At 31.5% G+C, this 144,179-nt stretch overlaps 1 protein-coding gene across 7 annotated transcripts; it reads left to right on the top strand.

Annotated features, from left to right (window-relative positions):
* Window positions 1–31,532: 31,532 nt before the first annotated feature.
* Window positions 31,533–140,067, top strand: LOC139489175 (ras-related protein Rab-26-like). Of its 7 annotated transcripts, none has more exons than XM_071275347.1 (8): window positions 31,533–31,661; window positions 80,412–80,522; window positions 115,942–115,983; window positions 122,463–122,529; window positions 127,482–127,534; window positions 133,883–134,005; window positions 134,779–134,855; window positions 135,836–136,608. In XM_071275347.1, the coding sequence occupies exons 1-8, from the start codon at window positions 31,653–31,655 to the stop codon at window positions 135,936–135,938; spliced, it is 585 nt and encodes a 194-aa protein (XP_071131448.1). In that variant the 5' UTR covers window positions 31,533–31,652; the 3' UTR covers window positions 135,939–136,608. The 7 variants fall into 7 exon arrangements, with proteins under 7 accessions (XP_071131448.1, XP_071131445.1, XP_071131444.1 ...); XM_071275344.1 differs by lacking the exons at window positions 31,533–31,661; window positions 122,463–122,529 and adding exons at window positions 60,844–61,057; window positions 122,716–122,782; XM_071275343.1 differs by lacking the exon at window positions 31,533–31,661 and adding an exon at window positions 60,845–61,057.
* The last annotated feature ends 4,112 nt before the right edge of the window (window positions 140,068–144,179 follow it).

The following is a 144,179-nucleotide window of genomic DNA, read 5'->3' as shown; positions in this document are numbered from 1 at the left end:
TTACAATATAAACTGGTCTTCGTACCTTAATATCAAATGTATGGGTTCGTACCTCACAAACCTATATAAGTGCTGCATATAATAATTGTAGTTTTGGCTACGTCAATGGGTACCTTGGATATTATACTATGTACATCTTGAAAACAAAAGTGCACTAAGGAAACTTATATATTCCTTTTTCAATTGCGGAAGGTCATGCCCCAAACGTGTCCAGTCGTATTTCTAAAGAAATTATCAAACTAAACCAAGTGATAAGTCTAATGTGGTAAGTCACACTTGGGACATAGGACGACATAATTTTGGTTACAACTATTGAATCATCTGTCGTCATCTGTGTTTCATAAAGGCCAACAAACTCATTAATGGCGTCCATAAAGTATTCGATTCGAAAATTTCAACTAAATCACGTAGAACTCTTGGTTATTTTCATTATCATCAGCAAATCAATCGGACGGAAATCAAGATAGGAAATGCAAGCAACTTTTTGTGGACCGGTTTCTTTATGGTTATGAGTTCAAATTTATTGCATAAATCAGCCAAGACCCAAAATTTAATAACACCTTTAGATATTTTTAGGATATAATAATGACGACTTTAGTATATACACTAAAGAGATTTATCCTGCTGAACTGACTTTAAATAAAGCTAATACTAAAAAGGAACACTGCACTTTCCTGAATCTTCATATTTATATGCTCAACGGGCAGCTTAATACCAAAATTTATGATCAAACAGATGAATTTTTATTTCTTATTGCTAATTATCCATTACGGTGTTGAAATATCTCAACTTGTTTGATTCGCTCGTGTATGTAACTACCAGCTTACCAAACCTTTAAACAGATTTATTCTGAAGGGATATTAAGTTACGATACTGTTATCAGGTTTTTAAAGGAGGCATATTTTTGGTACTAATAAGGATTAACTCATAGGGTCTTTACATAAAAAAAAACATGTATCATAAAATCAGTTGTTGGCATTATACGGGTTATGTTCTTCTTTTATGATGGTATGCTATTAAACCACTAACGGGAGGGATTGTGCTTGATTTCATATGACGGAGGCATAATCTTTCAATCAGTTTAAGTGAAGTCTGCAGCTAGCATGTCAGTATATAACTGCCAGTATTCCTTTGTAAATTTGTGTATCATCATCATTTTACTTTTGTTACCTATTCTGATATCGGACTCGGCTTCTTTTAAACTGAGTTTCATATAATGAACAAAAGTATATTATATCTATCATTTCTCATCACTTAAAAATTACTTAATAATTAATAACATTCCCATTAATGAGTGTCGTTGCTCTTGAATACTTATTTATCACTTTGAGGAACTGTACTAAGCAAAATTCATAGTTTTGGAATAACTGGATTAATTAGGTCCGTTTTTCTAGTTGCAAACGAAAAAAATATTAACGGAGATCTACATTTTGAAACACGATGATTTTAATTTTCCTATAGTCAACTTAATTTCCATTTCTGTGTAGCAACATCCCAGCGGCACCAGTATATGGAGTATATGTGTCTCAATTGGTACGTTACTCTATAGCTAGCTCAAAGTACGTTGATTTTGTTGAACGAGGAATACTGCTTTCTCAAAAGTCGCTAAGACACGGCGATGAATCAATCAAATTAAGCTCATCACTCAAGAAATTTTACGGTCGCCATCATGAGCTGATTGGCCATTATGACAAAAGTGTGTCAGAAATCATTTTTGATATTTTTGCTCAGTCATAATAACCTTCCGTCATTACCGAACTGAACAAAGAAATAACACGGGTGCCGTATACGGTACAGGAAATGTTTAGCCTTCCGGAGCACATAATTTCACTCCCGGTTTTTAGTGGAGATCGTGTTGTTTGTTATTTCTTATTTATAACTGTTGATATAAATGTCCTTTGGTTTTGATTGTTATTGTATTTGACATTCGATACTTGTATCTATTTTATGTCAAACACTTGACACATTTGAACTTTTGTGTTTATCTTAATTGGACCAGAAATACAATGATAAGGCGTGAACTGAAATTCCGATCATTTTCGTTATGCGTCCTTATACTTAGGCTCGCGGGTATAAGATTTTCAGAAAAAAATTAAACATTAAACATTAATTTTTCATTTTCATTACAAATTTTATTTATTACTTATAGTAGTTGTTACTTTATCATACAAATAACAAAACTCATTCTTAAAAATTAATTCGTGTTGGCCCCAGGTGACTTTTACAATGTAGATATCATTGAAAAGGCTCCAAATTATCTCCCTTTGGTGCAAAAATGCCATTGTTTGGCATTAAAATTGAAATATCTTTTTTAACTCATCGGTGACCTATATTTTTTATTGTTGTTTTCGAATAAGCTGTACATAAACTAAATAATTGTAAACTTTAAGCGATTTCTGTAATTTAGTCCTTTTTTTATTTCGATATTACCGCTATTTCTCCTATTAGTTCAACAGAAAAAAAGAACATTAACAAAGATGTATGCTTCTTTCGAAGGCAGATTGTGAGCGTAAATATACGTGACCCCATTTTTTATTTCATTTTTCTATTAAGTATAAGATAATGATCATTTATAGAAAAATATCGAGAAATCCTATATTTAATAAAAAAAAAAAATTGATTTAGACCCGCGAGCCCCTTTAAGCTATGAATTTAAGTGTTCCTTGTTTTTATCAAGACCACTCTACGTTCGATTAAAAACGACGACATAAGAAAAACAATCATGCGACATTATATCTGGCACATTTTCACCATGTTCAAGGTGGTGACCTTATAAATTCAAATCAACGCAAGATATTTTTATATTTTCATTATTGATATGAGTATTTTAATAAAAATTAATACAAAAGAAAAAGTTAAACCATTGAAGACAGTGTCAGAATTAAGAATGTATACAATGTAATCTATACGACATCTAGTTCGAATTATATAGTATCCTATAGTAATTATATCAATATTGATAAGTAAAAACCACGGCACACATTGTACCAATTATGTCGAAATATTTTGTTCCAATTAAAAGGTTAATTCGGTTCTAACAGTTTTAAGACTATGTCTACGGAGAGAATGTACTGTAGGTAATAACCTACAATAAACATAAATAAGTTTTATTATGAACAACTTATCATTTAATTTTGTAGAATCTAAGTAATTTATCAGACATGATTTAAGTCCTGATTATCTACGTTTTAGAGCTTTTACAAAATATTAAATGAACAAAAAGAGTTTTATAGAACTTGAACTTCATACATTGTAAGGATATTTAATTTAAATGAGTGTTATATTAAGAGCACAAAGTATCTGGAACGAAGCTATCGATAAATTGATAATTATACGAAGCTATGCGGAAAATGGAAATCTGAAATACAGAAATATTCGTCAGTTAATTGTTTACTATCTAGTACTTAAGTACACGTCTTAAAATTGTTGCAAAGAATTGGAAGGGTTGGTTGCTAGTTTGTATAGACCTATAAATATATATCATATATACAAAAAGTTCGAAATGTCCTAAATGTCATCACTATTTGTTTCCATGTACAGGAAAGCGTTTTCCTGATTACTTGAACATTTCTATAACTGTGTTTAAAATTTTCAGTTAAATCACGCAAAATTGTGTACAAAGTCCAAATTATCTTTATTTCAACACTATTTACAAAATTATTACATTTAATCTTTTTTTTTCAACACTTTAAAGTTATTACTTCTAAAGTATTGTCGTGAAATATACAATTTTGTTAAGAGTATAGGTATAGGGGATATTACTTGCACTTACAAGTTAGGAATATGACAGTTGTCGTTTGATGTGTTTTTGCTTTTGCTTTTGTCATTTGATTTGGTACTTTCCGTTTTGAATTTTTTAGCATTTTTGTGATTTAACTTTTTACATCTCTATTGAAAAATTTACATCTTAATATAGGTTTTCACTGATTGTTCTAGACAATATCCATGATATCATAAGCACATAAGCGTAACTTTTTAGGCTACTGATCTGAAAGGATTTCAGTTAAACATTTTTGAATATCTACATTCAATTTAGAAATATCCAATATACAGTTTCGGTCATCTTGAAATTAAAAAGGCAAAATTGACAAATTTTACTGTTTATAGTTATTTCGAAAATTCTACTCTCTGAGTATTAACATCTTGGCCGATATATAAAATTTACAATCATTTGAAAGTTACTCGTAATTAAAAGACAAACAGAGGAAAATTTATTTTCGCCTTTTGGTTGCGTCAAAGGTTTGATTACGCACCCCCCGGAGAATACTTGATCTTTTGTATAATAGTATAACGTTATTTACGACAATGTAATTCAGTGTCCGCTACTCGAGATCTCTACTAATTACTCGTACGTAAGTTATACGTAGCCACTGTTCTATGTATAACACTTTAATAGTATTATTATCAGATAACTTATTTTATATACGATCACTTAATTGTATGCCTCCTTCTGAATTTCCTACTAACGCCTTTAGTTTATTAATTACTATTTTCAATTTTTTAATAAATATTCCTTTTTGTTTTTTTTTATATTTTAGACCTACTTTGTTACCCTTCGCATTAAAATAACAAGTATATGTTAGATATGCATGCTAAAAAAAAACTCCAACTACTTACTTTTGGTCTTAAAAAAGACTCCAGATATCAATATGTACTGTTTTCATTACGAAACACTCTTTAATTAAACAGCAAATTGAAATTTAAAGGCCAGATAATCACGTTGCAAAATTATCGATTTCTTTATATAACTTCTACGCGCTCGAGTAAACATAAATGTTTCGATTGACTAATCTCATAATTTACCCTTTTGTAAACACGATTTGATAAATAAGTTAGTTAATAGGGTTACTCTTGTACTTCATAAATTGTAAGTGCATTTTAATGAGTGTTATATTAAGAGCACACAGTATCTAAAAATTGTGGAAAAAAACCAACAACAAAAATCACCGTTATTCACCTAGCATTTTTTTGCACGTGCAATAGATGTGAAGTTTTAAAAATTTTGAATCGTGAAGCAATCGTATAAATAAAGGCAACAGTAGTTTACTGCTGTTCGAAATTCATAAATCGATTGAGAGAAAAACAAATCCGGGTTACAAACTACAACTGAGGGAAACACATCAAATATAAGAGAACTACGACACAACAGAAACACAACACTAAAATGCAACACACACATAAATGAACTATAATTTAAAGTATCCATTTTCCTGACTTGGTACAGGAACTTTTATTAAAAAAATGGTGGGTTGACCTGGTTTTGCGGCTAGCCAAACCTCGCGCTTTAATGGCAATGTTAATATAACATTAAAATGTACATAATACTTGAATTGACTCGATTTAATTTATGAAGAACATTAGTAATACGCAATATAATTGGTCAAACGTCTGCATTTAAAATTTATGAGAATTTCAACTACGGATATTTATCTCATATTAATCGACCCTGTTCTGGTTTCTAGTTATAAGCCCACCAGTGACAATTTTGCGATGGTCTTTTGTAGTTATGAGGATGCGTATTTCTTGTTTACTTCAGAATTTCTAAAGTTTTGCCATCTATTTACATGTATGTTGTTGAGTATTGCCAATAAATTCAAAAGCATCATTTACCAACACCTTAAGAAGCACAACCATCCTTTTAAATATTTAGCAGTTCAACCTTTAGAAGTAGTAAATAAGCAGCCTGGTGAATCGCATTCAAAGTTTGTACGATCACGGAAAATAATTGAATTAAATTGGATTAAAATATTACAGACAGTTTACTCTCTCGGTCTAAATGATAATATCATGGGAATTGGTAATATATCTAGAACCAATTCCATTAACATTTTGAATATAGTTTCTAAAACTGTTCGTAAAAAACGTTCTCACGGTCGTAGAACAAATCGCAATCAAAGAAAATTTCGGGCCAATCATACCAATATTTCGGACCTAATTTCTATTTCAAAAAACAACGGCAGACATTATCTGTAAACAAAACTCTGTTCGTTACCGGTTAATAAGTTAAATAAAATTTTGGAGGATTGCAACACAATTTCATATAGCAGTCCTAAGTATGAAATTGTTCAAATTATTATGGCATATTGTTATTCTAAATTATTTCACAAAATTGATCGCCCTGAAGATCATAAAAAAACATTTTATTAAAATTAAGTAATATGTCAATAAAGGCTTTGATTTTGTAAATATTGCCGGTATGTTTAACGACCATTCTGTTAAAGAACAAATTCCTGGATATTTTGACAATACTGAGCTACTTCTTATTTGTTATATTTACAAGAAATCTACCCGGAAATTTGTGTTAAATTATAGTCAATTGTGTAAAGATGTTAATATCAGTGAAAATACACCTACTTCATGTAATTGCAGTAATTCCGAATATATTTATGGACCAATTTCCCATGTTATAACAGGAGATCTTAACATCGTTCAAGACCGAGAGTTAAAATCATTCCTCAGTAAAGGACCTAAATATCGTCCCCCGTCAATTATTAATTGGAATGAGTGTCGTAATATCATCCACGACTCACTCCATACTTACTGTATGAAATGGATAAAACGGAAAAAAGCTGACAAAAAATCTTTGGACTCTTTTTTTAATTCTGTAATGGAGATAGTTGATATACGTATTTAACATTTTAAAGAACATTTAACTATTAACAATAACCACAATAAACCTATTTCTCGTATCAAACATAAACTAAAAGAACTAGCCAAGGAATTTGTTTTTGCCCCGGCCGATAAAGCTGCTAATAATATTATTATTGTTTGACGTAAATTTTACATTGAGGTTCTGAAAAAAGAAATCACCAATTCACCAACATTCCAACTGACTCCATTTTCAGAAAACGAAATCTGTAACAAACATAAACTTTTAGCCACCGCTTTACAAGCAGAGCCAAATACAATGAAAGTCCCAACTATGTATTGGCTTCCGAAGCTACACTAAACCCCTTACAAATATAGATTTATTTCGTCTTCAAGCCATTGTTCAACTACTAAATTGTCTATTCTTCTACCAGCACACTTGGTAAATTAAAAACCGGATAATAAATTGTTCAAATAAGGCCTTCAAAAATAGTGGAATAAATTACTTTTGGAGTGTCAAAAACTCGTTGGAAGTACTTGATAAATTGCATGCTTATATTGGTGATTTTGAATCTGTTCAAAGTTTTGATTTTTCTACCCTGTATACCACATTGCCTCACATTCTCATTAAGAAAAAAATCACACACCTAATTAAATGGGCATTCAAAAAATCAGAATGTGAATATATATGTTCAAACTCTTTTAGGTCATTTTTTAGTAGCAATAAACAAAAAAACTATGTTAATTGGACATGCTTTGATACTATATATGCCCTTGAATTTTTACTAGATTACATTTTTGTTCGCTTTGGGGATTCCGTATATCGTCAGATTATCGGAATTCCAATGGGGACTAACTGTGCACCACTTATTGCGGACCTGTTTTTGTATTGTTATGAGTTACAATTTATGACAAAAATAAGCAAAGACCCATCAAAACAACATCTGATAAACAAATTTAATAATACTTTTAGATATTTGGATGATATTTTGACTCTCAATAATGACGACTTCAGTATGTATATTAATGAAATTTACCCTGTTGAACTTACTTTAAATTAAGCTAATACTAACAATGACCACTGCTCTTTTCTCGATCTTGATATCTATATCACTAATGGAAAGCTGAATACTAAAATTTATGATAAAAGGGATGATTTTTCATTTCCTATCGTTAATTATCCGTTTTTAGATGGTGACGTTCCCTTGTCACCATCTTACGGTGTTTATATATCTCAACTTGTACGATTCGCTCGTGTATGTAACAATAATTTAGATTTTAACGAGAGAAATTTGTGTATTACTGAAAAATTATTACTCCAGGGTTTTCGATATCACAAACTAGTCAAAACATTTACTAAATTTTATCATCGGTATAAAGACATCATTCGTAAATATAACTCAACATGCAGACTTCTAATACGTTCAGGTATTTCACATCCAATTTTTTTATGGAAATATTCTTTATAAAGCACAAAGGTGTCAGTATTCACCTCAGAAACTTACAAAACCTTTGAATAGACTTATTAAGAATGGATATAATTACGATACTGTTGTCAGGTCATTAAAGATTGCATATTTTGGCGTTAATATTGAGTCACTGCATCGGAACTAAACACATTTATTCTAAAAAAAACAGTTGTTGGCATGACACGGGTTATGTTCTTCTCATATATGTTATGATGGTATGATACTAAACACCTAACGGGAAATATTGTGCCTGATGTTCATATGATGAAATCATAATCTTTCAGTCAGTTTAATTGAAATCTGGAGCTGGCATGTCAGTTAACTGCTAGTAGTCTGTTGTTATTTATGTATTATTGTCATTTTGTTTATTTTTTTTGGTTACATCTTCTGACATCAGACTCGGACTTCTCTTGAACTGAATTTTAATGTGTGTATTGTTATGCGTTTACTTTTCTACATTGGTTAGAGGTATAGGGGGGGGGGGGGGGTTGAGATCTCACAAACATGTTTAACCCAGCCGCATTTTTGCGCCTGTCCCAAGTCAGGAGCCTCTGGCCTTTGCTAGTCTTGTATTATTTTAATTTTAGTTTCTTGTGTACAATTTGGAAATTAGTATGGCGTTCATTATCACTGGACTAGTATATATTTGTTTAGGGGCCAGCTGAAGGACGCCTCCGGGTGCGGGAATTTCTCGCTACATTGAAGACCTGTTGGTGACCTTCTGCTGTTGTTTTTTATTTGGTCGGGTTGTTGTCTCTTTGACACATTCCCCATTTCCATTCTCAATTTTATGTTGTTGAGTATTGTTGATTAGTCGTGTTTGTTAAAATTTAACCGTGAAAGTGACAATCATTATAGGGTGTGTTTGGTTCTCAAGTGTGTTCGTTCTATTTAAACTACTCTAGTTTGTTAAACGTGGCCTTATTTGATGGCAATAAAAGGGACCAGTGATCTGAAAATGGACAATTATATATTTGCTTAAATGATGAAAATAACAAATGAAAAGTTTTTATCTAAAACAAATCTGCTAAATGCTGCATCACCAGATATGAAACCATATATTTTCAAATCCTTTGTTCGTCGAAAGTAATGTTGACCTGGCCTCTTTAGATACGCAAACATTAAGGTGTATAATGTTCAAGACAATTTCTTACAGGAAGTAAAACATTACATTTCAAGCTAGAAGATTAGCAAATCCAAGTGATGTTACTGTTAGAGCTGGCGACGCTTGTATGATATAACGAATAAATCATGCGAGTTTTCTCAATAATGCAGTAGATCGTGCTGCATGGTTGAACTACATGCCTTTCATGCATACACAAGTTCACAGAGGGAAGTTAAAATTCTCGACAAAGTAATCATTCGTGACAAACGCTTTTTAAGAAATAACATAAGTTGACACCATTTACAGTAGACATGACGTTATGAACCCCATATGAAATTTACCGACCCCCTACGGATCCATAGGGTGTCACCAGGTGAAGGCGTTAAACCAATCACAAAGTCATAATGAAACCGCGTTGGGATACATACATATAAGTGTGTTATAAAGCTGCCATTTTTAACTTTCTTGTAAAGAACATCTTATTATCTATGAGACACAACATGAAGTATATGCCTTTATCTGTATATCAACAACATGAAGAAGATTTTGTTTGTTGTATAAAATTATTAGAGGAATAATTTGCTATACAAGATAATGCTCGCGATGAGTTTTAATTATTCAATGATCATGATGATATAATATGCACTAATTCTATTTTATTGGGTGGGATCATTGCCTTATAAAAGTTCACACATCGATATATATAATATATTCCCTTCGTTTGTATCTGCTTCTTAAAGGTCACTCACATTCTTGTACGGAGCTATGTTGCAAGTATTACTAAAGTTGATCTTTTTCGGTGAATGGGGGTATAGACTATTGTTCAAATGTCAATATTTACAGCCTACTACATATCTCTACTGTATAAATCGATCTATATATATCCTAAATGAATATGAGTGATATATGTGCCCTTGGCCGACAGGCAGACAATTACAAAACAATTCTAAATGCCAACGTTTGCGAAGTTTGCAATGTACTAACTACCTTGTCATACGCTATATGTCGTCATATTTTCCCTGCTTCATACGTGTATTCATAGTCATTGTAATTTGTCAGATTGTTCTGAATTTTAAATTTAAGATAAGAAATTAATACATCACAACGACCAAATACTTTTCGTGACAAATACTTGGTTGTCCCCTCAGATAATGCCCCTAACAACATAGCTTTTATGTGTAAATCACATTACATAAACTCCTTGATAAATCAATAAGGTATTGAAATTAACTTGAAAACTCAATATACACCCCCACGACAATTACTAAAGGGGAAATCCTGGATAGTCATACGTCTGTTATATTTTACTTTGACATTTCAACCAAAGATGAAGACTATTAATAGGTATACCAAGTGATCTAGGAAAGCACTTTCTAAATTTTAAACATCAATGTTATCAGCTTTCAAAGCCGAGCTTAACAGTTATTGTGAAACTTACTATTTTAGAGGTGGCGTGAAAGAGATGTGGATACTGCCAAAAAATACCCAAAGATATTTTAGAGTACAAACAATCTACAACTCTTTCATCTTGCAACAGTATAAACACATTTGACTTTTCTACACGTTTCACAAGTATTCCATATTATATAAAAGACAAATTGAAAGTGTTGGTTCTGCCTTGTTTCATGAAAGAAGAATGACCACAGTAGATATAAGTATTCTTTCATAAATTGTTTTAGGAGGAAAACATCCAACTTTGTAAAAAAATCACTCCAATTCAAACAAATATTCTCTGAAACTGACATAATCAAGATGCTTGATTTCTTGATTTACAACATGTTTGTTACGTTCGGATGACGTGTTTTTCAACAAACAATTGGCATTTGAATGGGAACAAACTGTGCTCCTCTGCTAGTTGACTTGTTCATTTTTCATGTGAGACATGCTTTATACAGGAACTTACTGGGAAGAAAGAAAAGAAGTTAGCATTATCCTTTAACCTGACGCTATTTAGATGATGTTCTCGTAAATACTAAAATTTTCAATTAATATCAAAATTTGGTGACTATGTTGAATGCGTCTTTCCAATCGAACGTGATATATAGAATACAACTAAAAGTTATAACCGTATCATATCCTGACTTACATATAGAATATGAAAATAATGGAGGGGTAAATACTTTACGAGAAGAAAATGATTTCACTTTCACAATTGTGAACTTTTCATTTTTACGAAGGAACATTCCAGCAGCGCGTGCATACGGAGTATATATCTCCAAGCTGACACGGTATTCCAGGGAATGTGTTTCCTATCATGATTTTATAGATAGAAAATTGCTGTTTACAAGAAAGTTATTGAACCAATATTTCCTAATGGCGAAGTTGAAATCATCTTTTCGTACGTTTTACCGTAATAGCATATCCGTTTCACAGATAATAACTGATACGTTCCTAATGTCGTAACTTAAATTCTTATGGTAATCTTGAGTGAGACCTAACGAATTACACCTATTGGTAATAACATGAGTAACATGACGGGTGTAAGATGTAGAACGGAATCCGGAACACTTATGAATACCCTCAGTTTTAGTCTGGTTCGAATTGCCCAGTCTTAAGTTTTCTATGATGTGTTTTGTGGACTCTTGTTCTTCTGTTTGCCTTTATTTTAGCTATGGCGTTGTCAATTTATTTTTGACTTGTGCGTTTGAATGTCCCTCTTCTATATTCCACCTTTATTTTACTATCTTATTTTCTGTCTTGTTACACATGAACCATATTCCATGTTTATTGACTGACCTAAAAATTTACATATAAAAAAATTGTTTTTACCATTTGTCTTCTTGACGGAAAGGAGCATATTGTTTTTTTTTTAATTTTGTAAGTAAACAAAATTAGATTAACCAAACATGCATACCTTTGTTTAAATATCTACATATGCTGTTATAATAAAATTGAGAATGGAAATGGGGAATGTGTCAAAGAGACAACAACCCGACCAAATAAAAAACAACAGCAGAAGGTCACCAACAGGTCTTCAATGTAGCGAGAAATTCCCGCACCCGGAGGCGTCCTTCAGCTGGCCCCTAAACAAATATATACTAGTTCAGTGATAATGAACGCCATACTAATTTCCAAATTGTACACAAGAAACTAAAATTAAAATAATACAAGACTAACAAAGGCCAGAGGCTCCTGACTTGGGACAGGCGCAAAAATGCGGCGGGGTTAAACATGTTTGTGAGATCTCAACCCTCCCCCTATACCTCTAACCAATGTAGAAAAGTAAACGCATAACAATACGTACATTAAAATTCAGTTCAAGAGAAGTCCGAGTCTGATGTCAGAAGATGTAACCAAAAAAAATAAACAAAATGACAATAATACATAAATAACAACAGACTACTAGCAGTTAACTGACATGCCAGCTCCAGACTTCAATTAAACTGACTGAAAGATTATGATTTCATCATATGTACATCAGGCACAATCCTTCCCGTTAGGGGTTTAGTATCATACCATCATAACATATATGAGAAGAACATAACCCGTGTCATGCCAACAACTGTTTTTAGAATAAATGTGTTTAGTTCCGACGCAAAGACCTTATCAGTGACTCAATATTAACGCCAAAAAATGCAATCTTTAATGACTTGACAACAGTATCGTAATTATATCCCTTCTTAATAAGTCTATTCAAAGGTTTTTAAGGTTTCTGAGGTGAATACTGACACCTTTGTGCTTTATAAAGAATATTTCCATAAAAAATTGGATGTGAAATACCTGAACGTATAAGAAGTCTGCATGTTGAGCTATATTTACGAATGATGTCTTTATACCGATGATAAAATTTAGTAAATGTTTTGACTAGTTTGTGATATCGAAAACCCTGGTGTAATAATTTTTCAGTAATACATAAATTTCTCTCGTTAAAATCTAAAACATTGTTACATACACGAGCGAATCGTACAAGTTGAGATATATAAACACCGTAAGATGGTGACAAGGGAACGTCACCATCTAAAAACGGGTAATTAACGATAGGAAATGAAAAATCATCCCTTTTATCATAAATTTTAGTATTCAGCTTTCCGTTAGTGATATTGATATCAAGATCGAGGAAAGGGCAGTGGTCATTGTTAGTATTAACTTTATTTAAAGTAAGTTCAGCAGGATAAATTTCATTAATATACATACTGAAGTCGTCATTATTGAGAGCCAAAATATCATCCAAATATCTAAAAGTATTATTAAATTTGTTTATCAGATGTTGTTTTGATGGGTCTTTGCTTATTTTTGTCATAAATTGTAACTCATAACAATACAAAAAGAGGTCCGCAATAAGAGGTGCACAGTTAGTCCCCATTGGAATTCCGATAATCTGACGATATACGGAATCCCCAAAGCGAACAAAAATGTTATCTAGTAAAAATTCAAGGGCATATATAGTATCAAAGCATGTCCAATTAACATAGTTTTTTTGTTTATTGCTACTAAAAAATGACCTAAAAGAGTTTGAACATATATATTCACATTCTGATTTTTTGAATGCCCATTTAATTAGGTGTGTGAATTTTTTCTTAATGAGAATGTGAGGCAATGTTGTATACAGGGTAGAAAAATCAAAACTTTGAATAGATTCAAAATCACCAATATAAGCATGCAATTTATCAAGTACTTCCAACGAGTTCTTGACACTCCAAAAGTAATTTATTCCACTATTTTCGAAGGCCTTATTTGAACAATTTATTATAAGGTTTTTAATTGTACCAAGTGTGCTGGTAAGAAGAATAGACAATTTAGTAGTTGAACAATGGCTTGAAGACGAAATAAATCTATATTTGTAAGGGGTTTTGTGTAGCTTCGGAAGCCAATACATTGTTGGGACTTTCATTGTATTTGGCTCTGCTTGTAAAGCGGTGGCTAAAAGTTTATGTTTGTTACAGATTTCGTTTTCTGAAAATGGAGTCAGTTGGAATGTTGGTGAATTGGTGATTTCCTTTTTCAGAACCTCAATGTAAAATTTACGTCAAACAATAATAATATTATTAGCAGCTTTATCGGCCGGGACAAAAACAAATTCCTTGGCTAATTCTTTTAGTTTATGTTTGATACGAGAAATAGGTTTATTTTGGTTATTGTTAATAGTAAAATGTTCTTTAAAATGTTGAATACGTATATCAACTATCTTCATTACTGAATTAAAAAAAGAGTCCAAGGATTTTCTGTCAGCTTTTTCCCGTTTTATCCATTTTATACAGTAAGTATGGAGTGAGTCGTGGATGATATTACGACACTCATTCCAATTAATAATTGACGGGGGACGATATTTAGGTCCTTTACTGAGGAATGATTTTAACTCTCGGTCTTGAACGATGTTAAGATCTCCTGTTATAAAATGGGAAATGGGTCCATAAATATATTCGGAATTACTGCAATTACATGAAGTAGGTGTATTTTCACTGATATTAACATCTTTACACAATTGACTATAATTAAACACAAATTTCCGGGTAGATTTCTTGTAAATATAACAAATAAGAGGTAGCTCAGTATTGTCAAAATATCCAGGAATTTGTTCTTTAACAGAATGATCGTTAAATATACCGGCAATATTTACAAAATCAAAGCCTTTATTGACATACTTAATTTTAATAAAATGCTTTTTATGATCTTCAGGGCGATCAATTTTGGGAAATAATTTAGAATAACAATATGCCATAATAATTTGAACAATTTCATACTTAGGACTGCTATATGAAATTGTGTTGCAATCCTCCAAAATTTTATTTAACTTATTAACCGGTAACGAACAGAGTTTTGTTAACAGATAATGTCTGCCGTTGTTTTTTGAAATAGAAATTAGGTCCGAAATATTGGTATGATTGGCCCGAAATTTTCTTTGATTGCGATTTGTTCTACGACCGTGAGAACGGTTTTTACGAACAGTTTTAGAAACTATATTCAAAATGTTAACGGAATTGGTTCTAGATATATTACCAATTCCCATGATATTATCATTTAGACCGAGAGGGTAAACTGTCTGTAATTTTTTAATCCAATTTAATTCAATTATTTTCCGTGATCGTACAAACTTTGAATGCGATTCACCAGGCTGCTTATTTACTACTTTTAAAGGTTGAACTGCTAAATATTTAAAAGGATGGTTGTGCTTCTTAAGGTGTTGATAAATGATACTTTTGAATTTATTTGGTCTTTTAAAACGATACAGATGTTTTTGAGTGCGTTTAGATAAATATCGTCCAGTTTCTCCTACGTACTGAATACCACACCCCGGTTTGTTTCATGTGAGTAAATAAATAATACTGTTTGTTTTTCAAGTTATATCAGTTTCAAAATTTAAAGAAAATGTGCGACCATTAAACGTGGACCTTACCGTATTGTTGGTGGAAAGACGGGGACATGTAAGTCATTTTTTGGCATGACACTTATCGATAGAAGGGTAGCCACGATTTTTATTGTTAAAAATGTTAGCGATGGTAGTATTTTTAGATAACCGATTTTGAAGATTGAGACGTGTAGATACCCTTTGAACAAGTTTAGTATTTAGTATTTTTCCATTTCTAAGCTTCATAATTGTTTTGTTAGTGAATTAAAATACATTAAATTATTGAAGGTTTACAAGCTCCATGTTCACCTTGAACAGCTTCTATTTGAGCGCATGCATTATATATCAACAATGAACGCCCCACTCGTTATTCAAAATATCTGCAAACAGGAAGTAGATGTCTGACAGCTCAGAAAAGCGTCAACACGTTATAACTGATCACTGTCAAGCTGCTGATCGAGTATGACTAAGTATGACGAACTGTACGTCATTAGTTTTCCTTGGTATTAGAGATGTGTGTGACGTATTTGAAACAGGAAGAAGGCGGTTGTCATCCAAACTACTCTCACACGTTACATCACTGTCTAACCGCTAGCCAAATATGACGAAAGTCATTATTTTCATTAGAAATTAGTGACGAAAATGTTTACATGGTAAAGTACATCCAATATTTAAAAGTTTCAAGTATTAACACATAAGAAATAGTTGTCAGACAGATATACAAAATACACACAGGTTGCAATTCAGACTAGCTGCTGATTACATTTGAAGTCGTATTGGTAAAACAGTATTATTTGATTATTTAAATGAATCAAATTTGTTTAAAAAACAACAACTATAATTTGATATCCCTTAATCCTCGTTTCTTTAACATTTTTAACACTTCATCTCTTCATATTCAATAAATTCTGCCACATTTCTATAAATAATGTCTTTATATTTCAAAGTTATCTAGCAGCATAACAAGGTCATAGTTATCAGACAGTTTCCTTGATGAAACAAGAAACAATCCTTATCAAATTGACGTGAGCTGCTGTATACTTATACTTTTGATGAAGTCGTCTCGAGTATTAGACGACATTCTCATTTGGTTATCATGGTAATGAACCGGTATATAAGGTAAATTAAAAACAACACTATTCTGTGTTTATATAGTTTCTCTACAAGTGAATGTTATGAGATCATCACTGTCTAAACGACTGTTTAAGAATTTTTCGCATAAATAACACTATTAATTTCGACCGGACATTTTCTCAAGGGTCAATTATTTTCCTGTGTGTAGCAAAATTTTGAAGAAATATATACTTCTCATAGTCGTTCAGAGAATGTGACCGTTAAATGCAAACCGCAGAACTTCAGTCTGCTTTGACTGTCACAATGACAAAGCCCTCATTCATTATATATAATTAAGGCTATTCTAAGACACCTTATTGCTTATTTCCTGCCATTACTGCAATCACAATTTAAAGTTCCTGTAAAATGTTGACGTCATAATAGAAAATATCCTTCGCCACAAGGAAATGTTAGTGTTGTATGACGTCAAAAGTTCACTCGGGACAGTTTTAAAAATAGCGGTGAGCTGTATTATTTCGTATTCGTTTTTTTTTCCTTTCACTTTCTCCCTTTTCAATATCTATTTGTTATATATATATATCTTTGTAAAAAAAATAGCTGCAGTTGTGTTTGAAAGAAACAGAAAACAAACAGTTAACTAAACTCTTCATTGTATATTCCATGCATACATACTGATCGTATTGTTGACATACAAAATGAAATAAATCCCCATGGGGCTTTCCTCTTAATTAGTTATACAAAACAAAATAATTGACATTGATGGAACAAACCGTTTGGGTTACTCCATAAGCAAACTTATTTGTGTAGCTATATCCTGTTTCTCTTAATAGCGATGTAAATACGCAAGATGAGTGCAACTAAAACTGTTACATCAAAATAATAAAAATATCTTACAACAAGCAACCCAATGATGAACATATGAAAAGAAGATTCTTCACTCTGAAGCTATTGATATTTTCTAAACTCGTACGGTGTATTCAAGAAAACAATGTCTTCAAAAATTATTGTCATCATTTAGTAGAGGTTCGGTGTACGGTTTTAATTAACCTTTTTTTCATTGTATTTATTCAATACAAACAATAATCCTCAACAAGATATAGCAATTTCAATTTTCTGTTTGTCAAATCTAGTTTTACTGGGTGGGATTTCGTTAATCGTTGCGATGATCAACACGATTGAAGCAGTATATCGTCATGGAACACCATTCTAAGTTTTTTTGTGGGTTAAATAATGCTCAGTTTATCGTATCTTAAAACTGTTGTTTTTTGTGTATTTGTCGTTTGTCATTAATGCATGGTTGTCTAAGACTTTTTTCGACTTAGGATTGCTGCTTGTCCCTTTGGTATATGCTGACTCATTAATCATTTTCATTCTCAATTTTATGACTCGATTAATTTTATAACGGTGTTGTCAAACCTTCTTCTATCTGAAGCATTGTTTTATTATTCCTTGCTATAATTAACTATTTTGGTTCATTATGGTAATTAAATTTAAAATAAAAGAATTCTGAAAATTCTCTTGAAAGTGTAAATCAGTTATAGATTTTTTTCAGAACCATAAAGATAATGTGTTTTCAAGCAATACACATCCAACTCTTGGATCCCATTTCATATACCTATGAAAAGTTTCTAAAGCAACTTTCTAAATCAATGTGATTATGTTTCTGATTTGTAAAAGCTTCTTAAGATGTAAATGTATGTCACAGCAATTTTCACATAGATGAAAAGCTCCTTCTCACTTTCAAACAATAATCGTGACTAGTCTCAATTATCTTTGTTGTTGGTCGACATATTTAAGTCAATCTATATATTTGCATTTATCAATCATTTCTGACACAACCCTTTCTTAGAAGCCTTTGTATTGCTTAGTCTTTAGCTTTCTGTGTAAAGTTTTGTAGAATGAACTTTCTCTTAATAATTGTTGTGTCTAATTTATTTCACGGTTATCATTATCGTTTTGTAAGTCACTTATTTTATTCTACACCTTTTTTTCAACCTGACATATATCAATTATCATCAATGTTGTTATACTAGCAAATCACTTACATTTGAAATTACAATCATGTAAAGAATGTTTTATCGAGGAGTTAGGGGGGGGGGGTTGGCAGCACCAAACAGCTACTGACAAAATCATGTAATAGTCTTTGTTAGATTAATCACAAATGTTATAGTCACCATCAGGAGTTGGTACAGCGATTCAATGTGTCGGTGTCTAACTCGCTAGCACATTTTGTAGCGTCTTGTGTATTCAAATACTAGTTTAATCTTCTGGTTTGTGTCATATTCCACATTACACATTAGGCTGCGGTCCTTTCATACTTGGAGACGCTTAGCATGTCGACGCACCCAGTGTTGTTTCTTCTTGAGTTCATACTCCTTTTGATTTATGCTTTTAGCCATTACTGTTTCATATCAGTGTTGATCATCATTAGTATTCAAGTTCTAATTTGTAGGTAGATTACCTTTCTAATATTTGATACCAGTTTAATTAAGAACCCGACAATGATAAAGTGCCGTTTTAAGTAAATATAGTCGAGAATCCTTTATCCGGTTTAGGATTTTATGACAACACGCGATTAATCAAACAAAACACGAATAGAAAATATCAGTTTAGTTTAAATCTGCGTTTCGTAAAAGCAACATCCTTAAGAAAACATTCCCACGATCGTGGAACTTACTTTAACGAATCATCAAACGCACAAAATCAACATATTTTAGTATGGTTTAACAAAATAACAATATCAGGTATGTAAAACAAATAATTACTTTTATACTTTTAAGATTCTTCTCTTTGTAAAAATGATATAGCACAATGAATATCAATATATTGAATGTCAAATGTAAAGTTAAATTTGACAGAAAGTTTGCATAAAATGAAGGACTGAAGACTTGCAGTGTGCTTTAATGCGAAAGCCATACATTTATCTAGATAGGGACAATAGGCACAATAGTGTCTCAATCAATGTTTGAATTGAGACGGAATCAGAAATGACGATATTATGCGGGTTTTTTTTATAAGCACATATATCATGCATTTACCTATGTTTGGTACGTTATGTTTGTTGTATTTAAAACCCTGGTAAATCGTAAAGTAAAACATTTTTGACTGGTTATTTGTCAAATATTATTACTGCTCACACTACAAGCTTTTGTTGTATCTATACAACTGAAATAATGAGGTATAATTTATCTGAGATCACCCCTAGTTTTTGGTGGGGTTCGTGTTGTTTATTCTTCAGTTTTCTATGTTGTGTCATGTGTACTATTGTTTTTCTGTTTGTCTTTTTCATTTTTAGCCATGGCGTTGTCAGTTTGTTTTAGATTTATGAGTTTGACTGTCCCTTTAGTATCTTTCGTCCCTCTTTTATCGTCTACATGACGTAAAAACGATGAATCCAACGATTAAACTTTATATATACAGGGCAATGGTGTTGATTAAAATTTCAAGCCCTTTTGTTTTCACATTATCTATTACCAAGTCACTTCAGACCCAGTCTATTCATACGAGGCACGTCACAATTGGGATACATTTGATTCATCTTTTTTTCGTGGATATTAATTTCGTGAATTGAGGAAAACTTTCAATTTCGTGGTTTTGCCAAAGTCTGAATTCAATCTAAAAGAATATTTGTAAGTCGATGTACATTCAATTCGTGGTTCCCGGGTTACCATGAAATCCACGAAAATTGGTATACAACGAATAATAATGAATTCATAGTAATGGATTCTCATTGGTAAATATCAACTGATTCCATATGAAGTAAAGGCTTTCCTAATGTCTGATCGAGTGATATTGCGTTGCATCTATTACATGTGTTCCTATCCATAAGATAGGCCTGTAAGAAATCATGATAGAGGGCATTGAAAATGATGTTGAAGTGGCAATTTAAGTTGATTTTGAAGTGTTATTATTAATCATTAATTGCCGCCAGGTCAAACATGTCAAACGCAAAAGTGATTAAAATTAATTACGTATTCACAATCAACTTGTAATGTATATAAGAACAACATACGAAAAAAAATAATACTCGAATTGAACAGGTGTCGAAAACATTACAATCTCTCAATCAATTGTCTAATATCACCGCAATCGACAAATTGCTTGTCATTGTACATTTTGAAAAAAATCATTACTAATGAACTCAGTACTTGAGAATTGTTTGTTATTTTAAGTGGCGAGACACTATTGACAACTAAAGCACTTTGCTATTATACAAATCTAGTTAGTCAGAAATAACTCTGAATTGTGTAACACGTCAACAAAGCGATTGGGTTGTCTGTAACTTTCATACTTTTATAAGAACACACTAAAACCTCGAACTCGTTTTGTGTATCATTATCCTTGAATACAACAAAAATATCATCCCAATAAAGTTGCAACCAAACATGATAGAAAAAAAACCGTTTCTATGACATGTTTTTCAACATATATGCAGCATTCTTATCCTTTTTTGTCGACTTGTTCTGTCATTCGTATTTGAAAGACTTTACACAAGAACTTGTCTACAAAAGTGAAAATAAGTCGATTAGAACATTTAATTTCGCGCTTGAATAAATCAGAGTCCTTGTTGATCAAATGTATTGATTGAACTTGAAGTAAACGATCCACAGTCCGCTTTATATCTATGCTCTTTAACCGCGGAATAAACATCAATAGCATACACCATTATTGTAGCTCTCTACCTTCCCTCTTTAAGGGCGGCCCAAGACCACAATTAATGAACCCGCTTTTCGTTGTTCACGAATATAGTTCCCTTTAATTATAGTGTATTTTTTCTTTATTTTTTTTCTTTCCCTTTCGCATTCATTTCTTAGCTTTTCTGGGTTGGAAATGAAAGAAGAGAGCTGAAATAAACTTTTAGATGTTTTATTTTAACTGATTTTAATAAGGAAAGAGTGATTAGGCCAGGTGCAAAAAGGTAATATTTACACTTTTCGGATCATCTCTTGACTTGCCTATAGGGGTATGGATGTGTATTGGCCAAATTTGTATGATATAAACATGCAATTCTTCTGAAAATTGTATATATTTTTGGACTTGTACTGTACATTACACACACAAAAAATTAGACAAAAAGAATAGGCAAAACATTTTTAATGCGAAAAAACGTTATAAAGAAATGATAGAGGAATTAATTGTGGTCTCGGGCCATACGATACAGTTACAGGGGAGGTAATGACGTTGCTAACGTAAATTTTTATTTTCGCGACGTCAAACGGTGACTTATCGGGAAAAGATGCAGTTTTCGGCTGATTTTTATCATTCAAACTGATTTAACTTGAAAACGAGTTCATGGACCTCTCTTTTTTAAAATAACATTTTGTTTGATAATTTTTCATGAAAACGTAAATACAATGTAGTGCATTTTTTTTTTTATAAATTTGATAAATATACAACCAAAAATAAAGTTTTTGTCCTACATTCATGATTATTTGATAAATTTGAGTTATTTGTAAAAATAAAACGACAAATTTGTGCAATATTTATATAACACATAAAATTACAAATAATTTAACAAAAAACAGATCGTGTTTATCTTTTAAAACAAAAACGTTGTGCATTTCTATCGACAGGAAAAATACGTCCACAAATTCTTATTTTGAGGAAATATCAGAAATTTGAACCTCAATTTACTCAAAAAGTAGCACATGAAGGTACATTTTTTGTTACATATCTGATTTAATAAGGTAAAAAATAGCCGACATACAAATTTTCATCAAAATTTAAACACGGGATCAAAACTGTATCGTATGCCCTTAAACAAGATTAGCAGAGTATTGAAGCTAAAAATTTGAGGCAACAGTCATTTCTGAATGTTCAAGTCTAAAAATGTAAAAACAAACCGAGGGAATCAGACGAACTCGTATAAAAGGGAGACTGACAGTGTATGATTCTACATAGATCCACCAAATTGTACTTGTCTCTCATCGCGATAGTAAGTTGAGCGATATAGACACGTGATATCGATCAAAGACTTTGTGATGCTGTCAATAAAACTTATGTTGTGTCGATGCATATGTTTTCCTCAAACTCTGTGAGGTCAGTTTTTTGTCAGTTGCACACCTTTGTTGCATTTGATGACGCCTGCATAGAGTGAACTTTACTAGTGCAACGCATGCATGTTTTCTGCCCTTTAGATGAGTTGTTGTCTCTTTGACACATTCCAAATTTCCCATTCTAAATTTTATTGATATGCTTGGAGAGAGGGTATTTTCCTTATGAGTTGACAATTTAAATTGAATACATCACTTTTGTCATAAATTCAGTTTTACTAATTGATTGATTGTTGATGTTTAAGAATTCGTTGCTATATAATGACAGCTATATTTAATTTATTGAGGAGTTAGGGTTCCCGGTAATAACCATCAACGTCTTTTAAAAAGAAACTAGGACATGGGACATGATTGCCAAAGTTCAAATATATTCTAGTTAAACGTTTTTCATCTGTGTTATAATTGCACGCTTGTTAATGGTAAAGATATGAGACAGACGTTCTAGTTCAACATATCATTATTCTCAAGTTCACAGGGATATAAAAAATCAAACATGAACTGTATTATTGGTCATTATGTAACAGAATAGCATAAAAGAGGGACGAAAGATACCAAAGGGACAGTCAAACTCATAAATCTAAAACAAACTGACAACGCCATGGCTAAAAATGAAAAAGACAAACAGAAAAACAATAGTACACATGACACAACATAGAAAACTAAAGAATAAACAACACGAACCCCACCAAAAACTAGGGGTGATCTCAGGTGCTCCGGAAGGGTAAGCAGATCCTGCTCCACATGCGGCACCCGTCGTGTTGCTTATGTGATTACAAATCCGGTAAATAGTCTAATTCGGTAGGTCAAATTCATGAAAGGGAAGGGGATTGTAGTTACGACGTGAGGAACATATCCGATATCATTTGTGAAATGGTTATTCCATAACGGTCAACCAACTCGTGATGGCGTCCGTAAAATTTACGAAGGGACGATTTCAACTTCACCATTTGGAACTCTTGATTTAATAGCTTCCTTGTGAGCAGTAACCCTCTATCAAGAAAATCATGATAGGAAATGCAAGCACGGGAATATCGTATCAATTGAGAGATATATACCCCGTATGCAGGTGCTGCTGGAATGTTGCTACTTAGAAATGGAAAGTTCACAATTGGAAAGCTGAAATCATCTCTTTTGTCGTAAAGTTTTGTCTTCAACCGACCCTCATTGTCAATTTCTAGATGTAAGTCAAGATATGAAGCTGACTTAACTGTATCTGTAGTATCCTTTATCTCCAATTCGATGGGATAGATGCGTTCCACATAGTCACCAAATTTTGAATTGTTTAGTGAAAGAACGTCATCTATATAGCGGAAAGTAGAGTTAAAGGATATTGCTAACTTCTTATCTTTCTTCCTAAGAAGTTCCTGCATGAAGTCAGCCTCATAATAATAAAGAAACAAGTCAGCAAGTAGAGGGGCACAGTTTGTTCCCATTGGTATGCCGACAGTCTGTTGAAAAACACGTCCTCCGAACGTAACAAATATGTTGTCAATCAAGAAATCAAGCATCTTGATAATATCGGTTTCAGAGAATTTTTTGTTTGAATCAGAGTGATTCTTTACAAAGTAGGATTTATCCCTCCCTAAGACAAGATACTTGTATCTACGTTGGCCATTCTTTTTTATGAAGCAAAGTAATACCAACTCTTTTAATTTGTCTTTAAGTTTGGAATGTGGAATACTTGTGTAAAGAGTAGAGAAGTCAAATGTTTTAATACTGTTACAAGATGAAAGAGAGTTAGATTGTATGTACTCTAAAAGATCTTTGGAATTTTTAAGTATCCACATCTGATTCACGCCACCTCTAGAATAGGCAGTTTCACAATAACTTTGAAGCCCGTCTTTGATTGCTGATAAAATGGATGTTAATAATTTAGAAAGAGGTTTTGTGGAGCACTTGGAAGACCCAGCAATATACCGCTGTTTGTAAGGACACTTATGTAGTTTAGGTATCCAATACAGTGATGGAAGATCCAGTTCTTCATCTTTGGTTGAAATACCAAAGGAACAAAGAACAGACCTATGATTATCCAGGATTTCCTCTTTGGTAAGTGTCGTGAGGGTATATGTTGAGTTTCCAAGTGAATTGTCTATACCTAATTCGTTTATCAAGCAATTAATGTAATGACTTTTACAGACAAAAACGATGTTATTTGGGGCTTTGTCTGCGGGGACAACAACATATTTATCATGGAGATCGGATAGGTGTTTAGCAACATTTGGGTCTTTAAAAATTGACGTAGCATGGGCATTGATGGACCCATTCAGTTTCTTAATTCTGATTTGTATTAAGGACCTCACTGCCTTTATCCATTCGGATAGAGTGTCTACGTCTTCCTTCTCGCGCTTAGCCCATTGCCTGGCATAATCCTCGACTGAATCCATCAAAATTTTAAAGTTGTATTTCCAATTGATGGATTTAGGCTCACGATATTTCGGACCTTTCGATAACACGTTTCGTAGAGAAGTGTTATTAACAATGTTAAGGTCACCGGTAATAACGTGGCCAGCGGGATTATATGTGAATTGGGAACTAGCACAAGTGCAATCAGGAGGTTTAGACTTAAAGTCGTCAATATCGAGATCCTGCAAAACGCGTTTGTAATTGAAAATTTTAGTTGCAATAGGTTTGGTATAGGTATAAGAAATTATTGGTACAGACTGGTCTTTAAAATAAGGAGGTATTTTCGATTGAACTAATTTATGATGAAGGATATTGCCAAGGTTGACGCCATCGAGACCTTTGTTGGCAAAGGAAAGATTTAGAAAATATCTTTTCTCTTTTTCATCTTTTCCAATGCGAACTGGCTTGAAAAGTCTGTGACTTGCAATATCCGAAATTATAGCTTGAAGTTTGTATTGGTTTGAATGAGGGTTTGTAACAGTGGATTCCAAACATAAATTGAACAGAGAATGAAGTTTTGAAAGGGGTAATGAATAAAGTTTCGTGCGAATGTGATGAATACCTAACGGTTTTTGTATGAATGGCAGCAAGTCATTAATAGAGACATCATGCAGAGAGGGTGATGTATAATGACGATGACCATGACTGCGTCTACGTCGAGGAGTCGCGTTGAAAATATTCATCACATTCACCGAGTTACACGAAGGACTAGATAGAATACCTATACCATCAATTTTGTCATTGCAGCCATACGGTGTTGCAGTTCCCAATTGTCTAATCCAGTAGTCTTCTTTTTGTCTACGGAGAGTCGTTGAAAGATTAGGATTGTTGGAGCTATGGTATATCTTTTCGATAATGCGAACTGTCATAGAAACGATGGAATGATCGGGCTGATTGAAATGCTGGTATAGAATGTCGTTAGCATTGAGGTTAATGTCTGATCTATGACCGCACATCCGTTTGTTTAGCCTTCCTTTCGTTTCACCGACGTATACCAATCCGCAAAGGTTGCACTCTAATCCGTAGACGACATTTATCGATTTACAATTCAGATCATCGTAACTTCTGGTAAAATATGACTTCTTGGTCAAATTGCTAGTGAATTCAGCATCTGTAATTAAAATAGCACAAGTTTTGCAGCCTTTGGTCTCACATTTTGAAATGCGACAGTGTTGTACTGTGTCATCAAAAACCAAAATGTCTTTAAGGAGAACTGAACATGGCTGTATATGTGTAATGTTGCTGTTTTCACTAGGACGATGATCTGAATGAGTCGTGTTTGGGATATTTGTCATGTCTGGTGATGAGGGGACACCTGCCGTATCAGACGACACCGTGTCCATGGTGACGTCTGTTTCGGACCTTTTTATACTGGGCGACGTCCGAGCCAGTTTCCTGTTAGTTCTTCGTAAGTTCATGCAATTGTAGTTTTGCTACTGGGCGGATGATGTCCTCGGGGACAAAATGTCCACCAGCAGAGACATCGACCCAGTGGTAATAAAAGAGGGACGAAAGATACCAAAGGGACAGTCAAACTCATAAATCTAAAACAAACTGACAACGCCATGGCTAAAAATGAAAAAGACAAACAGAAAAACAATAGTACACATGACACAACATAGAAAACTAAAGAATAAACAACACGAACCCCACCAAAAACTAGGGGTGATCTCAGGTGCTCCGGAAGGGTAAGCAGATCCTGCTCCACATGCGGCACCCGTCGTGTTGCTTATGTGATTACAAATCCGGTAAATAGTCTAATTCGGTAGGTCAAATTCATGAAAGGGAAGGGGATTGTAGTTACGACGTGAGGAACATATCCGATATCATTTGTGAAATGGTTATTCCATAACGGTCAACCAACTCGTGATGGCGTCCGTAAAATTTACGAAGGGACGATTTCAACTTCACCATTTGGAACTCTTGATTTAATAGCTTCCTTGTGAGCAGTAACCCTCTATCAAGAAAATCATGATAGGAAATGCAAGCACGGGAATATCGTATCAATTGAGAGATATATACCCCGTATGCAGGTGCTGCTGGAATGTTGCTACTTAGAAATGGAAAGTTCACAATTGGAAAGCTGAAATCATCTCTTTTGTCGTAAAGTTTTGTCTTCAACCGACCCTCATTGTCAATTTCTAGATGTAAGTCAAGATATGAAGCTGACTTAACTGTATCTGTAGTATCCTTTATCTCCAATTCGATGGGATAGATGCGTTCCACATAGTCACCAAATTTTGAATTGTTTAGTGAAAGAACGTCATCTATATAGCGGAAAGTAGAGTTAAAGGATATTGCTAACTTCTTATCTTTCTTCCTAAGAAGTTCCTGCATGAAGTCAGCCTCATAATAATAAAGAAACAAGTCAGCAAGTAGAGGGGCACAGTTTGTTCCCATTGGTATGCCGACAGTCTGTTGAAAAACACGTCCTCCGAACGTAACAAATATGTTGTCAATCAAGAAATCAAGCATCTTGATAATATCGGTTTCAGAGAATTTTTTGTTTGAATCAGAGTGATTCTTTACAAAGTAGGATTTATCCCTCCCTAAGACAAGATACTTGTATCTACGTTGGCCATTCTTTTTTATGAAGCAAAGTAATACCAACTCTTTTAATTTGTCTTTAAGTTTGGAATGTGGAATACTTGTGTAAAGAGTAGAGAAGTCAAATGTTTTAATACTGTTACAAGATGAAAGAGAGTTAGATTGTATGTACTCTAAAAGATCTTTGGAATTTTTAAGTATCCACATCTGATTCACGCCACCTCTAGAATAGGCAGTTTCACAATAACTTTGAAGCCCGTCTTTGATTGCTGATAAAATGGATGTTAATAATTTAGAAAGAGGTTTTGTGGAGCACTTGGAAGACCCAGCAATATACCGCTGTTTGTAAGGACACTTATGTAGTTTAGGTATCCAATACAGTGATGGAAGATCCAGTTCTTCATCTTTGGTTGAAATACCAAAGGAACAAAGAACAGACCTATGATTATCCAGGATTTCCTCTTTGGTAAGTGTCGTGAGGGTATATGTTGAGTTTCCAAGTGAATTGTCTATACCTAATTCGTTTATCAAGCAATTAATGTAATGACTTTTACAGACAAAAACGATGTTATTTGGGGCTTTGTCTGCGGGGACAACAACATATTTATCATGGAGGTCGGATAGGTGTTTAGCAACATTTGGGTCTTTAAAAATTGACGTAGCATGGGCATTGATGGACCCATTCAGTTTCTTAATTCTGATTTGTATTAAGGACCTCACTGCCTTTATCCATTCGGATAGAGTGTCTACGTCTTCCTTCTCGCGCTTAGCCCATTGCCTGGCATAATCCTCGACTGAATCCATCAAAATTTTAAAGTTGTATTTCCAATTGATGGATTTAGGCTCACGATATTTCGGACCTTTCGATAACACGTTTCGTAGAGAAGTGTTATTAACAATGTTAAGGTCACCGGTAATAACGTGGCCAGCGGGATTATATGTGAATTGGGAACTAGCACAAGTGCAATCAGGAGGTTTAGACTTAAAGTCGTCAATATCGAGATCCTGCAAAACGCGTTTGTAATTGAAAATTTTAGTTGCAATAGGTTTGGTATAGGTATAAGAAATTATTGGTACAGACTGGTCTTTAAAATAAGGAGGTATTTTCGATTGAACTAATTTATGATGAAGGATATTGCCAAGGTTGACGCCATCGAGACCTTTGTTGGCAAAGGAAAGATTTAGAAAATATCTTTTCTCTTTTTCATCTTTTCCAATGCGAACTGGCTTGAAAAGTCTGTGACTTGCAATATCCGAAATTATAGCTTGAAGTTTGTATTGGTTTGAATGAGGGTTTGTAACAGTGGATTCCAAACATAAATTGAACAGAGAATGAAGTTTTGAAAGGGGTAATGAATAAAGTTTCGTGCGAATGTGATGAATACCTAACGGTTTTTGTATGAATGGCAGCAAGTCATTAATAGAGACATCATGCAGAGAGGGTGATGTATAATGACGATGACCATGACTGCGTCTACGTCGAGGAGTCGCGTTGAAAATATTCATCACATTCACCGAGTTACACGAAGGACTAGATAGAATACCTATACCATCAATTTTGTCATTGCAGCCATACGGTGTTGCAGTTCCCAATTGTCATAACTATATCTATAAATGAATTATAGAAATTTGCAAGATTTTTTTCTGTTTGTTTCTGAAATGGTTCTTTCTTAATTATGCTGTATATGAGTACAATTTAAAATCGGCAAGAAGGAATGCACTGTTAGTAGTCATCAAAATCGCACTGTCTCTTTACCTAGATCAAAATACACCGTCAGCTAATTATGATATCATCTGCGGTGCTTGTTGTGTTGGAATAAGAGTGATTCTGCATAAACAATTCATAAAATAATCATACCAATAAACATAATTAAATGGTTTTTAATTTACGATTGGAAATATTGGGGATGCTACGTAATCATTTCAATCAAATGAAACTACATGAGTCATACTTGCCAGCTCATCCATAATTTCATACGTACATGAACACGTTATTATACGGTGAATGCAAAATGAGTACAATGGAGTATGCATGGATAGATACACGCCTTTTAATTAATTATCAATTTGTGTTTTAATTTAGCGGATATATTTTTCAAATCAATTTCAACCATGTTCTATTTATTGCATTTGATTTATGTATTCGCTTTATTTTTCGTTCCCTGAAAGCGACATGAAATAGTACATTGCAATTCGATTAATACTGATCAAAGTTAATGCAGCATCGGACGCACCAAATCAAAATGAGCGTTATTTCATTTATCTGTTTATATATTGATTTCAAAACGTATCAAATATTATTTACAACTTTTCGAACTCGAATCGAAGCTGAGACAATTTGGATCTTCACACGATGTATATTATATCTTTGACAATTTATATCTAAAAACATGTTCAATAAGATCTAATTGCATACAGCTTCCCAATCTCCGTACAGCGCTCGTTTCCTTTCCGTATACTTAGTACACTATTTAGTGTAGTGATACGAAGTAAGTACGGAACGGATGTGAGCTCTGCGCCGGAGATTGACAGCTTCCCTGGTGCACGAATAGAAGAGAATTGTCTTTAATCTAGACAGTACATGAGTCATTGCAAAAATAGAAACTGTAACTACCTCTGACAGTGTTCCTGATATGAAACGGAAACACAAAACTCTTTTTATTGGTACTCATTTCTACATTTTACAGTTATAAGAATATGACAGCATTCCGTTTTGGTAGGATAGCAAATACCGATAGAACATATTCTATATGATACATGTTCACTTGATTCAGACAATTTCAACGGTAAACCCAGCAGTTTGCAATTCCATTACCCTATTAATGTCTTTTATATTTTTTATTGAAGACTTGATCAATTAAATTCGTGTTAGCGTTTTAGGAAAAGTTAAATTAATTGGTCTATAAAATACTAACTGTAACTTGCTTAACTCTGTAGAACCAAATCAATATCACCTATAGACAAATGAAGATGGTATTACATTAAGTGAAACCTAATAACAAAAATGCGCAAATTTACATTACAGTTTTTAAGTGTTCATACATTCCATACGTGCACATAAACCATAGTACACCAGCCTTGTGGTAATTGTCATGGTTATCATTAATCATTAAAACTGGACAATGAATCAGAGCATCGCTTTGGAGATACATACGATATGGGTACTAAAAACTTGTTATCAATTTTGTATTTTAATCCCCTTATTATGCATGTACATAAAGTTTCGTATAAATAAAACAACAATGTCTCGAATAAAGTATTACATCAATCATGAATGAAGTTGTAAAATAAAAACTTTACATTTAACTGATTTTTTCACAGTTGAGCATAGTTGAACCATTATAGTGTAATGAATTTTATGTAATGATTTTAAATTTTAAGAATTTTTCCAATATTCTTTAAAAAAGGGCAACAAATGTAGTATATATTGAATAATTAATATCAAGAACAACATCGGTAGAGTCATGATCAGTTTTCAATACAATGTCGATATTAATGGACTGAACATAGTAATCAATTAAGTATCATATTTTAAACTTGTCATTACCTAATGTTGTGAAAACAGTGAAAATGTAATACTACTTTTAAATTACATATTTGTTTTAAAAACATTGTATCATATTGATTTCGTCACAAAAATGTCTGGAACATGACAAACACAGATTCCATTAAGTTAACAATGAAAGAAACTGTATACATAATTTTTCACACAAGAGATTTGATGAGCAAATAATAAGAGAGTTGATGGAATTATACGCAAATGAACACTTTAACTCACAAGAGATTAACCCGCTTGTCTGATAGTTTAGGAATATTGCTCTTTCATTTTGTGCAAAGTTCTGGAACACCAAACATTAAATTGTTTCCGAAGTTGTCTATCAACAGATACGCTCGTGCAACATCTTTTGCAGTTCATTCATAACTAGTCAAACTCAACAGAGATGTTATCAACACGCAACGTACAAGTAAATTATATCGATTTGTGTAATTGAGTTAAACTTGAACGACATACGGCTGGGAAATAACTTTTAACCTTTTAATTGTTCTATACATCTATTTTATTACCTTTTCCAGGAATAAGAAGGGACGTTAATTCATGCTGTGTTCAGGAGTTATATTCTGTCGGAATGTGTAAGGTAGGTAGCAGTGGACTAATTTTTAACTTCCCAACTATTTCTACAGAAATGATACAAAAAGTAAATTGAATAAGGATACATTTTATCTAATCCTAATGGGTTTTCTATTGTAGTTTTCTTATCGATATGTTTATTAGAATGCATTCATTAAAAGTTAAACTGAGTCTCTTTGGGGAGTTACAAATATCGAATAAATTTAAAACTGTCGTTAAAAGAACACATCCATTAAAGGTACTTAAAATCCATATTGCCTCAATAAATTTGAATTATTTAGCGCTCTTTATAATTGGAAACATTCCATTTAAATCATAGTAACACTCCGTGCCTCTCGGATGGTTTTCTGAATTAACATTCATGAGAATAATTTTACATTGCGGAATCTTTCAAACACAACAGTAAACAATCTTAAAAGATTCCTACAACTAAATATCACAACAGTCAGATAAAGCCTTTCAAACATTTTATAAAGAATTGTAGTCAGATGTCAGTGTAGAATTATGGAAGTTGAAAGGGATAAAAGGATAGCCTTAATGTATATATTCACATTTCTAGCATTTTTATACTTGTTTACCTCTGATCACTGAATGCTATACATTTTGAAAACAAAGTCATGGACGGACGAAGATATCTCTGTATTTGCACAAACTCTTACTCTTTTGTGCAGGTCACCATCATAAAACACTCCTCAAAGAACCTCATCCAAATTAAACTAACAATGCCATGGAAAAAAACACAAATAGACAAATATCTGTATACAAAACACAACTAAGAAAGCTAAAGACTAAGCAACACGACTCCTACCAAAAAAAACCCGAGTGTGATTTCAGGTGGTCCACACGTCGTGTTATTTTTATAACAATTGTTGAAACTTTATATCAAGTGATAAGGCATCAGGCAATAGTGTATATTAATTGCATGGTGTTGACTAATGTGTCATATTATTTGAGCCTGAAAAAGAACATATTTCCGGAAGTATTTCTTTATAAGTTATGTCATTAAATAGTTATAAACAACATGACAATTTATAAAAAGGAAATTAAAACTCCCGTTTTATAAATAGACATCATTGAGATAATAATATCATTGTCAACAGTTAGTTAAAGGAAGCGCACTCAGAGTTGTTTTGAATTGATCACAGTTTATCGTAACGAATGCACTAATCATGTATATATAAAACTAATTTTACAAAACGCATAGATATTGTCATGTACATACTATGAAATGACAACTATTAAAGTAGCCGGTGTCTGAAGGAATCAAATTCATGTTTTAACCATAATGTAGTGATTTATGGTTTTTCACATCCTCGTTATTCGATCTTTCCAGCTGTTCAATTGGCAGTTATATTTATTCTATTAAAGAATGATAACCTGATAAGACATATATCTTATCAAAATTCATTCAATAAAACTGTTCATTAATTTTTCGTATAATACTAGTACTTCTTCTATGACGATTTAAAGCTTGTTCTGCGATCTGATTTAATCGTTGGTTATAATTTGTACATGTAGATTCGATAAGTTTTAGCTTTAATTCTTTTATCGAAACTTATTTTGGAAGGCGGCTGTGATATTAGTAAACGATTTATAATTCATTAAGTGTACATTGTATTTTCATTTTTGTTTTTTGAATTACTTTTTTTCTTATATGACATGAAGAACAACTATATCTTTTACCCCTATCATTGGAAATTTAGTTACTAGGAAGGACGCCTCCGGGTGCGGGAATTTCTCGCTGCATTGAGGACCTGTTGGTGACCTTCTGCTGTTGTCTGTTCTATGGTCAGGCTGTTGTCTCTTTGACACGTTCCCCATTTCCATTCTCAATTTTATTTAAGAAAACACCCTTTACCATCTTTGTAAAAGGAAATTCTAATTATGTGATTGTGCTGAAGTAAATATGTAGTTTTTATGTTCATTTGCGAGATTATACCTTTAATGAACATGACAATGTACTATAGTTTTCTCCTCATAAGGATACTAATTATATTTGTTATGAGAAATCGGGGACCTCTCCTGTTTATATATATATATTTCCTTCATCTTATGTTCTGGAGTTAAGCTAAAATACCATTGCAAGACAATTGATTTATCTGAATTTATCCAATAGATTCAACATTCCATTTACTAAAATGTGAAGACGATTATTAATCAACATTTTATTGAAAGAAAGATGTGATTGAAGATCACCAGTCTATCATCATGAAACATTATTTTTAGGAAAATATATACCAAATTACTATATTGAATAAAGAGACTGAGATGAGAAGTTTTCTGTTTTATCATTTTCACCAAAAACTTAAGAAATATTTGTAATAATATATAAAAAATAAAAATAAGAAGAATTCCGAACTCCAAGGAAAATTCAAAATGGAAAGTACCATACAAATGACAAAGTCGTATGCTGAAACACCTTGAACGAATGGAAAACAACTGTCCCATGCCACTGACTATGGGGTATGGGCTGTGCTCATTATTAAACACCATACAGTGACCGTTAGTTGCTTATTTCTGTGTTATTTGGTTTCTTGTAGACAGTTGTCTCGTTTGCAATCGTATCACATCTTCTTTTTCAGATGACTAGGTGCACCCATTTGCTTATTTAACAATGAAAGATTTTGATGATTGCGTAGACGGTAGTGATTAATATGTTAAAAGTAAAATACAAAAATATACCAAACTTCAAGCAAAATTAAAAACGTAAAACCCCTCTTCAAATTGCAATATCAAAATCTAAAACACATTTAACAAATGATAAAATAAATGTCGTATTCCTGACTTGATTCATACATTTCAGTGTCAATAAACAAATATATTGATGTCTTTTCCCCCTCCATCGTCTTCATTTTCTACAATTTTTAACAAATAAAAAGCATTTAGCTATCAGAGGTATATAATTGTTCATTAGTTTATGATAAGGACATTTGCAATATAGATCAGTCCAAAATCATAAATATTAAGGAATAACAGAGTTTATAAATCACAATTATTATTTCCCCAATAAAAAATCTTAAAATTGCACGCTAGTGTACTCGTATACTCAAGTAAAACAGAACTAGCACGTAAATATAGGTAAAGGTAATGTTACGTTACAAATTGATTTGTTGCTCAAATTTATATATTCCATCCTGTTCAACTTTGTAAAATATTGTTTTTATTATTCATATGTCTCTTGTTACAGTGTAAACCGCCGTGCGTGTTTAAATGAAGTTTAATTGAATACGAGTTAACATAATGATGGTTGTAAAAGAAATATTACTTTAATTCATAATTGTAATTCTACTCTGGATTTTACGTGTCAACTCATAACAACGGTCAACTTATTATATTTTTCAGTTTTCAGACTGATTGACTCTTATACAGAATATTTTTTGCAATTACAGCGGTAATCAATACACTTGGTCAGTATAATCGAAATATAACCAAAACAATCTAAGAAACACAGACTAAGTTAAAAGGCAAACTGTCTGGTTTTGTGATGGAGATGATGAGAATACTAAATACAATAATTCTGCTAACAAGGAATTTACAAAAGAGTTTGAATTACTTTCATTCGTTCATCTTATAATTTTCTGACTTCCATTTATTCAATTAAGCAGATGTGGATTATCAATTATTGAATAATGCTAAAATGTATTGCCATGATGACATTTAGTTTTACTTTAGATATACGCTGCTTTTTATTCTTAAGAATTGTTAGATGAACACGACTATATCGTGGCTTGCATTGTTGGAATTCAAAATGAAAGCTCTTATGCAGGAAACATACAGAAAAACTTACCGCATTCCTTTGAACACAGACTTAGGTACACATCCAATCTATAAGCATAATAAAAGAATTAAACATGCATTTTTCATTCACAACAAAAAGTAAAAGAAATATCATCAAAGCCCTGACTATTTAGATCTTATCAAGCTAGAACGGATCAGATAGGCATAAAGGTTTTCACTTGTTAAGGTCGTACAAATCATTGGCTTTCATATGTTCTGATTTGAGTTTCTTGATGGAGGTGAACCGAGGAAGATCTTCGGACTATCGAAATTAACAAAGCGTTATCTAAATCCATCTAAACAATGTGTTTTATACACTCTACTTTAAACCAGTCAATAGTTTGGCAAAATATCTGATATTGACTTAATCCAATTCATAATTAGTTCCTGATATTTAGAATATGTGTATTGTATGTCATGATAAAACGGTAATGCAGCAATATGAAAAGAATCAACCAGGAAATTGAGAACACGTTTATATTTTAGGTATTAACTGCAATATATCACGTCGAATAAACAAATAATTAAACGATATATAGTTTACATCCACTTCATTTTAACTTTGGTGGATAATTATTTCATTGACAATTAAACCTCATCTCCTTATTTTTATATAATAATAAAAGGTATATCCCGATTCCTTTTACAAACTAGCCGACAGTTTATCTAGATATGACCCTGAAAATGCGTAAACTAAAGTAAAAAAGAATATGTATCAGAAAAAAAGAGATATTCAACCAACGGTGTTACAGGCGTTTCATTATTGCAAATCTGCGGATAAAAGTTCACACGAATGCGTGTATTTACGCCCAACAAAGGGAATTCGAGTTTTAGGGCGATTGGAGAAGAAAGCTGATTTTCATATTTGCATACCATTATTATATTCTTCGCAAAGCTTAACAGTTGTACCTTTTGATAATTACTCAATATAATCAATATGCATTAGTCCTCTGGGAGTTGCAATGCAATCAACCAAATCTGCAGATCATTTCCTTCAAAGTTATTTTTATGCAGAAATATTAACTCCAATACTCTTTTAATTTTATATCAATTACAATGGTTATCAATACCATTTTTGCAGATAATTGAAATATAAGTGAGTTATCTAAAAAAAAACATAGACTTAATCAAAGGTTAAATTGTCTGGAAATGTGATCGAGTTTATGTGTTATGAGAGATTGTAGTACACAATTTGTTGACAGTTTGACAATTGTTTTTCATTTTATATATAACCTATTTAATACCATTTCGAAGAAATTTCAAAAGCCTTCTTTATGTCATGATTCTAAGTAACAAGATGAACATGATAGCAATAATGTTTGAAAAATATATATACAAATAAGATAGATTTATTTGAATAAACGTATCGTCTGAAGATTAACGCTGTATTATTAGTGCATCGGACTACTAACACAAAGGTTCCTGGTTCAATTCCTGTTCGGGATAAAATTTTCAGGGACTGAATTTTCGGCTCTCTCTTGACACCATTTGCGAGTATGGTCTTGAGAAAACGATGATAGTCCGTCGGAAGGGGACGATAAATGGCTGACCCATGTTACGAGAGAGCCATATCTCGTGCACGTAATTAAAGACACCCTAGTGAATTTCGAAAAAGAGTAGGCTAAAACACTCGCACCCGCAAAGTTGAAAGGGATTAATATAAGATGCATAACTTGTTTCCCAATACACTATAAACAAATATGTTTAAATTAACGTTGAATTATGTTTAGAAGATAACATTTTATCATGACGAATAAAAAACCCAATCTTGATAGATAAATTTTGTTTAAACTAATGCGGAGTTAACTTTGTTTAATTGCTGAAAGGTGTACGCCAAAGTTCTTAAACATAGTAAACATTCAAACAGACAAATTTAGCTAACACCGATATAGGCGTTAAATGTGCAAACAAGCAATTAATAGGTAAAGATCATAGTCTCTGCTTTATGATAGTCTACTTTCAATTTTTGGTCTATATTTTCAATTTTTTAGAATTGATTTCTCCAATAGGGAAATATTGAATTCTTTATCTGAAACCATTTTCAGAAGCATGGGAATTAAATAGGCATCTTTGTTAAAGGAACACGATTAAATCGATATTTTTCATCTTTAATATTGAAATGGATATTTTTCATCTTTAATATTAAGAATTTATGCCCCAAATTTTTCTGACAATTTGGTACTGTTTTTCTCCGTTTATCGTAACTGGTTACATCTGTTATGGAGAATTCAGGTATATGTTGTCATCTAAAAGTACGTTTTAAGACTATGACAATAAAATAACAAAATCACAGTTGAATCTGACTCTTTACACTAAGATTTAAAATTGTATACACGGCAAGACTTAATTGAAGGAATCCAATTCAGTGTTAAAATAATGCCATGTAAAATATGAAGAAAACAACATTATGCAACTGTAAAGTTTTTTTTTAAATGGATTCATAAAAGATGTTTTTTAGTCAATAGTTAATATATTGACTGTTGATTGCGAAATTTCTAGTGGCACATATTTCTTGTTTATTAAGAATTGGTGTTGACATGAATATAAATTATATGGTCATTTTTATAAATTTTCTGTTTACAAAACTTTGAATTATTCGAAATTTCTAGTGGCACATATTTCTTGTTTATTAAGAATTGGTGTTGACATGAATATCAATTATATGGTCATTTTTATAAATTTTCTGTTTACAAAACTTTGAATTATTCGAAAAACTAAGGATTTTCTTACCCCAGGAGTAGATTACCTTAGCCGTATTTGGCACAACTTTTTGGAATTTTGGGTCCTCAATGCTCTTCAACTTTGTATTTGTTTGGCTTTTTAACTATTTTGATCTGAGCGTCACTGATGAGTCTTATGTAGACGAAACGCGCGTCTGGCGTATAAAATTATAATCCTGGTACTTTTGATAACTATTTACACCACTGGGTGGATGCCACTGCTGGTGGACGTTTCGTCCCCGAGGGTATCACCAGCCCAGTAGTCAACACTTCGGTGTTGACATGAATATCAATTATATGGTCATTTTTATAAATTTTCTGTTTACAAAACTTTGAATTATTCGAAAAACTAAGGATTTTCTTACCCCAGGAGTAGATTACCTTAGCCGTATTTGGCACAACTTTTTGGAATTTTGGGTCCTCAATGCTCTTCAACTTTGTATTTGTTTGGCTTTTTAACTATTTTGATCTGAGCGTCACTGATGAGTCTTATGTAGACGAAACGCGCGTCTGGCGTATAAAATTATAATCCTGGTACTTTTGATAACTATTTACACCACTGAGTGGATGCCACTGCTGGTGGACGTTTCGTCCCCGAGGGTATCACCAGCCCAGTAGTCAACACTTCGGTGTTGACATGAATATCAATTATATGGTCATTTTTATAAATTTTCTGTTTACAAAACTTTGAATTATTCGAAAAACTAAGGATTTTCTTACCCCAGGAGTAGATTACCTTAGCCGTATTTGGCACAACTTTTTGGAATTTTGGGTCCTCAATGCTCTTCAACTTTGTATTTGTTTGGCTTTTTAACTATTTTGATCTGAGCGTCACTGATGAGTCTTATGTAGACGAAACGCGCGTCTGGCGTATAAAATTATAATCCTGGTACTTTTGATAACTATTATTAAGAATTAGAACAGACCAAATAAACAATGAATGTGGTAGGTAGGTGTTCTTATTCAAAGGCAAGTCAAATGGGATAACTTTCCAGAATTTAGAATGAAAATGGTGAACGAGGGTACAATGAAAAGAGATCAAAATTTGCTTCGTTACAGGACTCCGACTAACTCTGCAAGCGTTATTGCAAGCTATCTTTTTACAGAGCAGGAAATCTCCTTCGCATAAACATTTCAAATTCAACTAGACGGGGGTTCGTATTTGTACATCTAAAAACGGCAAACGAAAAACTCTGTTTTTTGTGTATTTACTGGGCGACGACAGAAGTCTTGCAACTAATAAAACTAAATGACCAGCGTATTATTCATACCATTCAATGTTGTGTTAATCAAGCTTATAAATTATAATGACATGGTCCTTCGATCAGACGTTTTATAAAGAATAACTAGAAATACCGTAGAGTTGTTTTTATTTTTTTCACTCATATACAGTATTTCGAACAACTACAATGATAATCAGTACACGTGGACAGATCAATTCGAATATAACTAAACAAACTAAGACAGATAGACAGAATTATAGGTCAAAGAGTCTTGATGTGTAATGGAGAGATTGTGTGAATACCAATAAGTAATCCTGCATTTAAGGAATTTATAACAAAACGATTTACTTTACTTTTATTTGTTCCTCTAATTATCTACTTAATGTCGACAGCTAGTAAAGATTAATTGTCTAGATCATGTTGATAACCCACATTGATGCAATTAAACAGACATGGATTATCAATTATTGTTGTAGATAATTGCATAATGTTAAGTTATGATGGTACACTGAACTTCATTGTTTTGCGTAAAAGATTAATGAGCTGGATTTAATTTGCTTAATTCGACTTGATAGTTGAAATCACACAAATAGTGCTTACATTAAATGTGATAAATCGTGACATGTTATCTGTGAACTAAAATTCAAGATGACAATAGTTTATTGATATAAAAAATCTCTTGCATCGATCACGAAAATCAAGGTACAAAAACAAAACAAAAGTTATGATATCCTATGAACTCTTAAAGGAAGAGAGATCGAGAGAGTCGACGGGATCAGCATCTAATGTTATGTAAACATCACCCGCAATGCGAATCTACACTTTAATTCGAAGTAAAGCCCACGAAAAATTATGAACTATACACTAGAATCGCATTAGCTGATTTTGAAAAAAACAACAACATTGAATTACTAGCTATGAAGAGTATTGCTGCTGTATGCATTATTAACTACAATGCAGTTTATTCTAGCACATTCAGAAGTGTCAGAATATTTCAATGAATCTGCCAAAATCAAAATGTCAAAGAATAAATGTTTCTCTGTAACAGCGCCTACTAGACTATGACACATCATTAGTTCCATTGTAGTATGTAAATCTCTTGAGCTTGTGGGCAGATATTTTCAGAAATTCAGTATAATTACATTTATTCAACTGGGAATAAACAGATAATTATTTTACTGTACATTCTATTTGTCTGTGTCTGTCACAAAAATAAATATCATAGTAATAGTAACGTTTTGTATTCTGGTTGAGAAAAAGAAAACCAAAATTAATATTTCAAAATAAGAAAATGTTTATTGCTGTTCGGTGTAAGCCAAGGCTCCGTGTTTGCGGCCGTACCTTGATCTATAATTGTTTAATTTTATAAATTGTTACTTAGATGGAGAATTGTCTTATTGGCACTCATACCACATCTTCCTGTATCTATTTATAGTAAAAAATCAACTTATAATAACAAAATAAAGGGGAAAAGAAGCCAAATTTACTAAAACTTTATCAATTTTTTTCTTAGATTTAGTAAGAAAGTTGCTTTACCCGAAGATCTTTTTATATTAAAAACGGGATATCGCATACTATTTCTCTGAGATGCTGTTGTTAATAAAGCGCGTAAAATTATCAAGTATATAAACTCAACGATCCTTTAAATAAACATTTTATTAACGGTTATCAATTTTACCATAGTGAAATCTCTAAGATATTGTCATTTATACTAACAGTGAACTTTGTTTTAGGGTTAATTTAGAAGGTGGCATACTTTTGGATATATATTGAATATAGTTAGTTGTCCTTTCGAGGTCCATCGTATATCTTGCAATGAATATCGGTATCGTGTTCTCCCATATCTTATTTATGCTAATGTTAATTGTAAAATATCAGTTACCTAGTACATGTCATATAAACAGACGTTCGTTTGAAATACAGAAAAAAAAACTATTTCCCTGGATAACGATTTGAATACCGATGAAATGAATAAACAATATAATCAAACATTCCCTCGAAGAAAATGTCGGATTTCGATACTGAAATCCATGACAATGTAAGTTACTCTGATTATTTACTTTCTGGCACTATATAAAGATTAATTGCCCAGATAACCAAATTAAATATAGTTACATCAGATATGGAAATCAATATTTGTCCATTAGCGCTCGAGTAGTTCAATGAATAAAATATGTATAGGACGTTATGACTTTTGTTTTACATGTTTAAGTAGGGTATGTAATAACTGTGCATTTTGTGTCAGGCACATCAGTACTTATTTGAGTATATCAAGAAATGAAAAATTAAAATTAGAGTTAAAAGCACACATAATGAAGTCGTTCTTAAATATTACACGCTTCATATCAGTAATCAATATGTTTGAAATACAGGGCTTGTACTAACGTTTTGCGTACAAGGATCTCACAACATGAATTTCTATTAAGGGTCCTAGATGCTGAACAACGTCGTTCTTTAATTAATCTTTAATTTGTTTTTCGAGTTTCACTAATAAGTCTTTTGTAGACGAATCTCGCGTCTGATATACACATTTTGAAGCTTGTTCCATCATGTTCATATGATGACGAGTTCATTTTCTATTTCATTTCAGTTGTCATAATTATTTCATCAGCCAATGACATTTTTGCTTCCAAATTTTTCAAGGGGATTTTAGGAACTTAAATGTTCTCAAAAACTGAAAGTTAAACGGGTTGTTGTCAGATTCTTGTAAGCAAGACTTGTACCCATGAACTGACTTTTATGATGTTATTGAGATTGAGCATTACTTGACATAATATTTCATTTCTGAAATAGAGGAAATAAGTCTGGTAAATGAAATAGACTAAAGTGTAATTAGAAAATGTCAAAAGTAATTAAGAAATTGAAAAGAATGGATAGAATAAACTGGAAACTTGTTATTGCTTCTGTAATTTCATTTTTAGTCAACAGTTCTTTCTAAGAAATTGAAAGCATAGAAAATAAAACAGATAATGAAATAAAGTAAAAGCAATTTATCTGACGATTGGAAATTCAAAAGACATTTGATTATCTGTAAAAGTTCATTTTCTTATAAAGTTCATTTTCTTATAAGTCTTTCGGATGCTTTGATCAGATTATGTAAAAGAATTTCAATAGTGTTTTCTGTTATGCTACAATCACATAGAAGAACATTAAAATGAGCATTATCCGATATACTACATTCAGCGCTAGTTACATGAAGACAACTTCCAAGTTACAAATCTTCAATAATCTAGTAGACATGTTCTTTAGATGTACATAGTAAATGAATTGCCAACATGTACACGATTCCTTTAATATTAGAGGCCAGTCTTTTATATGTCATAGTTGCTTGTAAATTCTTTTTCGTTCATTTTTTGTTGAAATGAACAGCTATCATAATTTTATACAATCCTTTTCCCTGTCTGCTCTCTAAACAGTAAATCTGATTGTTTGTACAAAACATGTCAAATGTACATAATCAGTATCTTTCGTTTCAAAGTTCTGCACTTATTTGTAATTAGAATAACACAAATGGCAGCAGGAAAATGTCACATGTGTCCCTATTTAGTCCAAAGTAGAATATCAATCCCTCCGAATAGTACATTCTATCACTGACATCCAACTGTTTTATAAAGGTTGTATATGTATCTGTTTATATTATTTTCGTTTACATTCTTATTCAATAGGATATCAGTATATTTGTTAAGTACGATTTCGATTGTTTGATAAACTTTAAATACTCTTACAACAGAAGCGTATTTTATTGATATTATTTTACTTTCAATTCTGATATTAATTTCATCAGCCAATGACACTGCTCCCTCCAGAATTTTTTTGCTGATCTAAGGAAATCAAAAGATCTTTAAATCAGATAGTCAAACAGGTTGTTGTCAGATTCTTTAAGCAAGACTTGTACTCTTCACCCGACTTTTGAATGTAGTTGAGGATGAGATTGAGCTGTACTAGAATGCTATTTCAATTCTAAAACAGTCTTAAACTGTCTTGCGTGCTATTGCTTGTCGCTTGTCTTTTTCGTTTTAAGCCATGGCCTTGTCAATTTATTTTCGATCTATGAGTTTGAATGTCCCTTTTGTATCTTTCTCCTCTCCTTTATTCTTTATTTTAGAGAAATTATGTCCGGTCGATGCAATAACCTGTATATTAAAAATGTAAAAAATAATCCATCAATTGAAAAGATAACATAGAATCAACTTGTTATTGCTTCTGTAATTTTAATTTGAGTCATCAGTTCCTTCTAAGAAAATGAAAGCATAGAAAATAAATCAGATAATGAAATAAAGTAAAAGCAATTTATCTGACGAGTGGAAATTCAGAAGTCATTTGATTATCTATAAAAGTTCATTTTCTTATAAGTCCATCGGATGCTTTGATCATATAATATAAAAGAATTTCAATAGTGTTTTCTATTATGCTACAATTACATAGAAGCATCGAAATGAGCATTAACCGATATTAAATTCAGCGATAGTTGAAGGAAGATAACCTGTAAAAGATAATTTTACGATAATCTGGTAGGAATGTTCTGCAGATGTACATAGTAAATAAATCACCAATATGTCCATTATCCCCCCGATACTAAGGAGGCTCGAGGCAATATAAAAATTCAGAAAACTTTTTTACTTTTGTTTTTCATTACAAATTTAATTTATCACAATATTAGTTAATACTTTATGATATGGTACAAAAATCAACAAAAAAAAAATCGTTTTGGTCGTAGATAACTTTTAAAGTGTTTATATCATTAAAAAAAAGCTCCAAATTATCTCCCTTTGGTGAAAAATGCCCCTTTTTTTATTTAATTGAAATATATTTAACTCAACGGTGACCTATATGTTTTATTATTTTTGTCAAATAAGCTGTACTTAAACTAAACTATTGTGGAATTTAAGCGATTTCTGTATTTTTTTTATGTTTTTTTATTTCGATGTTGCTTTTTTTTCTATTATTCCACAGAAAAAAGTACCTAAACAAAAATGCATGCTTTTTTCGAAAACAGATTGTGAGCTCAAACGAACAGTACCCTCATATTTTTTTCTTATTTTTCTATTAGGTATAGGATAAAATTAATTTATAGAAAACAATAGCGAAATCCATTTATTACAGAACAAAGTTGATTTATATCCGTGAGCCCCCTTAACAGAGAGTTTTTTAAGCCAAAGCTGCTTCTTAATTCTTTTCGTTAATTTTCTGTGGCAGCTAACTTATTCAGTCAAAAATAGAATTTCCATCCCTCCGAATGGTACATTTTATCACTGTGATTCAACTGTCAACTTCGAATTTCTGCACGTTAACGAGTACTTTTTTAAACATCTGATAAATATAATCGATCCTCGGTTTTATGTTTATCTGTTAATATTAATTGCGTTTCCATTCTAATTCGCTAGGACATCAGCTGTTTATTTGTTAATTTTGATTTCGATTGTTTGATAATCTTGAAATATTCTTACGCATTTTATTGATATTTTTCTGCAATAATTTGTCAAGTTGTAAAATTGAAAAAGTAACTCAGCACGCAATGCATAGAATGTGCATGTTATTGTTTCTGTGATTTAATTTAAGTCCTCAATGCTTTCCAATAAATTGAAAGCATAGCAAATAAAACAGATAACGAAATCAAGTAAAAGCAATTTATATGACAATTGAAAATTTAAGAGACAATTGTGTATCCATACAAGTTGATTTGCTCAGTGATTCTTCCAAATCTTTGTTCGGATAATGTAAACGAAGGACTATGCCATAATTTGCTACGCTACAGAACATAAAGAACACATATACTATCTGCTGGAAAAACATTTTCCAACTAAATTAATCAATTTCTGGTAATAGAAGATAACCAATTAGCCTAGTACAAAATAACTACATTTATGACAAGTGAAATAAAATGTCCTTTTTGAAAAGTACCATTCAAATAGCACAGGAGTGTCTTCCCATTCATGTAGCTGCTACTTATTCATTATGTTCCTGTCCTACAGGTTTTCAATTTTTGTGTTGGGCTCGAGTCCCTATTTTTTGTTACTTTTATACGTTGGTTTGTATCTAATAACTTGATTTATGAGATCGGTACAAAAACTGTTCCCTGTTATTAAGGATTGCCAAATAATGTGTCCACATGTAGCATTGAATATATTTTTTCTCTCATCAGAATCGCCTTTACTGGCAAATGGGGGTTTCTTCTGGCATGTCTCCCGTCTGTTTATTAACACCATCACCATTATCAAATAAATTAAAAAGAATGAGTAAACAGAAGAAACAAAAAACAGACAATGTTAACGGTTGGATTCTGATTAAAGTCCAGATGAAGTTCTTGTGAAGCTGCAAAACAAAATAACAATACTTAACGTTTATACCAAATATAAGAAGTAACGTTACAGTGTTCATACTATACAATTATAGCCTTTGTATGATGTCGATGCACGGATATACTTCTTTAGGTTGATATATCCCGTATCGACCTCGTACAAAGGCTACAATTGTTATATTATTTTTTTGTAATTATTTTATTTTTGATGATGAAACATGTGAAATTACATACTACAGTATTCGATACACATTTTAAAAATAAAGTAATACTTGATAAATCAATTAAGTCATATGGATATTATAAGATATATATATAAATATTACAAAAAGATTTTGTTAATTAATCAAATAAATTAAATAAAAGCTGCTTCTAACATATGCCATTTGTGATCCATTTTTACTTTTTGTACAGGGGTTAAGAAACATACAGAGTATTTTTCTATATTAATCCAATATTTTGAATATTCTACCCCACCATATTTTGTGGGGGATATGTTCTTACATCTACATTTGTATATATAATATTTGAATAACAACAAAATATTGTTAACTGTTTTACTGTAAACAAAATCCTCAGACACACCTAATATGACTTCTTTTGCACTGAAAGGCAGGAGAATGCCATAATTTTTAATCCAATCTATAACGGATAGCCAGAAGTTTTGTGATACATTACATTCCCAAAAAATGTGAAAAATATTTTCTTTAAATTCTGAACAAAAAGTACAAAGTTCAGTTTCTTTTAATTTACATTTCAATAAAAATGAATTACATGGTAGAATCCTATGAACAATCTTAAATTGAAAGTTTTGCAAAAAAGAGTTTCTGGTTATAATGAAGGGCATGGAATAAATAGCATTCCAATCCTTAATCTGCATATTTAAATCTCTTTCCCATTTTTCACGGGAAGATAAAGGTAATACTTTATTATCCTCCAAAAATAATGTGTAGAAAAATTTACAAGATTTTGGTTCCTTTTTAACTTTATCTATTAATTTATTTTCAATAACTTCCAGTTTTGAACTACCTTCTATTATTCTTTTCCATCTCTTTGGAATCGCACTTAAAATACTATAAAATTCTACAAAATTAGTATTGATATCATACTTTTTTTTAAATTCATCATATGAGAATAATGTATTATTATCTGATATCAGATCATTAATGAAGAATATACTATTTTCAACATATTTGAACCTCAAAATCATCTTGCCATCCATTTTGATGTTTGGATTCAGCCATATGGACTGGGTCAAAATTGCAGTATTGTTTTCAGCTTGAAGCTTATTTTTTAACTTGGAAAATTTTTCCAGGATATCATGCCAAAATGGATTAACTTTTTCTGCTAAATAAAGTAGACCTTCTTGACTTAAGGGCATATCCAACAGTTTATTTTTGACGGTGAGAATTTTTTCCCTTGAAGATATTTCATTCTCCAATAGACAGAGAATCAAATTCTGCCAAAAAAAATATTAGTCGTCGATTTCGTTTTTTCAAAAAATACTGCTGAAAATTGAACATTTTTGCAATTTTGGAGTAAAAAACGTTTTTTATTTAAAAAAATTAAATATGATTTTTTAATCAACATATACTTATATAATGGGGCTCAAATTAAAGCAAACTAATTCAAGATGGTAAGAAAAATCTAACTTTATCATTTAAAGCATTAGTTCTTACTCAAATAAAGTCAAAAACGTTATGATGGACCCAAACAACGGCAAGAAATGAACATTTGAAATGAACATTTTTTATTTACTAAAATATTTCTTACGGTGTCGATTTGGCCAAAGTGAGATATGTTATTCTTTGAAAAAAATGGAATGTCATAACGTTTTGAAAAATATTTGTCACCGTACTCGTTTTTGAGAAAAATCGAGAAATATGATATTGTTTACTAAATCCCTTCCGTAAGCCTCACAAATTGCGCCAAAAATTAAGACGTTTCGGGAAATAACGTTATATTTCCCCGCTAATTTTTCAAAGGCAGTGCGACGGCATACAAATGTATTTATACACTGTGACTTTGTTGGATAGTTGTCTCGATAGCACTCATATCTCATATCGCATCTTCTTATTTATAATGAACTAGTATATGGACGAGATGACAATTCAGTTAGTTTTACATTGAAGTTTTTTTCTTACACTGATTTATATTTCACCGTCTATAATTTCACATATCGAAATTAATAAAGAGCCAGTGAAATTTTGCAACCAAACACTTTTCTAAAAACTCACTGACTCTGTATTATTTATTCATGTTGCAGTTTTGGGCTTTTTATTCTTTATAGGCTTATGGCTTTAACAAACATATGTATGTTGACTCTTAGTGTTTTGAATTATATGTGTCGTTCGGTTGCTGTCGTATTAATGTATACATTTAAAATCTTTTTCAAAACAAAAGGATTGATTGGACAGGATTTAGAAATATTCACATCTCTGGACTTCTCAGTCCGACAGTATATCTTTGCTGTAATTGGGTGCGGCCGTTTAGCTGCTAGAATGTATAAATTTACAGCATCGTTTAGTCGAAATAAAAATGTCGTATATATCCTATGCATAATGTAGTGAGAGTTTCGCGCATCTATACGTTTAAAAAATATCCGAACCTTGAATAAGATCTCTTTACAACAACAAATGTAACATGAATCTTCAAATAAGTCATATGGCTGTAGATGTCATGAAAAAAACCTTTAATTTACAAAACAGATCAGAAAGACAATAACTTGAGAATAAACTCCACCTAGTTTGGCTGCATACAATGTAACCACTGATCTAGACTACTAAATAACTATATTATTATTGATTATTCAAACTTCTGCTTCTGTGCTCCAGTGGCAAATATATCACGCATATTTACGCTCGTCGAAAGTGGATCTGAATAAATTATTAAGATAAAGGGTTTGCAAGTGGTAAAACGTATGCCGTACTAGAATAAAGTTGAATAATGATCAAAATCTTGAGTTAAGCTATTAGCCACTCAATTTTGAATTATGATATTTCGATGGCTGTTTTATTTTCCTATCATATTATGGAACCGCTGGGTTAAAAAGGGGGTTGGTAATAAGTCAAGACTTACATCAAGACTTACACCGTTTTTTGTTTGTTTGTAAATTATATTTATTTTCTCATTCATAAGTAAACACTAAAATCGTCAGATATTTTTTACTTGTATGTCAGTGTATATATTACAATGTTTTCCTATTTCATTTTTTTTAAATATGGTGTCGTTTATCATTTAAAAAGCTTCCGTATATTAGCTCTTCAGTGCAAAGCTAGATGCCAGATGCAATGATACATGTTAGTTTATGTCAAATTTTATTTTTCCCAAGAGACCAATTTTCAGTTTTAATCTTCCTCAAGTCAAATCAAACTTTGAGTTTTCTATCCTGAAAGACAAAATCTCGGATAAGTTTGATAAAGAATTAATTACACTTTGTGTCACATTCTAATGAAAAAATAAATTATTACGCATTTGTTCTCGTTGTTCTCTACTGTACTGTATATTGAAGATAATTTTAATAAAACTGAAGTGAGTATGGTCTATAATTATAAAGATAATTGCAGTTCTTTTATAATGGACCAAGAGGACAACATCTTTTAAGATATGACTTCTATTTCTGTTAATATTCTGTACGAGTTTTCTGTCGATTTCCACCGTGCCCTTTCCTTTGAGGAAAGAAACCACCCTTGCCAGACGGCCATAGCCAATGGTGATCCCGTTATGACGTTGTTGAAACAACGTTAAATAACGGGAAACAATAGACGACGGTTACGTTTGTTATTACCTCCCCTGAAACTGTTGGATATGCCCTTAAGTGTAAAATCTTGTCCCCCCCCCCCCCAAATATTTGTATATAACTAAGTAGCAAGACTTTCTAAGGAGAGTAATTTTGGGGATCTAATAATTTATACAGCCAAGACATTTTTACACTATAGCAAAAATAATAAATATTAGGCATCTTAAGACCACCATCACAGTGTTCGGACATTATCACTGCCCTTTTCACTTTATCAGGTTTTCCTTTCCATAAGAAGTTAAAAAATATATTCTGAATCTCCTTCAAAACCCCTTCTGGGGGGTTAGGAAGGACAGTCAGAACTTGAACCAAAATGGGAAGTGCTAAAGTCTTAATAACTACAACCCTCCCAATATATGTTAGTTCTCTATAAGCCCAAGTATTGAGTAATGACTTGATACTGTTTATCTTGGCTGTAAAATTACATAGAGTTTTATCCATTTTAGCAAGCTCAAACCATATACCTAGTAGTTTAAACCTTCCAGAAAGGTTCCATACAAGATTTTTTTCTGGCAAAAGTTTTTCCATACTACCTTTTTTTGACCCAATCCATACGGCTTCGGTTTTGTCAACATAACACCTAAGTCCAGCACATTCTGAAAATTTATCAAACAAGTATAAACACTGATTTAGGGATTTTTGGTCACCATCCAGGACTACGGAAGAATCATCAGCGTATTGACTCAACAGAAATTCAGAGTCATGAATTGTTACACCCGCAATATCAGGGTCATTTTTAATAGCTGCACTTAGTAATTCTAGCACTAAAATTAATAGGTGAGGAGACAGAGTATCCCCTTGACGGACCCCCCTTTTTAATGAAAAAAATTCTGAAATATAACCATTATTTAACACTGCACTAGAAGCATCACAGTAGCAAGCCTTAATCCAATTTATAAATGTATGGTCAAAGCCATAAAATTGCAAAGCCTCATATATAAAGGACCATTCGACTGTGTCGAAAGCTTTTTCAAAATCAACTAAAAGTAAAAGTCCAGGAATGTCGTCTTCTTCCATCTTTTCCATCAAATCATAAATAAATCTAGTGCATTCGCCAATATACCTACCTTTAAGAAAAACTTTTTGTGTTTGACTAATTATGTTTACCAAGACCTTTTTAAATCTATTTGCTAGACTGGCTGTAGCTATCTTATAGTCTACACACAGCAGTGTAATAGGTCGCCAGTTCTTAAGATAAAACTTTGACTTACCCTCCTCTGGTATACAGGTAATGAGTCCCTGTTGTTATATTATTAATTCACAAATATTGTCGGTGCATAAGAATCCGTATTTTTTAAGATGTTATCTCGATGGTAGTATATTAATTGTTTCTTTGACTTGTTTACCAAATATGTTATTTTCTTAATATTTGAAAATTCTTTTAAGATGTACAATGTAATATCTGTTTTGGCCATATTGAATGAAATATGTGATGGTTATTTATTCCAACATCAAAAATATCATGAAATTTATTTCGTAAATAATATGCCAACAATTCAAATGCAATTGAAACATTTAACTATTGTTTTTTGTAGACTAAATAATTTAACATTGCATGCCTTGGCGATAAGACTGCATGGTCGTCTTTTTATACATCTCCCCCATTTTTGTTGCGCATTTCCATGTAAAATTTGGATAACACGTCGTCCAACTGTGCATCATTGTAAGACTCAAAGTCTAGAGGAAGGCTTTTCTCTGTTAGATATTCCCGGAAACCATTAATAGCTGTGTTTATTTGCCTTTTTGTGTTTTTTGAATCAACGTTTTCCAACAGATTTTCCCTGTCTTCATCCTCGAAGGGTGCGAATCTCCGTTTCGTGGCCTTTTATCGTTAACGTCTGCTTGTTCATGTTGTTATGATTTGTACCGGAAATTATACAGAAAAGCATTTGATTGGATGTTGAGAATACGTCATTAAGTATATTGGTTTTCAGATTTCTATAATTAGAATTTAAAAAATAACCATGCAATATCCTTTTTGTCGGTTAATATGCTTTTCTATCTACCTTCAAAAATATAGTTTAACATGTGACTATCCCTAAACGAATCAAATTAGTTAAAATATACGAATAATAATATTACATAAATATCGACATAAACGTATTTTCAATATTTTCCGTAATAAAATAATTGAAAATAAATGATGTACTATAACATGTATAACACAAACTATTATATGACACAAGACACACTTTTTATAATGTTTAACCTTTATCTTTAAAACTGGAGTGATAATTGTCGAAACGTTTATGAAGTTTATTACAGTTAACCTTTAGTATGGTTCTCGTTCATACATAAAGATAAGAACATTTTTGTCTTGTGTCTGTGTTTACGACTGTTTTTCTTATGACATGTATGATATCGTTCAATACTTACAGTGAATAAGCTATATTTTTACAGTATAATGATAGAGTCAAATTTTTGTTAATTCTATGTTTTTCGAAATAGTGCTAAGGGGGCTAATCAAAAATGTTGGCGACTGCTTCCGATTATCGCATGCAAATTTGTAATTTACGATATTGCATTGGATTGCGTCGTCAAATTCCAAACTAAAAGACAAATTGAAAGAGTTTGTATTGCTTTGTTTCATAAAAAAGAATGGTCAACGAAGGATGATTCAAACAAAAAATTCTCTGAAAGTGACATTATCAAGATCCTTGATTTCTTGATTGACAACATATTTGTTACGTTCGGAGGACGTGTTTTTCAACAGACTATCGGCAATCTAATTGGAACGAATTGTGCCTCCTTTTTGCCGACTTACTTCTTTATTATTATGAGGCTAACTTCATACAGGAACTTCGTAGGAAGAAAGATAAGAAGTTAGCAATATCCTTAAACTGTACTTCAATCTATCCCATTGAACTAGAGATAAAGGATACAACAGATAAAGTTAGGTCGGCCTCATATCTTGACTTACATCTAGAAATTGACAATGAGGGTCGATTGGAAACAAAACGTTACGACAAAAGAGATGATTTCAGCTTTGTAAACTTTCCATTTCTAAGTAGCAACATTCCAGCAGCACCTGCATACGGTGTATATATCTCCCAATTGATACGATATTCCCGTGCTTGCATTTCCTATCATGATTTTCTTGATAGAGGGTTGTTGCTCACAGGGAAGCAATTAAATCAAGAGTTCCAAATGGTGAAGTTGAAATCATCTCTTCGTAAATTTTACGGACGCCATCACGAGTTGGTTGACCGTTATGGAATAACCGTTTCACAAATGATGTCGGATATTTTTCTTACGTCGTCACTAAAATCTCCTTCCCTTTAAAAAATGTGACCTACCGAATTAGACTATTTACCGGATTTGTTATCTCATAAGCAACACGACGGGTGCCACATGTGGAGCAGGATCTGCTTACCCTCCGGAGCACCTGAGATCACCCCTAGTTTTTGTTGGGGTTCGTATTGTTTATTCTTTAGTTTTCTATGTTGTGTCGTGTATACTATTGTTTGTCTGTTTGTCCTTTTCATTTTTAGCCATGACGTTGTCAGTTTATTTTCGATTTATGAGTTTGACTGTCCCTCTGGTATCTTTCGTCCGTTTTTTAAAAGATTGAATAAGGTCGATATGCATCTGAACAGTTTTGGAATCGACTGCAAAAACCAGTACCATGCATTTAAGATACATCATATATATAGCAGAAGGCAAATATAAATAAGATATAAAAAAGACGTAGGCAGCTTGGCTTGCCTGGTTTAACAAAGCTATTCTATAAACATGATGAACTTTCATGGTTGAACAAATAAATCAAAACTACATTTATGCATGCAGTAAGCATATAGGCATATCAGGCAATACCTTATCACAAGATTAAACCATAAAATGAGCAGTAAAACTAAGTGTAGTAAGCAAATCAGTCTATCAACACGACATCACAAGATTAGACGTGTAAACTAAGGCAATAAAGTTACCGTTTTTTTATACTTTTTATGAATAATTAAATAGAGTTACTCTCTGGGAAATATATATGTATGTCAGTTTAAAAAATTTAAAAATACACAAAAATAACTCGGAAAAATATATCATTAATGTATACTACAAATATAGTTCAGCCAAAATATAAATAAAAATATGTGGGATGAGTGCCAATGAGACAACTCTTCATCCAGAAAAATTGTCTGTTTATCGTCTACAAATAATTTATTTAGATAATCGTATCTTGTGCAAAAAATTACATTTTTTTCTCTCGACAGTTAAATTTTTTATATCCAAAACGTCCGTGAGCCTCGGGTTTCAAATTAGGAAATGTAATATTCTAGAGTGGGAATCTCGTATCATACATTCGATCGGTGGTAGAATCTACATCAATCCTATCAATTATAAGTAATATATGTACTACCTATAATTAATATAATTATATTTATTTATTTGTCATTTGTGGCTATTTACCATAAATAACTCTTTTTCTGGTGTATCTAAATCTTTATATTATTCTCTAGACAGAAACAAGTAATCTACAGATTTGTTAAAAAAACCATCATCAGATTAATCTCACATAGAATCAATTCAGCGAGCGATATCGATGTTATTAACTGCATGTCTGTACATAATGCATATAACTCATTGGAAAACGAATTTTGCATCTAAAATGTAATTCACGATACATGCAATAACAGTATATATAAACGAGAATATTATGCAATGAACGATACTTAGCGTTAAAAGCATATCATTTAATTGTGGAGCATCTATCAGTGTCACTCACTATGTATCTTAAAACGTGAATGCAATTCATGGAGCCTACCTGGAACATTGTAATTATTAGTGAAGGGAAACATTGCTTTTCAAATATTATAAACATGACTTGACATTTTTAACATATAGAAAGGAGGCACATAAAGGCAACAGTGGTATACTGTTGTTCAAAAGTCATAAATCGAGTCAAACTCCCCGGCAGTTCCAGTTCCGATCCGCATACGGGCCCGAATACTACTCTACACTAATGGAATAAGGGAAAACAGTTCCGGAACGGAAACGATCACTGTCCGGAGTTTGAAATCGAGTAAGAAAAAACAAATCAGGATAACAAACTTGAAGGCCGTACATTGACATATAATGGTTTACTTTTATAGATTGTTATTTGGATGGAGAGTTGTCTCATTGGCACTCACACCACATCTTCCTATATCTATTAAACCAAAAGATACCAAAGGTTGAATCAACCAGAATCAAAGTCGAAAACGAACTAATAATGGCATAGTGAAAATGAGAAAAACGACCTGAAAACATACAACAAAATACATGCACCACATAGAAAACCAAAGACTGAGCAACAAAACACTTTTCAAAAACTGGGGATCTCATGTGCTATGCAAGATTAAGCAAATCATGCCTATCATGATATATCAGATTGATACTAAACACGCTATATCACACAAAAGCGGAATGGTTTTTGACTTTTAATCGATCATGTTGATTTTTGTTAACTTCGAAAGCTGGCGATTAAAATTTTGACATTGAATCACTTTTTCAATTCAATGAATAATTAGGAATGTTACTGATATAAACAGAACAACATTTAAAACTGCATACTGAAATTTGGTAGCGTGTTATTATGTTGAAATTTTATGCGTATACATATTTGCACTTCGACAAAAATGAAAAAAGAGAATATACCAGAGGCCGTACAATTAAAAAGCTATCAAGTTAAGGATGTAACAGTGCAAAAGGATTTATTAAGATTGGATCTAGAATTTGAGAATAATCTTTTTTAATATTTCTATCATCAATTCAATGAATAAATAATGGAATCCTTATCAAGAAACATGCAGGTTATTTAAAACATGTAGATGTAACAAGCCATGCAACTCATCAGATAAATGGCACTGCAGTACTAGTCTAGACATAATCTTTCTTCAACCGACTGACTTGGGGAAAAGATTTTTAAACGGATTCAGCGGCATGTTTGAAAATCTTCTGATATTTTTTATTTACAATACGATCTACTCCAATCAAGGAAATATTTTTATAAGTTGTTAAATTATAAGATTATATGGCTCTTGAATGAAACTTAAAAATAAAAACACATTCTGCAGTGATTACCCCTAGTTTTTAATATGAGTTATATATGCGAATATATGACTATTGTGTTCAACTATTAAGTATGTCAAAGCAGCTATATATTTTATAGACAAAGGCAACAGTAGTGTACCGCTGTTCAAACTCACAAATCCTAAAACTGAGGGAAACGCATTAAATATAAGAGGAGAACAACGACACAACACTACAATGTAACACACACAGAAACGGACCAAGCATCAGACAAAATCGATTATCTGTTTTTTAAATGAAACACTTAACATTATGCGTTTATATTCGTTTTAATCTGTGTTTACACAAACATGATACCATGTGAAGATTGAAAGCATGTTAACATGTTAAGCCGTTCCTAGCTTACTTCGCGGTGATTTGTTTCGCGATTTTTCAAATTCATTTGATGTAGTTTGATCAGGAAAGATCAAAGTTTTAAATTTCACGACAGTTGATATTCGCCTCATTTTTCTATCGCGAAAGTCGCGAAAATTAGTTGGTTGACAGTATAATATAGTACATATCTTTAAATCGCATTAATCTAATGAGTAGTGTTGTTTGCAAAATATACATGGTTTGAATAACTAAGAATATAATTTGGTTCAACTGGTTTTCATTATTCAGGACCAGACATCCAGTATCTTGTCTTGTCAAGGATTCAATTGTATTTTCACTGGCAATATGATTGTATAATAAGAGCTTTATTATAATACTTTGGGCTCTACATAAAAGCTGATCAGTTGCTCACGACATTGAATAGCTAAAATATTCCAATCATTGAAGATAAGTTGTATTGTATGTATTATAAAGTGAGTATTTACAAATAAGCAGATTTAATATGATTGCCAATATCACACCACTGGACCAGACAGAAAATGGTGAATTTGTAAGCACTTAAGTCAATATCGACCTCTTAACTATATTTACAATTTTACGATTGTTTTACTTATAATGGACATTCATTTTCATTGCAATGTGTAATTTATAAGTTTTTCAAATATTTTAATAACATTTGTGTTTGTTCAGCAAAACAAAATTTATTTCAACAATTATTGTTTTTTTTTTCAATGCGATCCTATCAACATGTGTGTGTTACTTTAATTTAGCCTCTTCCAAATCCATTTAGAATATTTTAATACCTGTACTACGCATGGCTTCATCTTCAAATGTACAGTTTGCAGAGAGAAAGAAATTGTATTAGAGATGTATATTTATATCATTAACTGTACTAACGTCACTGCACCAGATTGGCATTTCGACAATACATGTGTCTACAGTGATGATCGATGACAAAATATCTGAATATCCGAAACAAACCTTGCTGATTAGATAAAACAAAAAAGGGTCATAAGTAAATACAAACATTGACAAGATGAAGAGATCTGAATGTGGGAGATACATGTACATTCCTTACTTTGAAATGATATTGAAATTCCCACTGAACGTAAAAGAAATTAGTACCAATCAATAAATCATTCTAAACGTGTTTAATGCATAGAGAAAGAACTGCTAGGAAAATCCATGTAGAAAGCAATTCAGTTATAATCTGATTCAACTCTTCAAATAAGGTTGACATATCAAATATGTGGATATTTCTGTTTGTTCAAACCAAACGAATTGATACGCATGCTTTAGTTCATATTTATCTCGTTGACGAATATTTTATGACAGCTGCATTTCTGTGGGAATAAAACCAAATTGGAACATGTTGTCCGGTACATTCATTTATCGATTACAAATGATTTTACATTTTTGTCTTAAAAATGTTATCTGGTGTAAAAAGGACTTTTCTATCGGCATTACTCAAGATCGTCGACAACTTTTACCAAATACATTAAGAAATTGTAGTTCAGCGGTTGTTTTTGGTTCATGTTTGTCAAAAAATTTATTTCGTTAATTATTTAGTAAAATATTATCCAACATTTTTAAGATGGAAATCTTAAAAATGTCAGACATAAAATATCGGGAAAAGCCATTGTTGTTAAAAGGAACAGCTAACATAATTTAAACATGATATTTGCATTTGATTAGCTACTCCCACTAAATTAGTGGGTATTACGTAAAACACCACACTTCTCAAAATATAATTAACAAAATGGGGTCAAAATTGATAAATACGTATAAAGATAGTGAGAACAATGACCCTAAAATAGCAAGCACATTAGTTTGACATGCAAGATACAATGAATATTATTAGTATGCGGAAATTTGTTTCTACGATTCTTTATTAAAAATAAGCAAAATATACCAGAGTGACATTCAAGCTTATAAGTCTAAACTAAAATGACATCACCATGGCTAAAAAAGCAAAGGACCAAACGACAACCATTATTATATAAAACACAACAAAGAAAATTATAGACTGAAGCAAAACGAACCCCATCAAAATCGTGGGTGATCCCGGAAAGGGTAGGCAGATCATACTCAACATTTGTCAAAAGTAGAGGATTTTACAAAATTATTCAAAGCAATATCTCCAAATAAATGTTTTTTAGGATTTAAATTTGTAAACCATTTCTCCATATATATTTATATCAACAGTACTCCAAATTAATCAAATGTATCAAAATAAAGCCATTTTTACTAAAATATTATACATTTAAGTTTATTCCATTGATTTCTTCATCGGAATCTAAAAATATAACAGAAACATGGATATATTTGTCAGAAGACATCTCACACTACCCACAATCCTATTTTTCAGTTTAATTCATCCAGGTTATTTTAATTATTATTGAACAAACACCATAGAAATAAATGCTTTAAATGCATGTCAACTAGACATTGTTATATATTCATAAATACCGCTTTCATAATACGTCGCCGAAACTTTACATATTTTTTTTTCGATTGGAAAGCTTATTGTTTTACATGTTCAGTTCAATTTTAACTAAACACTTCTTCAGACTTTGTGCAAAGATTGTTAAATCTGAATTGGTAGATAATCTGTTTTTCGTTTTGCAATAACTGCATCATTGTCTCATTTCGGATTGAAATTGATGTAACTTTAAAATTGATCTCACCAAGAGATTGTTACGAATTTCAATTATTTAAAGGCATAAAATAGTTTGCTGCATGTATTGGTTATCACGAAAAGTAAATTAAATTTCAATTTCATGTTTCTGTTGCTGAAATATTGATAAAGCAAGCATAACAGATATGAATGTTTAAATTATAAACCGATTATTTGTAGAAATTTTTCAACTTTATGTTTTCAATTCCATCGAACAATTACACATTTTACTATTTGAATGGAAAGTGTAAAGAAAACTGCAGTAAAGAGCTTTCATTTGAAATAATTTCACCATCATTCAGTTACACTATACTAGAATATATACGAGAATTTGATAAACATCTTAATCGAAAACTTGATTTTTTAATTATTTAATTGGTATTTACTAATACCTTTTACTATATATATATATATATATATAATCAGAAGAAAAAAAACTAGCCCTATCTAACTTTTAGACTTCGTATGAAAATTCGTTTAAATGGATGCTTATGCATTATAGGAACAATTATTTATACATCCTAAATTGTACGATTATGTTGTAAACCGAGCCCGGAAATTTAAATACGATCAGCTTGGTAAACGTATCAATCCTTTACATAAACTTATTCTAAGAAATGACATATTCAACATCTTTGAATATTGTTTGTATTGGTGTTAATATTAATTTTAGTCAATAATTTAAAATCATTATACTTAATATTACATATATTCATCTCCCCGGTACTACAATCTGTCGATACTTGTAGTTTAGAATTGTACAAAGTCATGTTTTATCAGACTGTTAATGACGTCTTGTTACATGGTATGGTGGATGGTAACTTATATCTTAGTCCTATATGCATGATTTTGTTAATTAGTTGTTATTGACTGTCAGTAACCACAAGTATTCTCTGATCTGTACTAAATGTTGTTTTTTTCATGTATAAGTACCCAAACACATCTACTTTGTACTGTTGTAAGTTTTATTTCTATTTGTAGCAATCTGATAAGTATAGCCACATTCAACTGATTTATGATATCCGATGTGAGGGGGGAGGATTTGTGTGCCTATACAAATATTTGTATACACCAATAGAGCTTCCATGACAAATATGTAAGCAAAGCAGCAAACTGTCGTTTTCAAATGAAAAACACATTGTGTCAACTACAAAATGAGTATTAGGTACAAAAACTGACAGTTAGTTTTGGATACCCTACATAACTTTCCATTCAATGCACTTGTTGTAGTAAATAATTTTCTAGCAATTATCTCATTTTGAAATTCAAAAAATTGCTTATGATTTCACAGTCATATTGTATCATCAATATATTTTCTGAAAACTTACATCATGATGCTTACAACATATTATTAGTAATGACATAATACAATGATTTATTTTTGTTGAATTCATATGGCCAAATTAACCCAACCTTGATCCAAAATTTAATTGACGAATTCTAAAAATTTAAATAATGATTACTATAGTAAGTTATCAAGGATTCTTTTTTAAATCTCCAATAACGAATTATTTACACTTTGCTTAATGGATGTAAAATTCAATGTTACAAGTTAAAAAAGGTACACGCAAGTATTCTTGTACCTGTTATTGCGAATTTAGAATCGTAATAAAAGTTTTATAAAATACGCAATATTGAATCCGAGATTACGCCTTTTATAACCTTCTGTTTACTTACTCTATGATTCTAAAAAAACAACTTAGTCTTTTAGCGAATCGACAGATTATTAATAACACTTCTTTATAAGCGGAAATAAATCTGTGAAAATCCACTGATTTGCCGTGAAATTATAGAATGATATGCATAGTAAATTATGATAGCATTCATCATCTATGTTATGGTAAATTTAAATCTATTTCCTGAGTGTTGATATCTCTCATATATATTTCCATATTATCCTTGACAAGTGCTTTTTGTCTATATTACTTGACAGCCCTGAACAGACTAGTAAATATCCAATCAGTTCTTCCTAATCTTTGACCAGAATTAAAACTAAACAATGAATAAGTTATTGTTTCCTTTCAATGATTGAGATATAACGTATTGGACTCTGAGTATTGATCACGTTCAATTCCACTACGTCAGAAAAAAATCGTTCAATAATTTCTTCAGCGATACTGATGCTTGTTTTGGAAAGCCGATCTCACAGAAAATTTGATTGTATTAATTGTATGTACGAGTTATCGATTGGATTTTTTTATAACAGATTTTGGATTTGTTTTCTATGTATTATTATGCTGTTTGACTAAGTCTGTATTGCTTTTGTGCGATAAAGTACTAAAGCATAATTGAATGTTAGTAACGGACAAGCTAGTTTATGGGTTTGTCGATCTGCTGTGTTAATAACAAAACGTGATCATTTCGGATGACCTCTTGGGTGTAGGATTTCCACTTGTTATCCATTCATAAGTTTCCCAACTTAGGATATTATGGCTGATAAAGGAACTTCCGGTCCTGGACTAAAGGTGATTGCAAATGGCCGTGCATCACCAAATAGCGAAGCATATGATGAAAACACTATCCACAAGGTTGGTATACCACTATTTACCGTTGTCATTGATCATTAAGAACTGCTCCGTGCATGCTATTTCGTTTACAATTGATGAAATCTTTTAGCTATGCTAGTAAATGCGATATTTGAAAATTATAAAATACAAGCAATACAATGACAAATTGCAATTTCGCGTAAAGTAAACGTGATTGTCTCTGAACTTTATCAGTTTGCAACATTTGTTCAATAACTGTTAATTTAGAACTGAAATATGTGTGGCAGCGTGGAATAAAAATGATATACGGTAATTCCCTAAGCAATTCATGTAATTGTTATACAATTGCGTTATTCACTCATGTCCCAATTTAAAACTAGTTTGAAATAGTCATAAAACTAAAATTACAATACCCTCAGCTGAAGGTCGACCAAGACTTTCAAAGCTAAGTATTCCCTTTACGGTTTGATGCTCTCATACGTTTACTATTTTTTTTTTTTCGACAATTGATTGTTGAGAGTGCTAATAAGCGCAGTTTCTTTTACACACACATATGAAAAAGGTTTTAAGCGCCACAACAACACTTTACATTTTTATTGACCAAATTGAGACTTGCCAAGATCGCTTTACTACTCAGATTTATGCATTTTTTTTTAAAGAAGGAACATATTTAGAAAATAAACCATGACGTAAAGTATCCATTTAACACTGTTAAGTTCTATATTTTAACAAGTTTGTTATAAGATATAATAATCAAAAATTCTGTTCGCGAGATTCGGATTTACATAATTGAGAATAATGATCCAAAAGATGTGCAATAGGGAAAAGTTCGAATAATAAACAATAGAGAATACTGGCGTGCTGTATAAAGATTAAAGAATAATCAGGCAACACAAATTAGATAGAAATAATACAAACGGAATTTAAATTTAGGAATACATAAATGAAGATCTTACAACCAGACCCTCAGAAACTGTGATGATGTTAAGGATTGGCTTTCCGACAGTAATACTGACGGATACAGATGGTGCTTGCTCATGACAGTGAAAGAAATTAATGAAGATGAATCGTGTAAGGTGACATGGAGCATGTTATGCCTTCATTATCTGAAAACTGCCGACAAACAGATTTATCTTTCATTACTAGATAATGGTCAATTTATTCAAAAGCTGATGACATAATTTGCTTTTATATATCGAAAACTTTGTAACTTATGAATAATATCGTTTAGATCAATGTCAGTCATAATTCATTCGGACAATTACCACTTGGATTTACATATTAGGTAGACATAAACCGTATTGTACTTGCATGTAATACTGCTCATTTCTCAAATCAGTGATCAATGTTAATTCATCATGGATAAATCCGTTGTTCATATACTATAAGCAATGTCAAAAACTAGATGTGTGGTATATAATTATTTTATGGTGTATATGTTTGTCTGGCAGGGTTCAAATAACCTTGACCTCATTTCATCATTTCTTTGATAAACGTAATGGTTTTGCTGTTTTCTCCACATCTCAAATACCATAAGTGATACATCAAGTATAATTGATGTATGTAATGGTTTTAACGTGTAACATGTCTCATTTTAAATGTTTATTGGTCAACGTGAGTTTTTTTGTGGTAAGGTCCGTTTTTCATTTGCTGTAAGTGAACGTTACAGAATCGAGAACTCCTCTAATTATGTTTATATATATATATATATAGATGCATATGTATATCATTGATTGTTGTTGATATACAGTTAAGGGGCTAATAGTTCACGAAAAGTGTTGAACGGTGGGAAACGTAGGCTGTCATTGGTAACGGAAAGTATTTTGGAAATTTTATCTTTGTTGCAAGAAATAGTGACGTTCACTCTCTCCATATTCGTGGCACTCTACAAACACGTTGAAATATTAATGCCCAATTTCTGACCGAACCTGTTTTGTTATTGATACAGCCCAAAAAGATTAACGTACACCTCTTTGTCATTGGTTTAACTACCGGTAGGAGAACTCAACATAACCATATTTATATACCCAAATCATCCCTCAGTTAAGATTCTTCTCAAAATAAAGATTTTGTTTTCAAAGTGCTGACCTAAAAATAAACGTATATCAAACGTGAGAAAAAATAAACCTACAATTATAGGCAGTTCGATTGTCTCTGCTTTTACATATATTGATGTTATAAAATATATATTGTTTCTCACCTTTAGAGGCGAGAAATTCCATTTGGACGTCATTCAACAGACTACAGTCTTTGTCTCGTATGATTAAGTCATCAATGGATCCAATTTACAATTCTTGGTTATCTGACAAACTCGATATAACCAAAGTAAGTCGGCTTTTATTTAGTTTCTAAATAAAGTGTAAATTGCAAATAAATGGACTGAAAAGTAAGGAAATACTTATATCGGTTATTGATTTTTCATTATATGTGGTAATATATGGATCAGAAGGAATTATAAGACATTAGCAAGACAATCGATTAAGGTTTAATATCAGGTTTCGACACTGTTTTAGAGAATTCAAGAATTATAAAAGCGAATAAGGAATGTAATATTTATAAGTTTGTTGTAGAGCCTGTTTTCATATCTTATTTTTATAATCAAATACATTTTGTGTCAAAGATTTCCGAAATTACTGGTCTTAAGAGACCTTGCAAACTGACGAAGAGGTATTTTTAAATAATTTTGATAGTTTTTCTTTATGTTCATAATGTTGTACGGTCACACGGTTAGGGAGTCACCAAACACGTTTAGCCCTACTACATTCTGTGCCTATCCCAAGTATTTCCTTATATCATATTTATTCCCTTCATTGTTTTGTACATAGATATAAGAAGATGTGGTATGAGTGATAATGAGACAACTCTCCATTCAAGTCACAATTTAAAAAATTTAACTATTATAGGTCAAAGTACGGTTATCAACATGAACATGAACCAAGCCGTTAATTCTTACGTTTGTTTTGTATAACATTTGCCATTTCGGAATAAAGGCCACAATAGTATACCGCTGTTGAAAACACGGAACCTTGAATAGTTTATTTTGGGTATGAGTTTGTTCATTGTTGAAGGCCGTACAGTGACCTTTTATGATATTCTATCGATACTGGTGAAGAATTGTCTCATTGGCAATCATACCACATTTTCGTATGTGTATATGTGTATTTTGTATTTCAAAAACACATTTCGATGTAACTTTAATCGATACCATGCTCCATTTTGTAAACTTTTACAGGAAGTATTAAATTTGTAGGCACTACAAACACAACACCTGCGTACTAATCAATTGCCATCCTGGCCGGTAGACGATACCTCCCCGGAAACATTCCAAGAGCAGCACAGCAAACCAAGTGTCGTGCTTTGCATTGTGGGACCTTAAAGTTTAATTGTTGTAACGTTAACAATGGTTATTTTATATCACCATAGACCGTCCATGACGCTGACTGCAATACACATCTTTCCAAATTTGCCGTAAACTGGTCAGAAAATAAAATATGTTTCATTAAAGAAAAAAATATTTGATGATATAATCATCCGATGCATTACGTGATTTTACAACTGAGTCTGATATTGATATCTGCTAACAATATAAATACCCTGAGTCTGATATTGATATCTGCTAACAATATAAATACCATTTGACATTATGTAATTGAATGTGATTTTACAACTGAGTCTAATATTGATATCTGCTAACAATTAAAATACCATTTGACGTTATGTAATTGAATGGACTATTATTAATTCTTTAATTATTCAATGATACTTTTTTTTAGCAGATATGATTCACTAAATATCATAATTGTCAGGAAATAATATATTTTGAATAATATCTGCCCATAACTCTTTGAATATAATTTTATCTTTGAACATATTTGTTCATAGTGGATAGGGAACAAGTTATGCTACCTTATATTAAACCCTTCCATTTTGCTGATGCGAGTCGTTCCTTGTAGCGGCAATAGTCTGCTCTATTTCTAAATCTATAAGGTTTGTCATCAAAGATGCAGCATTTTTGGTCGTGATTTGTGTAGATAAACTCACCATAGATACCAGGACTAAATTGGCATAATTAATGCAATTATGAAATTGGGAGGTGGTTTCATAACTTATAAACTTTATAATTAGGGAAATCATATATGAAACGTTGTAAGACCCATGTCATTTTTTCCTTATTAAAACCGCAACATTTTCGGATCGACGTATAATAAAAAAATTTATCTAGTACCAGGAATTTTAAAATTGAAACGATCTTAATATTGTATACTCTCACTTTCTTTTGTTGAAGTTAGTTTTGATAAAGATATTTAGCTTAACGATGGATTAAAAAACGCTGACAGTTCATATGACCTTGGATTTTCATTGGTTTACCTTTAATATATTTTAAATGAACCGGACGTAAATAGATACTGTATTTAGAACTGTGTGCTGCGAAAATGTCGACAGAATAGGTATTACAAAAAAATAAACCCGCATTTTAACTTGAACAAATATGGGGAGCATTTCTTGAAATCACAATATATCAAACCTCGAAATTTTTGTCCGTTCTGTAAAATAAAAGAAAAGACAAATGCCTACCCGTACGGTTACATGTTTGTTACGTTTGCTGCATCATTGTCGTTTTCCATGCGTATATTTTTATTCATTCACAGGTAAATCGTTGTAGGGGTTCCTAAATATTTTCTTGTGCAAGAAGTATATTACTAACAGAAATAATCGTTTAAGATTATTGTACAAATGCTACTTCAATAGTGTTTCATAGATTAACTGTCTATGAGAAATGAATGCAGTACTGATAATCACTGATTGTTATTGATCTCGAGTTACATGTACTGTCAAGGAATTTCTTACATTGGAAGGATGTCGCGTGATGTCTCCATGTCATATCAGTTTTGGCAGTCGTCAAAATATAATATTTTCAATTTTAAACCGTTATCATGTTTCATAATTAAATAAGAAAGCAAGGATCCTATTGGTGTGATACTTAACATTGTGTCTGAACTTTTATTATTTAGCAAAAGTAATTCGGTCTCAATTTCTTTTCATGTGAAGAAATTGTATACTTAGTCTAGACTAGTAATAACTATACCTATCATAATTTTAATTGCTACAAATGTACACGTGGTGACCATGGTTGGATGTTGAAAAAAATCAAATTGACCTATTAAATGTTCGATTTAAGTGATTCAATCATTATTATTTATCCACATTTGAATGTTCAATTCAGTGCCGCCAAAAAGGGCTGTCGTGTTCAATTTGTATGTTAAGGGCATACGATACAGTTTTGATCCCGTATTAACATTTTGATAAAAATCTCGATATAAACTATTTTTTAGCTGGTTAAATAAAATATGTAATAAAAAATATACTATCATGTGCTACTTTTTGAGTAAATTGAGGTCGAAATTTTGTATATTTGCTCAAAATTCGGATTTGTGCCGTATTTTCCCTTTTGAAAGGAAGACATAACTTTTTTGTTTTAAAAGATAAACACAAATTGTTTTTGGTGAAATAATTTGTAATTTCTGTAGTTTATAAATATCCTAAAATTTTTACATTTTTTATTCAGAAATAACTCATATTTATCAAATGTTCATGAATGTAGAAAAAAAAATCATTTTTTTGCTACATAAGTTTGAATGATAAAAATCAGTCGAAAACTGAAATTTTTCCCGATAAGTCATAGTTTGACGTCGCGAAAATAACAATTTACGTGAGCGACGTCATTACCTCCCCTGTAACTGTATCGTATGCCTTAAAGATATCTTTGTAACAATTGTAAACAGTGTGTAATAAAACGTAACGTTTGGTCTGTAGAAATTGGCGTGCACTTAACACGTATAACTAAAATTCTTACAATAATTTTCTTCTGAATGTCGGACAATTAGGACATTGTTTTTAGATTTGTTTGCCCACATTGCTAATTGGATTTTCGGTATATCAGTCGAGGATTGTTGTTCTTCAAAGTACAATTGAAGCGTTATCCAATGTCATAATCTCGTAAAGACTCCCTCTCAAACCGATGCACCGGGCCGGCCGGCCGTCTTAAGATGCGAACGTTTGTTCAATAAATAATTATGGTAATGCTAAAAGCTTATGCACTAAGTAAGTGCATCGGCTCAAAATGATGAAACTGAAAATAAGTACAAATTGTTTGTTATCTTTCAGAAATCGTATTTGAAGAGTTTTTATACCCAAGCATATTTACAAACTTTTGAAAGTAACCACTCTAATTGTTGTGTTGAATTACGGGAACATGCTATAATCGGCCCAGATGCCATTTTTAACGTAATTTAAGAAAAAAGGAAGTTACATTTGTTATATGGTCTATTGTGATAGTCAATTAAAAAGGGTAAACATTTCTTTTCATATTTTAACCACAGTTTTATCATCTGATCTCACCAGGAATGCTTGCTGTTCTTAAACATTAGAATGATAAAAACCTTGACAGAACCTTTCCTTACAAACAGGACCCAATCTGATGCCAAATCTAGCCTAACATATAGATAAGGGTATTGGTTTTAATATTATTATCAATATATAAATTATTTACAGCTAAAAAGAATACAAAATTTGTCAATCATTGCTTTCAGTATGCAACTGATGTAGCTTAAAAACATCAACAAAACATGAAACTATTGATCAGTGTTGACATTTGTTAAAAGTGATACATCATTATTATTATACACGAATCCTCAGCAGGAGTCAAGAAGTGTTACTAATCTGTTTCGCTACAACTGTCATTGAAGGAAAATTAAAACAAACCAAGCTTTCAGAATGGAAAATAAGATTTCCGATTTTTTATAAACCGTGAGTGATAGAATGTTGTTGTAAATTAAACACCGTGCTATAAAACAGTAAATGCGGATTTAGCTTTGATTCTTTGGATTTGTTAGAATATCGATAAATATTATGAAGATGAACGCATGGCCGCTATTTTGGTGAAAAGCGCATTGAATGATCTAATTAAAGTTTTTTCAACGCTGATTATTATTTAAAAATGTCCAGTTGTCAATCTGATAAAAAAAAAAAAGACAGAAAAGGAACTTGTTGATAATAATAAATTATTTTTTTTACAAAAATAGTTAAAAAGGAAGGGTCTGTTTCATTCCAATTTAACTCAGGGGCCAATTTAAAAAAATGTCTCAGATTTTTATCTTCACTTACAATGTCTATATTTGTACTGTAAGGTTATAACAATACTATGATTTATTTCTAAACAAATGACTCGTGAAAGCACAAACCGCGTATTTAACCACTTTTATTCTCTTTCAAGTTCTGAGAATTTAAATTAAAAAAAAACATTTAAGAAGTTCAACGCAAATTATGTTTGAAGTACACGTAAAGCAATAATATATATAAGACTTGGGAAATATAAATTTCCTTAGCAACGTAAATTATCCCCCAAAAACACTGATTTGTATGATCATATTGTTCTGTTATAAATGTGGTTGCCAGTTTTGTTCGTTTTAACTGCTTCATATTTGGTCATGTCTTGACCTTTTATAGAAGATCATTTGGTTAGGTTTTGCTCATTTTGTATAGCCGTAGTGTGACCTATAGTACTAGTTGTGTTAATCCAAGTCCTTTGAGTTTTTGGAAATAGGTGTCTCTTCCGCAATCCGTATGTTATATATCATACCATAGCTCCTCTTTTTCATAAAGGAATCATATTCGGTAAAGTCAAATGTTAAATAGTAAGTAAATTTTTTAGTTCAGTATATTAAAGTACCAAGCACATGTAAATCCTTTCTTTTCCAGCAAATACGGTGATATATTTATTATTGATTCTTACGAGTAAATATCATTATATTTCTATGTAATCCTCAGTCTTGATTTATAAAATACATTCTTCATAAAAGAGTGTCTTTTTGGTGTTATAAGAATGGAGAATAATAGGTTAAATGTACAAAAACATTGTCAAAACAAAGATGAGAATATGAAGGGCCTAAAATGGTCAGAAGTGATCATCAAGAATAGGCACAAATATAAAGAATAGAGAAAAATGACATAAATAAATACAGAAATGAACGACCTTATCCAGACTGGCATAAATACCTTCTGATGTCATGTCATTTACTAATTTGATTCTACTGCTTTTGATATTCTTCTACTTACTCGTGTTCTTTTATTTTACATCTTGTCATTAGTGGAGTATGCCTTAAGCACGCCATATATTTGATTTGACTTATTTGGTTTTTTTTTCATTAAGAGTATTGATTCTAAAAGAAGCACAAAGTTGAAAGTCTGGTACATGATGACATTTACATACAAAATGTCTTTTGATGAACAACTATGCAAACATTGATTATGACACTAGTCGGAGTATTTTATTATATTGATGAACAGGCACTATGCAATTTGTTGTGTTGCAATGTGCACGCATTCTCCTTCATATCGTGCAATGCGATGAAAAAGTCATAAAGCGACAAGTAGGATCGACATTTTTAATCAAAAGCGATTAAAATTCCTTTTACAAAATGTGTTGGTTGGTGGTTTTTTTAAGTGTTCAATATTTTGATTACTCTCAACATGAACAGCAAAAGGCTCATATTACGACTGTACGCAATAATAACGGTAGTAACGATTAATAAACCAACGTAGGATCTCAATCCGTCATGTTCATTTACTATTATATATTTTCCTCTGAAATATAAAAAATGTCAGATATTGCAGCAAGATATCATTTTTTGTTTTACTTAATCCAGTAATGTAACTTTTTCAAGTTTATCATTTATATTTTTTCCTCTTTTTTGAATTTTTAAATTTCTTTAATGTAATCAAGGTTGCTGACTCGTTGACTTATGTTCCACATGTCTTCTTTCATAAACTAAGTTAAATTTATTTACGACTGCAATATTTGGTTAAGCTGGTGGTATAACATATTAATGGAAGCTATTAAATCTCAAATGGCATAAATGGACCTCATTGTTATGTTTTATTATTGTATGGTGATAATTGATAAGATATAGTAACTGGTTTCAGATGCATATTGGTTTTTTTTGTTATGCTTGTAAAACAAGGTATGATTATGCTTTATTGAATCTCATAAGCAATAAACAATACTATACACGATAATTGTATACGTATATTAACACTAATAATTTCATCCTGACCTGACAAATCTTTCATCAATTGTCCACAAACACTGGCGTCTGATTGAAAATGATCCTTCCTTCAAAGAGATTTTTCCATCACCTCCCGTTATGGCTTACCGCAGACCCAAAAACCTCAAATTCTAGAAACATCCAAAGTATCTAAACAGGAGATATCAATAATCGGATGTTATAAACCATGCTGAAGGGGCAATTGTAAGTGCTGCAAAGTCGCCAACATCGAAACCCAATTCGTCACCACAGTCACATAGAAAACATACAACATATTTATAACATCGAATTGCAAAACGCAAAATTAAATTTATGTTCTAACGTGTGTAACTTGCAAATTACAATATGTTGATGAAACAGAAACACCATTTAACATCCGACTAAATAACCATCGGTAATTTTATACAAAAGAAAGAAACTGCCCAATTACAAGACACCTTTTAAGAGCAGGACATGATTTTGAAAACGTCACATTTCAAATCATTGAGAAAAATCAAAATTGGGATACACAAGGAAGACAAAAGAGAGAGAGATTTTGGATGCACCAGTTACGAACTCTTGAACCTGATGGACTCAACGAGAGAGACGAAAAAAGATTTAAAAGCAAATCAAAACCATAATTATCTTGAAATCATACAAATTAATTTATAGAAATTAATACAATTCATCGAAAAACTATAAATGTGTTAAACTTTTATTCCAACTTTATGTAGTTGTAGCTTCAAATATATTTTATGCAACATCAAAAAATATGTTACACTGTTCCTCAAATCTTGTATAGATTAAAATATTTTTTTGTCATGCATCCGATTTCACCTTGAGAGATGCATACGCCTGATGAAGCTAATTTGTTTAGCGAAATATTGCGTATTTCTATTTATAATCTAATAGAACTTTTTAATGTATCAATTATCGTGTTTAAGTTATATTCTTAGACATTTATATAATTTTAATTCAGTAAAATTAACGTACTATAAAATCCGTTGGAATGATGTTAGCATATAGGAGTCATCAATTCCGTCCATCTGTTTCCATAATTTATCAATCTATTATGCACAATTCGTCTTGAAGGATAAATGAAGTAAAACATATCTCCCACTAACGTCAATGTATAAACCTATTTATTCAATTTAATTTTTACTTTTTCAACCTTTAGAAATCAGAAGACTTCATCATTCATTAAAGTGAAAATGTAGCTACATCTCTTGCTACAATCAATATAAAAGGCCATGTAGCATACACATACTATAGATTCACAATTAATTCCTTTATTGACCACCGCCGATTTTCAAGCCTGTAGTAAATATTTCAAGTGCATTAAGATCAAATGTAGAATGTCTTTTTGTTTTGTAAAGCCTGATTTTATTCAGCTTATCAAAATTATTATTTGGAATTCTTCACAGCATTCGGCATAGTCGGTCTTCAATTTGATCTTGAGAGTTCGACCAAAGTTGACTGTCCTTGATGAACTATTTATTAACTTTATTTATCCGTTGAATTGTCCGACATAGGTTAATAAACATTTCTTGATGAACTCACTAGCACGTTCATGTCAATAAGATACTTTCTATCTCAGTTTCTAATGAATGCTCCGAAATTTAAGGTTTTACATTTTTTCGACAATACATTTTCCTGAAAACAGGTTAGGTCAACTCAAAATGTCTAGACTGATTTCAATGAAACTTAATAAGAGTGCCGTAAATCAAATGGAGGTGATCATGATGCGAATGAAATAATCATTTCATGCTAAAATTGAGAATGGAAAGGAGGAATGTGCCAAAGAGACAACAACCCGACCATAGAAAAAAAACAACAGCAGAAGGTCACCAACAGGTCTTCAATGTAGCGAGAAATTCCCGCACCCGGAGGCGTCCTTCAACTGGCCCCTAAACAAATATATACTAGTTCAGTGATAATGAACGCCATACTAATTTCCAAATTGTACACAAGAAACTAAAAGTAAAATAATACAAGACTAACAAAGGCCAGAGGCTCCTGATTTAGGACAGGCGCAAAAATGCGGCGGGGTTAAACATGTTTGTGAGATCTCATGTTTGTGAGATCTAGCCTTTCTAAAATTAAAACTCAAATACTAGTTATCCGTTTTTATGTGTGTTGGCGTTTGCTTTTGTTGCACTTCGGTGTTTCTGTTGTTCTGTTTTTTTCCTCTTGTAGTTGTTGTGTATACCTTAGTTTTAGTTTATAAACCGGACGTGTTTTCTCACAAGTGATTTATGACTTTTGAACAGCAGTATACTTCTAGTGCCTTTATTTTGCATTTCCCACAAAGATATTAGACAAATTTCCCCTGTATTTGTTCATTCACAGAGGCAAAATCGAAACAGTTTCAAACTTAAATTAGGTACTAGTATTAAAGAGAGACAAATTTAAGTTATATTTTAAAAACTATACCTCAGTAACTTTACTAGATATAATAGAAAATGACATATGTTTCAAAGTCTAATATATTTTTTCTCTGGTGTACTCAATCACTAACAGTGACTTTAACTGACATTACTTTGTAATGAAAATGTAAATAGAATGCGCTGCTTAACCTCATCAATCATCTGAAATTACAGAGTCCGTATTCTTATTACGAATCTGCGTAGGAGACATGCCATTTTTCAACTAGCATTGTCCTTAACGCATTATACATGTTATAGCAAAATTCATTGCATGATACATGTAATAATAACACAGACATTTTTCAGTCCAGAATGTGTTTTCAGAGATATTATTTAAGTATTAGGTAGCTGGTGTAATGTAACCAGGGCATGTAAATCCTATTCCATCCTTTGATGTGATATATTTGTAATCGGTTCTAAATCAGTGTGTGCCATTCTATATTGTCCTATTTTTTTCTTTCATTACAAAGTACACTATTCATAAAAGAAAACTGATTATGCAAATAAGGAATGTGTCAAAGGGACAACAACCTGATCAAAGTACGGAAAGAAAACAAAGTCCACTTAAGTATAAGTGAAAAAAATATCTTTAAATGTCATGTCATTTACTAATTTAATGTTAAATCATTTGATATCCTCCTGCTGAATAATTTTCTTTTAGATCTTGTCTTGTCATTAGTGATACATGCCTTAAGCACGCCATATACTAAGTTAGACGCATTTTTTTTTAATAAGAGTATTGATACTTAATGAACAAAATAAGCAAGGCTCAAAGTCTGATACATGATGACACTACATATTTAATGTTTTTTGACACACATCAATGCAATCAATTGATTGGACACCAGTCAAAGAATGTTATTGTATTCTTAAATTGAATTCAGTATGCAATTGGTAACTTGAAAATTCACGGATTATTTTTTATATCTATCTTATAGTGCAATGAATTGATAAAGTCATAAATTGTCAAATTAAATTTGCACATTTGATTGAAAGTGGTTTTAACTCCTTTTAAACAATATGGTGTTTGTAGTTTTTAACATTCGTCCGTATATTTTCCATTTGTGAAAATGAAGATTCATTAGATGGAATGCAACTAAAACCATTTTAGCAAAAGCTTAACAAAATTAATACAATAGATGCGATAATAGCGGGAGCATAGGCTACTCTACAATAAGGTTCGTTTACTATCACATTTTGCTAGGAATTGAAAAAAAAATGTCATACATGTCAAAAAATAATATTAAGTTTTATTTAATCCAGTTACATTAAAGTATTTTTTCAAAGTTGAGTTAAAAGTCCTCTTAAACACAAAACATTCATGTTAATGCTTGAATGCAAAGGGGTTAAATTTGACCCAGGCACGAGTAATGTGTTTATTTAAGTTCAGCATCTTTGACTTATTTTACTTTAAAGTGTTTGATGAATGACATGTCTTTGTGCCTGTTAGATTTATGCACAGTTTTTACAGACGAGAAACAATTAAGAGCTTGGCATTTTGTATAATTGAAGATAAAAATCACAAATTTGTTCCACTCGGTGTAGTTACAATCCTACCACTTTCATAACTTTTATTGGCCATGCTCACCAAGAAAATGAAATTACTCCTGTAGGCGGAAGGATTTTTTATAACTTAACTGTACGTTTTCTGATTTGAGTATTTTGATTGTTAATCTTTTCGTCGTTTTTAAACATGATTTTGTTGGGTTTTCGACATTTCTTTTACATTCTTCCTTTTTATCATGTGGTATCTTTTCATTATATCGTTTCGTAATCTTCTTGTTAAATTGAATTTTAGGGTACCGTCTCATTGAATTATATTCCACATGTCTTTTTCCTTCATAAACAAAAGTTAGATTGATTTACGACTGGAATATTTAGTTCAGCTCGTTTTAGTCTATCTCATGAAGGTTATTTAATTATGTATCGTATGATTGAAAATAAAATGGTTTATTACTGTATAGCGATACTTTATTATTTGATATAGAAATGCGAAGCGATATTTGGTTTGAGATAGATATGGACGATAATATTTAATTTTTCATATGGTTTATTGTTACAGTTGTAGAGCATGTCTTAATTATGTTAATTTGAGTCTAACAAACACTTAATACTAATGTAAACTCTTAAGTATTTATGATATTTATCAAATTGAGTACCCATTATGGGCATAATCAGTTCAGCGATTTTTATATTTAATATACTAGCATATATTACACGGATATATAATAGTTATGATATCTACATGCAATAATTCATAAAACGGAACCAAATCTATGTCTATATAAATCATTCACTCTAAACAAATATTTAATTGATACAGTAGAAGTAATACGTTTAGTCCTTGCTACGCTTTGTTTATATGTTGTTGGTTGTCGTCTAATGATAAATTTGTTCGAGCTCAGAATAATTTGCATATCGTTTTGTGCAATGTAACAATATGACTTGCACGTTCAAAACCCAAAACTGTGTTGAAAATGTCCTGAATTAAACGCTTAGGTGGCGTTAGACCCTCCCAACTCTAGGAACCATATTTACTTTCATCAATCTAGCCCGAAGCTGATGCATGATCATGTTCACTTTTCACAACGATACTGACAAAACTATAAGTATTGTTTTTTCTCCAAACCTTACCCAGTCAGCACATTGGAAGTATTCTAAAATGACACATGCTTTAACGTCTGAAAAGATTTCCCTCCGAGCTTCGCATTCACTAACACTAATTGGGTTCATACTGTATTAAACTTTCAATAGAATGTGCTGCTCAACCTCATCAATAATATGACATTACAGAGACTGCCTTTTTATAACTGAAGCTGTGTAGGAGTGATGCAATTTGTCACCGGCAATCTTCGTTACGCATTTGTGCATATTATTGCATAATCATAACAAAGAAATTTTTCGCAGAATGACAACAAAATGCCTGTACCAAGTCATGAATATGACAGTTGTTATCCATTCGTTTGAAGTTTTAAGCTTCTAATTTTACCATTTGATTAGGAACTTTCCGTTTTGAATTTTCCTCGAAGTTCAGTATTTTTATGATTTTACGTTTTTTGGTATTTTTGTAAGTAGATAACTTTCTTCACTAAGCGCATTAGAAAAATGATAAATTAGTGTCTGTATCACGAGGAAAGTATTTTATGGACAAGACAATAAAAAGCCGTAAAATTCTGCAGTTTCTTTCTTTGTGTGGTTACAATTAAAAGCATGTACCTGTTGGTATATTGCAAATGATGCATTTCAACACAATAAATAACATATAAGAACAAATTATGTATCCACGTTTAAACATTTGAAACACATTCCCTGATGATAACAACACTAACGGTTGTCATGTAGCGCTTCTACCTTTATAATCTGTTAAATTTAGATGTGTCTGTGTGTACGTTAACAAATTGCTTTTGTAAATTAAAGTAACGACAGGAAATCAATAGTATCTAAATGTTAGGACATAATTTATCATTTTGTAGTAACAATATTAATATAGATCAGGTGAAGGCGAGTCTAATATTGTTGCTACCTGTAAATTGTAAATTGTCTTTCTTTCACGGGTCGATAACATTAATAGCATCGCTCTCATCAGTGCTTTACAATAATATACAACACACTCCACAACTTATTACCGGCTACAGCAGATTTACTGAGAAGGCAATGATCAAAATCTGCAGTAAGCGATATTATATCCTCTGTATATCAATGGGAATAGGAACGACAGTTAAAAATCTGGTGTGTACAATATGATACAAAATGTTTTGGACGACAACAAGGAATTTTAAAGACAGAATCATATTTGATATAATTTATGTGATTGCCGATAAAATGGAGTTTTGCTTTGATTATTTTCTTGATATTAAGCATTCGTCTTTCGTAGTTTCTTGGGTTTTAAAATATCAATGTATCTATGTATTATTAATTTTCAATTTTTCAACAGGGTATTTTGTCTAATTGTTGTGGAGGGGACATGGGAGGGGGTTAATTCATATTGGGGCAACCCATATATTACATTAGAGAGGAAACTTGGAGACCATTGGTATATTAATTCCAACCAAGGTGTTAAATAACGTTTGTCTTGGTTTCAATTAAAACTATGTAAGTTTCAAATAGATATAAGAAGATGTGTTATGAGTGCTAATGAGGCAATCATTTTATTCAAGTCACATTTTGAAAAAGTAAACCATTATAGGTCAAAGTACGTTCTTCAACACAGAGTCTTGGCTCACACAGAACAGCAAGCTATAAAGGGCCTCAAAAATTACTAGTGTAAAACAATTCAAATGATACAATCTATATAAAAAACGATGAACGAGAATCACTTATGAACTGCATCAACAAACGAAAACTACTGAACATCAGATTTCTGACTAAGGACACAAGTGCAAACAAATACAGCGTGTTTAAACGTTCTAATAGGTACCAACCTTCACCCTACATCACAACACAGAAAGACGCAATATAAAATAGCAATTGAATGGCTAAACTCAATCAAATACACATAACCATCAATATGTACTACCAAACACGGAAAATGATAATTGGTATTATATATAAAAGCATGAACAGGGTTGAGTATCTTTAACGTTTGCTTTAATAATTTTTCAGACTTGTGAATTATTTTTGATGTAAGTTTAAACATGCAAATAATCTTCAATAAATGGTGCCAAACACCCGAAAAAACACAAACGAACGGGATAAAGATGAAAATCAAAAAAAATAGCTAATGCGTACCTTTTGTCTAACCAATTTTAACAGAAAAGTGTGAATTCTGAGTTTCAAGAACGAAATCACATGAAATAAAAATTCAAAACATTTTGCACTAAAATTACATTTTCACCCACTCTCATATATTGGCACTTATGTAAATCCTAAATAAAAATATTCTATTTTAGTTAACAGAATCAATATTGATGTAAAAACGTTGTATGATCCGTATATTGTGACAGCATTGATTTGCCGTTTACACCTGTTAAATCAAAGAAATCATACACTGCATTGTTACCGGATATTTGAACATGAAAATGGCAGGATGTGATTTGAAAAGCTAAGCAGGCGGTTATCGAAAATTTACAACTCGAAATAGCATGTAAAACAGAATAACTATATGCATGTATGAATGAATGAAGCGTGACTTGTTATTAGATTTTAATGACATGGAAGTTCTATTAAAGTTTAAGATACACCTATCAACATATTTGATTGGGCACAACTGGTTATATGACAAACATGTCGAGCTTGTGCAGAGGTTAATAGCAATGCACCTTCAAACAGTAAATGTCAGAATTTTTTTTATAAAAAGTAATTAAAACAATATTTTACGAACTTTCATACACGAAACCAAAAGTTAAACCATAAAAGACAAAGTAAAGAAAAAAGAACTAAACCTTCGAAATGTCAAGATACCCAGGTATCTGTAAGAGCTGGTATCTACCATGCGTATTACATTCAGGCATCTTCAAGTTTTTCACATTTTTTTTTCTGTTATAGCTTTCTATAGAAAGGGAGTTTTAATCATAACACTGACCAGTTGCAATCTTTGACGTTTAGTCTTGTTGAATATTTTTCTTATTGGTAATCGAGCCAATAAATCAATATATCCATTGAGTCGTAGTTTAATCCGTGGACACATGATATATAATGTTAAGCAAATCCACATCAGATTTAATATACTGCATTATGAATACTTTTAAAGATCATATACTTTACTGTCGACACATTATTAGTAGGACTCTCAGTAAAATGTGTGGTCGAACATCTAGCCTGTCACAGATATATCTTTCTTTTTAAAGATTAAAAAAAAATCAAATGTGTTAAGACGATCATTACTCATTTGCAAATGTTATGCTCAAATAATAACGCTATCAATCGTAACTTGACTTCATTCCACATATACTTGTACCACATTATTATTGTATAATTAAAGTTAATCGTTTTACTTTGTTTTTCATATCTTTAGTAGAGGAGCAATGACCATATTTTAAACAATTGGAGATAAGTCAGATTTATTGTTTACCTATTATTGAATTCTAATTCACAAGTTGGATATGGCTCACTATAAAAATAACCGATTATTGGAAAACGAATTTCTAAACATATATTGGAATCATTGTCTTGTTCATAACTTTTCAAGGGTAACACCTGTAATTTAATTAGTTATCATTATACTCATTTAAATCATACACCATTTATTTATTTTGAGACAAGGTTAAAACCACTTCATCGTTTATAGTATGATCTATGTTTTTATCTTACTATGTACAAAGTGTTGTGTATCGGACGAATGGTATCATACTTGACTCAATGCTCGATTGCTTGGAGTAATCGACTTTCAGTTCTTGCGTATGGTGTTTTCATATCACTGTTGGGTTATTTTTTTAGAATTTATGTGCAATATAATGCTTTTCCAAGAAGGCACTAGTACTGCTCACTAGGTAAAGGTTTTTACAGACGACAAATATATCATAACAAATTTCAATGTCACCGAACTTTTGATATATGACTGTATTTTGTCATCTGTTCAGTGATCCAGTTTAACTGCATATTTGTGCCTTATAAAACTAGCATTCGTTTACATGTTTAAGTTTGTATAAGGAATCGTAATACACTGTTATGGTCATTTCTATACAATACAACAGATTATTAAGGGTTATCTTTCTTTGAACTTGTGTTTCATACTCGTTCTGATGTAAGCTTATACTTTGGTTGCAATATAAGAACAATATTAAAGATAAATAAAATAAAACATCAATCATCAACTATTTAACTTATGTGTTTTTTAAATTTATTTGTTGACTGCATTCTAACCAATGATATATCTTGACCCTTAAATGTGTAAGTGTAAAGTATGATATGTTTGCAGCTATTATTTGAAGGAGATAGGTTTTTTTAGAAAGGGAAATCGGTATGCACAAAGCATTTTTGCACTTTGCAATATATAGATAACTTTTAGAATAAAATAAAAATACTTTATAGAAGAGCATGACTCTCGGTTATGCCTTTGTTGGTTTGCAGGCATACAATTATTTTCATATTATGTTTTTAATACGCGTTATGTCGTGAAACCTTGTTGGTGGTCAGTTAAAGGACAATTGTAATGCTTCGTTCTATATGCAGGCTTAGAACTACTGTAAATTCAGAATTTATTGCGTGCATTTATTATTATAATTGCGATTGTTAAAGAATGGACAGAAATGCTAGTTTAATTATTGTTATTTCAGGAAGATCTGCATCAAGTGATATATCAGATATCAGAATGCGAGTTTTTATTATTGCGATTTTCAAACCGTCGCATTATTCTCATTAACAAAAACCGCGCAATAATTTACGAATTTACAGTATGCATGTTCAATACTAATATATAATTCGTTATATCATGATGAATAATTAATGATGATTTCATCGTACTCTTTGTACGATTTTATCATGAGTGTTGATGACATTTGTTATTTTCATAAGCAAAGGGGCGGAAAACCATGCAATACTTAAAATGTATCAAGATTTTTGGTTTGGTTATTTCACTTCTTATAGTTTGAGATGCTATTTCAAAGTATTCTTATTGTATATAAAACAAATCTAGAAATGTTGGACAGAATCGTTCCATTTCTTACCTATCGACAACAACATAATTGACTCAAAAAATATTGATCAGCAACAGAATTTAAAGTGAAAACAATGATTTGATTCGAGACAAATTGTCATTTATTTCATCGAAGCTGTTTGCTGCTACAAATTATACAAATTCTGAGGAATTAACATCAATGTTGCTATTTAATCTTGCCAACAGGCATTTTGTTTATTTATGAAATGGAAACTTTTCAATCGTAACATACATGTACGGTTACGAAACGGTTGATAAATTGTATATATAATGTGCTTTTTTACTTTCTTCAGACGATATTGGTGGGGGACAGCGGAGTTGGTAAAACGTCATTACTAGTACAGTTTGACCAAGGCAAGTTCCAAGCAGGGTCATTTTCAGCAACAGTCGGTATAGGTTTTACGGTAGGATACATTTTTGTTTATCAAATTAAATCATTTGTCAATATTGAGTTTTTTAAGATATACAAGTTCATAAAATATTCATCTATCTCCATATGAACCAAAAACATATTAGACAATGTAATTCAACTTGGTGCTTTCATGACAATGTGGGTGTTCTTAAAGAATCCACATAAGACAACTCTTCGAATATGAAACATTTAAATGTCCTATATGTTTTTCGGTCTGTGCGTCCGTGCGTTCGTCGTACCGTCCATACGTTCGTTTGTCAAGTTATTTTTTTTTATGAAGTTAAAGTCCAATCAACTTGAAACTTAGTACACTTGTTTCCTCTTGTATCTTTACAAATGTGATGCCAAGTAAGAGTGTGTGTCCCTATTTGACAGTCCACTGAACAAAGACAATGATAGTGCAAGGGAGGCATTCGTGTAGTATCGACACATTCTTGCTGTTTATGTCACACATTGCAGGTTATTGCGGATAATCCAAAAAGTTAATTAACTAACTCTGAGATATGTTCAACTCCAAAAACAAATACATAAACATGCAGATGTCCTACAATAAATAGTGTTTTCCAAACATGCTCATTGTATGGTTTATTTACAATATGAATATGTCAATATATATTAAAGGATTTTCCTTACTGATTCACTTAAAGTTTAACATGAACTATGTTTACAAAATAATGTTTGCAAAATGTGTCCTTATATAGTGTACACCACCAATATTTTGGCGTTTTGATATAAAAATTATATATACACATGTTTATGTTTTAACAAAATATGATCTCGCTGTTCGTAGACCATGATTCAAATTAATTAACTCTAAAAACAAACAAAAAACAAAAAAATCATTAGAACCAACGATTAATATATATAAAAAAATCAGGTAATAAATCCTCGCTTAATTTTAGTTCCTGAAATACAAATTATGAATATCTACTGAATATAACTATGCTGTGCATTTGTAAGCTGGGTATGTAAAAAAACAAAGCCTTACCCAAAATTTATAAAACATGAAAGGAAAGTCTAAACTACAAATTAGTTTTTGTGTTAAAAATTCAAAAATGTTTTAATATCAGCCATTATTATACGGTATTATAATTATTTTTCTTTAATAATTAGAACAGATAAATTTTCATTTTCCAAAATAAATTATAAAAAGTACAACAAAAATACCAAACTCAAAGGATAATTAAAAAGCGGCAAGTCAATAAAACGACATATTCAAACGATGTCAATCAACAGAACAAATGAAAAACAACTGCAAAATTTCTAAAATAAAATCACATTAAGGTTAACATAGATTTATAAAATCTAGAATATTTTTCACATCATGCGCTAGAGAAGAAGGAAGAAGAGATGAAGAATAAGAGGCTTTACAACATTCTGTCTATAAAAAGGTGGGTATAACATTCTTATTCTACTTCTGTTGAATATCATATTTGTTTTTTTCACTGGTGACAAAAATCATGTGATGTAGAAATGTTGCCAGATTAAAAAAAATATATGTAGATTAGAAATTTGTTTGATATAGTATTATCAATTCAACTTGACGTAATACTATTCAAAGAAGATCATTGTTAATCTAAGTAAACGCATTACATAACCTATTATTCGTAAATCTAACTAGATCAAAATAGCTTATTGTTTAATTAAGAATACATTGCTATTCCATAAAATAGCTGACAAAAATTGGTAATATGTAAATAAACTTCCATAAATGCCAGAATTAAAATTGTGTACGCCAGAAGTGCGTTTCGTCTTCAAAGTACTAATAAGTGACGTTTGGTTAAAAAAAACCAACAGAATAAAAATCATTAAGAACCCAAAATAAGAAAACGGTTTTTCAAAATAAAGTAAATTTTCCTTTCCCGTGTTATAAAAAATTGTACCATGTCAAATAAACACTTGTATGAACCATTTAATAAATTTAAGCAGTTCTATCTAATCGTGATTTGGAACAAGAGCATTGTGATGGGTTTCCACTATAAGTCGTTCGTACTTTAGAAATAAATTATCAAGTAGTGAAATAATAAGTCGTTGGTGTATAGTTTAGTTCGTATATGTCTTCATGTTTATTACTATTACTATTTGTAAAAAAAATGTTATATTTAAGAATTGAATGCTTCTTTTTGTAACTTTATTTGTGTGTATAAGCGTTGACCGAAGTACATTTTGTATGAAGCGCGGAAGCGCTTCATTCTAAAAATGTGCACACGGTCAACGCTTTTACAAACCTATGAAGTTACAAAAAGAAGCATTCAATACTTATAATTACATTTTTTAGCTAGGATAATGAAGTCACGATTTACTTCCAGTTTTTATTTGATTTACCTGTGCACTTTATTATTGGACCTCGTGTCATCATGAATGATAAGTTGTATTGCTTAATGCAATTGCTTACGAAATAACACGTGATGCGCAGTTAGCCAATTAGAATAACGTATTATAATGAAACATATATCTAATGTAATTATATAATAATGCTATTAAGTACTGTAAGAGGAACGTACTTCTCATATTTTCTTAGTTATTATCACAAATAGCAGATTGACGAGGAGCGCTTATTACATGTACAATGCTTGAATTACATAGTGACCATATTATTTTCTAGACGAGTGGATTATACACGAGATCGTTTGACATTGTAGAACTTTATGTTATGCTGCATAAGTGCTTAGATATTATCATGTATATTTTGACACGTGTTCATATTCCATCAGAACATAGAACAAAGCTATAATTAAAATAAACTAAGAATGATATCAATTTAACAGGTTACAATACTTAATAATCTTTATATAAGGTAACGACTATCTCGTAGAATATTTTGTAAAAAATAATGTAGATAGAATACAGAAAAAAATCGATAAATAAACAAATTAACGAAGAAAAAATAAACATAAAAAGATCAGAAACAATAAATTTAGTAAGAGGAATGCGATTTTCATATAAATGAATCATATAAGTAAGAATCAGTTATATGATAAAATTTTCAGAACTAGTCCTAATAGGTAGGACTGTCAAAATAGTTATAGGATATAACTGTTAGAATAGATCTTCACAACAAACTGTACTAGGGTAGAACTGACAATCAAAACGTTTCAAAGGTAGAACTGTTCAATTATGTTCTAGGTAAGAGCTGTCTAAACTTGTTTTAGTATAGAACCACTTCAGTAAGAAACTGATCTGAAGATATCAGGAGAACTGACAGTTACTGACATATAATGTAGCAAGTTATAATTTTAACTATATCTTACATTAATGATACTGACGAGAGGAGTTTTGGCCAGAAATGAATTGGATATATCACGATTTATTGGTTTTATCTAATGATCAAAGTCTCCCTTATAACGACTTGTATGTCAGTTTCTCATAAACTAGGACAGCCTCATAAATGTTTTATTTTATACCTTAGACCATTTGTTATTAATGCTTTTCTCTTGCAGTATATTGCCCACCATTACTGCAAGTATTAACAAGCGTGACAGTATATCCATTTCATATTCAATTTATGTGATTACAATTTATGGCAGAAATGAAACTTAAGTAGTGTCATTATGCATTCATCATTAATGGAGGTCTCTGGCGTAATCAAATGTCAAAGACTAATGCTCCTTGTAAATAACGAACACGGCTATGATGGGAATTTTATAAGGCAAGGTTTTCCATAGTCATTTTTTCTGCCTACTCTTTTAAGAATGGATGTGATTGTGGCTTAACAATCTCTACTATTGAAACATTATTTCTTGATTTCTTCGTTTTATATGCTAATATCAGTTGTATACTAATCTTAAATCAATCTCCGGGTGTAAATCTGAGTTGTTACCTCTACGAACTGTATTTGCGTTCACAACAGACAGTTCCTTAAAACGTATTTCATGTTTCACTTCCGGCCATATCTTTAATATCTCATTTCATTTACGATGACACGAAGTTATTTTGATGTAAATAATTTTGTATCACATTTGATTAAGTAAGTAGTAACTCAATCACCAGTCTGGTAAACGGATAAATGAGATATAGGATAATAAAGGCAACAGTAGTACACCGTTGCTCGAAACATTCTAGAAAACTACATTACACATATGACATGTGTTACTTATAGAACTTGAAATTTCATCTTCGGTATTAAAAACAATTAACCAGCATACACCTTTCTTAAATGATAAAACAATACTTCTTGTGTGTAAAATCTCTTCAAATATTCCCGGGTTAAAACTTGTTACGATTGGCGCGCGTATTGTCTACATGAGACTCATTAGTGGAACTCAATACCGTATTAGAAAATGATAATAATTTCCAAAAACTATTTTCGTGGGATTTTTGTACTTTTATGTATAATAAATATGTTCGAAAGCAAACCATATCGGTGGTCTTATGATAGCATGTTAGTCTCGACTCTGGTCTATTGAATAGACTAGCTCTGAGTTCAATGATCAACTGGATCGCCAAAACTTATTGTTTTTATGTTATGTTTTCCGACTGATATCTTTAGAGATTGACATGTCCTCATTTAGAATATCCCTTTTCATCAAAGACGTACGAAATAAGACTTATCGTGTGGATAGTTGAGTTGGCAATAACACAACATTTTCTTATTATCATGTTGGTCCATACGATAGAACAAGGTATGTTATGATGACATTAACATGTTATCCTCCTGAACATTCAAGTGCTGGGGTGTGGCTAGACATTACCCGAATGATTCAGTTCCTCTATGTATATGGATCTTTCCTACTTACAAGGGTTATTGTAGCCGTCGTAAAGCAGTGGAATATAACGGCTGATTGATTTATGCTAGGCTAGACGTTCAACAATCATCAATTAACTAGTCATTCGGAAGTGCATTTTCTAATTTCCTGATAGATATATTTATATAACATGCATTATATTATGTTTGCATGATTTGAGTCAATATAAACGATACACAGATAGAGTTAAAGGTTTGAAGATTGTAATGAGTTAAAGTGGGTAGATACTGTTGTTTTATTATGATTAGAATATATACCTAACGGAATATACAGATTCTATGATAAGATATTGCGTTAAAAAATCTACTTAAATGTACACCTTAGACAATTGTAAAAGACTTCTAAAAACCTAAAACATGTGAGAACTGATCAAAAGTTAAAAGGAATATAAAATAAAATTGAAAAATAACAAATTAGTATGGCAGATAATATGCTACATGTCATAAACATTTGTTTGTTTTCAATTCAGATCACAGATCACACATATTATCACAGTTATAAATCGTCAAGTGCAATGCTATTACGTGACCGATAGTTTTATAAATATTATAATTATGCACATAGCAACTATTATGTTAATTCAACGAAGATGTGAATATGGATTCACCTTTATAATACCTTTTATGCTAAAAGAATGACCAAAGATTTATACAGGAATATATATATGAGATACAATTTTTTGAGGGTTATTGCTAGTGCTTTATTATCTTATTCCAGTAGGCTTTAAACACCAGGGAGTTCTATCCTCTCTTACAACTGGCTCTGACAGTAACATGTTAACCAATTGAACCAGTATTTTCGGTTACTCTGTTTCACCATTCCAAAGCTGTATATGGTAAATACGTTCTATAAACATAAACAAAAAGTGGTGCTAACTAATGTGCTGACAGATGACAAGACAGATACAAGTACAACATCTTTATCAAAAATATTCTTACTACTGAACTCATAGACGGAAGTAAAATATAAAATATTTTTCATAACAAAGGCTTAACAAAATCAATAATTAGATAACAACAAGGATAATAAAATACGAATGCATTGCTTTGAAACTACTCAATAAATGCATTATCCAGTAACAAAAGGCAGCATGTTTGGTTGCACTTTAATTAGAGCTTCTTTACTACTATAGTATTGAATGATTTATAAATCTTGTTATTCGCTGTTCGAAACCTTCTGTTTGAAGAAAAAAAAATACAAAGTGTGCACCAAAATTTGTATGTGGCTTATTACAACTGAATACTCGTTATGCTGCTTTGTTTATGTGAACGAACTTGATATAACCAATTATAATCCACTAGAATTGAAGTGTACTTGATTAACACTGAACTTTAAGTCAGAAATAACCGAGGTTTTAGTTAGATAATTTCTATCTTTGCGTCAAACATGATAAACGGCCAATGGTATAGTTAGGTTTTTTTGGTCTTCACGCAAGACCAAAGTAAAATTCAAGGGTATATAGCAAGGTTATTAATTGATTTCGATGTTGTCGAAATATCACTATACAAGGTACCATATTGAAATGGATAATCTAGATGCTTATTTCGAATTTTTCATACTTTTTTTCGTAAAAGACCCGTAGAAAGTAAAAAATAATACAGTTATTCTCTCGTTCATTTGAATTCTAGCGTTATGTTAAGTCAGCTTTTGTGGACTTCACCTTTTCTAGAAATTTCCTTGGAATTCAGCATTTTTGTTATACCTATTTGTTCTAATGCTACATGTAAAATTGCCATTTGTGGTCAAATATGTCACTTTCTACATGTATACGGTCAAGGACATTTTAGAATTATGATGCCTGAATTGTATCCTTCAATTCATTCATCAATAAAACAATCATACCTTTGAATGAATGAAACAATTTTATTATTTTTGCAATTTCAGTGGCAAATAATGTATGACAATGTTTCCATATACGTAACGGTTGGAACAATATTCATGCATAATAAATAAGCTTATCATTTAGCGTAGTTAACCATACTGAATCGTACTGAATCGTAATTTGTACTCAACTATTCATGGGTTTTACTGAAAACGATGAATTAAATTCTACTTTTATCGCTTTCATCAATACTAAATAATATAATTAATGACTAGGAAATGGTTTTCCATTTATTGAAAGAGTATATCCATGATAGCAAATGTCTTTCAAACCTTAAAACTACCATTATTTTACTTTTCCCTATATATTCCTAGTTGTAAAATCTTATCATAGGTTTCAGGATTGAAATAGGCTTTTAAATACCTACAGTTTCTGTTAGTTCTCTTGAACATTATTTTGTGTCTTTATTCATATGTTTTATTCATCGTGGCATTCTGATAAGTCAAGCGATTTTCGACTGTTTTGTTTTTGCAGTTTTTTCTTATGTCAATCTTTGCATGGTTTGAAGAAGGGTTAGTTGCTAAAATATATGTTTAACTCCATCATAAGGAGGTCTAGGGGATGATGTTTAGTGGTTATCGTACGACGTTGTCATAAATCTTGCCGAAGGTTTTCTTGTTCCAATTGTTTTATGTTTCGTCATGTCCGGTCTTATGAAGCGGACTCGAATAATTTGGAAATTAGTTCGTTGATGAAAACTGTACAATGACATACACTGATTTAGAATGAAATCGTAAATGTTTAAGTACACATTTGTATTAGGGGCCATCTGCACCATGCGGGATTTTCGCGCTCTATTGAGGACCCATTGGTGGCCTTCAGCTGTTTTCTGCTCTTTATTCGGAATGTTGTCTCTTTGACAAATTCCCTATTTCCATTGTCATCAAATTGATAAATTTCGCTGCTCTGATTTTGTATAGCAATACAAATCGCTGTTCTATCTCATCATTTTTTTGTTTAATTGCAAAACCTAATAGTTATGCTGATAAATGATAACATGGATAATACCGCTATGTAAATTAGACACAAGAAAAGGCTCGGCCATTTTTGACTTTGAAATATAAATCACGAAGTATTGTATATCAAATTAAAGAAAGCCTCCCATCTGTTTGCGTAACATTAGTGTACATATATCAGGAATCATATAAGTATGTCTTTCATTTGGTTCATATTTTATATAACGAAATCTTAACAGAATACAATATTCATAAAGTTGACTTATGTTTGCGAAGTAATTCAAATAGATATATTGTACAAATATGGAAATGTGGAAGAATTCATTTTGGTAATGCGGCTACTATTAACAAAATACAAAATTAATGACAATCGGAAAACAACTTTTGTTTAACGTAAGGCATTCAATCATGAGTATACCATATTACAAATAGTAAGTTATAAAAAGCCTGGGCATGAAAAATGAAAAATAATAAATAAGTGAAAATCAATGGCCTCGCTTAATTATGATAAACAGAAATTAAAGATGAATATGTCAGACAATATAAACCATTTAATTACAGGTTACAAGTCTTAACAAAAGAAGAACTGTTCCAAACCAGGGGAAAATGTCTGGTATAAGTAATTATAATAGCCTTGAAGGAAATAATTAGTACCCACTAGAGTTAAGAGTAATACAAAAATATAATATGTATTCTAAAAAATTCTAACAATTAACTCCTCTTGAATAATCACACACAATTGTTTCTTAAGGTCAAGTAAACATTTTCTTGCATCATGTCGCGTGAGTTTCGTTTCAAATTGAATTTGGCCTCGGTGTGGGATTTATACCATTACTATTGTAACTATTCAAGAAAGTGTTTATTTAATTACTTTGTCTGCGAAATATTATTTTTGATTATCTTGTGATCGAACTATGTAGCTACTAATATGTGTGACAATGTCACGCGATGTTACATTGATTAACGAAACCAAACCAATATCAGTATCCTTACTAATTGTAAAACATATAATATTCGGCTGTTATTGTGAGGTACTTATGGTCACTATCTCTTCACGAGTTTCAGAAATTATACATTGCCTTTCAAATATTTGACCTCGATGATGACATTTCCAAAACGCGCTTCGGAAGCATTATATCGATAATGTGATTTTTTTCATATATTGAGTTCATTTTTGAAACTCTGCTTTTTGTTTCATCAAATAATTACATTAGATGTATGTTTCATTATAATACGTTATTCTGATTGGCTAACTGCACATCACATGTTATTCCGTAAGCAATTGTATTAGACAATAACATTTATCATTCATGATGACACGAGGTCCCACAATAAAGTGCACAGGTGAATTAAATAAAACATGATAAAAATCGTGTTTTCATTATCCTAGCTAAAAAATGTAATTATAAGTATTGAATGCTTCTTTTTGTAACTTTATAGGGCTGTAAAAGCGTTGACCGTGCGTACATTTTTAGAATGAAGCGTTTCCGCGCTTCATACAAAATGTACTTCGGTCAACGCTTTTACACCCCAATAAATTTACAAAAAGAAGCATTCAATTCTTAAATACATGTATGTACAAATAATTATTTGAACTTTCTTTCACAAATCCATTATTAAAACATAATTTAAAATTACAGGATAAGTATGTCATCTGTACTTAATTGAGACTCCAAGACATTGTGAAATTCAATAATTAAAAGAAAATAACAATAGTACTAGTCTAAGAAATGTCAAGTACTAGAAGTGTACAACACGATTTCAACACTGTAAAAGTGAAATAAAAAATAAATATCGATTACTTATTGGACCTTAATAGTACTATACAATTACAGTACACATTGGGTACTCCACATATATATTACAAATGTAGTACAGTAAAATTATTGTACTGAAAAAGTACAATTATTGTGTAGTACTTAGTACATTATTAATGCACATGTTCAGTCTTTCAAAATTACAGTACTGGAAAAGTACATATTAAGTTTAGGAGTGTTGTTGTGAATTGTTGATTTCAGTAAGAATTTGTGATAAGAACATGTATATATATTCTATAAACTGGGGTAAACAAGGGTAAACACGTTTGAGTAAATTTCATATCAACACAAAATATAATTTGTTATGGCTCAATATTGGTGTTAAAAGCCTGGACAAAACGAGATAGTACATTTAGCATTGGGAAAATGTAAAGCGTTTAATTTGAAAGGTCAAGGTTGTGCCCACACACTTTCTCAGATTTTTACTTAAAAGAATAATGTATGACTGTTTTCAAGAACAATCGTGTCATTATGAATTTTGTAACATTTCAATTTATATAAAAGGCGTATTTATATAGTTTTTCGTACATAAATGACAGTGCATCATAAGCCTCTAAAGGCTGGTTAGTATAAGTATACATATTAATTGACTGCTTATGTTTAAAATTGTAATATATTGTATTTGATGTATATGTATCAAGTTGTACTTTAAAATAAAAAAAAATATCTAACTATCTAGTTATAGTATAACAAATAAGAAGGTTCTTTCCGCATGATGTGGTTTCGTACTAAGATGACTTGGCATTTTCAACTTTTTTTTTATATCTGTCATAATCTGAAAAAAACTCATCAAAGATGAAAGTCGTTGAATAGAATCCCATACAGAGATACGTACATAGAATAAAACATTGAAATTAATTATGATATTGTATTCCCACATATTATTTTTTATCACTGTATGAAAACAAAATCACCATTTGTTTGTATAGAAAACTTAATTGTAAAGCTTTTTAACCGATTCATAAGACTCTGAAAGAAAATACAATACGCCCACTTAAATACATTGTCCATATCTTTTTGTGGTTCTTCTTCTTCATTGATTTTGTCATAATTTACAAATGTTGTGATTTATGTTGCTGGTGCTTATTACAAGCTATATTTCACAACCAATTGAATCTGTATGAAAACTAGGTTGCTGTCTTTGAAGTTTTCTAAACTACATTGTAGTAAGGGATGTCTTTATAACATCAGAACAGAGGAAGTGGGAAGGCGTGCATTAAACACTTAGATCTAGTAGAAATGTACAGGTTCGAATGTTATCATGGAAGAACAAACAAATAAGCTAAACTGAACCCAAGTCAGGTCCCTTATGGTATAGTTGACTTAATTTTCAAAATGTTTTTCGTTGTTTGGGGGATCAAAAATGAAAGATGTTTGATTTTATCTGTTTAATTTTTTCACAACATTTTTATACATTGGTTGATTTATAGCTTGACATATTGTATAAGGAAACCTGTCTATAATTGTTGAGAATACATAATGCCATATATGTCTCTTTCGTTGATAAGGTGCTGTTTCTTGACGTATATCATGCATTCCCCTATTGTCATATTTAAATAAACTAATACAGGAAGATAAAATTTGCTGCAAGTAATTTAAATTTATGTCCTGGAATACTTTCTTGACTAGCAAGGCATGACTATCAATTATATATAAGTTTGATAACTATATATAAACCCTGTTTCAAATTCCAGCTTGATTACCTCCAAGCAGATTATCTGTTCACCATACTTACATAAGCTTGCATTTTGGGTGAGAAAGTACATTATCTTCTAGCAAAAATTAATTTTCAAAACAAGATATTAGTAAAACATATAGTATTTGGATACAAAATATCAGAAAGATAAATTAGAACTGTAATAGATGTATTGACATGCTCTTTGCGTTAAAGAATTTCAAATATTGCAACAACTAAAAGGTACGTAGAGTGCATTTCCGTGAAGTAAAATGTTGCCCCTATCAAATAAAAAATTCAAGTGGTACTCCAAAATGTCCATCCTTCATCCCGGTGGATACCTTGCAGAAACCACAAAGAATTTTATTTGTTTATTTGCTTTGCAAGGAATTTGCATGCCATATTTACTACTGGGATTTAATCAAGCAAAAATCAACCAAACCATCTTTGTATAACCACGATAACAACTGGTATAAACAAACATATTCTTATGACGAGATCATTGCTCCCATCTTATATTAATAAGAGAAAATTTGAAATATCAGATATATGTTTGGTTAAATGCAGTTTAAATGACTAAGCACATATATACAAGACAAAATATACTACTATGCAGTTAACTGTCAACCGTCAATGAAATGTATTTTTAACATTTAAAGAATGTTATTTGACAGGTTTTGAATTATTCTGTATTAAGGGGCCAAAACGTGGTCATATCATATCTCACTCCTTTCTGATAATCTTCACACGAAACAGGTCTTTGATTAGGTCTTATTGAAGCATGTGATATATGCTAACCCGAAGGAATTTGCATATAAAACTCCTCATGATTTATCATAACTACCTTATGAGGAAAAATTGTTTTCACTTTATTACTCGCAATATTGAAAATTTGATATGAATATTATTTCAAAATACTAGTACTTTACTGAATGAAACTCGGGTTTTTTCTTAATTTGTCAATCAATCAACTAAAAAGACAGGCGAGAAAAAAGAACTTCATCCTTTAATTGGAATTTTAAGAATTGTATTATATATATCTAAATCACCATGGGACAGTGAGTTTGCAATTCAATGTTATGTTATCGAGTGGTCGTTTCGTTATTGTGTCCTATTTCAGCAGTTTGGTTCACAGGCGAAAGACTCGTCGTTTCAGAATCTAAATAAATTCATTCTGGGAAATATTTTCAGAAGTGTACACCAAAACAGAATGTGTGGTTTAAAACGTCCTAGACAATGCAAATTCAACTAATGACGTGACGTTATTTTCATTTTTGGATACTAACAATTGATTAATTCGTAATCCTTAGTTTCTGAAACGGCGAATTACAGTCTCATTTCTATCATATTCTGTGTGTCTTTGTAGATTGTCACATGCTCATCACTTGACATCGCATATTTTTTCTTTTAAATTACCCTTTTACATGTAATGGCCAGCATCTTGTCTGGTAAAAATGTACTTATACATATATCCATTTAATTTGCATCCAACTTAGTCCTTGTTTCATCAATGAAATAAATAAAAACGAAGTACTCATTTTATATACAAATATATATCTAGTACTTGTATATGTAACCCAAATGGATAAGTTATAGGAAACGATGCTAGTCCGTCAGAAGGGGAAGATAAGTGAATGACCCGTGTTAAGAGAGAGCCATATCTCTTGCACGTTAAAGACACCCTTGTTGATTTCGAAAAAGAGCAGGCTAATGCCGCTACAAGGCAGCACTCTCACTCGCAAAGTGGAACGGGATTATTATAAGTTGCAAAACTTGTTTCCCAATCCCCTATAAATAAATATGTTTAAACTAAGTTATCAATACTTAACGTTATTTATGTATTTACTCTGTTGTAAATCAGAAAAAAAATCATCAATATTGCTAGATTTGATGGATTTCTCATCATGTATTAAACATGGCATTAGTTTATAAAAATGTTTTTGTTAATTTGAAGTGGCGAGCATAACCAACCTCGGTTTCATAAATCAGTTACCATTACTCCTCTGAATAATGGATGGCAAGGTAATAAACGACATAAAAACAATATGACAATATCCAAAAGTATAATTATGTTGTGTATTTAAAGCTGCTTTAATCTCAGTATGACTCATGGTTGATATTGATAACAGCTAGAGAAACAATTTGCAAAATTGAATTTACAGTGGTGGCAAAATTATAATGAATAAAAGAGATGTTGAGTAACGGTAAACGATGCAGCATTCCGTCACAAAAATTATCAAGAAACACTATATTAATTTAGCATAACACAATTATCTTCTTTGTATACAGAGGTTTCTGAATAGTAACAAGTCGGATCGGAGTAGGAGTAACGTGTAGCATCAAGTCGGATCGGAGTAGAGTAACGAATAGCATCAAGTCGGATCGGAGTAAGAGTAACGAATAGCATCAAGTCGGATCGGAGTAAGAGTAACGAATAGCATCAAGTCGGATCGGAGTAAGAGTAACGAATAGCATCAAGTCGGATCGGAGTAAGAGTAACGAATAGCATCAAGTCGGATCGGAGTAAGAGTAACGAATAGCATCAAGTCGGATCGATCAAGTCGGATCGGAGTAAGAGTAACGAATAGCATCAAGTCGGATCGGAGTAAGAGTAACGAATAGTATCAAGTCGGATCGGAGTAGGAGTAACGAATAGCATCAAGTCGGATCGGAGTAAGAGTAACGAATAGCATCAAGTCGGATCGGAGTAAGAGTAACGAATAGCATCAAGTCGGATCGGAGTAAGAGTAACGAATAGCATCAAGTCGGATCGGAGTAAGAGTAACGAATAGCATCAAGTCGAATCGGAGTAAGAGTAACGAATAGCATCAAGTCGATAGCATCAAGTCGGATCGGAGTAAGAGTAACGAATAGCATCAAGTCGGATCGGAGTAAGAGTAACGAATAGCATCAAGTCGGATCGGAGTAAGAGTAACGAATAGCATCAAGTCGGATCGATCAAGTCGGATCGGAGTAAGAGTAACGAATAGCATCAAGTCGGATCGGAGTAGGAGTAACGAATAGCATCAAGTCGGATCGGAGTAAGAGTAACGAATATTATCAAGTCGGATCGGAGTAAGAGTAACGAATAGCATCAAGTCGGATCGGAGTAAGAGTAACGTGTCTTACTTTGACTGTTTCCTTGTTCTAAATTAAAAATAGAACATTGAAAATCCGGCTCAGCATGACGATCTAGTGATAAGCATGGTATAGATTCATATCACATTATTATGTTTTCGTCATGTATATATGTATTTGATTTTACATCGGACGTAAAACAGCCATCTATCCATCCATCTATCCACCCATCTATCCATCCATCTATCCATCCATCTATCCATCCATCTATCCATCCATCCATCCATCTATCCATCCATCTATCCATCCATCGTCACCAACTGTATACAGAAATCAACAAGGAAATAACAACACTAAGTCTTTAACCCCGCCGCATTTTTGCGCCTGTCCCAAGTCAGGAGCCTCTGGCCTTTGTTAGTCTTGTATTATTTTAATTTTAGTTTCTTGTGTACAATTTGGAAATTAGTATGGCGTTCATTATCACTGGACTAGTATATATTTGTTTAGGGGCCAGCTGAAGGACGCCTCCGGGTGCGGGAATTTCTCGCTACATTGAAGACCTGTTGGTGACCCTCTGCTGTTGTTTTTTATTTGGGCAAGTTGTTGTCTCTTTGACACATTCCCCATTTCCATTCTCAATTTTATTTCTTTCCAACTTTTTTCTTTCCATCTTTTATAAAAGCAATACAATTATTGTTCTTCTTGTACATACATGAAATGTTTGCCACTGGACGTTTAGCAACAAATACTAAATCTTTTTATTCATAGCCATCAACTGTTCGTAATTAACGTCTTTTAGAAAGATGCGTCAGTTTACCCCTTTTCTGTTGTTTAGACCGTTGTTTGTCTTTCCTTTTTTTTCCTGCTTGTTATTTCGTTGTGTTAAATGTATAATATCGGTTTTTCGTCGATTTATATTTTTTTATTGTCCCTATGTTATCTTCTACTTTTATTTTTCCGGTATGTTTTCATCTATCAAAAGTACTTATTGCTAATATAACAAATAAAATTGAGAATGGCATAGGGGAATGTGTCAAAGAGACAACAACCCGACCAAAAAGCATTTTTAATACCAGCATGCGAAGAGATAGAGGCCCCGTTCAATCTGAATAACCTACTAGTGCAACTAAATGGATTTATGATGACATTTAATAGCGGACTATACGGTATAGGTATTACTCATCTCATGGTGATGTATAACTGCTTAAATCCTCTTCATTAGGACATAATTGTTTGGTATTCGTCTAAATTATAATCATAGCACAACTCCTTATCATTTTTTCCAATATCTTTCCCTGTTTTTACAGATTTTGTTTACTTTTCATGTTTTTGCCATGTCTGGTGCACGTACTGTTAATTCTTCGACATTTGATTTTTGTTATTCCTCTAGGTATATCTAATTTTTCCTACCGATTTTGCTACTGAATAAAAGTAATTGGTATGCATATATAATGCATTCAATTGTACTCGTTTACACTCGATAGATCATGTAGAAAATCATTACTTGAATAGAAAACTGATAAATGGGCTACTGCTGCTGAAAAAGGAATTAATAAACTCTGTTTTTCTCATTAATAGTTTAATTACCTGGGTGACGAACGGTTCTAAAGCCGAGACATTTATTTCTGGGTTGAAGTTTTTTGTGCATATCTATCAGTCTCTGTAGCAGTTAATAATAATTCACCTTTATTAATGGACTAAAGTTTATATTTTTTGTTTTAAAAGATCACGACATATGTTAACGGATTTGTGATGTAGTTCTTAAAATCAAATTAATACTCGGGGAATCAACTGACATTTATTTCAATTGAAAACAGCAACTGTTAGTAAATAAAAAGGCAATTTGGAACAAATCAGAAATCATTTCTATCAACAAGAAGATGATGAACTCACCAAAACAATTCAATTTGCGTCTATACAGAGATTTTATTTCATTAGAATCGTAATCATTATGTGTTTTTCAATTTCTATGCTTTGGTTACAGTATCAGTAAGCGTTGACAGGGAACAAGATGTCTGTCACATACAGTATGGGCTCATTAAGATTTCACAGCTTGTAAGAAGGAACCAGTTAATAACATGAAATGAACATATGCTCTGTAGCATTTAGTTTGACTGTGATCACCTGTTGCGTCAAGAATTGATGAAATAACAAAAAAAATCCATAGGTGGAAATTGACAACGGATAAATCTGTATTAAAGGCAGAATATTTATGTATAATCAAATGGGGTTTGTCTACTCTGATGTTGACCATGCGGATGAAGTTTTTTATAAGGTAAATAACAGATTATTTTATTTTGTTTATCCTTTTTTTTTTATCTATATATATATATATATCAGCTTATTTTTTTTTCTAGATAATCAACCGCGAGTTATTTCATGTGGATTTTCTAAAGTTGGATGGTCTCGATACTATGTTATTTAACTTACAGGTGTAACTTTCAAAATAAAAACATAATTATGTTCATTGTAGTATGTCCCAACGATTTAAGCATCGTTTTTGTTTTGTCGTATAATGTCTATAATACTCGAGTAAAATGTTGAAGATTTGTAATGAGACAGTCCAAACATCAAGCATATATGTTCTTTACCGTGATTGTAATTTCATCTAGAACATTTAAAAACACAAGTGTAAATGAATAAAAAGTGACATTGCATGATTATGTATCAATGAGACCTCATACTCTAAAACACAATTAATCCATATATTGAAGACACATATAGGACAGCACGTGGTCTACAGCACGGGACAAGTATCTGTAAATACCATGCAGATAGTTACAAACCGAATATAATCAAAAGAGGTTTAAGATATTTTTTAAAGAGACAAACACAGTGGTTTTCATTTGTTGCTGTGTTACATATTTGTTTTTCGTTCATTTTTTTGTACATTGATTAGGCCGTTATAGTTTTCTTATTTGAACTGTTTTACATTTGTCATTTTGGGGCCTTTTATATCTGACTATGCGGTATGGGTATTTTTTTTTATTGTTGAAGGACGTACGGTGGCCTATAGTTGTTAATATATGCGTCATTTGGACTCTTGTGGATATTTGTTTCATTGACAATCATACCACATCTTCTTTTTTTATAATAAACAAATTCACTTAAATATTAACAAATGAAAATCACTAATGTGGTTTGACGCGTTTACTTTTTTTTCTAACTTCTCACATGTATGAATCTGTTGACGACTATATGAGTAGTCTTCCGTTTTCAATACTTTTAAATAACAAGTAGTTGAGCAACAACATAAACAAAGGGGCTGAACTGTAAACTCAGATAAAAATATTAACCCCACTGTGATTAAACCTTTAATTTGATATTGGTAAATTTTTAAAGTACGCCAAAATCAATGGTACGAGAAACGTACAATAAATAATTGTATTTACATGAGGTGGGGTGGGGGTTGTTAACTTTAACCAATGAGGTTATATGACCTCCTTGCTTAAACAAAATTTGGGTCCCAAGCTGTGATTCTTGACTCTTTATTATTTTTTAAGATTAAGACTAAGACCGCTAGTATCATATCGATTGTATAAAGGAATGTAGTCCTCTCGTAGTAAAACTCAAATCAGATTCTATACTACGCGACTTTGGCATCAACAGGTGTGAATTATAACTGCAATTTTCAACATGATAGTAGACCAGTAAATTGTTACCAATTCGGAGCACCACGATTTTGACAGGCTTCGTGCTGCTCAATAATTTTGTAGATTTCCGTGTCGGAATTGTGAACTTTTCTTTTTTTTGTGTTTTTTTTTGTGCATGTGTGGTCTGTTTTTCTTCGACTCTGAGACTGTCCCCGGTCTCTTTTTCCGATTTTTATATTAAATTGTCAATATATTTTTAGATCGTATCGTAATACCCTCTCCGACAAAAAAAAATGAAAAGAAAGACGGGACCATCGCCTATAATTAAGTTTTATATACTATTATGTTACTAACTTCTATGTCATTTGGTCTGCGTGTGAGAGTTGTCTCATTTGCAATCATACCATATCTCCATATTTTTATATAAAAAATCTGCTAAGTTTGCTGTAATAGGTCTGTGAAAGTACAACTACGTGATGTTTTGTTCATTTTGCAAAACGTACTAAAGAGATTAAAATGTGTTTTTGGTTTGAATAAGAAACCGCAGTAAATCTCATTTAGCTGTCTCTACTGGTTTTATTTTAATTATTTTTCTTAAAAAAACTACCAACCATGTATATCAGTTTTGAGTAACGAGCAGTTCATTGCTTTAAGCACCAATAATCAACAAGACTGGGGAGTTCAGCAGGTATATGATTTCAATTACTGCAAGTTACGGCAAGCAGAATGATTAAACTGTACATTGGCCTATCTTGTTATGTAATAATTATTTATCATAGAAGTTTCAAACGATTCAGTAGTTTTGATTATCAGATGCATTTCAAACTTAAATATATTTTATCTCCCGATAAAATTATACATGAGTGAATTAATGTGCTCTCCGTGAAAACGTTAAAAATAATGCAACTAGAAAAACAAACGAAATGCTACATTTAAAACGTATCATCAAAAATGTAATAATAAGAACCTATGCTTCTATTGCAACTATGATTGCGATTTAAAAGTGCTGACCAAATGCTTTAAGCACATTATATATGGAGCGCGATTCATACAAAATGCGCTTTTGTCATCGCTTCGTACAAGCTCTTCTATCAACGCTTCAACACACATTAACATTATAAAAAGAAAAGTTTAATTCTCAAATAAAGAATAAAAAGATAAATAAAAGCCCCAAAAATGTCTGCTTTTTCTTATATATTTTTGTAAAAAACTTCAAGTTATATACCAGAATCTTATCGAGAGAAAATTGTCTTTTCCCATATAACCTTCCAAATTAAAACTGGAAATCAAATACAGTTTTTTTTATCAGGTAGCCTTTTATATAGGCTAAGCCTTATAGCCGAGGACCAACTCTGGGTGCGGGATTTTCTCGCTGCGTTGAATACTCATTAGTGACCTTCAACTGTTATCTGCTCTTTTGTCGGGTTGTTGTCTCTTTGATACGTTCCCCATTTCCATTCTTAACTTTATTTTATAAACAGCATGTTGTGAAAAATATAATGGTTTAGTTCAAGCCCCTCAACAAAAACCGCCAAAGTCTTAAAAAATAGGAAAAATACTTATACGTTTACAACTGATCAATGCATTTCACGCTGCCTGATAATAATTGTTATAATCACAAGCATTACTAGGGATAATACCTAATAGTTACTATAAAACCATGATGTAGATGACGAACAACGGTAGATACGATAACTATTAGATACCAATAAAAGTGACCAACGATTTAATGGGCTCGCTGACAAGCTGTTAACGAATATATATAACTTGTTCCCAATATAGACAGTTTGCCTTATAATCAAACTCTGTCTGTTTTCCTCGCAAAATTACAATTTACTCTGGTTAACAGATAGGCACCGCAATTGTTCTTTGTATCGATTGTGTTCTCTGTGGAACAGTATAACAATTGGTGTAAATGTGTCCTTCACGTATAAATAAACAACTGCATTTCTATTGAATATATGGTCCGAGTACACAGTTATTTCGTAGTGCATTTCTTTTAGACAATAAATGAAAATTTAAAAAAACCCACCTGCGCTTTCTCAATAATATTTTTACAGTGTGTTGTACTACTTTTGGGACAAATTATATCAAAATTATAGAAAACTTCATCAGCTCTAACTCAAAATATGGACAATCTTATGTTAAGGGGGTCTTGAAATCTTTTGACAGCTTCCGAAGTGCTAATTTTTTACCTTTTTCAGCTGGACCTAATCACTACTTTACATTAATATTTATGACCCAACTTTTTTTACAGTGTCATTTCACCCCCCAACTTGCTATATGAGGCATAAAACATGGAGAAATAAATTTGGAAGGGGTATAACAAAAATTGGCAAGTAACACACTGTCCACACTAAGGACTATATTCGTTAACTGTGTACTCGGACCATATAAGTGTGATTTGTACAACATGAAAACTACGTAAAGAGATTGTGCAGATGTTTTTGTATTTTCTATATTTCGAATAAGAACAAATACTGTTAGATAAGGTTTAATATCACCCTACCAGTAGATATGAATATCAATTATATGGTCATTTTATAAACTGTTTGCAAAATACTATGGATTTTCTTATACAAGACATGGATTACCTTAGTCGTATTTGGCACAACGTTTTGGATTTTATGGTCCTCAATGCTCTTCAACTTTATATTTTTTTTACTTTCTAACTATTTTGATCTGAGCGTCACTGATGAGTCTTATAAAAACGAAACGCGGGTCTGGCGTAGCAAATTATAAGCCTGGTACCGTTGATAACCAATGCCTCCCCGTTAAATATCAAGCTTTAAGTACAAAAAGCATAACTCCATTATTTCTTAGCTCTGACTGTGTTCAAAAATTAGCAATATATATGCACCAATGACCAAATGGCTATGGATGTTAGCAACTCTAGGTCACCGTACAACCGCCAATAATGAGCAAAACCATAGATACATTTGAAGTCATTTATTAATATATATTTTCGATTTTCTTGAAATATCTTAAAACCTATAAATCAGTTCCCTCTTAGTTGTATGAAAAATAGACGAAGGAAGCCGTAAAATATTGTTTACTCACTTAGGATTTTTTTGTTCAATTCGTTGTCAATTTGTCAATATCTATAAGACGTTTGGATTGTGTGTATAGATGGCTTCTTTCTTTCTGATAATGACAAATCACTGCAGCTCTATCTCAGCACGTATTAGATAAAAAGATGATAATTTTCCGTGTCTTTCTTAATTTTCTTCTTGTCAATTGTGAATGAGGTTTCATTTATCTCTTGCGTCTGACAATTACTGTTTGTTTGAAATTCCATTTATCATCAGCTAATATTTTCTGCCTTGTTTTATGGTTTCCGATCTTTAGATGATTTTTCCATGCGTCAAATCTACTCTGTTTATTGGACATGACTATGCATTGTGTGAAATGTTTAACGTTGATCTTCTACAAAAAGATGCTTTATAGTTGGCTTGAGTTGAGTATGCAGTATTGGCTTTGTTCATTGTTAAAGACCGTACGTTAACCTATTATTGTTAATTTCTGTGTCATTTGTTCTCAAGTAAAGAGTTGCTTCATTGGCAATCATACCACTTTTCTTTTTTTTATATTTGACGGTTGGAACGAACTTACAATTGTTTTATGTTCCATATAATCGTAATAGCTATTCAAGTGTTCACTTAAATTATAAATCATGGGTTTTCAAATTTTATTGTTTCTTTTTAGCTTTTAATTTTGCTTATTCATTTTATCTATTCATTTTAGCTATTCATTTTATCTATTCATTTTAGCTATTCATTTTATCTATTCATTTTAGCTATTCAATTTGCTTATTCATTTTAGCTATTCATTTTATCTATTTATTTTATCTATTCATTTTAGCTATTCATTTCATCTATTCATTTCATCTATTCATTTTATCTATTCATTTTATCTATTATAATTCATTTTAGCTTTTCATTTTATCGATTCATTTTATTTATTCATTTTAAGTTCTTTTCGTTCTCTTTATACATGTACTAACGGAGGTAAAACAGATATAAAGACCATTGTCTGCGTTCGTCTGTGAAAACGAAATTGCAAAGCATGTTTATTTCATAACGCCATTTTACCCTTAATAAAGGCATATTTTAAAAAAAATGGCATGTTATAGAGCTCATATATTTTGCATAAAGCGCGAAAGCTTATGCGTGTTAAAATTAGGTGCTACGTCGGTCTATTGTTTTCAAAGGTGCTATATTTGGAAAACTATACTTTTTTGCAGCAACGTACATGTATTCGTTTTATTTTGCATAAATATAAGCACACAATCAGGACACCAGCCCCAAATTTTTACGAAATAATTATTGGATATATTTTCGATCCAAAAAACTCAATGCATTTTCTTAAAGATACATTTTTGTACTCTTTGTATTGAAATGACAGAACAAAGTTTCATTACAAGTTTATACAAAAATAAACATACAATGTATTTGTAAAGTTTCGATACATGCATGCCTTTTCTATCTATAAGATGTTGCAGAAGATGGAATATATATTTTCGTGATTTTTGCTCGTATAGTTCTCCTTGATATTCTTAAGTTTCCAATTGAAAACAAAAATAAGATTACGTGTTCGAATTTTTTTTTGAATCATAACTTTTTCTGTGATTTTAGCTACATACCAGAGACAATTTTAAACTAGTGTCATAACAGGGCAATTATGTGTAGTTACCGTAGCATATTAAGCAATAATATCTAGTAGCATATTGTGACAGACATGTAAATACATATAGAGAAATATAATACCTAGAATGACCTTGCAATATGCAATGATCCTACATGTAAAGTAATTATTTACAATATCGTATACGGTTGTGTGTTACATGTATGCAACAAATAAAAGCGATAAACAGCCATATTGATGCCCGATTGCTCTTGCATTTGTTTTATTCACAAGTTTCTCTTTAAATTTTTTTTTAAATGTATGAATCTCGTTAAAGATTTTATTATGGATAATATCAGCGTTTTTTGGTAGTAAAAGTGCTTGAAAAAAACTCTCTTGAAACGCCAACTCTCTTCGTTTACTGTCTAATTGGCATGAACCTCACATCTACTTTAGTATAATTATTCATTGGCGTGAACTTTGCATCTATATACTATGAGTATTCACTATTGATACTCTCACAAAATTCCGCAACAAACAAAGCGCTATAAACTGTGAATAAAATGTCTGACAATGAAAACGATTACATCACGCACATACGGGCATCACTGGAGATCCACATGACAGTTTTGCTCATTCAATCAAATTTATACACTTGTCATTCAAAACTGCGACAACACTGCAACAACCTACCACATTTGTAACTGACAGTTTGTCTCTGGAGACCGTTCTAAGAGTTAAAGTTATTGATCAGTTCTGTCTAGACGAGGATTGATTGTTTATATCCCGTCATTTTCAATTGTTATTTAGGCGTTTTCTTGCCAGTGATGTATAAAAAAAAATGAAAATGCACTTTGGAGTGAAAATCTATTTTAAATGTAAGAATTCTCTTTTCTTATCATTTAATTACAGATACCAACATTATCAGGCTCTTCGTAATTATGTAATATAAATATCACTTTGTCAATCAAGTATTGTGTTTTTATAAAAAAAAATCGTAGTCTAATTTCAAAGGAATCACTACTTAATTGTCATGATAAACTCGATGCAATTTAGAATTTAACTTGTATTAGTTTGTAAAATTTGCTTTCATCTGGTACTCAAGACTACGTTTTAAGCTTACTAATTCATAGATTACTATGCCAGGCACTGCTTGACTGGTGTTAGTCAATTATTGGTTCGTCTGTTTGTAACAATTCCAAATGGTTTTTTTTTTTGTTAAAGTCAATCAACGCACAAAAGCTTCATTAAGAAGAACTAAAGTTATGTAAAGAAACTTAGCCACAGAAACGGCAATCAGTTCTACTTGAGATTTTATTTGCAATTTATTGTGTTAGCTGAATGAGATTGACATGTAAATTGCATGTCCTAAAATCAATTGTTTTACAATTAATGTGATGAAAGGAAGGGACACACACTTCCTGTCAGACTTACAGGATTGTAAGCAGTAGTCTTTCTTTTTAATATACCTTTAATAGAAATCTCAGGAAAGTAAAACTTGTTATGTGGAAGAATAGATAGTAAAATTGAGAACGGAAATGAGGAATATGTCAAAGAGACAACAACCCGACCAAAGAGACACATAAGCAGAAGTCCACCAATGGTTCTTCAAAGCAATACATGCAGCAGTATTCACTGAATAAAGTTGTCATGGTACTAGTTCAGCGAAAATGGACACCACACTAAACTCCAAAACACACTAATGAACCAAAATTTAAAAAAAACATACAAGACTAACAAAGGCCAGAGGCTCCTGACTTGAGACAGGTGCAAAATGCGGCGGGATTAAATATGTTTTGTATGATCTCAACCCTCCGTTTAAATACAATATCAAATCACTTTTGTTTGGCAACGATTTAGTCCAGAAGAAAATACACATGTTTAAGCAAGTTCAAATAAAATATGTTTAAACTAATTCTCGTAAACAACTAGAATAAGTGATAAACGCCATATGTATTCAAAAACGAGAACGCAGTAAAATCCTTGCATTTGAAAATGGCCTTGCCAATTTTAACTCAGACTTGCATTTATAATGATTCTTTTTTTAAATTACGACAGGAACCTCGCTACGTTCATTGTGACCTTGACAAAATTTAAGTTAGGAATACACTTTATTTAAAGGAAACAACAAAAATAATAAGTCGATTATGGCATGTTCATATTTCAGTGAGACTCATCATATATCAAACATACTTATAGATTATCGTTGAGATGACCAATGATAATCTGTTTATCGCTATTTTACCTATGACGACGATGTCAGTTTCTTGTCAATTTCCTTAGCAACGCCACGTGCCTCCTTCGTTTCTAGCGATAATTTTCCATCTCAAGCGAGTAGCATGATATGAAAAATTATCACAAAAAAATATCAAAGGAAAAAAGCACAAAATAGCGATAAGTGTAGTTATAGACTGATTGTCAGCTTTTATAAATAATAATTGTCAGTTAACAAGACCAAGGAATTCTATATCTAAATATACACTGATTCCTTGATAAGACGGAGAAATCTATTATAAGGCTAGTGCTCTTTCTTGGCAATGGTCAAAGGCCGATTCTATATACATATACATGCTTGTCAATAACAGATTCCCTCCTAACCTCAACTTTTGAAAAATATCATTCTGCATTGACAATACAATATTTTAATGTAAATTATTTTAATCCCTTCGGCTAGCATCCTTAAAGATGTATCTACTAGTTATTAGATGAAAATGGATTACCATCATGCAGGCAATTCTATACTATATAGTATAGGACTTTCTATCATACTATATAGTATAGGACTTTCTATCATACTATATAGTATAGGACTTTCTATCATACTATATAGTATAGGACTTTCTATCATACTATATAGTATAGGACTTTCTATCATACTATATAGTATAGAAAGTCCCTGCATCATGGCTTCCCTCGATAGTAATATTACTATTCGTTAAAAATATAATAAAATAACATATTACATGATTGAATACATTGTAATGTTATATCAGGTCCCATATTATATGTTTCGATTCTAATATTCTAAATAGATTGAATTGTTGTTCATTCAGGTTACCATATTATAAAAAGACTTACAAAAGTTATGATGAGACAGTCTTCTTCTTCTTCTTCTTCTTCTTTAGGTTTTCAGTAGTCCTTCAATGATCTGAAGATTATTTACTGTTTGCGCGCGCAGCGTGGCCTATATATATATTTACAAAAACAAAGACAAAAATATATGGAAATAAATTTGAGGTGCGTAATTTAACTTTTTTTTAAAAAGGTGATTAAAACTATGTACATAGGCTAATAATGAGTTAGATGAATTTGTGGAGAACAGCTGGTGTGAGCTGTTCTCTAAAAGTGTCGACTGTGGCGACAGCGACTGTTTGCATTGGTAATAAGTTCCACTGAGTTATGGTATATGGAAAAAATGAATATTTATATGTATCTTTTTTGGTTGAAATGTGTCTAAAAGTATAATTATGGTTTTTGCGGGTTCTACTGTCTGATGGTATGAGAATAGCAGATGGTATAGCTACGATTTGATGTACTATTTTGTAGAACATTATTAATCTTGTGCGTGTTCTTCTTTCCTGTAGAGTTGGCCAGTTTAGGGTGTTTATCATATCTGTCGGGCTACTGATGTTATGGTATCTGTTACAGACATATCTGGCAGCTCGCCTTTGGACCATCTCGATTTTGGAGGTTTGTTCAGCTGTGTGAGGGTCCCACACTGAACATGAATATTCCAGTTTTGGACGGACTAGTGCAAGATATGCCTGAGTTTTGATGTTCTGACATGATGTTTTTAAGTTTCTTTTTAAGAAGCCCAGAGATTTGTTGCCATTAGCTATGATGTTGTCTGTATGTTTTGACCATTTTAGGTTCGATTGAAGTGTAATGCCCAGATATTTAGCTGAAGAGACAAGTTCCAGTTTGTGATCGTGGAGGATATAGTCATGTTTGAATGGGTTTTTCTTCTGTGAGACTGTAAGGACTGTGCATTTGTCTGGATGGAAAGCCATCAACCAGTCTTGCTCCCACCTAGCAGCTGCATCTAAATCTAACTGGAGTGCATCACAGTCACTTTGAGATTTGATGGTTTTGTAGATGATACTGTCGTCGGCAAACAGTCTTAGCTTACTGGATGATAGGTATTCTGGTAGGTCGTTGATATATACCAAGAATAATACTGGGCCCAGGACTGTGCCTTGAGGGACACCTGAGGTGACTGGAGCCAGGTCAGATGACTCTCCATCCAGGACAACTGTTTGTGTTCTGTCATTTAAAAATGCAGCGACCCAGTTGAGTGTTTCTTTTTGAATACCATAATATTTAAGTTTGTATAGAAGTCTTTTATGAGGGACTTTGTCAAATGCTTTGGCAAAGTCCATTATAATTAAGTCTATTTGTGTGTTATTGTTGTTATTTGCTGCAAGCTCTTGTATGAATGAAATGAGTTGAGTTTCACATGATCGTGACTGACGGAAGCCATGCTGGAGGTCATACAGTATACTGTTCTTTTCAAGGTGGTTGATGATGTGTTTGGTGATGATATGCTCCATAAGTTTACAGGAAATACATGTTAATGATATTGGGCGGTAATTTTCTGGCTTGTATTTTCCCCTTTTTTTAAATGCTGGTGCTACGTTGGCGTGTTTCCAGTCTGTTGGTGTTATGCCAGTTTCAAATGATGTTTTGAAGATTAGTGTAAGAATTGGAGCTGTTTGATCTTTGAGTTCTTTTAATATTCTACCACTGATGTTGTCTGGGCCAGTTGCCTTATGAGGGTTTATGTTGTGTAGTAGTTTTTTGACACCGGGTAAAGATATTTCAAGTGGTGTTATCACAGGGTGTGAGCTAGGACCTTTGTCTGGAATGGTGTTATTTGATTCAGTTGTAAACACTGATTGGAACTGTGTGTTGAGGATGTCTGCCTTTTGCTTTGTGTCTGCTATTAACTGTCCTTCTTTTTTCAAGGGAGCTACACCGGTGTTATCTGTGCGCAGTGATTTTATGAAGGAAAACAGTTTTTTAGGTTTTGACTGATTGTTACATGGTTGGTCCGGTTCATTTATTGGTAAATCCAATATCATTTTTTCAATGTAACCCCAATATGCTAACCTTTGTTCTTTTTGTACTTGTTTTTTCAGATGTTTGTACTTGTCTGCATACTTGTTTCATTTTATAATATAATTTATTTTTTCTATTTATCATTTTCCTAAGGTTGTTATGAATCCAAGGTAGTCTGTTTTTGTATGTTAGGAACTTGTGTGGGATGTTGTTTTCCACTGATTGTGTTTTAAATGTGTTCCACATATCATTTACATTTGTTTTGTCCTGTAGGTTTTGTAGATCATTGTATGTTTTTTCTAGATCTAACTTTATGTTATCCCAGTTAGCTTTATTGTATTTTAGTATTTTTCTGGGTTTTTCTCTCACCCTGCGTAACCAGATGTCAGATTCTACATAGACAATGTCGTGGTCACAAAGGCCTATTGGTGGTAGTGTACTGACTTTGTTAATGTTAGAAGGATTATTGACAAGTACTAAGTCCAGGATTCTTTCTTTACGTGTTGGTATGTTAACTATTTGGTGTAAATTATGATCATAAAGAAGTTCTAAAAGTGAATTATGTTGTTCTTGATCTGGTTTCCCTGATATTACTTCAGGGACAGACCAGTCAATGTGGCCTAGGTTGAAATCGCCACCTACTAATATGTTACTGTTTGAAGTTTGATTTATTCTACTTAACGATAAGTCTAATTGTTTTATGGAGTTCCCATCATCTGATGGTGGCCTATAATAACTTCCAACTAGCAGGTTTTTTGCACCCGATATGTTTATTTGTGCCCAAATGATTTCACAGTCAGTTTTTAGTTCTTGGATTTCTGTGCTAATAAATTCTTTAGTGACTGCAAGTAATACCCCACCATAGCTTTGGTTGTTTTTACTTGGTGGCCTATCAGTTCTATAGATGTTATAAAGATCTGTTGGGAAGTATTCGAACGAGGATGAGTTTTTGTCAAGCCAAGTTTCAGTACCAAGGATGATATCTGGTTTTGCAGAGTCTATCAATTGCAGAAGTTCTGTTTTTTTTTTATTTCGGATGGACTGGAAATTAATGTTAAGAACTCTAATAGGTTTTCTGTTTTTATTTGTAGTACGCTGTTTCTTTTTATTTTTACATTGTTTAGGTATCGGTGATGATGTGGCTTTTGGAGCACCTGGGCTCCCTAATACTGAGTTGTCATTCAATGTGTCATATAGATTTGATGTTTCAATAGTCGAGTGGTTAGGCAGCAACCATTTGATTTTCTGGGGGGGGGGGCTATGGTTTTTTTTGGAAAAAAAAGTTTGTTTCCAGTTTTTGGAGAAAAAAATAATTTGTTTTTGATTCTGAGAAAAAAAAATTGTTTGTTTCACCCTCAGCTGCCACTATATGTTATTCTAAAATTGAAAGAAAAAAATTGTTTTCGACTTGTCGCGAAAAAAATAGATTGTTTATCGCCGCAGGCGAAAAAAAAAGTTTGTACAGAAAAAAAAACCATAGCCCCCCCCCAGAAAATCAAATGGTTGCTGCCTTAAACAGACTAGTTGAGAAGTTGGGCATACCACATTGTATGCATTCCCAGCTGATGTTACTGGCATTCATACAGCCATAGTGTTGAGGTGACATTCCTTGACAATCGATGTGATACCAAACATCACAACTGTCACAACAAATTGCTTTGTGTTTCCATGTAACAGCCTTTTGACATGTTCCACAAGGCCACCTAGGACCTGGGTTTGTTTCTGTGTCAAAGGCATTTGCAATTAGCAAGATAAATAGGTATGACTGTACATGTTGCGGAGCTTTTGATTTTAATGCTTGCAACATCTGGACTGAATTTTGCTTACCCCAGCTACTTTTCTGGAGTGCAAATACACTTATGATGGGATAATGGTTAGATGGAATTTGTAATAGTATGTTGTAAGCAAGTGGTCTTGTATGTGGTGTTATGTTGCATATTGTCTTAGCACCAAGAATATTAAATAGTGAGAATAAGACAGGTACATGTAGTACAATAATACAGTATTTTAGTACCATGGTTGATCGTGTATGGCACACTGACGACTGTGTTCGTATACTATAGATTTATGTTTTACAACGATTAAATACCTGTGTCTTACTCTATACAGTCTTAGAAAAGCTAATGATTGTTTCTAATAGATTGAATGCATTTTTGCACTGTATTATCTCAATCTGAGGCTACTAGTAGTCTCTACTTAAAGTCTCGGTCTCAATATTTCCTTAACAGCACACGTTCTTAAAATTTAATGTACTTCGCAGTACGTTACAAACTTGAAGTTGCGTTGGGGAAACAGACGTAGTTGATTTAAAGATTCCCGCGTTTTATAGACAGGGGAAATAACTGCTTTGTTTTTGTTCATCGTGGACGTCACCAAAGTTCAACATGGCAAAGCAAAATTGCTTCTATTGTACGTAGGAATAACTCCTGATAAATTATTATGGGGAAAGAAAGAAACGGTTCATTAACTGAGACAAATGGCAATACCCGTAGAGAACCGAAACGTCAAGGATCAACAGAGCTTTATGATATGGCAACGAAGGTAACACTCCTGACTCGTAGTCCAAAATAAGTATGACGTCTGGCAAAGCTATTTTAATATTTTTCTGGGAGGAAGGCGTCCCAGAAAAAAAATTAAAATAGCCTTGCCAGACGTCATAATTATTTGGACTATCCTGACCCCACTGACACTCACAGTCGCACGTTTTTTTTAGAAATAAGACTGTTGGAGGCATCTGAAAATCCTTATATAGGCCTATCTTTGTTTTGGGTTTGAACCACTAACAAATAAAGAAGGTTAGAAAAAAAAAGGCGAATATTGGAGGAAGGGGAATAGGTGCTGGGGAAGTTGAACGGGAGGCAACACTTTATTTGTCTCCCCTTTTTTTTGCCCAAAAATTGATTTGAAATTAAATATGATAACACATAAAAAAAAAGTGTAAGATACTTTTAAAGATCAGATCAATTCAAAATTTTTATCATGATATTAATATCCTCTTCAGTCTATGACATTCATTGACATTGTAACTATTTAGATTTCACTAATCATTGCTAGAAATTCATACATTTGTACAACTGACCTTATTCATGTACTTGTTATATATTAAATACCTGTAATTTTATTAAAATTAGGTCAAGCATGTCAACTTTCCAAAGTACATTGAACATAACACTCAGAGGCAGATTTAAAGGGTTTTAAAGGGGGCCCAGCCCCCCTTTTTGTGCAAAAAATTTGGTTGGTTGTATAAGGAATCATTGAAGCATGACTGGAGCAGGCCCCTCTTACACATGTTACAATGTCGTAGGTAGTCAGTTTCTGTATCCGTCAATGACAATCTAGTCACAACATACAAATGTTCAACATTTTTATTTACAGTGGAGTCCCCGGTGTCCGCGCGGCCGGTGATAACGCTCATTAGCTGATTTCGTTATATCAACACTGTAACGCAAATAAAATTGTTCTTGTTATTGTGTTAGCATTGCAAAGGATAAAAAAGAATAAAATTCATAAGTTCCAGATTGAAATAATAACTGCAATCCCTAGATTTACAATATATTTGGCCAATGTCCGTTAAAAAAATACAGCATCAGATAAAATTTGTTTTTTACTTAAGTAAAATTTTTATCAGATTGAAATAATTTTTGCTCTGCATCCTTGGCAGTGTGCTTGGTTTGAATTTAGCTACCTTTCGTAGCAGCAAATCTTTCCTCTATTCAAAATAAGCTATTTTTGGAAGGCATGTGCGTAATCACCGGACATTGGAGGAACTCTCAGAACAGGGGTTTCCCCACTTTTAGACACACAATACATAAAATCTTGAGGGTTAAACCCTACAAACTAATAATTTTATGAAATAAAAGTATGTTATAAAATTGAGAAAGGAAATGGTGAATATGTCAAAGCGACAACCACCCGACCATAGAGCAAACAACAGCCGAAGGCAACCAATGGGTCTTCAATGTAGCGAGAATAATGAATGTATTCACACAATATTATCCAATTATTGGTTTTATCAGTTGAATGAAGTGAATTAGTCATAAGTCTTAGGTATTTTAGTTGATGCTCTAGATTTAAATTCACCTTTGAGATGGGCACTTTTGCATTTTAGCAATCTTGACACAAGCACATACACCATATACACTGCAGTGTTCTCCCCAGATATTTCACATAAAGCAATTAGCATCCTGGTAAAAAAGGAAATTTGAAATACATGTACCATCATGTTTCTAAAAACATGAAAAATAAGAGCATCACATCCATAACACAATCTATAAGAAAATCAGTTTAGGTAGCATTTGACCACATTCATGACATTACCTGGCATGATTCTAAAAGTTTCTGGGGAGAACACTGAATTACATTTTTATCATTTTTAGTCCTGATGGAATATGATATAATTTACAAAATCGATGGATTTCAATAATTTGAATACTATAAATGATAAATCACATGTATTCCACTAAGTTAAAAAAAATTGTCTAAACAAAAATGTTCCAACATCGAAATACGGCATTAATTTAACTTGTCACGATCTAAACAAAATATGAAAAATTAATTGCCAGTCTTGAGTCATTGTAAGTGGTATATCCCATATAAGGTGAGAAAAATTTTGTACCTACAAATGTACATATAATGTACTTGCATTATCTTGTGAGATATATACATGTACATACAATATATGTACATTTATTACGGTATATGAGTTTTTGACCATTTCAAACCTGTTTTATATTTGAATTGTTTCTAAATACCATCATACCATAATGTCCATAATGACCATAATTAGACTTTTCCTGTAAAATGTTTATTAAAACACCTAAAATGTCTAAAATTTCATTTAAATTACCATAAATTGGTCAAATTATCACTGAAATTGAAGATTACATGTACATGTACATGTTCATGAATTAGAGAAGATATATACAGCAGTGGTCAATATCATTTGACCAGCATGGATGAAGTAGTTGGTTCTGGGACGGTAAATAAACTCATCATAGATACTCCTTATCTTGTAAATATGCTAACCAGGTCAAACATTTTTAATTCATCTCTCATTTTCAATTTTGTTCACATAAAATGACATATATAATTTTATTACATGTACATGAGTTAATTACCAATTAATTTTCTGCAGTTAAATCTGTTTGTTACTCATGTTTAGACAAAAAATAGTTATTTGAACATTTTAATTACAATCATGACAATACAAATTAGCTACATGAATTTTTTTAAGATGTGTGGAAAAAATTGACGATAATGCTCAGAATTCAATATACATGTTTAACAGTACATGTTTATAGTCTTTTAGTGCATGCAATTAATCTTGCACTGAAATAATTAACTGACCATCTTTGAAAGAAATAATGAGAACTTTGAAATACCGTTTGACCTACATGATACATGTAGGTTCATATACATGTAGCAAATGTGTAGTGTTGAAACTTCTAATAAGACCCACAATTACAAACATGCATATTGGATTGTATTGACTTGGAGCTAGGACATTTACTATGTACAATTCAAGGTTTTATAGAATCACCACTATCAGACTATTATTTATTTCCATACATCTGGCAGTAAATACTAGTACATTTATATTTGTATTTATCATTTATTGTTCAAATAAATTCTATACTGTTATAAACCTGATGTACATATGTTTCCCCCCCCCCTCCCCCAAAAAAAGAAGAAACCATTATGTATTTTTGATAATGTGGAATTTAAACATTTTTAAAAGGGGGTTCCCATCCCAGGGTAAAGGACAAGTTTCAACTGTATGTCCCCATTCAAATATGCATTGATCATATGCAGATGGATCATATAGATGATTAAGTAAAAAAAAAACAATACCGAATTCTGTGTCAGTTTGGTCTCTTGTGGAGAGTTGTCTCATTGACAATCATACCACATCTTCTTTTTTTTATATGATCATGGTGATGTACAAGACATTATACATGAGAAGTACATTGTACATATATATAATATAATGTAAGCAGACAATCAAACTACTTAAAAAGTCATGAAATTTTATTGTAGTGAAGTGTGACAATGTAGCTACATTTATGTATATAAGAACTTTAATCTAGTGACGTTTAAATGTCACTAACTCGGAGGTTTACATGAGAGCTTAAATCTACTATCACGATTCAATTTGTTCACATTTTAAATATATTCAAACAAGATTTTAATTAAAGATATACTAAATCACCTGAAGGAAAGCACATATTTGTCCTTACTTCAGTTACTTGGAGAATTCAAAAACCGTGTTTAATCTAATTTAGTCATTTTATTTTTTCTATATACATGTATGTGTTAACTAAGTCTGATTTTATTTAACATGTTTAAGTAATTATTTGTACATTATATAAATTATGCTAATTATTCTATTTATCTAATATAAAATTACATATATACATGTACATTTAGTGCATGAGGGAGTCGAAGTATACATTTAGAATGAAATTTATTTAGGCATGTTTATAATAACTTAAATTGTTGTAACTTTGATATTATTATTTTACATATACAAATGACAAATGCAGAACAATTCAAACGAGAAACATTATGTCCTAAATTATGTTATTTTTTTTTTATAAAATCATTTTTTTCTAATTCTTAATCGATGTATCCTGACCTGTTGATTATTTTTATTTAATCAATTTAGTGTGGTTAGTTTGATCTCAATTCATTGGTCAGAATTTGATTATGATGTCAAACTTTGTTACTTTCCTCTGAATTTCCTATTGTGAGGTCATGAAAAAAGGCTACATGATGTCTGGTGACGTTACTTTGAAAGTAGATCATATGAAAGGAAGGATTGAATTTGCCAACATATCTTTTAAAAATCGTAAGAGACAGATTCTTCAACCAAATAATGTGCATAACATTTAAATTTTTAATATTTCAAGTTGATGAATATCATATCACACTCGATACAGTGGTAGAATATATTTATTTCTCAAACAAACATTGATGAATGAATGATCAGATCTTAAATCTTATTTTGTACACTTTTATATCTTCTAGGTTATGCTGATAGGAGATAGTGGAGTAGGGAAAACATGTCTCCTAGTACGGTTTAAAGATGGTGCTTTTTTATCAGGAAGTTTTATTTCCACAGTTGGTATAGATTTTAGGGTAGGTAGTAAAACACAACCAGTCTTTTTGGACTGGATAAGGTAAGTGGTACTGGCCTGATTTCGCATATACTGAAGTGTAGATATATATGATCATGAAAGCACCAAGTTAATCATATGTAAGTTATCCCCCTTGAATTATTCAAGGGAGGTCACTTATAAACATTGAAGTACAATGTAGACAATTACAAATTATTTTGATATTGAGGCTAGTTTATATAGAATGAAATTCAAAACAGTGTGGCTGTGGCCATTGATTGACACATTAAATTCATCCATTGACTGGGATAATTTACATACCTACGATAGACATTTAAACTGTGGGGTCACCAAAGGATTCTTAAAGCCTTTAATTATAAAATAATTCGAAAAAGTAATCAGGAATAACCTTTATGTTTTGATTTATATAATTGATATAAATCAAAACATCGTGTTATTTCTGATTAATTTTTCGAATTACTTTATTAAGGTGTTGAGAACCTTTGGTGACCCCATAGTTTAAGTGTCTTTAAAAAGTACATAGTGAGCAGTGGTCGTTACATACAAATGTTCACCTAAATTGTCCCAGTCAATGGATGAATTTAATGTGTCAATCAATGGCCACAGCCACACTGTTTTGAATTTCATTCTATCATACATTTGAGAAATTTCTTGTAATGTTGGTTAGTCTGTAGTTAAATATTTTATTAAATATGTTTTTATTTTATTTGAAGTTGCAAATTGTGTATACATGATTTACATTTGTACACAATTTATATAATAAGAATAAAGAAAAATAATTATTGTTTGCTACCTACATACATATATATGTTTGACTAACAATTTTGAAATGTTACTCTTTTTTTCAGAACAAAGTTGTAGATGTAGAAGGAACAAAGGTTAAATTACAGGTAACTATTTATTATGTTAGTAAAAGAAAGATTGTGTAAAATTGATATTTAGTTGGGTAATAATCATGTTCATTACATGAATAACTCCCCCCTCATTCCTGGGCTATTGACTTTGAAACTTTATCTTTATACATGTTTATAGTTTACATGTATTAGTTTGTGATTAGGTCAGTTCAAGTAGAACCATTGGTGGTAGGCCAATGTTAATAGGTATACAGTTGTATTAGCATTAGCACATCTCATTTCCAATGAGAATATTTGTCCCTGCACCCTCAGGCATGATCATTGACTTTGTAACTTTTTCTTTTGTAAAAGAAACACGCGTCTGTTGTAAATATAAAATTTTAATCCTGGTATCTATGATAAGTTTATTTGCAACCACTGGGTTGATACCACTGCTGGTGGAGATTTATTTCCCTGAGGGTATCACCAACCTAGTAGTCATCACTTCTGTGTTGACTTGAGTTATCATTGATATGTTCATAATTTTAAATTAACTGTTAACACTAAAAATTTGATTTTTTTTTTACAAAATAAGGTTTTTCTACCTCAGGAGTAGATCACCTTAGATGTATTTGGCAATACTTTTAGGAATGTTTGGTCCTCAATGCTCTTCAACTTCGTACTTTATTTGACCTTTTAAACATTTTTTGTTTTGAGTGTCACTGATGAGTCTTTTGTAGACGAAACGCGCGTCTGGCTTAATTATAAAATTTGAATCCTCGTATCTATGATGAGTTTATTTGCTTACTTTACATGTTTTAGTGTGATATTTGGTTTGCAAATTTATTGGTATTTGCAAGTCTTGTTTCCATAAACATTATATAGCCCCACCCCCTCATCATGGTTCATTGACTCTGAAAATTTTACTTGTAGTTTACAAGTGAACAAGTTCAACATGTTCTAATTTTTTTGTGAAAACTTGAACAATAAAAATCATATGAAATTGAAATGAAAACATTGGATTCAATTTAAAGTTCATGAAGTGAAAAATGAAATCAATAATTATTGAATATTCTGGTTGCTAGGAGATAAAGATGATTTGATGCATATTAATTGTTGTAAAATAGGAAATTGAAGAAATTTCATATTATTTTATCTTTATAACCATGTTTTTAGATGGAAGATAAAATTTCTCGCCAGTTTTATTCTTTATTTCATATCTTTGAGTATGGAAGCTTATCAATTTATAGGAAACATATATATAGACTAATATAGTCTTACGAAATCTTTATTAAATATCACTGAAATTTTTATTTTGCTTTTAGTCTTGATAGTTGCTCAGAGATTAGCATAACACTGGCAATACATTTAACAGTAATTTAGATATCTATAGGGTAATATCTGCGTACTACCACAAAACAATATCAAGTTTTAATTAGGGAGGTGTCACTTGTACCATTCTTGAGTTATGCCCCTATATAAATTAAAAAATAGATAAATATGTTGTTTTTGTCCTTTAACTTCAGTAAGGCTCAAGAAAAAAAACGAGAAAAAACCACTTGGAACACAATACTTATTACCACAAAACACAGATCAAGTTTGAATTAAGGGGGTGTCACTTTTACTGTTTTAGAGTTATGTCCCTTTACAAATGGAAAAATAGTGGTTGATATATGGTTAGAGTTGCATGTTTATCTAAAGAAATCCCTGATAAAGTTTGACTTTTGTCCATTGTGATGTTTGTGAAGTTGTGACTCCTTGAAAATTGGAAAGCTGAGTTTTTCCAAATTTTGGGTATATATATCTCCTATTTTTTTTAGATTGATTTTTTGGTGGAAGAAGACTTGAAGTCTTCTGAAGGCCTATGGTGCCGACTTTAAAATCATTGAACCGCCATATGCCGTATTCATTTCTGTGTATTACAATTTCATAACAACTTCTGATTCCTGACAACGATTTTTACACATAATTAAGCATCTGAATTATTTAATTTGTAAATTAGGATTGAAAAACAATCACTATCGTAAATATGTACCCTTTTATTTATGTAAATTATTAGATTTCATCTCATCTACATGAACGTTATTTGTTTACTAATAAGTAACTGGATGTTTTTACTGTAGATATTTGTAGTACGCATGCGTGAATTTGGTATCGGGACAACTCGCCCTGTTTACATGTTCGTCCTGAGTTCTTTCGCCCGTATAGTACATTCTCCCTGTGTTCATTCTCTTTACTCTTATCAATGACGTTTTATAATACGTCCTTGCATTTCTAACAAAATATTAATTTTAAGGGTATCGTAAAAAAACTCTAATACACGATTTAGTGAAAATCATCTGTTCCTTATTTTGTTCCCCAGGTGAGACAATTGTGTTAAGCCAACCAAATTCTGTGTTTCTCATGATCAACTTATAAGCATATCAAAAACGTTGTCTCTGGAGATAATTCTAACATGCTAGATTTTGAACTTATGTTTTTATGCCCCACCTACGATAGTAGAGGGGCATTATGTTTTCTGGTCTGTGGCTCCGTTCGTTCGTTCGTTCGTTCGTTCGTTCGTCCGTCCGTTCGTTCGTCCCGCTTCAGGTTAAAGTTTTTGGTCGAGGTAGTTTTTGATGAAGTTGAAGTCCAATCAACTTGAAACTTAGTATATATGTTCCTTATTATATGATCTTTCTAATTTTAATGTCAAATTAGAGTTCTGACCCCAATTTCACGGTCCACTGAACATAGAAAATGATAGTGCGAGTGGGGCATCCGTGTACTGGGGACACATTCTTGTTTTCATCTAGTTGTAAATCGTGAGCATGGCATGTGAATTTTCATCTGCAAGCAGGTTCTTACACAGCTAAAGGATAAAAACATGGCTGATTGACAAAATTCAATGATGCAGTACTACCATAAAGATAATAAATAGTATTTTTTTCACTAATTTATTGACATAATACTTGTTGTAACATATTTTATTTTTGTATTCAATTAAATCATTTAAAGGACAATGTACTATTCTTTTTTCACAAAGACCAACAAACAGGTTAGGACCCCCCCCCCCCCCCCACACCCACACACACACACATTATGAGTGGTGTCCCTTAAATGAGGGACTGTCCCTAAAACAAGGGATCATTTTACTGTTGAAAAAAAAAAAAAAGAAAATTTTTAAGATTTTTAATTCAAAAGTGGAAAAAAAATGAGGGGTCAAATTAATAAAGAAGATATAATTTTAGAAACATCACAAAATTCTTTTGACATGTTTTGACCATTTAATACTTAATAGATGCATAGTTCTTGTGGAAAAGTTTCATCAGATAATATGAATATAAAGGTGCTAATTTTTTACAGTAGCAGGGGTTAAGAAATTTTGTTAAAGCTAACTAGCCCAGGGCTAATTGGTAGCAGGATTTTACTAGCCCTGTTGAAAGAATTAATAGCCCAACAAAACTGACCTACTAGCCCGAGTATGCCTTCCACATTCTGAGTTTCCTGCAATAAACAATGAATTCTATAAACTTGACAATTTTTATCTATTGTACAGTGGATTTTTTGCAAATTGGATACACAAAACTTACAGTTAAAAAATATTCCATTAGCAGATATTATATTCAATTCGATAATTGAATACTCATTAAATATACTGTAATAATGACTTGCTCAAATCTCGAGATGGTACAAGTCTTGACCACTTCTATACATGGTTATATAAAAGCATGCCTGGCATAAAAGGATTGGAGTAATTTTTATCAGATACATCATCATTTTTGTGTAAAAGAAATATCAGCTGGTTACATTTTATGCTCATACTTGTTTTTAGTTTTAATTTATTAAAATAAATCAAATGACCACAAATATATATGTGAATAAATATCACCATCCATACTTTGTGTCTTTTATAATAGTTTTATAAACGAAGTACAGTAACATCCATATTTACATTTATTACAGGAAAGCTAATTGTGCGCTATTAATAGATTCCAAACTGAGCACAGTCTCTAAACTGAAATTGTATTTCTTATAAATTTTATTTGAATATCAATGAAGATAATCATAATCATAATGATGAAATACTATTGCATCAAGTTTAAGTTTTCTGAAGATTGTTAATGTATAGGTCATGGTTCTAGAGGCTTCTTCACAGTATATAAACAAAAACAAAATGGCTACCATAACATGTGCACATGTTACAAATTTTTATCTGACAAGACAAAAGTCGGGTGTCTGCTGTTAAAAGGGGTTCACATTTATAATTCAATAAATTATTCAGAAGGATCTGGTTATATTATATTTCTCTGGTTGCATAAGCAATGTACAATACCCCTGTACTGAAAAATCGATATTGAAAGTACGGGATCCTTCTAAAAAATCAGTTCAAATTCTGGGAATCCCAGATGTCGTAGTCGAATCTGATTGGCTAAGATTAAATAGTGATGAGGGGATTTTCCACTTTATATTTTGGAAACGCCAAGAATTTTTTGTTACTAGTCCGTCGGGCATATTGGGTTACAAGTTTTGGTTGCCCGAGGCCTAAATGTTGTAGTCCCGGGCGTCGGGCTAGTGGATTTTTTAACCCCTGAGTAGGTTGTTATGTTCTTCCAATGAGGGTGACCCCTCATTTGGAGTGTTGTTCCCAACCTGTTTAAGGTCCATCTTTGTGCATAATTCAAAATTGGAAATTTCAACAAGCATCTAGCTAATATTATTACAAGAAAATAAACCCTGGTCTGCTAGCTACATGTTTATCTTTTCTACCAATTTAATAACTAGAATCATGCAAACAGACTTAAGAAAAAGGCATGTAAGTTCATCATACAAATATGACAGTTTTTCTAGACAATCCAGATCGTGCAAAATACTTTGCTAAAAATTGTAACCTTTAAAATTGTTGTCGCGCACTAAAAACCCCCATGGGAACTTTTAAAAGTTGGCGGGTATGCAACAAGTCTTACTATTTTTATGCCCCATTTATGGGCATTATGTTTTCTGGTCTGTCCGTCTGTCCTGCTTCAGGTTAAAGTTTATGGTCGAGGTAGTTTTTGATGAAGTTGAAATCCAATCAACTTAAAACTTAGTACACAATGTGTTCCTTATGATATGATCTTTTTAATTTTACTGCCAAATTAAAGATTTTACCTAATTTTCACAGTCCACTAAACATAGAAAATGATTGTACTGATGGGAAATCCATGTACTTATGACACATTCTTGTTTGAAGAAAATAAAATATGTCATAACGATAATGGAACAAAGCAGGCTGGGTAAGTGGGGCTGCTTTTATGGTAATTCAAGTTAACTTTTATTCACCTTCTTCCACCTCAGAGCTATCAGCTCTTTGATTGTAAACAGTCATTGCATAAAAAATGAGTGATCACCAAATTGGTCAAATTTGTACTCTAGTTAAAGAACTATTTGTGATATTTATGCTACAAAAGTGTCATTTGTGTTGTACAGACTCATCTAGCTTGTAATATTTTGATAGAAGTTAAATTTATCAGAATTAAGTAGGTGTCTAACATCTAACATAATATCTCTGAAGAATGTATATTTATTACAAGAGTTGAAATAATGGAGGTGCCTTTTGAATACAAGATCAATTTCTATCACTTGTGTGGGTTTCCAATATCACTGACGATAATAAATTATTTTAGTCTGATCTTTTTCTGAGACAATGTCTCATGTTAATTGTCTGAGAAATGGTCATCTTAACCATGTCATAAGTCAGCTTAATTGTCCAGAGATGACCACACACAGATCTTCATTGGTAATTTTATTAGTTGGGAAAACCAGCTGCCTTATTTTCTGATTTATTTTTGATAGAAATACTCTCAAGGGGTTGTTTTTTGTATCATCATCATGTAAAATATTTATGGAAAATGGAAATAATATTGACTAATGAAATTGAATTTATCTCTCTTTTTTTCTTTTTCATTATTCGGTCATTGTGATCATATATATGTTTGTAGTACACATGTACTGAATTAATTGTAAAATTCTTTAGCCTTAATATTTTGTCTGAATTCGTGTAAGGGCTTTATTATGTAAAATATCCAGAAGTTTTCATTATTGTTATCACACAATATTCATTTAACATTGTTTAACATGTTTAATGAATCTTATAAACTGTTAAGTTGTTAGGCAAAGAAAAGAACAAAGTAAACAGAAAGGAATATTATCCTTAGGACTTAAACTTCAGCAGTGTCATTGGCCTAAACATCAGTGATCTTTTGTATTATACCATTTACAGAAAAACTAAATTTATTTAAATTGTTTGTAATAGCCACCTAAATGCATATCACATATTTTTCACACCCTTTCCTATTTAACAGTCTTTAACAGGACAAGGTTTCTCAGAAGCACATTGTGTAGTAGCCAATTTCATTTGGGACAACTGATTTTAACTGTTCAGTGTGAACTATGGCTCCGTGTTGAAAGCAATATTGTGACTTGGATGGAGAATAGTCTCATTGGCACTCATACCACATCTACTTATATCTAAATATTTGTCTTTTTGCATACCAACTGAACCAATTCTCTTCCAGATCTGGGATACGGCAGGGCAAGAGAGGTTTCGTAGTATAACCCGAGCATATTACCGTGATGCAAATGGTATGTAACCATGACAACGATATTTAATGTTTGATTTAGAGTGTGTTGTCTCTATAAACTTAGATTTATCAAAATATTTATATTTTCAGCTATAAAGTGAGGATATTTTTGAATGGGAAGCTTCACCTCTTCAGACATTTGTTTCCATAGTTACGATAATCATGACCTTGACCTTGTTATTTACAGATTTGGGACACAGCAGGTCAAGAGAGATTTAGGAGTGTTACACATGCCTATTACAGAGATGCTCATGGTATTTCCTTGATGTGCCTCGCCTCCCCCTTTTATATGTTTTCACATTTCAGCGCTTTTTTAATGAATATGTTTATTTGTTGTTTTACTGATGAGGAACATGATTCAATTAGTAATTGCAATACAAAAATGTATACTGGTAATATTAAATGAAATACAGTTGTACTTTTAATTTGAGTAATAATTCTACAGTATTTCATTAAATTCATGTTTCTCATTAATATTTTTAGTGTATCCCTCTTTTTTTGTCAGCCTTTTATCACAATTAGCAACCCAATGACAAAATATAACTATAAAAATGTCTTCAATTTGTCAGTGTGTAAATCTGAGTACAGAAAGGTTGTGCATCTATTTAACAGAAAGTATTAAAGATTAGTATGATTTGAGTAATAATTCTACAGTATTTACTTGAATTCATGTCTCTCATCAATATTTTTGGTGTATCTCTCTTTTTTTGTCAGCCTTTTATCACAATTTTACATTTTTATCCATACCTATATTAGGTTAAATGAAGAAGAAATATTATTTTGCAGTTTACTTTGTATCCTCTGCCCTCCAGTGCTTTCTAGGATAGGGGATGGTTAAAGGGATATTGTAGAAACGCAACTGAAATGTTTTTGTTAAAGGAAGGAAAAAAGGAAAAACATTTTAGTTGTACACTAATGTCATTCTTGACTTTATTGGAGGGACACCTGATAACTAAATAATGTTGCTGGGTACACTCCTTTACAGCTTTTAACCCTTCACTTTTTTGTCTCTATCAGTGAGATTCAAAAGTTCTGAAAAAATTTAACATTATAAATCAGTCATTAAAAGTATTTAGCTCAATAGTATTATATTAGAACTGTATTATCAATTTCCATAGGCAAAAACCACATGACAAGTTCCCGATGAAAATAAAACAATTTTAAAGGATATAGTACATTCATTAAATGTGACAGTTACCTAAACATTGCTAAAGCAAGGTCAAAAGCATTTTCCCTGCAAAATAATCTCACTTTCTTATTCTTTTATATCATCGATCAGCTGTAGTACTTCGAAATAGATTTCTTACAGATATTTTGTGGACAAGTGCAGAAAAAAACATGAATATTTAGTTTTCAATCTAGTAGATAATACAATGTCCTTTTAGGTAATTTAAATACAATTTGATGTCTGACAAAATCACGGAAATGTAAAATAGATTTAAGAATTTCATTTAGATTTTGAATGTAAACAGTTGATTTGGAATTTTATCATGATCATGTTGACATGAGATTTTGTAGAAATAAAAACAAATTTACATTAAAATATGGCGTTCCTTTAATTATTATATTGACAAACTATTGAAATTTGATTTTGTGTTTTATATTGCAGCTAAATTTGTTTATATTTCAACATCTTGAAATTTAGTTTTGTTTCCTGATTCACATCACACAGCATATTGTTAATGTAATGAAATAATCTATTAAAACAGGAACTTTTATTTAAAAAAACCAAACAAATTCTGTATGGGTATTGCCTGAAAAACAAAAGTAGGTTATGTATTGTGCTTGGGTAATGAAAAAAATATCATGAAGATAGCCCAAATAGGAACTTTGAATTTGGACAGCCTAAAATATCATGGGTAGAAAATTTATCTTGGTTACAAGGGAGACAACTTTAATACCAAGACCACAAACTTTGCATGAATTTTATGTTTTTGTACAATGTAGTATTTACCATTGATGTAGCTGCATGATTTTTATGCATGATTTTAATTAATTTGTGATTTATTATCTTCTTTCCAGGAATATATAAAATTTTTCTTTCCTACAAAAAAAATTACATTTGTTATCAAGATTCAAAAGAATAGAGAAAGTGATATCTTTTAAACTGTATCGATCCCAACTTATGTTTGAGAGCTCTGAGTATCCTATTATTCTTTTTTACTTCTGTAGACGTCTGACATAGGGTCATTTAGATAATTCCAGAGAACTTTGGTGATTTAAATGAACAAGTAGTGAATTTTTAATTATCTTGTTGGATGTTTTTGTCAATTGTTTTATATTTTTTTAAACGCTCAAAGATTTTTCTCAAAAACAAGAAAACATCACAATAGAACCTGGAATCATTTAATGCAGTTGCAAGGAAAAACTGGAAGATATTTATAGATTATTACATGGTATTTTTCATATTGCCCTGGTATCAGCCCTAGACTCCCATATCAAGCCAGGGACCATATGAAAAATGACATGTAATAATCTATTTATCACATATTTTTAAGCAAGAGAAAACAAATAGCTTACACCAAATTATGTTTGATATTTCATCAAAAATCAAAAAGATATTTAACGAAAATAAAATAAAAAATGTATCACTGTGAGTTTAAAAAAGTTCGTATCACAGTAGGTAAACAACGTTTTGTGAAAAGTTTCAGAAATGATTAACAATAAATATATTAATTCTAAGAATTGCAAATATTAAACGACTTTAAAATGTTACATTACAAATGTTAAAAATGCTTAAGAAGAATCCTATATCGCTACTCATTCCAGTGTGGCGTCATATATTTTATAAATTCTTTATGACGTCAAAATTTTACGGGAACTTTTGTGATTTTCACTGTTGATTTCTACTTTTTTCTTCTACAGCAGATTCGTAACTTTCTAAATTTCTTTTCATTGTGTTCAACTTGTTTACAAATAGTCTTTGATTGACAGTTTACCGGAAGTTAAACTCGGGGGCTTGATATGGATTTCGAGGGCTGATATCGATATCGGCCCCGAGGGCTGATAACCAACCTTGACTTCCGGCTATTATTGGCCATGCAAAAACGTACATATCAGTACAAAATATGTGATAAACCTCTGTAAATAGATATATTTGTTGGTTTTTATTAGATGAAAAAAATGCAAAGTATAAACTATAAAAATGTCTTCAATTTGTCAGTGTGTAAATCTGAGTACAGAAAGGTTGTGAAAATATTACACAGAAAGTATCAAAGATAAGCCAAATTCCCTAAAGAATAAAATATCATTAAGATATAATAAAAGGCAATATTATCATTTACCCTAAAGTGTAATAATCTTCTTTATTGATAAATAATGAAGTCAGCAGTGAAACACACAGATATGCTATTCCTTTCATGTGTTATACCAGTGAAACATATAGTTATGAATGTATTATGAAATATTGAAGCTTATTATTTCAACGATTTTGACTTATAGAATAAATGATGAATTTTATACATTTGAAATGATCACGATTTGAAGATATTTTAAAATTTTAAGTAGATTAGTATTCAAAATTTAAAATAACCTTACATTAAAAACATGATACAAGCTTATTGATGCATAGATTTAAATGGATTTAGATCATGCTTTTTAGCTTACCTTATGAGTATTTAAGCCTTCAAACGAAAACATTGTCTGCTTCAAAAATATTTGAAGATATTTATTATCGATTTGAAAGTTTCAACATATTCATTGAGATATAAGTAGATGGTTGCAAAAAAGCTTAAATGAAATACCTTTTATTTTGATTGATTAATTTTTGTCCATTTAAGTATAAGGACAAGCTAAGGTTCACTTTAGGCCCAAAACGTCCTTGAAATTCACCTTTAACTTTATCATTAAATTCTGATAATTTCTTTTTGACACAACACACTAACAGTAAAAACAATGGATGAAATGACCCTTAAAGTGTTCATTTTTGGGGTGATACACGTCAGTTTTGGTTAAAAAAAAAGATTTAATAATTCTGAATAGTTTAACTGTTTTTAACATAATTTACTTTCATTGCCACCTCTAATCCAGATTTTTTTTTATGTTTAGTGAATTAATATCATCAATAGATATAAATGTAGATGATCAATAACAGATCTTAATTACTGCATTCAATTAATGCATTGATGGTAAAATCATATCTCTGTAACCAGACAGACATACAATTTGCAAGGTCATTTCTGCCTAGAAGGAAGTTAAGTTAAGGGATAGCACATGCTGTCTGAATATGACAATAGTTAGGCAACATCATGTTTATGTTTGTTCAATAGCTAGATTATATTAAAACTTTCATGTATATTTAATATCATGATGCATTATAGTTTTGAACTTTATTAACATAAGATAATTTCAGTGATAAAAAACAGTTATTAAATATATAGCAGCTTTTGTATATCATATATATTGAAGGCTAATAATAGCAACAACTTAAATTATATACATTTAGTTATAGGAATACACCAATTTCTAATTTCATTGGAGAATTGTTTGCGTACATTGAAAGCATGACAGGAGATGAGGGGTATACATCAATGAGACAACATACCTATAAAACAAAAATCAAAACCCATGAAACATTTATAGCATTCTATACATGTATTTTTAATTTTTAATGTTATATTGAAATGGTCACTGAAGACTAAATTAGCATGACTGCAATGAAGAGTAATGACTAATTAAAAGATATAGTAAATTTTATATATATGTACCTGTAAATGTTCACATGCAACAGTAAATTCAGAAATTTTTGCAATATTTTTATAAGTACAAAAGTGTACTGAAAACATCCAGGATGGGTATCACAGAAATAAATAAAAAAAAAAAAAAAGGAGAGTTGTCTCATTGGCACTCATACCACAACTTCTTATATTAATTTTGTGCATTGTTCAAAAATCTTAAGTGATAAATTCATGTACAAATTACTGAGTTAAAAGTATTTGGTTTTGTATTTTTCAGCACTACTGCTGTTATATGATGTTACAAATAAAGCCAGCTTTGACAATATCAGAGTGAGTACACCTTTAACCTTCTATCAAGGGTAGATCTATAACTAGGAGTGAGTACACCTTTAATCTTCTATCAAGGGTAGATCTATAACTAGGAGTGAGTACACCTTCAACCTTCTATCAAGGGTAGATCTATAACTAGGAGTGAGTACACCTTTAACCTTCTATCCAGGGTAGATCTATAACTAGGAGTGAGTACACCTTTAACCTTCTATCCAGGGTAGATCTATAACTAGGAGTGAGTACACCTTTAACCTTCTATCCAGGGTAGATCTATAACTAGGAGTGAGTACACCTTTAACCTTCTATCAAGGGTAGATCTATAACTAGGAGTGAGTACACCTTTAACCCTTCTATCCAGGGTAGATCTATAACTAGGAGTGAGTACACCTTTAACCTTCTATCAAGGGTAGATCTATAACTAGGAGTGAGTACACCTTTAACCTTCTATCAAGGGTAGATCTATAACTAGGAGTGAGTACACCTTTAACCTTCTATCAAGGGTAGATCTATAACTAGGAGTGAGTACACCTTTAACCTATCAAGGGTAGATCTATAACTAGGAGTGAGTACACCTTTAACCTTCTATCAAGGGTAGATCTATAACTAGGAGTGAGTACACCTTTAACCTTCTATCAAGGGTAGATCTATAACTAGGAGTGAGTACACCTTTAACCTTCTTTCAAGGGTACATGTAGATCTATAACTAGGAGTGAGTACACCTTTAACCTTCTATCAAGGGTAGATCTATAACTAGGAGTGAGTACACCTTTAACCTTCTATCAAGGGTAGATCTATAACTAGATATGCTAGTGAAGAAATTTCTGTTATCATCGTTTTTATCTTACAAGAGACAAGGGTCCAAAGGTGTAAGGCAGGGTTGTTTAAAACTGCTACACTTTGACATATTATGGACTTTTACAAATTGTGACTTGGGTGGAGTGTTGTCTGATTGGCACTGATACCACATCTTCTTATATCTATATATCATGCCTTCTTATGCACTCTTACTCCAGTCGCTGATTGAATTTCTCGTCACATTTAAAAAATTGTCTAGTGTACATATTATAGACTCCATATCTTTTCATTTATCATGTTTTTAATAACTTAAACATTCCTTGATATAGTTTCATCTAAAATTTCCGGAAAAGCAATTAATGGAAGTAAAAAGCAAAATAGACAAATTTACAATTATTAAAGTACATTTAATTACATTTAGAAATAGTTAATGGAGGATAGGTCAAGTGACTCTATCTGAGTAGATTGTTTAGAAAATAGACATGTTTTCCACTAATAAAGTGGTCTGTTTTTACTTCATTTGACAAATTAACAGTATAAAATCTGATTACATTCCATATTGTTTGAAATCTTGCAGATTTAGAAAGCAATTTCTAAACTGTATTGGAATTTAAATTTCTGTTTTATTAGTTTTTGAAGTACACAGTTTCAGTCTAACTTGGCATTGCAAGAAAGTATATCAAATAAATTTTTCCCCAAGGCAGTTAATAATGATTTACTAGCGAGTTTGACTAGACATTAAATCTCTTTAGATGTCACTGCACTTTGGAAGATAGAGACTACTGTAAATGCAGACATTGTGTTAGGTTTGTAATTTCATTTAGATATTATCTAGGAAATTTAAAACCCCAGTAAAAAATTAACCTTTAAAGAACATAACTTTTTTGAACTCAAAACGTTTAAAAATTGATTTGTTAGAACAGATCTTGGAGATTAAACTCCATTTTTTTTCCTATAATTATTCAATATTTTAAGGACTGCAATATCTGACAATTTAGATACATATCTATGATTAAAATCAATTTTTAGTAATATATTCAACCCTTGTGTAAACATGCTTACAATTAAGTGTAATGTTAAGTCATGAAATATTTTTTAAGTCTATGTAGCACAGATACTCAGTGCAAAACTTTTCGCTAAGTAAATTGTTTACAGCAATAGTATGCAATGAAATTCACTTTTCTGCTACTGTGTGAGCAACTATTTGGTCTCTAGTAGATACATGTAGTTGTATTGTGCACATTTAGACCAAATCTCCTTATTTTATATGACATACCCCCCCCTTAAAAACAAATAAGCACTGTTAAAGTCAACGTTTTGTTCGAATTGTGACTGTTATAGTCGAGTTTGTGAGTTCAAATACCCCCTCCCTTGGAAATTCCTGGCTACGGGCCTGTATGACATGTGAAAAGTTTGACTCAGGAGTAAGGTCTATCATGTTGGTCTAGTTCAAACAAGGTTCATATCAATATCACATTAACATGTTGTTTTCGTAATATGCTTTTAATTTACCCTTGGATGTTAAACAGCCACCAATCATCATCCTTTTATTCATTTATGCTATCAGATGATATAATTATGTAGCATATTTTAATCACTGTTAACATCTATCCTTTATTTGATCCCTTTTCAGCAAAGATTCCTATCATAGAACATATTCCCGATTAATACAGATTATTTGATTAAAGTGTAGAAAACAAGGTATGCCAGAACATTTATCCTGTATTTGATCCAATGTTCAGGGCTACTTCCTATCAAAGAAAATATTCCTGATTAATACAGATTGAAGCATGGAAAACAAGCTATGGCAGAATGCTTTTGTAATCCATACCTCATGTTATATTCATGAAGTTTCAGATTTGAAATGTAAAAATGAATAACAGTTCTCAAAAGAGGAAAATGAAACTGATTCCTGCAGCGCTTTCCATCATTTACAAAGCTGAGCAGATAAATAATTAAATAGACAATTTAGTTCTGAAATATTATATGAAGGGGGTCTCATTGGGGGGTTCCGATCCCGCATCCCGCTTACTGTTTTGTCAGATTCCCATTCCCGCTTACACTATGTATGTAAGCAATTCTCGTTTTTTTGTCATTTCTTGGGTCCCGCTTGTTCTCATTTCCCCTTTTCACGACACAATAATTTGACTTTCCTGTGTCACGCTTATCAAAAATTGGCAATCCTGCGTCAAGCTTAGACCCCAATGAGACCCACTATGAAGTGAATTATTGAAATAGCTTCCTGTTTTGAAAGTCAGTATTTAAAAAAGAGCAGGTAATAGTCTTTTCCAGCTGCATTCATATGAACACTGGGGACCCATTATAAAGGTGGCTTTGGACTCTTGTCTGCTCTTTGGTCAGGACTAGTCTAATGACATTTAGAGTGTATGTTTGGTCTGTAGTTAGCTTAACTTTGTATGTTGTATAGACTGACAGTTATTGGTCACCACTAAAATGCAACTCCTTAAGGTCCTTTGAAAAAAGCAAATAAAGTTAAGACTAAGAAAAAAGAACACACTGCTAAGATAGCCTGACTCTGTACAGGTACAAAATGTGGTGGGGTTAAACCAGTTTTACATGCATATATGCATGAACATGTTACCACTAATTCCAAAGAAAATTTCCATTGAATCAGGAAATGATTCATGTTCTGTTTTTTTTGAAATTTTTATAAATGAGAATTAGAAAATTATGTTAAGACATTTAAGTGATTAAGCACAAATACATGTATGGTGGTTGTCGCTTTGACATATTCACCATTTCCTTTCTCAATTTTATTTAAATTATTTTTGCCTGGTATAAAGAATAGTAGAATTGCACTATTAAAGGAGATAAAAATTGTTATGGTCTAATGAGAATTTGCATTTTGAATGTATATTCTAATTACCGTATTCCAACTGGTTGCACTTACACTGGTGAAAAATATGGCTTTCGGGATCAACGGCCACATTTTTGTCAGTTTAATTTTATTTATCATTAATAAACTCAATTAGTGGAGTTAAAATGTCTGTAAACAACTTGTTATGGCATTTAAAACACTGCAGTATGCCATATTTATTGCAGAAAAATTCATTAACTCGTGAATGCATGAAGAATTACAATTATCACTCCCTGCTTAATTTACCTAATTGAAATAAAAGTTGTTTCAGTTAATTGAAAACTGTCATACTTTTGAAGTAGCTTGAATTAAGTGGTTAGAATTAAAACGTTCAAGTGACATGATCACATTGTTTCCACTCTGCGACCTGCGGATTCATCAGAAGGTCGGTACATGAATCGGTGGGTTAGTGACATTTATGGGTTGGTTTTGATTTTATGGCTATATGATCTTAATGTTACGTACGGTATTATGTATCATAGTTAGTGCACTGTTGTTTAAGTTTCAAGGCCTGATACAGGTGCATTGTGGGAGGACTCTGAAGCTTAATAAAACTCCATAAGTTTCTAGGTCTGATACAGGTGCATTGTGGGAGGACTCTGTAGCGTAATAAAACTCTATAAGTTTCTAGGTCTGATACAGGTGCATTGTGGGAGGACTCTGTAGCGTAATAAAACTCTATAAGTTTCTAGGTCTGATACAGGTGTATTGTGGGAGGACTCTGTAGCGTAATAAAACTCTATAAGTTTCTAGGTCTGATACAGGTGCATTGTGGGAGGACTCTAAAGCTTAATAAAACTCTATTAGTTTCCAGGCCTGATACAGGTGCATTGTGGGAGGACTCTAAAGCTTAATAAAACTCTATAAGTTTCCAGGCCTGATACAGGTGCATTGTGGGAGGACTCTGAAGTGGAATCAAACTCTATAAACTGTGAATTGTCTCCTGTTATTGTCTGGGAAAAACTTCTTTTATGGGCTTAATTAAATATAGAAAAGGGAATTACCATTAATATTTATGTGTCTTGTTAACTAAGGGATAGTTTGCTAATTTGTGTTAAACTCTCATCCTTTTAACAGAATGGCCAGTTTTGTCATTTTGTTAATTTTTTCTGTTGCTGGATTTAAAAATTTTTTTTTTTAAGGAATATGTTTTTGATGTCATTTTTTTTTACTTTAATTTATTGTTGAATTTTGTAGATAAATCGTCTCAAAACTTAACAATTAACAGCTTGCCATTAAAGAAAAGACATTGTTAAAGGTTGAATTATGTAACTTGTACTATAGAAATGCGTAAGAAGATGTGGTATGAGTGCCAATGAGACGATAATATCTATTTTAATAAAATGAAAATAATCCAATGATAGTTGATGAAAAGAGAAAGAAAAAGAAAGAAAAAACAATAAAAAACAATCTTAATTCTGTGTCTGTGCAAGATGTTAAGCTCTTTATCTCTCATAGTCTCCAAAAGTTGTAAATAGATTTTAAGTTGCGTAGGTTTGTGTGTTGTTCTGTTATTTATCAATGTTAATGCCTCATATTGTTTCATTCAAATGGATTAAGATATTTTATTGAGAGATTTCTAATGAAAGCAGGACTTAAATACTATTATGCATCTCTCATCCTACAGACATTGAAATTTCCATACAAGGTTTTAGATTGATAAAGACAATGCACAATATCTGCATTAAAACATGTTTACATCCCATCATGGTTTCATTGCATATTTACACATCAGATTAACTTATTTTCTATCTGCTGCACAAACAGACGATTGTGATTATTAGTTGTTTAATCAGATTAAATGATTTTTACAAGAAAAAATATTCTTAATTCAATAAGTTGGATTTATGAGTCAACAGAATTGATATAGTTTTGATTAATTTATTTAAATGAAAAACATGAACTGGATTAAAATTCCAAATGCATTATTCTATATATTATGCAGTTCTCATGGTATAATAACAAGTTCATTTTTTTTTTTTATAGAAAGCCAACTTTAAAAATTGTTTTATGCTGTAGTTCAATTTTGTCAAAAGTTAGCAATTTTTTGTCATGTATGCTTAAACTAGCTTGTTTTTTCCATAATTATTTGAAAGATATTTTGTTGAATTTTATTTTAGTCGGAACTAAGAAAATCAATTTTTGCATATGACATAAAACTTTGCCCTAGATTCAGGCTATTCAAATGACTGCAAAGTGAACTGTCCCTTTGAACAAGTACAGTAGATGTTGTTTTCTGTGATGAAAATTCAATGGGAATTTTTAGTTTATCCTTGAAAAACCAATCAGTCATTTGGGAAAGGTTTAATTTCCTTTGCAATAAGAACAATACAAATTTCTATAATCTTATCTTGATAGCAATTTCCCAAGAGTATGACCTAGATAGATTGATCACAAATCAGATGAGAAAAAATGTGTACTCCATGAATTGGTAATACATTTGGTTAGATTTTACTTGTTTATTTTTATTTTTAGATTGCTAGCTGTACTTTATAAAGAATTATGTATACTACTCAATATCTTTAGCTAATTGCTACAAATAAAGTTTGGAAATTTTCGTGAGAAAACATTAAAAACAAAACAGAGGATTCCATTAATTATTTTATAATTTAAGTGAAAGAAAATTAAAAATAACTTGTACATTTACTAATTATTGAGTTTTCCATTTTTTTCAGGCATGGCTAGGGGAGATAAATGAATATGCTCAGGAAGATGTAGTTATAATGTTACTAGGAAATAAAGCTGACATGGCAGGTGAACGTATGATTCGAACGGAAGATGGAGAAAAATTAGCAAAGGTAGAATTTATAGAAAATATTTTATAAGATTGCATTTTTTTAGAAAAAAAAAAGATGTGGTATGAATGCCAATAAGACAACTCTTCCCAAAAGACCAAATGACACAGAAATTAACAACTTCAGGTCACCATATATATGTACAACTTTTAACAATGAGCAAAGCCAATACCGCATCGTCAGCTATAAAAGGCCCTGAAATATACAAATGTAAAACAATTCAAACTAGAACACTGATATATGTAACACAACAACAAACGACAACCACTGAATTACAGGCTCCTGACTTGGGACAGGCACATACATACAGAATGTGACGGGGTCAAACATGCTAAACATGTTAGCTGGATACCTATTTATATGACAGATGATATTTTCAGCAGTAAACAAAACAATACTATTAATGAATTGAGTATGCATGAAATAGGGGAAATATATTTGTTGATGTGTAAAAACAATATTTCAGTTCTTCACTTTACATATCAAGACTAATTGATTTCCACTGATAAAATTATGTTTAAATCAAAAATTCAAATTTTCACAAGACTGCAAATACATGTACCAAATTAGAATATATGATTGACAATCATTGTTTCGTCAAATGATATGTAGAAAAGACTCTGCCAAAAAATGTATTATTCATATGTGAACATTAATTTTTCAGACATACCACATATTTTAGTACTTTAGATGAATGCATTTTGTTATGTTCCTTTTACATAATGTTAACATATATGGTTAAAGGGAGATAACTCAATAATTTTTTCTTCTTGCAGGAATATAATGTAGCATTTATGGAAACTAGTGCCAAGACTGGAATGAATGTAGATCTGGCTTTTATGGCTGTTGCTAAGTAAGTAAAATAAATAAGAAGTGGTATAAGTGGTATTTATTTATGTTTACTTTGTTCCATGAAATGTGAAATTTAAAGGAGAAGAAACAACATGTTTTGGTTGAGGATTAAAAGGACACACTTTCTTTTCCGTTATATAAATCATATTAGTATGATTGCCAAGGAGACAACTCTCCACCAGAGAATACCTGATGTGTTTGACCTTCAACAATGAGTAAAACCCATACCACATTATAGTAGGCTATAAATGCCCTGAAATTACAATTGTAAAACAGTTCAAATGAGAAAATTTACAATTAAATTTATATATAAAAAAAACAATAGCAGAATATCAGCCCAGAATACACATCTATAAAAAATGTATTTAATCTTACACTGCTTTCATAATTTGTCTGAAAAAGCAAATTTGATTTGGTGAAGATTTGGCTTACAATAGAAAAGTTTTTTAAATGTTATATATTCATCAGCTGCAGTTTTCATATGTAAGGATAGTAAATAACATCTTTGTTTTATATTAAATCTAACGTTTCTTCAAAGGAAAAATTGAAGATATTATAAATTCGTATGATTTTGTTTAAGCAAGTTATTTCAGTATGGTATGGTATTTTATTATCCCTTTGTTCACCTTTTGCAGGATATATTATATATTTATATTTTGTTCTTTTTATAAAAAAGAAGATGTGGTATGATTGCCAATGGGAAAACTCTCCACAAGAGACCAAATGACACAGAAATTAACAACTATAGGGCACCGTATTAAATTTTGAAATTATAAAGAATTTAGGTTTCAACTCCTTCAGGTGCCAGTTAACCTTAGTTGGATTTGATTGTTTTATAGAAACATTTTAGTCATATAGCTCTCTAAATATTAATCCTTAAATATTCTTGGCTTTCAAACATTCAATTCCTGATGATATATCCAGAAAAGAGCCTTGGATGCATTAAATCTATAACATGTTGTTTTCATTTTTTTTTTTTAGAGATCTGAAAATGAAAAAGACTAGAAAACCTGCCGACCCAAAATTTAATGTTGCTGAATATGTTTTACAAGAAAGAAAATCAGGAGGCTGTTGTGGAAGTTAGCTGTTAGCTTTATAGATTTAAATAAATAAGGTTGTCCTTGACTGCTATTTAATGCTCATGATACTGTGTTATTCATTGGTGCAAAGAGGCATTAAGATAGAATGTTTAAAATTTTATTTTTATATTGATTGCAGGGTATTTTAAAATGCCTGCTATTGTCATTTCATTTATACAATATTAAGATTGAATATTTTTCGGTTGAATTTGGAACAGATCTTGTTGCTAAATATTTGTTTATGATAAAAATAAGTTAATATGTTTAATATTAGACTAAATTATAGGGGAAAAGTACACCTTCCAAGATAAATTCTGAAGCTGTAAGTTTTAAAATAACTTTTAATGTAAATTTGATAATGAAAAGGATGCATCCAAAAATAGTTTTTTGTATAATATGAAAGGTTCATAATACAAGTGTGTTTAAAGTGGCGAAAAACATTAAAAAAAAATCAATAAATTTTATTTTTCGGATTTTGAGAATAAAGTATAGATTATGTTTTGAATTTTGAACTGATATTAGATTTTTTCAACCATAATTTGTTGAGTTTGCTAGCAATATTAGAAGATTATTGTATTTGATCAAAGATTTATGGGAATCTTTGGAATTTTTTTTTCATGGTCCAATGACTAATCTTGATATTATCACTTGTTATGGTTCATCTCCAAAGAGAAATTTAAACATAATAGGTGCTTTACATTGTGTATATACTTGCCTACTTATAATTGTATATAAAGGGAAATGCAATAAATGTGTTTGTCTTAAAAATTGTTGATTCAGATTTAATTACTGTAAATTCAGAAATAACTGCGAAAAAATGCAACAGGGTTTTAATCACAATAATTTTTTTTGAAATTTTGTATATCAATTATACAGGATTTTTTCAATATCTCAAAAATTGAAATTGCATTTTTATACTTAAATGAAAAAATTACAATAATTAATGCATGCAATAATTTCAGAACTTTCAGTACATTTATTATTGATATAGCATTTATGGTTGTTTTTATGATTAGAAATACTTTTCTGAACAGTCACACATGGACTATTCCATTACAATTGAGGTGGAAGGATAGGAAGGGAATTTTGAGATCCCCCTAGTCCTACACAGTCTACTTTCTTTCAATAAATTGTTGTTTATCAAATTAACATCTGACAAACAATAAACTTTGACACATATATCCAAAAAACAATAGGTATATTTCTGACTAATTTGACTTCATTCAGTGATGAACACAGGGTTGCCACTTCCCTGTCTACCCTTTTGTATTCTTCTTAATGGAATATCCCTAATTTATTATCAAAGATCACAAACAGTGTAATGTTAATCAGCACCTTACATTTTTAGCTCACCTGTCCCGAAGGGACAAGCGAGCTTATGCCATCACTTGGCGTCCGTCGTCGTCTGTCGTCTGTCGTCGTAAACTATTTCAAGAATCTTCTCCTCTGAAACTACTGGGCCAAATACTTTCAAACTTTTACTGAATGTTCCTTAGGGTATCTAATTTATAAATTGTATCCGAAGTTTTGATCTATCAACAAACATGGTCGCCATTGCTAAAAATAGAACATAGGGGTCAAATGCAGTTTTTGGCTTATAACTCAAAAAACAAAGCATTTAGAGCAAATCTTACATGGGGTAATATTGTTTATCAGGTCAAGATCTATCTGCCCTGAAATTTTCAGATGAATCAGACAACCTGTTGTTGGGTTCCTGCCCCTGAATTGGTAATTTTAAGGAAATTTTGCTGTTTTTGGTTATTATCTTGAATATTATTATAGATAGAGATAAACTGTAAACAGGAATAATGTTCAGCAAAGTAAGATTTACAAATAAGTCAACATGACGGAAATGGTCAGTTGACCCCTTTAGGAGTTATTGCCCTTTATAGTAAATTTTTAACCATTTTGCGTAAATCTTAGTTATCTTTTACAAAAATCTTCTTCTCTGAAACTACTGGGCCAAATACTTCCAAACTTTAACTGAATGTACCTTAGGGTATCTAGTTTGTAAATTGTATCCGAAGTTGTGATCTATCAACAAACATGGTAGCCATTGCTAAAAATAGAACATAGGGGTCAAATGCAGTTTTTGGCTTATAACTCAAAAACCAAAGCATTTAGAGCAAATCTGACGTGGGTAATATTGTTTAACAGGTCAAGATCTATCTGCCCTGAAATTTTCAGATGAATCAGACAACCTTTTGTTGGGTTGCTGCCCCTGAATTGATAATTTTAAGGAAATTTTGCTGTTTTTGTTAATTATCTTGAATGTAATTATAGATAGAAATAAACTGTAAACAGCAATAATGTTCAGCAAAGTAAGATCTTCAATTAAGTCAATTTGACCAAAATTGTCAATTGACCCCTTAAGGAGTTATTGCCCTTTAAAGACTTTTTTCACAATTTGTTCATCATTTTGACTTACTTTAAAAAATCTTCTCCTTTGAAACTGCTGTATCAATTTCAGCCAAACTTAGGCTAAATGAGTTTCAGAGTATCTAGTATAAATTTTATATTTTATTTCCTTGTATGTCAAGAAACATAGCTCCTATGGCTAAAATAGAACATAGGAGAAAATGATTATTTTTTTTGGCTTTTGAAGAAAATAGGACGATCCAGAAAACATTTAAATAAAATGAAAAGCCAAAATAATCATTGATGAGAGATTTAACCAAAAGAATTAAGGTGAGCGACTCAGGCTCTTGAGAGCCTCTTGTTTTCTGAATTCATGAAATGTTGATTAATGTAAACATGTGTTTTATAAACTAATTTATTAACATAGCAGGTTTAGGATCTTTATTTTGAGAATTGATTTGTACAAGTTTCTCTTTTCGTGTAGTTTTTCCTTTTTAATTAGTTATACTGTTTAGATTAACATGAAATACATACATTTGTAGCTTTGCGTCATATGTTTAAACCCTAAATATGATATTTAGAGTAGTAGATTTTCACTCATTTAAATGAATTTAGATTAGATAATTTCCTGTTGGAGTTAGGAAAAGTTAGACTTATAGTAGGTATTAAAAGTGCCTAATTGTTCTGAATTCAACTGTTGTGTTAAATAAACATATATTTTTCAAAATGACTTTGATATAATCACTCATAGTTCCCTAGAAAGGAATTGTTAAATCTATGTGGATTGAAGTCTTGTATTAGAAGTTAGAATTTAAAGTTCTGACTATTTTACATTAATTTCGACATTGACATCTGGATTTTAAAAGTTACTTCCCTTGATTAATATGTATATTAGACCTGAGGTGAAGAGTCTTGTCAAATTGGTATTTGTGATAGGGTTTTATTCTATCTAAACAATTTTTGCTTAATGTTTGTTTAGTCCAGATAGAGAAAACAATAATCATGTCATTTTCAAATAATGCTTCTCTAGTTTTAAATTTGCATTTGTGTGAATTTATACAGTCTTTCCCTCCACTTATATTTCTATGTATATCTAATATTTAATATATATTTTGTTCATGATACTACATATTTAAACATTTTAAAAATAGAACATTCCTTCTGTTACATTTTTAATTTATGTATTGGGTTAAAAATATATTTTGTTGCGTTCTTTTCATCAATATTTATTATGAAGATATAATGTGTTGAAATGTGTTGAGAATCGGCTAAGTTGTATGGCAATAATTTGTGTTTTGATAAATATGTACTCATTACTATATACTGTACATTTAATATTTTACATATTTTACTGTGAATCCTGAAGGCCAGGAGCATTACATTCCTTTATATCACTCCTTATTACCTCTGTATTTATTCCCCACCTGCATTTAACTTTTATATATCCATTTAATTTGTTTAACTTGTTTTATTTTTAAATCATGAAATCAATCATTCATTAACCCTTCCTTTCTTCCAAAAATAAAGGTTCACATGGCATTTAGTTTACATTACGCTATATACAAATACAAAAGTTGTCTCTAAGCACATTTATTGTTTTCAAATCAAAAGTCATTTGTTTAAATCTCATCTAAAAGGTTTCATTTTAGAATTTATGTCTTTTATCAACTATTTTTACTATTTGATTTTGAAGATAGATCAGAGAATTACCTCGTAATATTCTCAAAATCAAATCTATCAACATTCATGAGAATATTGTACAAAAAATTGAAAAAAGTTTTTTTCTTTACTGATCTATGCTTTTTACTATGTGAGCCACCTACTACCAGTTTTCAATTGCTTTGAATTACAATAGAATAAGCTAAGCATAGCCAAGTATGCATTCTTATTTATGATCTGGCGGTCTGCTACATATGAATATGGCTTACTACCTTGGCAAATAGTAGAAATGATGTCATTATCTTATTTTTATCTAACTCTTATCTCATAACAATAATAAAGATGACTTTTATTTAATGAGTATTGTTCTTATATTGTAGTTAACATTTTTGCTAAACTTACATTCAGTAGATCTGTGATTTTTTTTTTTTGTGAAATCCATATTTTGTTAAGTTTCTGTTTATTTACATTGGATTTTTTTTATATTATGAATATGAAAATTATACTGGTTAAAAAGATGTGGTGTTAGTTTATAATTATACATTGCACAAACGGATATTCTTAGGATGACACAACAATGGTTGTAACATGATTCACATTAGGAATGTACATGTAATTAAATCTGGTTTGGTTATGGCTATATTGTTTTTTTTTTTGTTTTTTTTATAAAGTTTTGTAGGATATATTGAAATCCATAATTTATCTAGTTTACTTATATTTGACTTTGGTTTTGTCATAAATATACAACTGATAATGTTTTGAAATTAGTATAAATACATATTTCTTTTAAAGATTGTTCTAGGAAAAATATTGAATTCATTGAGTTAATTACAATGTGGGCATTTGTATAATGAAGAAACAAACTTTCTTTGAGAGATTTTCAAGTGAATCATTTTTTGAGTACTGAGTTGATAAGAATTGAAAGCCTTATGGTTTGAAAAGTTGACCATTGATGACTGTTCATTGCACTCCTGGCCTCACAGTCATGAAACTTTCGAGCGTGATTTTTGTACTCAGACTCGAAAATCAAGCAATCAAATTGCTGGATTTCATGTTTCGAGCATGATTTTTGTGCTCCGAGCACTGAGTAAAGTTTTATGCCTTCAAGGCCAGGTGTTCACTAGTTAATTAAAATCTGTCTCATATTTATTCCATATTTATTTAATTTTCAGTTAAATTTTCATATAGTTTAAATATATAAATAAGTAAACAGATAAACACAAAGATTATAGAAAGATTGTTTGCTGTGATGTTCTCCTGATAGGTCAAAAAGTCAACTTTATAATGTTTTTGTTTTCCCAATGTGACCAAACAATTGATTTCATTTTTATTTCCCCATTGACAAATCATGTTTATTAACAATATTTTTTACTTATCATATGATGAGACGATTTCTGATACAGATTTTCACCTAAGATCTTGTGAATTTAAGTGTTTATGTTGTAATAAGGTCTTTACTAATACATTCATAATAGTTACTTTATTTTTGTTACAAAAAACACCTTTTGGTTTTGTTTAAAAAAAGCTTAACCAAACATCAGATTTAGTTTATTTGAATTGGTATAGCTGAATTGAACATTGAAATGTAAACCAAATCCTCATATTTTGAAGATGACCCAAATATAAGAAGGTCAGAGTTTTCTGTTGTTGTTATGATGTAAAAGTATTGCTACATCATGTTTAAAAATGCCATTGAAAGGTTATTAATTAAAAGCTGATACAATTCACTTAGGTACCAACAATAATGTATTACAAATCAATGTTCCCAATATTTTTTAGTGGCTTTAAAAATAAATGAATAATTTAGAAAGACTGCGCAAATAATTCACTAATTAGGAAGTCAAATTTTTTGAATGGTTCATTTCTTAACAACTCGAATGTTCAATCCATGATATATTGAAAAATACAATGTAAATGTGATGTTATTTGATATGATAATAGACATTCGATGGATTCTTTAAACTTGGTGTAACTATTTTGAATAAGGTTGTGTAAAATATTTAGTTGTTAATTATATTTATATATATGTATACTATTTTATTATTATTATAATATTGGAATTAGGAGAATTATGAATCATGACAATATATTTACAGAAAGTAGAACTTTTTTAGCAACTTCAGTTGGAGTAGAAATTTGTCCAGATTATGTCAAAGGGCATAGGTAAAACTGAATAAAGTTGACCAAATGTTGCTATGGATTAAAATTTTTAAATCTGGTTTGTTGTTAGTTTTTATTGGAAAAAAAAGATTTCTCAACTAAAACAGCATGTTGTCTGCCCTACAATATAAGACGTAGTTATATCTTTTTCTACTGTTGATAACCGACTCCGTGGTATCATAGTAGCATATTTACCTGAGGTTTAGGAGTACAGACTTGTCGGAAAAGACATAATAATGTGTTAAGTTAACTTGTTTTTTCGTGGACTGTTACCTTGTTAAGAACAATGTTTTGGCTGGGTGTGAATGGAAGACAGTTTTTGGGTAGTTTGTTTCAAGAAAACAATTGTCTAGAGTATGTCCAATTAACTTGAAATCTTACAAATATAGTTATCTATTTAAAGTAAAACGAAATGGTCCATTTCTCTTAAAAAATGAAAACAAAATCGGTATTTGGATTGGTTTTATTGCCTTGACCTTATATTCATTATCAAGAAGTCATTTTCGAGGGTTATGTTTGATCTTCACTTGAGAAGGCAATAATACTGAGTTGATTAGTTCAATTTGAAGATACATATTACAGTGGTGTAACAGCTTAACAGACGGTGTAACAGCTTAACAGACTGGTATTACTTTGGTGAGTTTTAATCAACTTCCAAAGTTCAGGCAATATATTTAGAAGAGGTAACAAAGGAATAAATTCACACACAGTAGCAAGTTTAACAAATGATCCAAGAAATCAATTTGTGCGAGCTCACTGTTCTTGTAACATACAGCGAATGCAAAACAAAAATACCAATATATTTCGAATATTTTCAACAATCCACCTAATATTTACAGTTCGCTACTTATAATGAGAACACGGAATTCTTTTTCAAATTTGTTAAACGTTTGAAAAGTATTTGAAATGCATAAGGGATAGTAAAAATTGTAGCATTTGAATACGATACATTATCATATAAACTCAATTTCCAAGTTCTCTGTAATTCTTTAGTATATAAATGCCAGCACACTAATCAGCCATTTGACCAGGCATGACCAATAAACAGTTTCCTGAACAATTTATTACAATTGGTATTCAATAAATCATAGCATTGCACCAGTACTGATCATTTGGTTAAATATATTTTAGCTTGGTACCACATAATATTTTTTATCGACAGAAGAACCGATCCCGATGTTAAATACTACACAATTTTTCTTCGATTCAACATATTTGAAAGCCAAGAATACGTAATAATACAAAACCAATCAGGTCATGCTTTGGACAGCCAAAACTTATAAAAGTCATCTTTTCCGAAGGAAGCTAATTCGTTAGATGTGGCTATTTTATAAATTGATATTTAAACACATTTTGTAAACTATTTCAGAATGTATTACAAGTTTAAATCTTACACACATATTAAATCTTACATTTATTGGGACTAATAATGCTGATATTAAAACATAAATATTTTGATAAAAAGTTGGCAAAATCTGTGACCATTTTTGTGTTGACAAGTTAAACTTTTTGTTTTCAAACTTTTTTCAAAACAAATGTATTCTAAAAAAGCATGTTTCGAGGTAAACCATGTCATTACTGAAATAAAAGAGAATACGAAACTAAATAATTAAAACTAATAGTGCAAAACATTGTCTCATATAAGTATATTATGAGATGTTGTCCAAGCAAACGACAGCTGAAGGTTCACTTATGGCACAAAATGGCCTTAACTATCAATTTTATCATAAAACACCAAACGGGTCACGATTTGATTCGTAAATGGATCTATTTCAAAAGTCTTATGGTTAAATATATCAGTTCTTTTCATAAAAGTACATTATATTCACCAAAGTGAGCTTATTTTGGACATTTTGTGAAAATGTGATGATTTTGTTCAATTTTCGGACCTAAAAGCTTTAGAAACACCTTGGATCCAAAATGTGTTTCAACCAAAAGATTCCAATTTTGATATACAATTTATCAATATGAAAACGTTTTGGATCGTGGGGACATAGCTTCATAAATTGTAAAGGAAAGTGCCAGAAAAATATATTTTGTCTTTATAGTATTATCACAAGTATTTCTAT

Source organism: Mytilus edulis, chromosome 9 (assembly GCF_963676685.1).
Source record: "Mytilus edulis chromosome 9, xbMytEdul2.2, whole genome shotgun sequence".
Classification (NCBI taxonomy): domain Eukaryota; kingdom Metazoa; phylum Mollusca; class Bivalvia; order Mytilida; family Mytilidae; genus Mytilus; species Mytilus edulis.
Note: the sequence above shows the minus strand (reverse complement) of the source record. Positions and strands in the feature narration are given on the sequence as shown.

Bases quoted from the DNA above. Each gene is read 5' to 3' on its own strand.
- LOC139489175 (XM_071275341.1), top strand. From the start codon at position 110,397: ATGGGGAAAGAAAGAAACGGTTCATTAACTGAGACAAATGGCAATACC. The intron at 115,984-122,462 runs GTAACTATTTAT...ATTCTCTTCCAG, and splicing joins GAACAAAGGTTAAATTACAG to ATCTGGGATACGGCAGGGCA. The intron at 127,535-133,882 runs GTGAGTACACCT...CATTTTTTTCAG, and splicing joins CCAGCTTTGACAATATCAGA to GCATGGCTAGGGGAGATAAA.